The sequence below is a fragment of the Leptodactylus fuscus genome, chromosome 2, assembly GCF_031893055.1.
Source record: "Leptodactylus fuscus isolate aLepFus1 chromosome 2, aLepFus1.hap2, whole genome shotgun sequence".
NCBI classification, from domain to species: domain Eukaryota; kingdom Metazoa; phylum Chordata; class Amphibia; order Anura; family Leptodactylidae; genus Leptodactylus; species Leptodactylus fuscus.
The window spans coordinates 272,317,992-272,437,049 of NC_134266.1; the positions used below are offsets into that span (position 1 = coordinate 272,317,992).

Below are 119,058 nucleotides of genomic sequence, written 5' to 3' on the forward strand. Positions count from 1 at the left end.
CACAGTGTCAGCAAGAGCGTGTCCCTATACACAGTGTCAGCCAGAGAGTGTCCCTATACACAGTGTCAGACAGAGAGTGTCCCTATACACAGTGTCAGCCAGAGAGTGTCCCTATACACAGTGTCAGCCAGAGAGTGTCCCTATACACAGTGTCAGATAGAGAGTGTCCCTATACACAGTGTCAGCCAGAGAGTGCCCCTATACACAGTGTCAGCAAGAGAGTGTCCCTATACACAGTGTCAGCCAGACAGTGTCCCTATACACAGTGTCAGCCAGAGAGTGTCCCTATACACAGTGTCAGCCAGAGAGTGTCCCTATACACAGTGTCAGCCAGAGAGTGCCCCTATACACAGTGTCAGCCAGAGAGTGTCCCTATACACAGTGTCAGACAGAGAGTGTCCCTATACACAGTGTCAGCCAGAGAGTGCCCCTATACACAGTGTCAGCCAGAGAGTGTCCCTATACACAGTGTCAGACAGAGAGTGTCCCTATACACAGTGTCAGCCAGAGAGTGCCCCTATACACAGTGTCAGCAAGAGAGTGTCCCTATACACAGTGTCAGCCAGAGAGTGTCCCTATACACAGTGTCAGCCAGAGAGTGTCCCTATACACAGTGTCAGCCAGAGAGTGCCCCTATACACAGTGTCAGCAAGAGAGTGTCCCTATACACAGTGTCAGCCAGAGAGTGTCCCTATACACAGTGTCAGCCAGAGAGTGTCCCTATACACAGTGTCAGCCAGAGAGTGTCCCTATACACAGTGTCAGCCAGAGAGTGTCCCTATACACAGTGTCAGCCAGAAAATGCCCCATACACAGTGTCAGGCAGAGCGTAACCATATACACGGTGTCAGCCAGAGAGTACCCCATACACAGTGTCAGGCAGAGTGTAACCATATACATGGTGTCAGGCAGAGAGTGCCCCCATACACAGTGTCAGGCAGAGAGTACCCCATACACAGTGTCAGCCAGAAAGTGCCCCCATACACAGTGTCATCCAGAGAGTGCCCCCATACACAGTGTCAGACAGAGTACCCCATACACAGTGTTAGTCAGACAGTGCCCCCATACACAGTGTCAGTCAGAGTGTAACCATATACACGGTGTCAGGCAGAGAGTGTTCCCATACACAGCGTCAGGCAGAGCGTAACCATATACACGGTGTCAGCCAGAGAGTGCTCCATACACAGTGTCAGGCAGAGAGTGTTCCCATATACAGTGTCAGCCAGAGAGTGCCCCATACACAGTGTTAGGAAGAGAGTGCCCCATACACAGTGTCAGCCAGAGCACAACCATATACACGGTGTCAGCCAGAGAGTGCCCCATACACAGTGTCAGCCAGAGAGTGCCTCATACACAGTGTCAGCCAGAAAGTTCCCCCATATACAGTGGCAGCCAGAGAGTGCCCCCATACACAGTATCAGCCAGAGAGTTCCCCTATACACAGTGTAAGCCAGAAAATGCCCCTATACATGGTGTCAGCCAGAGAGTACCCCATACACAGTGTCTGCTAGAGAGTGCCCCCATACACAGTGTCAGACAGAGAGTGCCCCTATATACAGTGTCAAACAGAAAGTGCCCCATACACAGTGTCAGCCAGAGAATGCCCCTACACATAGTGTCAGACAGAGAGGATCCATATACAGAGTGTCAGTGAGTGCCCGCACACACAGTGTCAGACAGAAAGTGCCCCCCTTCATACATGGTATTGGAGTACTCTCTGACTGACACCATGCATGAAGGGTCTGTCTGACACTGTGTATAGGGGCACTTTCTGACTGACACTGTGTTTCAGCCATGGTGTACCCAATACAAGGTGTCAGCCAGAGAATGCCTCTATATACAGCATCAGGCAGAGGGTGCCCCCATACACGGTGTCAGCCAGAGAGTAAACCTATATGCCGTGTCAGCCAGAGGGTGCCCTCATACACGGTGTCAACCAGAGAGTGCCCCCATATGCAGTGTGAGACAGAGAGTGTTCCCATACACAATGTCAGTCAGAGAACGCCCCCATTAATGATGTGATCATCCTACATAAGATAATAGACCAGTATTCTCACCAGCCTGGACGAGATGTTGGTAAGTTTCGATTGCAGGGTCTGTAGCCCCCCCCCCCCCCCCATATACTGCAGCCTGATAACAGTCCTGTATCTATAATGACCTTGTGCTTAGATACATGAGACGATACATTCTATCGCGAGGATACATACGTTGCGATATTTTGCGCTTGGCCACACCCCCATTATATTTCCAGTGTCACCTATCCATAGAGATTCCTGTATCAATAGTCATGTCCTAAAATATTTAGAAAAGCTTTGCGCCACCTCTGGCCGCCATCCTAGGGATGATCCCCTCTCAGCACCTGATAAGGGATAATTCCCCACATTGCGCGGCTGATACGGGATCACTTTCTCCTCTGGCAGAGGCCGCTGCAGGGTAAGAGGAGCTGAGACCTTCCTCCTTCAGACGCTCTAATCCCGGCTCTTGTCTCCCACTTGTTTCTGTGGCCGCTACACGACCGCAGCTATTTCCCCGCTCTCCTTCCCTGCACATGGCTTTCATTGCATTCCAGGTCGCCGTCTGTTCCGTTCCTGTTGCAGCTTGTATGGATTTCGTCAATCCTCCGCCACCGCCGTCATATTTTGGAGGACAGTTCTTTTTTTTTTTTTTCCTTGACTAATTTGTTTGAAGTAAATTTCCACCATATAGAATTTTTATTCTTAACAGGTCCGGTATTCTGCTCTGAATCATTCCCTAATATATCTTTATAGTGGTTGGAGCTCCGTTTTCCTAATACACAGCTCCAAATCCCCAGCACAGACATAGAGGTAAATGTTACAAGTCTCTCTGCTGGTAGTGACCACTAGGGGGAGCAAAAGAGTTCACTGAATACTAGGGATACATTGAACTCAATTAGAACCCAGTATGCAGTAAGCTCATGAGCACCCTCTAGTGGTGGCCGCAGGCAAAAGAATTGATCCCTACTCCCGCTACTGATGATCTGACCCCCAGCCATCAGGTATCTAAGCAAACCCCAACATGGCGTCTTTGACCTGGCCCCGGTGTTCTGTCTTCTGCCGCCATCACACGACCCCGTTACATTTTTTCCACTTGTTTTTCGCTTACGTGTTGGCGTCGGCATCTGAATTCCATATTTAGCCCAAGGTCCGCGGAGACGTCTGCCAAATCCCAAACAAATAAATAGAAGGAAACTTCAATTTGTCAATAGAGCGTCTTGTGCGGAGCAGATGTGGGGGCGAGCGCGTGATAATCGCATTATTGTCCTTGTCAGGGCCCATCACTTATCCAACAAAACAAACCATGGCGGGGCCGAGAGCAATTATCCCCGGAAATGAGAACCTCGTGGAGACAAATTGTGCAATTGTTTTATCTCCTCGACTCATTTGTATCGGCATTTGGGCGATTATTATACCCCGGCTCGGCTACACAGGTCAAAAGATCCATCATGGTCGCCAGATCTCACCCCATCCTGCTGGAAAGGAACCGGCTGCACCTATGAAGGGCTTAGGATAAAGCTGCAGTGTAAAGCACGGGGAAGAAACAAATCCTAGGTATATACCTTGTATACTCTGCAGGGTAGCCACAATGCATCACAGGGTGCACAGCAAAGTTCAGATGGGGCTACAGGAAACAGACGGTGTATGTGCAGCGCTACGTCCTGCCAGTGTCACAAACCTGCACCTGAGAAGAAGCAGATGTCACGGCCAGATCTCACCCCGAGCCAGAAGAGCTTGGCAGCAATCCAGGATGACTGAGAGGACGCGCGTCCGTGTGACCTGTATCTGCGAGGTATCAGCCTCTGCCACTGTGCCCCGGGCATCTGAAGATGGGGTGGTGTGGTCAGGCCCGGATACCCCAAAAGGAGCACTCATTAAATCTGTCACTTCTAGAGCAGAGGTTCTCAGCCATGGAGACTGCACCTGAGACTGCACACAGTACTCTGAGAGTGCCCCTGAGACTGCACAGAGTATTCTGAGAGTGCATAGAGTATCCCTGAGACTGCACAGAGTATTCTGAGAGTGCATAGAGTATCCCTGAGACTGCAAAAAAGACTGCACAGAGTATCCCCAAGACTGCACACAGTATTCTGAGAGTGCATAGAGTATCCCGAGACTGCATAGAGTATCCCTGAGACTACACACAGTACCCGGAAACTGCATAGAGTGCCCCTGAGACTGCACACACTACCCCTGAGACTGCACAAAAGACTGCACAGAGTACTGTGCATAGAATATCCCCGAGACTGACTAACCATAAGACTGCACACAGTATTCTGAGACTGCACAGAGTATCTTTGAGACTGCAAACCGTATTCTGAGAGTGCATAGAGTATCCCGAGACTGCACACAATACCCCCTTGGGTGCCACAGGTTAAGAACCACTGTCCTATAACATTCCACAGACCTTCTATACAGTCCATGAGAGGCTCCTATAGTGCCAATGACCCTCCATACAGTGCCCTATACACTACAGGTATGTAGGTGCCCCAGTGCAGTGCTATATATACCCCTATAGTGCCTGCTGTGCCCTTATATCATGCCACAGGTGCTTTCTTTCCCACACATACATGCACATAGTATATAGCACATAGTATATAGTACATTAATATATAGTATGTAGAGCACATATAGCACATACATACAGTATAGCCATATATGTCCATGGTGTCAGGCGGTGTTCGCAGCTTTCAGCCCTTTATCCATCATCGCCCTCATTAGAGCCCCCAGACTCATTATACGCAGTGCAGGGAATGTGACTGTAATGACTACAACTCCCATCATCATCATCATCTCCCATGATAAATACTGCACTTCACTTCCCTTCCTATTAGGGGCATCATTATATATTGTAATGAGTCCTGGCCCCGGGACAAGAATGTGGAGATATGGGGGGGGGGGGGGCCCAAACCTGGGCCAAGTGAGAAGCTTCCCATAAGGGCCACCCCGGCGCCTACTCCAGAGCCAGGAGGTAAATAGAGCGTGTGAGGACATCCATATTCTGTAATTACACCTCTACAACACCAGGGGGCGCCATCATTCAGATAGGAGAGGTCGTACTCCACGGACTACAGCAGGAACCTTCATTAACCCTATTGCTACCCATGTGGTGGTGGAAGCTGTGCGGGACACTCACTCAGGAGCAGGCTGGGGGAGCGGGCAGAGCAGGCTGGGGAAGCTGGCAGAGTGGGCTGGGGAGCGGGCAGAGCAGTGAAGCAGCCGCTCCTGGGTTAACACACAATTATCTGTAAGCGGCAGTGCTGCCCCCTTTAGGGAATCTACAACCTGCTGCCTGGGGCAAGCTGCTCATCTCTCCTCAGATGTAGCTACATATAAGATAATGTAATTGGCAGCCATGTCTAGCAGGGGCAATAGATGGCAGATCTTACAGAGACCCTTTAGAAAACCGGCAGATTTGCAAAAGCAGCTTTGGATGTGACTGGAGTAGAAGACATGATGTAGGCCAAATTCTGTATAAGATGCTCTCGGCAGCTTTAGCTAGGACAACCCTGTACAAGCACTAGAGAGGGAGTAGATTGGAGATAGTAGGTCTTGCCAGAATTGTGACTGCAGCTTTGGATGTGACTAGAGTTCTATAGGTTGATCCTATAGGACGCCGCGTCCATGTATGTCACAGTCTGGAGTCTCAGGGTGGATGTAATAATTGGGGGTTGTTTATTTGCCGGTGATTAGGCGGTATTATTTGGGGGATGCGGTTTGCGGCTCGGCACAGCGTGTTCCATATTTCGGAGGCCCCCCTCGCTGGCAGTTTACATTACCATGTGAATAATTATGTGACCCCGGTGGGAAGGAGCTCACGGCTTCTCACACTGTTTACACAAGCGTCAGCATTTCGGATCATTAGCGAATATGACAAATAGGTTTTAAAGTGGCGGCAAAAATCGCAAAAACCCCCCTCCCTCCCTCCCCCGCCCGTCAAATACGCAATTGTGGCCGCCAAACGCGCACGCTACACAATAACACAAATCATTCCTCACACGGGCGCACCGAACATGTGTGCGGGGGAATAACAAACCTGCTGAGCTCAGGCCCAAATTATTAATGAGAATCAGGCCCAGGGAGGGGTCAGACTCCGTTCTCCATATAGCCCAGCTTGCCCAGGCTCCTGAACGGCTGATATGGAGGCAGATGTATCACTATCTACATCTGACATTCATGACTATAGGAAAGCTGGGTGATATCCTACTACTACAGGGGGATATTATTCTCACAGACCCGTCAGAATATGCAGATAGTTGACATTCAGGAGTATAGGAAAGCTGGGTGATATGGAGCAGGGCCTCTAATGGGGTATATAGCGCCCCCAGACCTCTGCGTAGATATATAGGAATATGAAATGAGCGACTAAATAATACCTTTACCATTCAGGAGTATAGGAAAGATGGGTAGCATCCGATCTACAAGGATATATAAAAGGATCATAGGAAAGCTGGGTGACCATCTTCGGTTGAGCTTTGCAGCTGCTGCCTGGCATTATATATCCCCAGTATATATCGCTCTTCTGCCACCTCCCACTCACTGTATATACAGTACTGTATACTATGACTGCACTGCGCGGGGTATTACCTTATATCCCTGACACCACGTATATCGCACGTGGATTTTTTGGAAGGTCTGGACCCCGTCACTTGCACTTTTTCACCCACCTGACACCCTGAATAATAACTTACAAGACTAGAAACCCCTCCATACTGTCTGATGTCTGGCTGCCACCCTTACATTGATGTATATACTATATACAGCCCATCAGCCATCACTTTGGTGACTTTCTGGCCACGAGCCGTGAAGATCAGGGGTAGAATGTATTTCTGTATGAAGCCTTGCTGAGCTGCAGCCTGACACTGTGCAGACTGCTCGGGCTCTTACTGATGAAGCTTATGCAGGGACTCCAATGTCTGCTGAGCAGATTTAGAGGGATCCTTGTGACAAATTTCCATCCGTCTTGTGCTTCCTATAAGACCCTCTGCAGTGCAGTTCTGTTATAGCAAAGTTTGGTATTGCACAGTCATATTTTGGGTTCAGACAGATCTGACTACGACTATGGCTACAGCTTACAAGGTGTTTATGAATCACCACTACTTTACCTGTAATGATCGCAGGTTCAGGCCCCCTCGTGGTCCTAATGATAAAACACAATAAAACAAAAATAAATGAAGCTTAATAAAGCAAATCTAAATGATCAGGTCTTTTGATCGTCCACCTGGGGCAGCACAGAGGCGAGGCTCAGCAATGATGAGAACTTTACAGAGTTTGCAAAAATGGCGGCTGCAACTTACCTACTATATGACCCCGGAAACAGAGGAAGAGATTGACAGAAGCAACAGATCAATATAATGGTGAGAATCGCACTTGTAATTCCTGCAGTTGTTCAGCAGCTTCACAATCTTACAGGTGAAAGAACGTCTAAGGAGAAGATGAGACCAAAGGCAGATTTATGTGTGAAGATACGGATAGAAGAAGTCGTGTAGAGCTGGATATATACAGTCACATCTATAGAGATACATATAGATACCTGTACCAATAGCAACACCTAGAGGTCACAAGACGGTACAACATCACGTAGAACGTATACTGGCTGCCAACTATATACAGCAGGACTGTAGGTATAAGGAACTGAAGAAAAGAATCCCAGTGACATCTCCACAGCAGAAATCCTGGAAAGTAAAGAGGTTCTCATCTATGCAAATGTCCCTCATAAAATCTCTCAGTACTACCCCCCCCCCCCCCCCTTGTACAAGATTATACTATAATACTGCCCCCTATACACAAGAATATAACTACTATAATACTGCTCCTATACACAGGAATATAACTACTATAATACTACTCCTATGTACAAGAATATAACTACTATAATACTACCTCCTATACACAAGAATATAACTACTATAATACTGCCCCCTATGTACAATATAACTACTATAATACTACTCCTATGTACAAGAATATAGCTGCTATAATACTACTCCTATACACAGGAATATAACTACTATAATACTACTCCTATGTACAAGAATATAACTACTATAATACTACTCCTATGTACAAGAATATAACTACTATAATACTACTCCTATGTACAAGAATATAACTACTATAATACTACTCCTATGTACATGAATATAACTACTATAATACTACCTCCTATGTACAAGAATATAACTACTATAATACTACCTCCTATGTACAAGAATATAACTACTACAATACTACTCCTATGTACAAGAATATAGCTGCTATAATACTACTCCTATACACAGGAATATAACTACTATAATACTACTCCTATGTACAAGAATATAACTACTACAATACTACTCCTATGTACAAGAATATAGCTGCTATAATACTACTCCTATACACAGGAATATAACTACTATAATACTACTCCTATGTACAAGAATATAACTACTATAATACTACTCCTATGTACAAGAATATAACTACTATAATACTACTCCTATACACAGGAATATAACTACTATAATACTACTCCTATGTACAAGAATATAACTACTATAATACTACTCCTATGTACAAGAATATAACTACTATAATACTACTCCTATGTACAAGAATATAACTACTATAATACTGCTCCTATGTACAAGAATATAACTACTATAATACTACCTCCTATGTACAAGAATATAACTACTATAATACTACTCCTATGTACAAGAATATAACTACTATAATACTGCCCCCTCTGTACAATATAACTACTATAATACTACTCCTATATACAAGAATATAACTACTATAATACTGCTCCTATGTACAAGAATATAACTACTATAATACTACTCCTATGTACAAGAATATAACTACTATAATACTACTCCTATGTACAAGAATATAACTACTATAATACTACTCCTATATACAAGAATATAACTACTATAATACTGCTCCTATGTACAAGAATATAACTACTATAATACTACTCCTATGTACAAGAATATAACTACTATAATACTACTCCTATGTACAAGAATATAACTACTATAATACTACTCCTATGTACAAGAATATAACTACTATAATACTACTCCTATATACAAGAATATAACTACTATAATACTGCTCCTATGTACAAGAATATAACTACTATAATACTACTCCTATATACAAGAATATAACTACTATAATACTACTCCTATATACAAGAATATAACTACTATAATACTACTACTATGTACAAGAATATAACTGCTATAATACTACCTCCTATGTACAAGAATATAACTACTATAATACTACTCCTATGTACAAGAATATAACTACTATAATACTACTCCTATGTACAAGAATATAACTACTATAATACTACTCCTATATACAAGAATATAACTACTATAATACTGCTCCTATGTACAAGAATATAACTACTATAATACTACTCCTATATACAAGAATATAACTACTATAATACTACCTCCTATGTACAAGAATATAACTACTATAATACTACTCCTATGTACAAGAATATACTACTATAATACTACCTCCTATGTACAAGAATATAACTACTATAATACTACTCCTATACACAAGAATATAACTACTATAATACTGCCCCTATGTACAAGAATATAACTACTATAATACTACTCCTATACACAAGAATATAACTACTATAATACTGCCCCTATGTACAAGAATATAACTACTATAATACTACTGCTATGTACAAGAATATAACTACTATAATACTACTCCTATGTACAAGAATATAACTACTATAATACTATATCCTATGTACAAGAATATAACTACTAATACTACTCCTATGTACAAGAATATAACTACTATAATACTACTCCTATGTACAAGAATATAACTACTATAATACTACCTCCTATGTACAAGAATATAACTACTATAATACTACTCCTATGTACAAGAATATAACTACTATAATACTGCCCCCTATGTACAATATAACTACTATAATACTACTCCTATACACAAGAATATAACTACTATAATACTGCTCCTATGTACAAGAATATAACTACTATAATACTACTCCTATGTACAAGAATATAACTACTATAATACTACTCCTATGTACAAGAATATAACTACTATAATACTACTCCTATGTACAAGAATATAACTACTATAATACTACTCCTAAGTACAAGAATATACTACTATAATACTACCTCCTATGTACAAGAATATAACTACTATAATACTGCTCCTATGTACAAGAATATAACTACTATAATACTACTCCTATGTACAAGAATATAACTACTATAATACTACTCCTATGTACAAGAATATACTACTATAATACTACCTCCTATGTACAAGAATATAACTACTATAATACTACTCCTATACACAAGAATATAACTACTATAATACTGCCCCTATGTACAAGAATATAACTACTATAATACTACTCCTATGTACAAGAATATAACTACTATAATACTACTCCTATGTACAAGAATATAACTACTATAATACTACTCCTATGTACAAGAATATACTACTATAATACTACCTCCTATGTACAAGAATATAACTACTATAATACTACTCCTATACACAAGAATATAACTACTATAATACTACTCCTATGTACAGGAATATAACTACTATAATACTGCTCCTATGTACAAGAATATAACTACTATAATACTACTCCTATGTACAAGAATATAACTACTATAATACTACTCCTATGTACAAGAATATAACTACTATAATACTGCTCCTATGTACAAGAATATACTACTATAATACTACCTCCTATGTACAAGAATATAACTACTATAATACTACTCCTATGTACAAGAATATAACTACTATAATACTGCCTCCTATGTACAAGAATATAACTACTATAATACTACTCCTATGTACAAGAATATAACTACTATAATACTACTCCTATGTACAAGAATATAACTACTATAATACTGCCCCCTATGTACAAGAATATAACTACTATAATACTACTCCTATACACAAGAATATAACTACTATAATACTGCTCCTATGTACAAGAATATAACTACTATAATACTACTCCTATGTACAAGAATATAACTACTATAATACTACTCCTATGTACAAGAATATAACTACTATAATACTACTCCTATGTACAAGAATATAACTACTATAATACTACTCCTAAGTACAAGAATATACTACTATAATACTACCTCCTATGTACAAGAATATAACTACTATAATACTGCTCCTATGTACAAGAATATAACTACTATAATACTACTCCTATGTACAAGAATATAACTACTATAATACTACTCCTATGTACAAGAATATACTACTATAATACTACCTCCTATGTACAAGAATATAACTACTATAATACTACTCCTATACACAAGAATATAACTACTATAATACTGCCCCTATGTACAAGAATATACTACTATAATACTACTCCTATGTACAAGAATATAACTACTATAATACTACTCCTATACACAAGAATATAACTACTATAATACTGCCCCTATGTACAAGAATATAACTACTATAATACTACTCCTATGTACAAGAATATAACTACTATAATACTGCTCCTATGTACAAGAATATAACTACTATAATACTACTCCTATACACAAGAATATAACTACTATAATACTGCTCCTATGTACAAGAATATAACTACTATAATACTGCTCCTATGTACAAGAATATAACTACTATAATACTGCTCCTATGTACAAGAATATAACTACTATAATACTGCTCCTATGTACAAGAATATAACTACTATAATACTGCTCCTACAGTGGGGCAAAAAAGTATTTAGTCAGTCACCAATAGTGCAAGTTCCACCACTTACAAAGATGAGAATCGTCTGTAATTTACATGATAGGTAGACCTCAACTATGAGAGACAAAATGAGAAAACAAATGCAGAAAATCACATTGTCTGATTTTGTAAGAATTTATTTGCAAATTATGGTGGAAAATAAGTATTTGGTCAGTAACAAAATTTCATCTCAATACTTTGTTCTCTCTCCTTTGTTGGCAATGACAGAGGTCAAACGTTTTCTGTAAGTCTTCACAAGGTTGGCACACACTGTTTCTGGTATGTTGGCCCATTCCTCCATGCAGATCTCCTCTAGAGCAGTGATGTTTTGGGGCTCCAAAGGTTTTCTATAGGGTTGAGATCTGGAGACTGGCTAGGCCACTCCAGGACCTTCAAATGCTTCTTACAAAGCCACTCCTTCTTTGCCCTGGCGGTGTGTTTTGGATCATTGTCATGTTGAAAGACCCAGCCACGTTTCATCTTCAATGCCCTTGGTGATGGAAGGAGGTTTGCACTCAAAATCTCACGATACATGGCCCCATTCATTCTTTCATGTACCCGGATCAGTCGTCCTGGCCCCTTTGCAGAGAAACAGCCCCAAAGCATGATGTTTCCACCCCCATGCTTTACAGTAGGTATGGTGTTTGGATGCAACTCAGTATTCTTTTTCCTCCAAACACGAAAAGTTGTGTTTCTACCAAACAGTTCCAGTTTGGTTTCATGAGACCATAGGACATTCTCCCAATACTCTTCTGGATCATCCAAATGCTCTCTAGCAAACTTCAGACGGGCCCGGACATGTACTGGCTTAAGCAGTGGGACACGTCTGGCACTGCAGGATCTGAGTCCCTGGCGGCGTAGTGTGTTACTGATGGTAGGCTTTGTTACATTGGTCCCAGCTCTCTGCAGTTCATTCACTAGGTCCCCCCGCGTGGTTCTGGGATTTTTGCTCCAATCCAAGCTGGTTGCCTATTGCAGATTCAGTCTTCCCAGGGCTACAATTTTGTTTCTGGTGTCCTTTGACAGCTCTTTGGTCTTCACCATAGTGGAGTTTGGAGTCTGACTGTTTGAGGGTGTGCACAGGTGTCTTTTTATACTGATAAGTTCAAACAGGTGCCATTACTACAGGTAATGAGTGGAGGAAAGAGGAGACTCTTAAAGAAGAAGTTACAGGTCTGTGAGAGCCAGAAATCTTGATTGTTTGTAGGTGACCAAATACTTATTTTCCACCATAATTTGCAAATAAATTCTTACAAAATCAGACAATGTGATTTTCTGGATTTGTTTTCTCATTTTGTCTCTCATAGTTGAGGTCTACCTATGATGTAAATTACAGACGCCTCTCATCTTTTTAAGTGGTGGAACTTGCACTATTGGTGACTGACTAAATACTTTTTTGCCCCACTGTATGTACAAGAATATAACTACTATAATACTACCTCCTATGTACAAGAATATAACTACTATAATACTGCTCCTATGTACAAGAGTATAACTACTATAATACTGCTCCTATGTACAAGACTATAACTACTATAATACTACTCCTATGTACAAGAATATAACTACTAGAATACTACTCCTATGTACAAGACTATAACTACTATAATACTGCCCCCTATGTACAAGACTATAACTACTATAATACTGCCCCTATGTACAAGACTATAACTACTATAATACTACCTCCTATGTACAAGACTATAACTACTATAATACTACCTCCTATGTACAAGAATATAACTACTATAATACTACTCCTATGTACAAGAATATAACTACTATAATACTGCCCCTATGTATAAGACTATAACTACTATAATACTACCTCCTATGTACAAGACTATAACTACTATAATACTACTCCTATGTACAAGAATATAATTACTATAATACTACTCCTATGTACAAGACTATAACTACTATAATACTACTCCTATGTACAAGACTATAACTACTATAATACTAATCCTATGTACAAGACTATAACTACTATAATACTACCTCCTATGTACAAGACTATAACTACTATAATACTGCTCCTATGTACAAGACTATAACTACTATAATACTACCTCCTATGTACAAGACTATAACTACTATAATACTACTCCTATGTACAAGAATATAACTACTATAATACTGCCCCTATGTATAAGAATATAACTACTATAATACTAATCCTATGTACAAGAATATAACTACTATAATACTACTCCTATGTACAAGAATATAATTACTATAATACTACTCCTATGTACAAGACTATAACTACTATAATACTGCTCCTATGTACAAGAATATAACTACTATAATACTGCTCCTATGTACAAGACTATAACTACTATAATACTGCTCCTATGTACAAGACTATAACTACTATAATACTACTCCTATGTACAAGACTATAACTACTATAATACTGCCCCCTATGTACAAGAATATAACTACTATAATACTGCTCCTATGTACAAGAATATAACTACTATAATACTACCTCCTATGTACAAGAATATAACTACTATAATACTACTCCTATGTACAAGAATATAACTACTATAATACTGCCCCCTATGTACAAGAATATAACTACTATAATACTGCCCCTATGTATATAGTAAGTTTCGAGTTCTTGGTGACTTAGTTTCGGCTCATCTGCTTCCTCTAACTGCAGTATTTCAGTCACCCGCGGACCCTCCTCCGATCCTTTCATTCCTCTTAAAATATTTTTCTACCCTATTTGTCTTCCTTTCCTTACATTCTTTAGCCAGTAAATACTGAGCAGTTTTATTCCTTGATCCCGGGGCACATGTTCTACCGCACCATAAGCTTCTTCTGCTTTTTGACACGGGTTGGATCACGTCCGGTTTTCTACAAGTTCTCGGCCGACCCCAACACATCAGTAACTGAGGTAAGATTTCCAGAAACTTCTCCCCATCTCCGGCTGCCAGCCCAAACACGACAGAGTATTTGTTCATCACCTTGAAACAACACGACTGAAAATTCGCTGATCTCATATAGAGTTTCGAAGAAGGCAAGAAAAGTCTTTCATCCGAGCGGGCCCGTAACTCCGCCGCTGCTGGATTGTATTCTCCCGTTTTCTAAATCGGCTCTGACACGACGGGTAAACATCATTTTCTACTGACGTTCCCGGTTACGGCTTCTTGGACGTTGCCGGGAAATCTTTATTGTGGTCCATTTAACCGAAAAATGGACAGTCTCAAAATAAATCCAAAAATGTCAGCAGGGATGAAACGTTACAGAATCCGCCTGCAGACCCCGCGTGACCCGACTGCCGCTGCTTTTGGAAACGATCTTCAGAGTGTTCCGGAGCTTAACTCAACTTTTTTAGTTAAAAAAAAAAAAAAAAAAAATATACTTCGAAGGTACCAACAAAAAATTTACAAAAAGATATCTGCTCAAGTCACAGATTGGCCGATCGAGAAAAGTACATTGCATACAGTTCCAAACGTTGCGTTACAGGTCAACTCCGAACCGGTAATCGAAAAAATTGAACTTTTTGGAGAAAAAAAATTTAGGGAAAAATTTTTTTTCCACCAAGGCCCCACATACAACTGGTACTAAACCATATGGATGAAGTTGGGTAGATTATAGAAGCAGTTGTGTCTTCCAGTATAACGTATCGATGAGTTTGGGGGCATCTTCACCCCTTGGTCGGGAATATAAGTTTCAAGCTGCAGATCGGGAGGGGCGAGAACATGCCAAGCAGTCGAGAAGGTTTTATTGAGGTCTACAGAGAGCCAGGTACGGTTAATTCAACTCACCATCTCCCTCTAGACCATGGATGGTCATATCTTAGTGTTCTGAACTGGGGTGGTGATAAAGTTTTTGGGGGTTGGTCCAAAAGCAAAAAATTACCAGATGGAAAGAGAGTAGGCCAAGTCAGAGCTCAGCCGGTTTGAAGTCAAGGATAAGACAAAACATTGTCAAGTAGAGACAGTGACGAAACGTTGACAAGTGGTCGCTTCCTTAAAAGGTGGCTGTGGCCAGTACAGGGGACAACCTCAATATCGTGGCCTAGTATGGCAGAGATGGAAACACACGGATTTACTCCCAACCACCAGGTCAGGAAAGAGATTGTTCTTTGTGAACTGGGGTTTTGGCATCAGATTCGGGACAAGATTTTGGTGGACAAGCATTGATGTAGGAAGACGTTGTCGTGGTGGTTTGGCCTATCGACTTCAAGGTCCTTAAGATTTTCCGTTTTTATTTTTGTACAAGTCGTACAATTGGGAAATTTTTTTGGATCATTGTAACATTTCGGAGATCAATTTGAACCCTTCTTCAGGCGTCATACCGTTCTCCAGCCACAAGAGACGAGCCAACCTAGGAAACCAGATCGCGATTAAGAATTCTAAGACTTTACAATTTTTTTTTTATTTTTAGACAGTAAATGGAGACTCTAGCGATAAATGATATCCGGCCTTTGAGCCGACGACAGCCTGACATAGCATTTTGGAGACGGCAGGTACCATGGTGATCTAGACAACCCCTTTTGAAAGCCGCACTATAAGACATTGTGTAGGAGATGACAGCAACCCGCCAATGTTTGTGCCGGTGATTGATGGGATTTGCAAGGTCCAACACCGGAGCGAGAAAAGTTTTTGGTCTATGGGAGCAGATTGATTGAACGAATCGTATAATGGCGTTTATGATGCCAGACGCACACAGACGACACAACATAGTCATTATTGGGGTAGTTATAAATTTTTTTTTCGAAATTTAGAATTCTAATTTAAAGATATTAATTCCAAAAAAATTTGAAGATTTTATAATTTTAAAAACTTTGAAATCCACCCACTTGATTTACAGACTGGTTACAGACTACAAACCCTCTGTAGTCAGAAGCGGCAGAGATATTACCGTGAAAGTGGATGGTTGTATGTATGTAAATTTTGAGACGGGGAGGGGGAGGGGGAACATACCACACCACCACTGATTTGTCAGGGGTTGCGAGGGACTCCTAAAAACCACCACCATCACCTTACCAGGTCCAAGCGTTTGCCCCTACCGTCACTGAAAGATCTGACCGATGAAACACAAAAGATGACAAACATCAGAAAGTGAAACGCGTCAGCCGGTACGCAGAATGACGTATGCTTTACTGAATATTTATAGGAAAATAAACCGTCGCTTATAAATCCAGAATATTTCCCATTCACATAAATAATTCTGCCACATACATAATACTGTTGCATCAAAATATTGAACCGGAGCATTACATGTCAATACACCTTCGGCAGGAGGTCACCCAGCACTTCCTGGAAAGTCATGGAGACCGCCCACCTTCATAATACTTTAGTGATCCAATGTATGGAAAATAAAGCTACTTTGCAAATTTAAAAAAAAAAAAAAAAAAAGACCCTTCTCTATCGAAACTTAATATATGTTGCAAAGAAAGGGACCAGACTACATGAGGATTTTAGTCTGGAACCATAGGCCTTCTATACAGAAGACTTTTTTTTTTTTTTTTTTTTTAAGGATTAATTGCAAAGTTACTTAAAATTTTTTAATTTTCTAAGCATCGGGATTTAAAAAAAAAAAAAAAAAGGGGTGGAGTTTAAAGGGGTATTTCCAAAAAAATCTAAAGAGAAAAGACAACGTCAGGGCATACAAGGGATAAAGTTGGATGAATGGCCAATTTTTACTATGAATTGCAAAAATACTTTAACAAAAATAGCTCTATTAGGGCGGGGTCACGCCTGCGCCCGGTCTCCACTTTGCAGGTTCCAGTCTTCTGTCTGAGAAACTGGACAGGGGACGGAAACCCCGGCGGTCAGTTTTCAAACCCAATCAAATGAATGGGTTTGCAGAGTGTCCGCCCGTGAGCGTCTTCTGTTCTCCGCGGCGAAACCGGCTTTTTTTCAACCGGACACAAAGTCGAACATGCAGGATTTTATATCTGGTTCTGTGTCACGGGTGGACACTCTGCAAACCCATTCATTTGATTTGGTTTGAAAACTGACCGCTGGGTTCCGTTCCCGTTCCGTTTCTCGGGCAGAAGACGGAAACCCACAAAGCGGAGACCGGGCGCAGGCGTGAACCCGCCCCTTAGGGAGATTTACTTTTTTGGAGCAGCCACGTTGGTTCTCTCAACTTTACGGCAAATTTAGGAATTTTTCTAAGGGGTGAGGGCAGGTTAAAAGAAAAAAATAAAAAAAATTGTAACATTTACTGGAAAAAAAAACAGACTATAATAATTCCGGATATGAATTTCTAGCTACATGCTAAATAGGATACAAAAAAAATAAATTCTGCATGAGCATGCAGGCGCATGTGTACGTGTCGGGGAGGAGATGAAACCAATCCGTACAAGATTTCTTTTAAAACTCATTATAAAAGAGAACGTTTCCTATGACGTAACGGTGCAGGCCATGTGACGGCGGGGTACGGCCACCCCCATAGCGAACATAGTCGCCCTCAAGATTTTGTTCCGCCAGCTGAACGTGAAGGGAAAGTCTACCTTCATACCATGGATACACATACAGTAAAGTCTGCCTAGGAGCTGTATACACAAAACGAGACCAGACTCTGGTTCACACTGAGCAATTTGGAGGAGATTGCAGCTCTTCTACAAGGCCGCAATTTGGAGAGGAGGTCTGAGGTGGAGGACGGCCTCTATTCCCTTTCCAAATTCTTCCGAGTGAGCCCATCTTTATACGTATGGCTTTTAAAGGAGTTCTACAAAAGGTCCAACAGCGTCCCCCTTACCCATGGTCGTGACTGGTATTGCAGCTCAGCACCGTTAAAAGTGAATACCAAACCATAGTCGAGACTGAAAATTTTTGTACAGCTCCTTTAATTAAAAAAAACAAAAATCTAAAGAAATGATGGCGAAAGTGGAAGGTTGAGATCGGCAAATATCCGAAACAATTCATTGTTTTTTTTGATATACATGAGAACGATGTGCAAAGCGAAGTCTTCTCTGTACAACGCCCGGTTATTTATCGGAATTCTTTCGTGGTCTACGGAAACTAGACATGTTTTCGTTCAGTGCGTATATTCTACGGGAGAATTCCTCGAACTCCCCCAGGACTTGCTCGTCGCACTCCACGGCCACGGCGCGGTCCACCGGAATGCTGCTGAACTCCTCTAATTGATCCCCTGAGGTGAAGTTTGAGGCTTCGGTGCCGACGATCTCCTCGGCCTGTTCCACGGCACAGTGTAGGTCGCCGCTTAGGGAGGAGTGAACGGGGCACGCAACGCCTTGGCTTACAAACTCTAGGCTATCGCTCATCAAAAAAGGTCCATTGACCGCACAAGAGTCATCAAAGGAACGGTCAGCTTGGCTGCGCCCGTGGCTGTCTGAGGTCGTTAGACTGTCGCAATTAAAGCTATCACAAAAACGTAGGAGGCCGTATTCTCTGGATGAGTCCATGCTGGCATCCAGGGAGAAGCTAAAATTCCCCTTGTCTAATGGGGTGGCAGGGATCAGTATTGCAATGGGCTCCGCCGCTGACGCCTTGTAGCTGGATGGAGAGGTACTGTATTGGAATCGTTCAGTCTCTGAGCTGGTGCGTATTCGATGTCCTCTCTCTGGGGTCGGAGTTCGACTGCAATACCCAGGTTCAAAGCCTCCATGTGCACCGCCGGCGTCTCTCTTTGGAACAGGAATTGCACTGGAAGTGTGGTGTGCGTCACTGGGGAGAGAGAAGAGATTAGTGGGAAGTAATGTAATGTATACAGTGACTGCACCAGCAGAATAGTGAGCGCAGCTCTGGAGTATAATACAGGATAAGTAATGTAATGTATGTACACAGTGACTGTACCAGCAGAATAGTGAGCGCAGCTCTGGAGTATAATACAGGAGAAGTAATGTAATGTATGTACACAGTGACTGTACCAGCAGAATAGTGAGCGCAGCTCTGGAGTATAATACAGGATAAGTAATGTAATGTATGTACACAGTGACTGTACCAGCAGAATAGTGAGCGCAGCTCTGGAGTATAATACAGGATAAGTAATGTAATGTATGTACACAGTGACTGCACCAGCAGAATAGTGAGCGCAGCTCTGGAGTATAATACAGGATAAGTAATGTAATGTATGTACACAGTGACTGTACCAGCAGAATAGTGAGCGCAGCTCTGGGGTATAATACAGGATAAGTAATGTAATGTATGTACACAGTGACTGTACCAGCAGAATAGTGAGCGCAGCTCTGGAGTATAATACAGGATAAGTAATGTAATGTATGTACACAGTGACTGTACCAGCAGAATAGTGAGCGCAGCTCTGGAGTATAATACAGGATACGTAATGTAATGTATGTACACAGTGACTGCACCAGCAGAATAGTGAGCGCAGCTCTGGGGTATAATACAGGATAAGTAATGTAATGTATGTACACAGTGACTGTACCAGCAGAATAGTGAGCGCAGCTCTGGAGTCGCCATGTTCAACAACTACATTACTTATCCTGTGTGACCCTTAATTACATTATACTCCAGAGCTGCACTCACTATTCTGCTGGTCAAAACAGGATTAAGCAGCAATAGTGGTCACCAAACTCTAGTTCTTGTAACTGCTCCCCCCCATGTTATCCTTATAAAAAGCACACCCTCCTGCTATATCCTATGAAGTGACTGCTCGGTATGTACTAACTACGGTGTTTGATGCCATTACTAGCCTCTATATACAGAGGAGCCGCCTCATTGCTCTCTGAAGCTTTCTACAACAACCCTTTTGTAGCAGACTACACTACAGCTGGTTCGGGGTCAGTAAATCTTCACTATATGGACCCCCTCCAGACACGCAGTGACAGTATACGGCATGAGAACCCTTCTCTGCCAGAAGCCCCTTTCATCCTTCCTCCTTACGATCGGCCCCTGCCATGACTGCAGCGAGAGCTATAAAAGGGGCTTATGTTGCACTTGGGCTCTGGCCACATGAAATGTCTACAGTGCGATGTGTTACTCCAAACCTGTGTCATTGCAAGTCCTAAAACAGTCATCTATTCTCGCCTTTGTGAAAAAAAAATGCAAGAAATACGCAAGACTGATGAGAGCAAGTGTGAGCAGAGGGGTGGCCGGGGCGGTAACGTGACAGGGGGCCTCCGCTGACAAAGTAATGGGGTACGGAGCGATCCCTGCCGATGGAGACTGGTTGCCGGAGCCATTGATCAGGATATCACAGTCTGTCCCCATTACTATGGTGAGGGTCTGACACATTAAGATATTATTGGGGGCGTAACCCCTCCAGACCATAGCCGATATTCCTGACAGAAAGCACAACTTACTATTCGGGCTGGAGGCCTTGATCGAGGAACACCTTCAGGTTAGGGAGGGTCTGTCGTAGATCCGGGGTCCCCAGAGAATGTTGATATCTTAACTGGAAGAGAAAAGGAGAGAAAATGAAACCAAAGACACATTGTAGAGACGATCCCTCCACCATCCCTATTCACTAGCTGCAGTACCCTGCACAGTCAGTCAGTGTCTGGGGGCGCCACTATCTAACAAAGAGTTAATGAGGACATCAGGATCCCCTTTATGTGCTATAACTCAGCCATTGTGTTACATTTTAGGCGCCTGGCCCTTTAAGTAGTATAACTTCCCTGTCTGTTAATGATATTCGGTGCGGTCATCTCTCCACGTTGCCGTCAGGTCCTGTCTATATAACGCACGCCCTCGTTTTCTCCGCGGCGCTGGCACGGGCTGATGGCATACTTCATATGGAAGTGATAAACTGTTCTGAGGGATGAAACATTTATAGCCGGTGCTAAAAAACACAGATTAGGAAATTATACAGGGGGATATTTATATAGTACGGGCGCAGCGCCATAGCCAGCCAGTGACAGATAGATGGCGCTTAGGACTATAAATCAGCACGTGATCGGATCGCTGACGCCACCGCCAGGAATGTTAATGAATCGTGTACCCAGTACTGTAGATAGACTGCCCTGACCCCAAGAGCTCGCAATCTAAACTCATAGGAGGATAAACTCCATGTAGACACTGGCTCTGGGAGGATTCGAGCCCAGAAACCCAATGCTTTAATGGGATCACCACTTTATCAATGTGGAATAGATAAAAGCACCCTCTGCAGGAGATATGTGGTATTGCATGGCGTCCATTCTAATCACAGGACAGCCATGTAATACATGGGCAGGGGGTAAGGCTTTTAACTAGGTCACATGGATAGGGGATGCCTTGAAGATGGATGGGTAGGTGGGGGGTAGACCAAGGCCCTGATTTACTGTTGAACTGAAAACTTACCACACCAGATTTATCAGTCATCACTCTGATAGTCACTGTGATAAATCTGGTGTAGTACGTTTTCACAGCCTCACAGTGATCACTGTGATAAATCTGGTGTAGTATGTTTTCACAGCCTATCACAGTGATCACTGTGATAAGTCTGGTGTAATACGTTTTCACAGCCTCACAGTGATCACTGTGATAAATCTGGTGTAGTACGTTCTCACAGCCTATCACAGTGATCACTGTGATAAATCTGGTGTAGTATGTTTTCACAGCCTATCACAGTGATCACTGTGATAAATCTGGTGTAGTATGTTTTCACAGCCTAGTGATCACTGTGATAAATCTGGTGTAGTATGTTTTCACAGCCTAGTGATCACTGTGATAAATCTGGTGTAGTATGTTTTCACAGCCTAGTGATCACTGTGATAAATCTGGTGTAGTATGTTTTCACAGCCTAGTGATCACTGTGATAAATCTGGTGTAGTACGTTTTCACAGCCTATCACAGTGATCACTGTGATAAATCTGGTGTAGTACGTTTTCACAGCCTATCACAGTGATCACTGATAAATCTGGTGTAAGTTTTCACAGCCTATCACAGTGATCACTGTGATAAATCTGGTGTAGCACGTTCTCACAGCCTATCACAGTGATCACTGTGATAAATCTGGTGTAGTAGGTTTTCACAGCCTAGTGATCACTGTGATAAATCTGGTGTAGTATGTTTTCGCAGTCTATCCGAATGATGCCAGTTGATAAAACGGACGTATCTTTACATTGTCCAGTCTACATGTATAACATCCGTTTTATTTCCAGCCCTGTAAGGCGCATTATAGGAAACCTGTGTTTTAAGGTCAGACTGCTCTTATACGTTCACACGTTGTCATGCTATACGGAGAGGTTATAACATGTGTCCCATGCACCGTACACTGGATTGACTTAGTAAATACATGTAAACATGGCGGCAGCAGAGCAACCTCAACCCAGCGTGATGACACTTTATGGTCATTCACCTTTAGTCCAAGACTAGGGTTGAGCCTGATCTTAAGATTTCAGGATTGTTTTTAAAATCCAATTTTCGATCACAATTTACTAGATCGCCGATTGGGATCCGATCTTTCCCCATCCCGATCGCTCAACCCTATCCAAGACCGGTCCGAGTATGATAAAAACTAAGGAGTTTCTGGAGTCAGGAGGGCAGACTGGAGCTCACTGCATCCACAATACCCCACAGCGGACGGACCCGGTGATTAAAATGGGGCCGTGACCCCCTCCCGTCAAGGAGCCGCAGCCAAGGAATTCTCATTCTCTGTGTAATAATCTAATATGTCAGGGAATTGCTGAAGATAAATGGCTGCCGGCTGCACTTGGCAGGACGTCTTCACTGCACACAATGGATCTGTGAAAAGCCTGAAAATTACTCGAGCCGTTCACTGACAAATGGTTCCCGGAGACACTGAGAGTACAGAGAATTATCTCAGGAGAAGACGGCGCGGGAAGGGGTTTTCTTTGGTGTAGGAGGATATTAAAACGTCTTAATCTGCTCAAGATGATTTCGGCAACTTGTGTTAAGCAAAGGGCACCACCTGTCCATATGGCCAAGGGGGGCTGGGTGGTTTCATTCTGAACCCCATATGTTAACATAGTGAACGATCCAACAAACCCACCAATACAGGTTTACATTTGATTTGATGTAATTCCTCATTTCACCTCTGGGGGCACTGCAGGGAAACTAAACACTTGCTGTGAGGTTTCTTCTTGATCATTTCAGGTCACCTTGTGATCAACAGCAGAAGCTCCAGAAATTACTGGGAATGAGCTGCAGTACCAGGCACAACCACGACCAAAACTGTGGCCTTGTCCTGGGATACAATGAACGAAATGCAAGGCAAAAGATTCAATATTGGTGATAAATTGCCCCCTAGTGGTGACGGCGGGGATCCAGTACAGGCGCAATTTCCGATACAAGGTGACTGTCACTTTAAATTTTGGAATTTTACCATAAAAATTATTTCCAAGTAACGTAAACGGCGAAGGATAAACTGACTAGATTATCGGCTCCGTCCGCCTGATACTATTACACCAAGCAGGAGCGTTTCTAGACGCCCTCGTTGCACATTTGCCAAGGATGAAACATCCTGCGGAGGAATAAAACCCACCGTGGAATTTATACGGTACATTAGGGTGCGTTTTATCTGCCCGCGGCTCGCCGTTTATGAGACATCTCAGGGATGACAAGTGAAGCGCTGCCAGGGTTTAGAGAGACGCTCGACTTTATGGCTGTCTTTTATCTCCAAACAGTTCCCGTCCTGGAGCTCATATAAGAACGTTCTAGAAGACGTGAGGAGGGGCATTAACCCGTCACATAGGATCAGGTGGGGGCTTGATCAAAACCACCGTGGGGGGAGAGACCCTATCAGACCCCATTGGGTCGCTGGAAATATTAAGGGTAGAACAAGCCACCTCCAGGGGTCTAGCGCCCCTTTAAGCACTTGCAGTAGTCCAGTGTGCACCATGTACTAGAAATACAGAACCCTTTGAGGACACAAGACCCCCCCCCCCCCAATCTGGCCTAGAAGATGCAGAAGAGACTCCTGCCCTCATTTTGCCTCTTCTCTCCAGACTATGATTCACGTACGTGAGAAGCAGACGTCGGACTTTACAGCTCGCTGACTCTCCCATGGACGGCGCGGCGGCAGTCTGTATTACGAGCTTCATTTTACTTCAGGGAGAGATAGAAAGTGAATATTCCTCGAGAAAAGACGGCCGAGGCCAAGACAACCTGAGCTGTACTACGTCTAAGAGACGGCCAAGGCCGGGGGTTTATGTGCCTGAAAGGGATTTGTGCAACGGACTATAAAGTAGAGTGCAGGGGATAGGAGGGAGGAGGGACGGTGTAACATCACAACCTCATACGGTATTATGTGTACATGCTGGAGGACTACAAAGGACCGAAAAGTGCACCTAAACCCTAAAACCTAAACTGTGCTCTGACTGCTTATATGTATGCAATAATGGGAAGGATAGGGACCGAAAAAGGAGTTCTGCAAGTACTGAAGTCGGAGGATCTGCTGCCCCCAGTCTTTGAGGAAGACGCAGATAGTAGCAGGGATTCTTAAACTTTCTGAAATTGGGACTAAGTCTCCTCCCCCTCCCTGAACACACTGCTGCCCCCACCCCCACATTTTCCTTCCTGCACAGCCTGCTCCCTCCATATGCAACATTCACTTTCCTTCCCACGCACAGCACCGCTACATCTACAATTCCCCCACCACACACAGCACTGCTACATCTACATTCCCCCACTACACACAGCACTGCTACATCTACATTCCCCCACTACACACAGCACTGCTACATCTACATTCCCCCACTACACACAGCACTGCTACATCTACATTCCCCCACTACACACAGCACTGCTACATCTACATTCCCCCACTACACACAGCACTGCTACATCTACATTCCCCCACTACACACAGCACTGCTACATCTACATTCCCCCACCACACACAGCACTGCTACATCTACATTCCCCCACCACACACAGCACTGCTACATCTACATTCCCCCACCACACACAGCACTGCTACATCTACATTCCCCCACCACACACAGCACTGCTACATCTACATTCCCCCACTACACACAGCACTGCTACATCTACATTCCCCACTACACAGCACTGCTACATCTACATTCCACACTACACAGCACTGCTACATCTACATTCCCCCACTACACACAGCACTGCTACATCTACATTCCCCCACTACACACAGCACTGCTACATCTACATTCCCCCACTACACACAGCACTGCTACATCTACATTCCCCCACTACACACAGCACTGCTACATCTACATTCCCCCACCACACACAGCACTGCTACATCTACATTCCCCCACCACACACAGCACTGCTACATCTACATTCCCCCACTACACACAGCACTGCTACATCTACATTCCCCACTACACAGCACTGCTACATCTACATTCCACACTACACAGCACTGCTACATCTACATTCCCCCACTACACACAGCACTGCTACATCTACATTCCCCCACTACACACAGCACTGCTACATCTACATTCCCCCACTACACACAGCACTGCTACATCTACATTCCCCCACTACACACAGCACTGCTACATCTACATTCCCCCATTACACACAGCACTGCTACATCTACATTCCCCCACTACACACAGCACTGCTACATCTACATTCCCCTCTACACAGCACTGCTACATCTACATTCCCCCACTACACACAGCACTGCTACATCTACATTCCCCCACTACACACAGCACTGCTACATCTACATTCCCCCACTACACACAGCACTGCTACATCTACATTCCCCACTACACAGCACTGCTACATCTACATTCCCCCACTACACACAGCACTGCTACATCTACATTCCCCCACCACACACAGCACTGCTACATCTACATTCCCCCACTACACACAGCACCGCTACATCTACAATTTCCACACTACACACAACACCGCTACATCTACAATTCCCCCACTACACAGCACTGCTACATCTACATTCCCCCACTACACACACAGCACTGCTACATCTACATTCCCCCACCACACACAGCACTGCTACATCTACATTCACCCACCACACACACAGCACTGCTACATCTACATTCCCCCACTACACACAGCACTGCTACATCTACATTCCCCCACTACACACAGCACTGCTACATCTACATTCCCCCACTACACACAGCACTGCTACATCTACATTCCCCCACCACACACAGCACTGCTACATCTACATTCCCCCACTACACACAGCACCGCTACATCTACGATTACCCCACCACACACAACACTGCTACATCTACATTCCCCACCACACACAGCACTGCTACATCTACAATTCCCGCACCACACACAGCACTGCTACATCTACATTCCACACTACACACAACACCGCTACATCTACAATTTCCACACTACACACAACACCGCTACATCTACAATTCCCCCACTACACAGCACTGCTACATCTACATTCCCCCACTACACACACAGCACTGCTACATCTACATTCCCCCACCACACACAGCACTGCTACATCTACATTCACCCACCACACACACAGCACTGCTACATCTACATTCCCCCACTACACACAGCACTGCTACATCTACATTACCCCACTACACAGCACTGCTACATCTACATTCCCCCACTACACACAGCACTGCTACATCTACATTCCCCCACTACACACAGCACTGCTACATCTACATTCCCCCACCACACACAGCACTGCTACATCTACATTCCCCCACTACACACAGCACCGCTACATCTACGATTACCCCACCACACACAACACTGCTACATCTACATTCCCCACCACACACAGCACTGCTACATCTACAATTCCCGCACCACACACAGCACTGCTACATCTACAATTCCCCCACCACACACAGCACTGCTACATCTACATTCCCCCACTACACAGCAATGCTACATCTACATTCCACAATACACACAGCACTGCTACATCTACATTCCCCCACTACACACAGCACTGCTACATCTACATTCCCCCATCACACAACACTGCTACATCTACATTCCCCACTACACAGCACTGCTACATCTACATTCCCCCACTACACACAACACTGCTACATCTACATTCCTCCACCACACACAGCACTGCTACATCTACAATTCCCCCACTACACACAGCACTGCTACATCTACATTCCCCACTACACAGCACTGCTACATCTACATTCCCCCACTACACAGCACTGCTACATCTACATTCCCCCACTACACACAGCACTGCTACATCTACATTCCCCCACTACACACACAGCACTGCTACATCTACATTCCCCCCACCACACACAGCACTGCTACATCTACATTCCCCCCACCACACACAGCACTGCTACATCTACATTCCACACTACACACTACACTGCTACATCTACATTCCACACTACACACAACACCGCTACATCTACAATTCCCCCACTACACAGCACTGCTACATCTACATTCCCCCACTACACACACAGCACTGCTACATCTACATTCCCCCACCACACACACAGCACTGCTACATCTACATTCCCCCACCACACACAGCACTGCTACATCTACATTCACCCACCACACACACAGCACTGCTACATCTACAATTCCCCCACCACACACAGCACTGCTACATCTACATTCCCCCACTACACAGCAATGCTACATCTACATTCCCCCACTACACAGCAATGCTACATCTACATTCCCCCACTACACACAGCACTGCTACATCTACATTCCCCCATCACACAACACTGCTACATCTACATTCCCCACTACACAGCACTGCTACATCTACATTCCCCCACTACACACAACACTGCTACATCTACATTCCTCCACCACACACAGCACTGCTACATCTACATTCCTCCACCACACACAGCACTGCTACATCTACAATTCCCCCACTACACACAGCACTGCTACATCTACATTCCCCACTACACAGCACTGCTACATCTACATTCCCCCACTACACAGCACTGCTACATCTACATTCCCCCACTACACACAGCACTGCTACATCTACATTCCCCCACTACACACACAGCACTGCTACATCTACATTCCCCCCACCACACACAGCACTGCTACATCTACATTCCCCCCACCACACACAGCACTGCTACATCTACATTCCACACTACACACAACACTGCTACATCTACATTCCCCACTACACAGCACTGCTACATCTACATTCCCCCACCACACACAGCAATGCTACATCTACATTCCCCCACCACACACAGCACTGCTACATCTACATTCCCCACTACACAGCACTGCTACATCTACATTCCCCACTACACAGCACTGCTACATCTACATTCCCCCACCACACACAGCAATGCTACATCTACATTCCACACTACACACAACACTGCTACATCTACATTCCCCACTACACAGCACTGCTACATCTACATTCCACACTACACACAACACTGCTACATCTACATTCCCCCCACCACACACAGCAATGCTACATCTACATTCCACACTACACACAACACTGCTACATCTACATTCCCCACTACACAGCACTGCTGCATCTACATTCCACACTACACACAACACCGCTACATCTACATTCCCCCACCACACACAGCAATGCTACATCTACATTCCCCCACTACACACAGCACTGCTACATCTACATTCCCCCCACCACACACAGCACTGCTACATCTACATTCCACACTACACACAGCACTGCTACATCTACATTCCACACTACACACAGCACTGCTACATCTACATTCCCCCACTACACACAGCACTGCTACATCTACATTCCCCCACTACACACACAGCACTGCTACATCTACATTCCCCCACTACACACAGCACCGCTACATCTACATTCCCCCAAAACACACAGCACTGGTACATCTACATTCCCCCCACCACACACAGCACTGCTACATCTACATTCCCCACCACACACAGCACTGCTACATCTACATTCCCCCACTACACACAGCACTGCTACATCTACATTCCCCCACTACACACAGCACTGCTACATCTACATTCCCCCACTACACACAGCACTGCTACATCTACATTCCCCCACTACACACAGCACTGCTACATCTACATTCCCCACCACACACAGCACTGCTACATCTACATTCCCCCACTACACACAGCACTGCTACATCTACATTCCCCACCACACACAGCACTGCTACATCTACATTCCCCCACTACACACAGCACTGCTACATCTACGATTACCCCACCACACACAACACTACTACATCTACATTCCCCCACTACACACAGCACTGCTACATCTACATTCCCCCACTACACACAGCACTGCTACATCTACATTCCCCCACCACACAGCACTGCTACATCTACATTCCCCCACCACACACAGCACTGCTACATCTACATTCCCCCACTACACACAGCACTGCTACATCTACATTCCCCCACCACACACAGCACTGCTACATCTACATTTCCTCCACCACACACAGCTCTGCTTCTCCCATATTCTTGCCCCACAGGAATCTGAGCAGATTCCACGCACAGAGCCACTGTACTAGCTCTGCATGTGTCTGGTCACATGACTGACATCAAGGGTCTTTTCGCAGGACAGCAAAATATTAGCAATTAGGAGGTGACCCACGGTAAATGCTAGCATTGGGGGGGTAAAGTCATGGGCTGCCTGGCATGTCAAAGGATCCAATAGGTGGTGCTGCTTCCTGTACATTTTAGTATGAGGTCACACTAACAGGCAGGTTAGTGTTCGGGGAGGCATAGTTAGCCTCTACTTTAACACCCCAAAAGTGCTGAGGTGCTGGGAGTGTTAGCTGTGTGGTCTGGTAGGTTATCCTGTCACAGCTAGGACTCCTACAGCCAAGGCAGCACCACCTACTGGATCCACAACACACCCGATTAAAAACACTGCATTCTAGTCTCCACCAGTGACCTAAAACTTGGAACACCGCTCTTTTAAAGGGAAGACAACTTCAGTTACTCAAGATTTGTTTTTATACTGTGGCTTCTAGTCCTCTGAGGAAGTAGCCAACTTCTCCAGCTACTCAAGTTTAGAGCTTCTTCCTCTATTCCATACAGTGGCTCAATGGTTAATGACTGTCCCCTGGCTTCCCAATAACTGGGTGCTTAATTGATTGTCCAGATCATTTTATCCCATCACGTGCTCATTGCCATACTAGAGCACATGGCAGGACAAGTTACTGGCCAGCGGCTGCTCCGGTGATCCGGGGTCAGGAGACAGTAACATCCCTGGATCCACCATCATCACATTCCACCTTCCCGGGTTCATAGAGAGGTTAGTCCAGGCCGTCTGCTGCACGCTCTACAGGTGCAGAGATCCCATTACCTCTCCACTAAACGGTAACTCGGGGGGTGAACTGTCTGAAATTAGAGATGATTTTTCCCTGTTTCCAGCTCTAATTGCCAGAGTATCAGATAGTGTCAGGACAGCGACTGTCCAAGGCAAACAGAGAGCCGCAGACACAGCTCTGTACAGCTTCACATCAGAGATTTGTTAGGTAGCAAGTCCTGTCTGTCAGAGACAATGTGGGATGAGGTGTCACAGCAAGAAAAAAAAAAAGTTCTATATTTGCAGCAATTATAGAAGCAGAGAAATCTGTAAAGTGACTTTCCACCAGTCTGATAAGCTCTTATAGATTTCAATAGGAGGTCTGAGCTTCGCCTGGTACACTGCTCCAAATCCCCAGAATAAGTATAGAATTACTAGACAGCTTTCTGTTTGCCCATAGCCACCACTAGAGGGAGCTTAATATATACAGATTATACACAGAGCGTAACAGCAATGTATGCCATGTGCTCTAAGCTCCCCCTAGTGGTAACAGCAGGCAGATTTCTAGATCTAATCTATGTCCACGCAAATGATCAAATAACAAGAACTTTGTAGAAATACATGAACGTGAATAGCAAGACAATGAAGACAAAAGGGAAGGATAAGGAGAAGATAACCAATAACATCAGGTAATAAAAGGAGAGACAAACCTGAGCTATGTTCTTGTTCAGAAGGTAAACACCGTAGTCAAACTGAAGCTTCTCACCGCCTTTGGGATACAAAGGAAACCTGCAAAAGAAGCCAGAAAGTGTATTATAGTAGTTATATTCTTGTACATAGGAGTAGTATTATAGTAGTTATATTCTTGTACATAGGAGTAGTATTATAGTAGTTATATTCTTGTACATAGGAGCAGTATTATAGTAGTTATATTCTTGTACATAGGAGTAGTATTATAGTAGTTATATTCTTGTACATAGGAGTAGTATTATAGTAGTTATATTCTTGTACAGAGGAGCAGTATTATAGTAGTTATATTCTTGTACATAGGGCAGTATTATAGTAGTTATATTCTTGTACATAGGAGCAGTATTATAGTAGTTATATTCTTGTACATAGGAGTAGTATTATAGTAGTTATATTCTTGTACATAGGAGCAGTATTATAGTAGTTATATTCTTATACATAGGAGCAGTATTATAGTAGTTATATTCTTGTACATAGGGGGCAGTATTATAGTAGTTATATTCTTGTACATAGGAGCAGTATTATAGTAGTTATATTCTTATACATAGGAGCAGTATTATAGTAGTTATATTCTTGTACATAGGGGGCAGTATTATAGTAGTTATATTCTTGTACATAGGAGCAGTATTATAGTAGTTATATTCTTGTACATAGGAGCAGTATTATAGTAGTTATATTCTTGTACATAGGAGTAGTATTATAGTAGTTATATTCTTGTACATAGGAGTAGTATTATAGTAGTTATATTCTTGTACATAGGAGTAGTATTATAGTAGTTATATTCTTGTACATAGGAGTAGTATTATAGTAGTTATATTCTTGTACATAGGAGCAGTATTATAGTAGTTATATTCTTGTACATAGGAGGTAGTATTATAGTAGTTATATTCTTGTACATAGGAGCAGTATTATAGTAGTTATATTCTTGTACATAGGAGTAGTATTATAGTAGTTATATTCTTGTACATAGGAGCAGTATTATAGTAGTTATATTCTTGTACATAGGAGCAGTATTATAGTAGTTATATTCTTGTACATAGGAGCAGTATTATAGTAGTTATATTCTTGTACATAGGAGGTAGTATTATAGTAGTTATATTCTTGTACATAGGAGCAGTATTATAGTAGTTATATTCTTGTACATAGGAGGTAGTATTATAGTTATATTCTTGTACATAGGAGCAGTATTATAGTAGTTATATTCTTGTACATAGGAGCAGTATTATAGTAGTTATATTCTTGTACATAGGAGTAGTATTATAGTAGTTATATTCTTGTACATAGGAGCAGTATTATAGTAGTTATATTCTTGTACATAGGAGTAGTATTATAGTAGTTATATTCTTGTACATAGGAGTAGTATTATAGTAGTTATATTCTTGTACATAGGAGTAGTATTATAGTAGTTATATTCTTGTACATAGGAGTAGTATTATAGTAGTTATATTCTTGTACATAGGAGCAGTATTATAGTAGTTATATTCTTGTACATAGGAGGTAGTATTATAGTAGTTATATTCTTGTACATAGGGGGCAGTATTATAGTAGTTATATTCTTGTACATAGGGGGCAGTATTATAGTAGTTATATTCTTGTACATAGGAGTAGTATTATAGTAGTTATATTCTTGTACATAGGGGGTAGTATTATAGTAGTTATATTCTTGTACATAGGAGTAGTATTATAGTAGTTATATTCTTGTACATAGGAGTAGTATTATAGTAGTTATATTCTTGTACATAGGAGTAGTATTATAGTAGTTATATTCTTGTACATAGGAGCAGTATTATAGTAGTTATATTCTTGTACATAGTAAGCAGTATTATACTAGTTATAGTCTTGTACCTGCCTCGCTTCCTTTTCCTATACAGTAGTGTAGTATAGATGGCCGACTTGTATTTTAACTTTCCATTTTTACGTTATCCTACTACTGTAAAACCCCAAGTCTCTATACAGTAAAGCTGAATACTATATACTGGATTGTATATAAATCCCCTCCACACATCACAATGTATTCTCCCTCCACCTGTCTTCTCAGTCGATTCTCCCCCAGGACTCCTGGTATTGGTATTGGGTGGAGGACAAGGCCTGAATCTATTATTTCTCCAGCAATCCTCTCACTTGACATCAAGTCAACAAACATTGTAGATAAAACACAATACATCCATCTAAATATTAACAGCCGGAAAAATTCTGGACAATCAAAAAGATGATGGATGCGCGGTGCTGAGAGTTCAGCCAGCGAGAGTAACAGCCGCCAGACCGCCATGTAGTAAGTGGATGCCGGAGATATTTTGCAATATACCGTATTCCTTGGACTATAACAGCACGCCCATTTGTACGTCAATGCTGTCTATGGCACCACATTGACCCCATGACATTGTGAATGAGCAAAAGGATCATTGACAACATGGGGGTGGCATATAGGCGGTCAAGTGGTCCAGAAAGGCCATTGAGCAGCTCACACAGTTCCCATGTCCACCATCCAGACAGGGGGGGGGGCACCGAATGAATTAGGGATCTGATGATGGTCAGGGTATGGAGGCCTCGTGGTGAACGCTTCAATCCTACCTTTGCTATAGACACACACTGCCCCCTGCTGGTGTGATGATGTGGGAGCCATCACATATGTGGAGCTTCACGTTCTCGCTTTTGCTTTGGATTTTACTAAACTTATTATAAACATTCTTTTTTTAATTATTGTTATGGGAATTAAAGAAGAAAAAAAATTAACAGGAATTTCTTAATTCTTGCCACATTGGCCGACATATGGGCTGCACATTACTGTCTATTAATGACATTTTTCCTTCTCTGCCTTCATTGAGGTCTGAGGGTATACGGGGCTATAAATGACACTACCAAACGGCTGCTTAAAACGAAGGGTTACCCCCCTCCCAAAAAAAACAACCTCGAAATATGAACTTGTTTAAAGCTGCCAAATGGCGGCAAAGAGGGCGAGAAGACGGAGCCGTATAAATCTGCTCTCATGGCGACATCACTCGGCCCCGACATACTAAAGCCATTATCCAATCACCCAGACCGAGGCAATTTTCATACTTTGGCAGAAATGAAAAATTTTCATTTTCATTTTTCGTAATTTGACGTTTACAAGCACACGGACTTAATGGGTGAAAAAAATAAAAAAAATTCCAATAAAAAATTAAATTATAAGGTCTGCAAAACCTGGATGGATTTTCTCATTACACCGAGCGCACAGAATGAAGGGCGGCCATGATGTCAGCGTGAGCCTGAGCACTACAAAGTCACCATCGGCAGAAACGACCGCTCACATTTGATATTCTGTGAGATTATATATATATATATATATATATATATATATATATATATATATATATATATATATATATATATATATATATACACATACATACACACACACACACGTATGCCTCAGCCATGTACACGAGGCCTTAGCTGACATCTCTATAAGTTACTCTATAAATGGGGCCGTCACTTACTCTCTCTCCTTCTCTGTAAGTTTGTCATTGATATTGTCTTTGATTGAAGATCTGGAGCCCTTATAGAGGATAGGATACCGCAGCGGTATGTTCAGTATGAAGGAAATCATCGATACCAGATGAGCCGTGTAACCCAGCGCCACAGCCACACTGCCATCATCTTTAGCTAACAGAGAAAAAAAAAAAAACATAGCAATATGTAATTCTGCAATAAAGTCAGTTCACATCGCTCACTATTCTGCTGGTGCAGTCACTGTGTACATACATTACATTACTTATCCTGTATTATACTCCAGAGCTGCGCTCACTATTCTGCTGGTACAGTCACTGTGTACATACATTACATTACTTATCCTGTATTATACTCCAGAGCTGCGCTCACTATTCTGCTGGTGCAGTCACTGTGTACATACATTACATTACTTATCCTGTATTATACTCCAGAGCTGCGCTCACTATTCTGCTGGTGCAGTCACTGTGTACATACATTACATTACTTATCCTGTATTATACTCCAGAGCTGCACTCACTATTCTGCTGGTACAGTCACTGTGTACATACATTACATTACTTATCCTGTATTATACTCCAGAGCTGCGCTCACTATTCTGCTGGTGCAGTCACTGTGTACATACATTATATTACTTATCCTGTATTATACTCCAGAGCTGCGCTCACTATTCTGCTGGTACAGTCACTGTGTACATATATTACATTACTTATCCTGTATTATACTCCAGAGCTGCGCTCACTATTCTGCTGGTACAGTCACTGGGTACATACATTACATTACTTATCCTGTATTATACTCCAGAGCTGCGCTCACTATTCTGCTGGTGCAGTCACTGTGTACATACATTACATTACTTATCCTGTATTATACCCCAGAGCTGCGCTCACTATTCTGCTGGTACAGTCACTGTGTACATACATTACATTACTTATCCTGTATTATACTCCAGAGCTGCGCTCACTATTCTGCTGGTACAGTCACTGTGTACATACATTATATTACTTATCCTGTATTATACTCCAGAGCTGCACTCACTATTCTGCTGGTGCAGTCACTGTGTACATACATTACATTACTTATCTTGTATTATACTCCAGAGCTGCGCTCACTATTCTGCTGGTACAGTCACTGTGTACATACATTACATTACTTATCCTGTATTATACTCCAGAGCTGCGCTCACTATTCTGCTGGTACAGTCACTGTGTACATACATTATATTACTTATCCTGTATTATACTCCAGAGCTGCGCTCACTATTCTGCTGGTGCAGTCACTGTGTACATACATTACTTATCCTGTATTATACTACAGAGCTGCACTCGCTATTCTGCCGGTGCAGTCACTGTGTACATACATTACTGATCCTGAGTTACGTCCTGTATTATACTCCAGAGCTGCGCTCACTATTCTGCTGGTACAGTCACTGTGTACATACATTATATTACTTATCCTGTATTATACTCCAGAGCTGCACTCACTATTCTGCTGGTGCAGTCACTGTGTACATACATTACATTACTTATCCTGTATTATACTCCAGAGCTGCGCTCACTATTCTGCTGGTACAGTCACTGTGTACATACATTACATTACTTATCCTGTATTATACTCCAGAGCTGCGCTCACTATTCTGCTGGTACAGTCACTGTGTACATACATTACATTACTTATCCTGTATTATACTCCAGAGCTGCGCTCACTATTCTGCTGGTGCAGTCACTGTGTACATACATTACATTACTTATCCTGTATTATACTCCAGAGCTGCGGTCACTATTCCGCTGGTGCAGTCACTGTGTACATACATTACATTACTTATCCTGTATTATACTCCAGAGCTGCACTCACTATTCCGCTGGTACAGTCACTGTGTACATACATTACATTACTTATCCTGTATTATACTCCAGAGCTGCACTCACTATTCCGCTGGTACAGTCACTGTGTACATACATTACATTACTTATCCTGTATTATACTCCAGAGCTGCACTCACTATTCCGCTGGTACAGTCACTGTGTACATACATTATATTACTTATCCTGTATTATACTCCAGAGCTGCACTCACTATTCCGCTGGTACAGTCAGTGTACATACATTACATTACTTATCCTGTATTATACTCCAGAGCTGCACTCGCTATTCTGCCGATGCAGTCACTGTGTACATACATTACTTATCCTGTACTGATCCTGAGTTACGTCCTGTATTATACTCCAGAGCTGCGCTCACTATTCTGCTGGTACAGTCACTGTGTACATACATTACATTACTTATCCTGTATTATACTCCAGAGCTGCGCTCACTATTCTGCTGGTACAGTCACTGTGTACATACATTACATTACTTATCCTGTATTATACTCCAGAGCTGCGCTCACTATTCTGCTGGTGCAGTCACTGTGTACATACATTACATTACTTATCCTGTATTATACTCCAGAGCTGCGCTCACTATTCTGCTGGTGCAGTCACTGTGTACATACATTACATTACTTATCCTGTATTATACTCCAGAGCTGCGCTCACTAATCTTCACTTGACACTTTCTGCCCGCTCTAGCCCTTTACTATGAAAAACCAGGACAGGCCGTAGCCATGTTATAGCACATGTAGAGCCTTTAGAGCAGCAGCTTCCTCCTCTACTTCCTGAGCTGCGCTCGGGTTAAGCCATACAGTCCTGTTTTCTGAATCCTGAGCACTAAATGACTTAGAGGCTAATAACTCCAATTCTTCACCAATTCGTGTTCTCTATAAGGATAACTCCAGGACAGGTACAGTATATGACAAATGTAACGTTCCAGTGGTGTAAATATGAAGAATACAAAAAAAACACGCAATTCACAATACCTTGAAAATCCTCAGAATTTGGTAACTTCACACCACATATATAATAATCCTTTTGGTCAGTCTGTGGAAAGATACAAGTGTTAGGGACTCAGCAGTGCAAAATGTAAAGAAGAGTCAAAAAAGTTAAGGGGATTGTTGAAGATTAGATTTTATAGTTCTTAGTCATTAAACTTGTCCAGGGCTTATATGTCGATGATCTCGCCTTAGGAGAGGTCAGCGATATGTGATCAGCGGGGTCAGACCCAGCGCCCCTCTCAGATCAGTTTACAACGACATCACTTTTATTGGTCACATGGTACAGTCGCTCAGTCCTATTCCAATGAATGGAACGGAGCTGCAATACCAAACATCGCCACTATACAATGTATGGCGCTGTGCTGGCTATTCATATCCAATGGCACGACCTTCTCACCCCTCTGGCATCTGCTTTAGAGGACATAGAGGGTCAGCGATTCGGCTGCAGGTTACTCACCACATCTATGGGGTAGATATAGGAAAGCTCAGAGAGAAGCTGTCGACATCGGAAGCTCAGAAAGGCGTTTGTCTGAACTAAGGACTCCCTGGGGGAGGGGGGGAGAAAAACAAAATATCAGATTTTATGTAACAACCAGCGGTGAACACCCGAGGGCGCTCCTTACACGGAGGATATATACACCGGTCATTACCTCTTCGCCGTACACTCCTTCTGTAACTCCTCCAGGGACTCTTTCTTCTTCTGCAGCTTCTCGCACTGTGAGCTAAATTTGTTACCTTAAGATAAATAGAGATTTCGGTTATACAATATTGGCACAAAGTTCACAGGTCACGTGGTGCCCTGGTCATTGGTCACATGACTTGGACTTTCGCATATTCCAGTGCACGGGTATGAGCTGCAATACCAAGCACAGCCACTATACAATGTATGGCGCTGTGCATTTAAGTAGTGAAGAGGCCGCAGTGCTCACCCCAACTATAGGAAGAGCAGAGCTGGACGCACATGGCGGTGTCGCCATCTAGTGGCTGGGGCGAGTCACTGCAGCTATCTAATAATAGCCGAGCCAAACTCTACTGCATCCTGCTGCGCCTAAGCGTTTCCGATTTTACTCACATCTAGCATTGAGTGCGTTGCGCTCTTTATTCAGCAGCTCCACCTCCCGGCCCAGCACCTTCTTCTGTCTCTCCAGCTCGTCTTGCAGCACCAGGATTTTGAGACGTAAACATTCGCTCTCCTTCTTCTACACAAGACATTAAACACTCTTAGCACCGCCGTTCCCTCGACATCGGCCCATTCATTACTATTTGCCAGATCTTGCACCGACCACCTGGAGGTGGAGTCTGTATGACATGTATTATAATTTTGTCTGCCCACTGCCACCACTAGAGGGAGCTAGAGAACTTACTGAATACAGTATACTCAGAACTCCATAATACTGCTGTAGGCAGAAAACCCCCCCTAGTGGTGGCCGCAGGCAGATAGAATATCATGTGAACAGTCACTGCAGGGGAAAGTGACCTCTGCGGTATATCTGCATGCAGGACGTGATCCTTACCAGGTTATTACTCGATGATGATACTCGCAATTTCTCCTCAATCTCCTTCCCAATTCTATGGACCGTCACCTGGGTTTGCTTTATGACGCACTGGGCCCGGTGAAGCCTGCCAAGGACATACATCATTAAAACAAGCCTGTAGCTCAAGAACACCAATGTGGCTTCATGTAACCTCCTTATCTGTGCATTGCTCGTGCTTTACACTGCAGCTCAGATCCTCAGTGGCCCTTACTGCAAATCCAAATCTTCCTCCCGTCTCATCCGATGTGTCAGACATACGGGCTCCATATTGCTGATTCAAGGCAAAACTGGAATTCAGGACCCACAGAGGGCAGAGACAGTTTTTCCCAGGGAATGAGATGCATCAAGACATAACTAAGCACATCTGGTGCTTGGGAAAGCTGGGTGCTGAACGGTCTGTGCAGTCTGACATAGCCTTGCATGCTAGTGCATTAACTGCCCCCTGTTTGTCTCCCATGACCCCCTCTAATACCACGGCTACTTTCTAACCACTCAGTCTAAGTGTTGTAGAGAGGCAGGGATTATTCTTGTCAGACGCCAACCTATGAGCACATAGCAGTAGTGTAATAGCGCAACGGCGCCAGCTGGTGGACACATGGCGTCAGGCAATGCTGCATCTATTAGGGCATGCCCAATGCTTGCATAGAAATCCATTAAGAATAAACGGGATTGCAGAAACCCCATCCACCAGCTAAGGTGCAAAACCGACATGAAATTGTGTTGTATGGACATGAGCGCCCCCTAGTGGCAGACAAGTCAATCACGGAGGAAACAGAGCCAGGCCATAACGTGTAAAGGAAGTCTCAAGCTCTTATTAGCTTCAAGAAGATGCAGAACCTACCTGAGAAGAGAGAAGAGCCCGTAGGAGTTGCGCACCACGTTCTGCTCCACCTGCAGGTGACTATTCCGGCGTTGTTCTGTATTATCCTGATGAAATAAGACAAGGAAGCAGATAAAGCCACCGCCATTACAGAGCAGGTTATCAGCTCCGTATACCCCTGCCGCAACAATGCCAAGATGAAGGGTCACAGCTAACAGGCCCAGAGCCGAGGCAGCGCCACCTACGGGCCGCACCAGGGGAATTACTTCTAACCTCCCCATTCTAGTATCAGCCATCAGGTTATCAAGCTTGTAGCAAACTAAGGAGTCTGCACAACAATACCCAGGACCGATAGGCGGTGGATGACGGGCGTGACCACAGGTAGTTACCTTATTTTCAAAGGAGGCGCCATAATAACCGTCATTGAGCCCAAATATGATTTCGTTTGGGTTACAGGCATGGATCTGTGGAGACAAAAGACAAGGAGAAGGGGAGAGCTGTAAGTACATGAGCAATGAGCTACATGGGACGGAAAGACAAGAACATCAGTCAGGCTCCGTCTCTACGGCCCGGCATCAAGTACAGAAGACAAAGTTAAAAAATAAAATAAAAAAGTAAAACTCAGTTTATATGAGCGGTTTTGGATTGTAATCTAGTTATGGTATAATATATATATATATATATATATATATATATATATATATATATATATATATACACACATACACACTATTTTTGTTATTTTATAAACAATGTTTTTCTTTCATCTAAATGTTTCAAGACTCAGTTGTGATCTTGGGTAATAGCGGCTCTGACACAATAAGATGTCAAAACTGTAGCACATGGAGGTCAGACAAGAAGTAACACCACAATTACCACAACTTATTGTGTCAGCAACACTGCAGACGAGTTGTAGATCCTACGTGAGAGGTGTAACACTGCCACACACACACACACACACTCTGCTAAACCGTCCTCCATTATTTACACACTTTCCACTGCTCTGAAGTTTCCTTTCCAAAGGGTGACGATAGTTACCAGGAAGTCACCGAGATATCAGACCGAAGAGCAGAATTATTATACACTGAGGCATCACAAGACGCCATACTACACAGGTATAGCAGATGGGTGGAGGGGGAGACCTGCAGAATACTGAGCGCAGCTCTGGAGTATAATACAGGATAAGTAATGTAATGTATGTACACAGTGACTGCACCAGCAGAATAGTGAGCGCAGCTCTGGAGTATAATACAGGATAAGTAATGTAATGTATGTACACAGTGACTGCACCAGCAGAATAGTGAGCGCAGCTCTGGAGTATAATACAGAATAAGTAATGTAATGTATGTACACAGTGACTGTACCAGCAGAATAGTGAGCGCAGCTCTGGAGTATAATACAGGATAAGTAATGTAATGTATGTACACAGTGACTGTACCAGCAGAATAGTGAGCGTAGCTCTGGAGTATAATACAGGATAAGTAATGTAATGTATGTACACAGTGACTGCACCAGCAGAATAGTGAGCGCAGCTCTGGAGTATAATACAGGATAAGTAATGTAATGTATGTACACAGTCATTGCACCAGCAGAATAGTGAGCGCAGCTCTGGAGTATAATACAGGATAAGTAATGTAATGTATGTACACAGTGACTGCACCAGCAGAATAGTGAGCGCAGCTCTGGAGTATAATACAGGATAAGTAATGTAATGTATGTACACAGTGACTGCACCAGCAGAATAGTGAGTGCAGCTCTGGAGTATAATACAGGATAAGTAATGTAATGTATGTACACAGTGACTGCACCAGCAGAATAGTGAGCGCAGCTCTGGAGTATAATACAGGATAAGTAATGTAATGTATGTACACAGTGACTGCACCAGCAGAATAGTGAGAGCAGCTCTGGAGTATAATACAGGATAAGTAATGTAATGTATGTACACAGTGACTGTACCAGCAGAATAGTGAGCACAGCTCTGCAGTAATGCCACAATATAAGTGACCCCCATTCTCCATAGTTTTAAAACTATGTCTTACTCGGGGATTAGTAACCCCCATTACGCCAACTGTTGTGAAACTACACTTCCCAGCATGTTTACTCACTCAGCTGTCCTCAGAACTCCTACAGAAGAGACTGGAGAATGCTGGAAATAGTTTCACCACAGCTGGAGTGCTATACAGTGAAGACACTGAGATTTTTAACATTTCTTACCTGAGGTCCCAGGTACTTGAGTCCACTCAGATTCACTTTCCACTCAATTAAAAGGTGATAATTATCATTTTTGCCCCCCCAGACCCGGACGATGAAACAAGACACAGAGGCGTCCAGACGGTCGGGCATCAGTCCAAAGTCAAGGCTTCTCCATGTTGGATTCTGCAAAAGGAAAGAGTCGACAATAAGATAGGAGAAGCAGCTTGCCACATTCTTAAAAGCTTCAAGTCCCAGACCTTACATCTCCAGACACTGCAGGATTTATATAAGGTGATAAAGGATTGGCAGTTCCATTAGCCGGGCCTAGGATCATACTGCTAAAGCTGGCGGTCAAGAACAAACTCCATAGGGCCAGGTTTGCACTGCAAGGCGGCACATGTGGCCTTATATTGATGACATTGTCTCTACACCTTATAGATTTTAAGGTGTAGAAACAAACTGGTTCCTGTACCCCCCACCTCTGCAGAGTAGGCCCCGCTATCTTCAGAGGAACAACAGATCTTCTCTCCATGCAATTAGCTCCTGTGACCTCTAGGGGGCAGGATACTACACACGTGCAGCCTATAACCACTGTATAGATCCCAGCTAAGAGAGGACACAGCACTCAGGACACGGCCCCCTTATCTGTACCCAGCAGGACTGCTCAGTGTGTTGTACACGACCCCACCTCATACACCCATGGCCATGACCCTGGTACGGCTACAAGAGGAGGCTCCATGGCTTTTATTAACATTCCTTACAGACTGGAAATTAGAAGCAGCCCCTGTAGGATACAAGACATGTTAGACAAGGCCCAGCTAGTTCTCAGGGCGGGATGATCTGTGTGTAAGGCCTTGTGGATATAGATTGGTGGGAAGGGGCCTCAATGAGCTGAAATACCTGCGGAGAGTGCATGCACCAGATATGCACTATGGGTATGAGTGTGCAAATTACCCACTAGCCCACATGCTCAGGTTAGTGGCCACATGGGAACTGATGGGGTTGTCCAATTAGAGACACTTGTATTAGGCGCTCCGTCCACTTTTATAGGGCTGCTGGAGATTGCAGTCCCATTGAATGGGGCATTGTTTATGAAAGACCACTGGGGCGTGTATTATTTTACAGTGGTCAGACCTCCCCCCCCATCCGTGGATAGGGGGGGGGGGGGGGGGATCAGCTTCTATAATGGGGTAAAGACTCGCTCATAAACTTAAACCAGTTTTCTGAGACATCTATGCTGGTGACCAATCCTTAGGATAGGTCACATGACAGGTGGAGAGTCGACATCCAGGACCTCCACAAATCAGGCGGCCGAAAGGGCTGCAGCATTCAGCGGAGAACTGCGGCCTGTTCACTGAATACCAAACACAGCGCTGCACTTTCTATAGTGGCTGGACTTGGTATTACAGCTCAGCCCCATTCACTTGAATGGGACTGAGCTGCTGCTTTACCATGTGACGTCAGCACAGGGAAGAGGCCGCAGCACTCAGGCAGTATATAGCATCTTACCAGGGAGTCCTTCACCACTTCACTCTTGTAGAACTCTGCAAGAAACAAAAGACAAGAAAGTTACTATTCCGTCTCCGCCACAGGACAAAGCAGAGAAGAACCTAAAGCGACAAGCAGGACCCCGACATGTACAGAAGTGAGCGGCCGCGGGGAAAGAGGCTTCCAGAAATAGAAGGGTTAATTTTTGCAAAGCGAATGAAGGAGAGAGAAATGTAAATTCCGTCAATATTGGGAGTGACCTTTGCCCTGTGGAGTCCCGGCAGTGATCTCTTGCACCCACCTTTGTAAATTCTCTCGCCATCGAGCAGGTGAAGCGTGAAGTAGGTGTCCAGCAGGCGGTGGCCGTTCTTGCTGACAATGTTCCGGGCTGCGATACTCCGCAGGTGGCGAAGCCGACGCTAAATGAAAACGAAACAGTTATAGCTTTAATGCAAATGCAGCCTCTTCATCTGCTACTCTTGTGCCCCTCTGACAACACTTCTTGTCATTATCCTGTCCAGCCTTGGACATATTGGAGCTGCGTGCAAGTGTCAGTTCTCACTTTACCTATGGCATTCTATTCACAAGTCAGCTGAGGACGGGGAGTAGATAGATGGCAGATCTCCCATCATACCCAGGGGGCCGACGCTGCCTCCAGGACTGATTCTTTATTACACAGACGCGGGGCCGTATACTGCTGCATGTATATAGCTCCGTCACATCAAACCAATAAGAAGACAAAGGCCACACACAGAGACCCCCTCCCCCATTACAGTGGTGTATAGGATACGGCACCCACCTCCTCATCACATGGACGGGTCATGCGGCACCAGTATCACCCAAATTCCCAGAGGCTTTGTGTTTAATAAGCTGGAACATGTGACCGGGGTCAGGTTTACATCATGTGACGGCGCACAAAGTAAAGATTTGTTAGAGCGGCGCCCCCTATTAAACTGGGATGAAAGACGGCGGGGACACAAATCACCATTCATCCCAATATTAAAGGGGAACACCGGCTACAAGTGAGAAGTTATCTCAGTGACTACATGGAGAGTCTAATGTTACATTGTAACACCCCCCCCACCCCCGCCCTCAGGGTTACACTCCGGTCTCTATAGCCCCCTGCCCTCAGGGTTACAGTCCGGTCTCTATAGCCCCCCCCCCCCCCCCCCCGTCCTCAGGGTTACACTCCGGTCTCTATAGCCCCCTGCCCTCAGGGTTACAGTCCGGTATCTATAGCCCCCCCCCCCCCCCCCGTCCTCAGGGTTACACTCCGGTCTCTATAGCCCCCACCCCTCAGGGTTACAGTCCGGTCTCTATAGCCCCCTGCCCTCAGGGTTACAGTCCGGTCTCTATAGCCCCCTCCCACCCCTCAGGGTTACACTCCGGTCTCTATAGCCCCCTGCCCTCAGGGTTACAGTCCGGCCTCTATAGCCCCCCGCCCTCAGGGTTACAGTCCGGTCTCTATAGCCCCCCGCCCTCAGGGTTACAGTCCGGTCTCTATAGCCCCCCGCCCTCAGGGTTACAGTCCGGTCTCTATAGCCCCCCGTCCTCAGGGTTACAGTCCGGTCTCTATAGCCCCCTGCCCTCAGGGTTACAGTCCGGTCTCTATAGCCCCCTGCCCTCAGGGTTACAGTCCGGTCTCTATAGCCCCCTGCCCTCAGGGTTACAGTCCGGTCTCTATAGCCCCCCGCCCTCAGGGTTACAGTCCGGTCTCTATAGCCCCCCATCCTCAGGGTTACAGTCCGGTCTCTATAGCCCCCATCCTCAGGGTTACAGTCCGGTCTCTATAGCCCCCATCCTCAGGGTTACAGTCCGGTCTCTATAGCCCCCCATCCTCAGGGTTACAGTCCGGTCTCTATAGCCCCCCGCCCTCAGGGTTACAGTCCGGTCTCTATAGCCCCCCGCCCTCAGGGTTACAGTCCGGTCTCTATAGCCCCCTGCCCTCAGGGTTACAGTCCGGTCTCTATAGCCCCCCCGCCCTCAGGGTTACAGTCCGGTCTCTATAGCCCCCTGCCCTCAGGGTTACAGTCCGGTCTCTATAGCCCCCTGTCCTCAGGGTTACAGTCCGGCCTCTATAGCCCCCACCCCTCAGGGTTACAGTCCGGTCTCTATAGCCCCCTGTCCTCAGGGTACAGTCCGGTCTCTATAGCCCCCTGCCCTCAGGGTTACAGTCCGGTCTCTATAGCCCCCTGCCCTCAGGGTTACACTCCGGTCTCTATAGCCCTCAGGGTTACACTCTGGTCTCTATAGCCCCCCTGCCCTCAGGGTTACAGTCCGGTCTCTATAGCCCCCTGTCCTCAGGGTTACAGTCCGGTCTCTATAGCCCTCAGGGTTACAGTCCGGTCTCTATAGCCCCCTGCCCTCAGGGTTACACTCCGGTCTCTATAGCCCTCAGGGTTACACTCTGGTCTCTATAGCCCCCCTGCCCTCAGGGTTACAGTCCGGTCTCTATAGCCCCCTGCCCTCAGGGTTACACTCCGGTCTCTATAGCCCCCCTGCCCTCAGGGTTACAGTCCGGTCTCTATAGCCCCCTGCCCTCAGGGTTACACTCCGGTCTCTATAGCCCTCAGGGTTACACTCTGGTCTCTATAGCCCCCCTGCCCTCAGGGTTACAGTCCGGTCTCTATAGCCCCCTGCCCTCAGGGTTACAGTCCGGTCTCTATAGCCCTCAGGGTTACAGTCCGGTCTCTATAGCCCTCAGGGTTACAGTCCGGTCTCTATAGCCCCCTGCCCTCAGGGTTACAGTCCGGTCTCTACACTGCCCAAGTCCTTGTGGTTTGTCCCCGTGCCATCTTTTAGGGGCAGTCTGCACCCATGTGCCCTCAGGTAATCGCTGCAGCAGTCAGGTATGTTTACTTGCCTTGTCTATGTAAAGCCGGTGTCACTGGGGACATCGGTGTCCCTTGATAACGTAACATGGCCGACCTCCGGGTATTCACCTGTCCCTGTTATCCTCATTGTGGAGCGGCTGATAACAGAGAGCAGCAGACTGACCAGTAACTACAATCTCTCACCAGCCAGGCGCAGCCGATAACAGGGAGCAATAGATTTTATGTCTACTCTACAGAACGTGCAGATCAGACAAGGCCGCAGCTCTGGTGACCTTTCCGTCCGGATCACGGGAACGTTTCCTGGGAATGTGCGGGCTCAGCAGGAGGAAGCCGGAGACAAACGACACAATGGCAGGTTTGCTCCAGTGTCTTGGTGTCATCGGGCCACATAAGGCTGAGGAGACGGACTTTTCTTGAAGGATCTCCTCCTGTCTTCTGAGATTTGGCAAATTACAAAGTGAATGAGTTTTCCAGGACTTGCCTAGGATACGTCATCAACAGGCAACATCTAGGACTCCCGCTGATCAGCTGGCATGGTACAGCAGCAGATCAGTCCCATTCAAATCTATGGGGTTATGTGATACCAGGCCTGGTACTGCAACTCAGACCTAATCGTTAGAATGGGACCAAGTGGTGGACAGACCACATTACCCATGAACAAGGATTGTTAAGTCGAAGTGGCCATCACGGGGCACCCCTGCTGCTGATCACAGCTGTTCTGCAGGGGTTGGACCCTGACTGATCTTCAACTGAAGACCCCTTTAAACTACTTGTTGACCATTTCTGCAGCAATACAAAACCCTCCAAGAACCTCACGGCTGCAAAAAATCAGGTAAGCAATGGAGAAAACACCACTATGGAGGAGACGAGAGGCAGCAGGGCCTGAGCGCTCCCGAATCCTGGCACCTGCTATCGGCCACGCTCAACTTTTCCAAGCACAAACAATGACCCAATGACGCAGAACCTGAAAACGTTACCAGTAAGGAAATCCCAGAGCTGGAGAGAGCGGAGGAAAGTCAACAAGTGTGCGAAAATAAGGCTGCGCCTATAAACTAGGCCAACTAGCAGGGACGGGAACTGACGGGTGAGAAGATATTCTGCAGATTGGTCAAGGTATTAGATTCTAGTTCAGGGGTCTGCAACCTCCAGTGGCTGTGGAACTACAACTCCCAGCATGCTCCATTCACTTCCAAAGACAGCAGAACAAGAATGCATGCTGGGAGTTGCTAGCGCTAGGTTCACATCTGCATTAGGGCTGGGGTTGGAAAGACGTTTGTGAAAAGAGCACAGGGATAGGGTCTGATCAATTAGGGAGAATTGAGGGAATTTAAGGGGTTTGGTCTGAGGTCTGAACGTTTTGGGGTTCCGGAGTCTTAACCCCTACATAGGTCTGATCTGTATGTTTAGATCCATGATTTCTCCTAACAGCAGACCAAGGTGACCCCTTACACAAATAGTTACTACCCCTGACCTATTACTCGCCCATAGATGTGCAACAGACATTATTATCCCCAGCCAGTGACATATCTATCTATCTATCCATCTCCATCTCCTATCTATCCATCTCTCTAACCATCTCTCTATCTCTATCTATCCATCAATCCATGTATCCATCCATCCATCCATGTATCTATCTATCTATCTATCTATCTATCCATATCTATCTATCCATATCTATCTATCCATATCTATCTATCCATATCTATCTATCCATATCTATCTATCCATCTATCTATCCATCTATAATAATAATACATTTTATTTATATAGCATATCTATCTATCTATCTATCCATCCATCTATCTATCCATCCATATCTATCTATCCATCCATATCTATCTATCTATCCATATCTATCTATCCATATCTATCTATCCATATCTATCTATCCATATCTATCTATCCATATCTATCTATCCATATCTATCTATCCATATCTATCTATCCATATCTATCTATCCATATCTATCTATCCATATCTATCTATCCATATCTATCTATCCATATCTATCTATCCATATCTATCTATCCATATCTATCTATCTATCCATCTCTATCTATCCATCTCCTATCTATCTATCTATATCTATCTATCTATCCATATCTATCTATCTATCCATATCTATCTATCTATCCATATCTATCTATCTATCCATAACTATCTATCTATCCTTATCTATCTATCTATCTATCTATCTATCTATCTATCTATCTATATCTATCTATCCATATCTATCTATCTATCTATCCATATCTATCTATCCATATCTATCTATCCATATCTATCTATCTATCCATCTATCTATCTATCTATCTATCTATATCTATCTCCTATCTATCTATCTATCTATCTATCTATCTATCTATCTATCTATCTATCTCCTATCTATCTATCTATCTATCTATCTATCTATCTATCTATCTCCTATCTATCTATCTATCCATATCTATCTATCCATATCTATCTATCCATATCTATCTATCCATATCTATCTATCTATCTATCCATCTATCTATCTATCTATCTATCTATATCTATCTCCTATCTATCTATCTATCTATCTATCTATCTATCTATCTATCTATCTATCTCCTATCTATCTATCTATCTATCTATCTATCTATCTATCTATCCATCTATCTATCTATCCATCTATCTATCTATCCATCTATCTATATCTATCTCCTATCTATCTATCTATCTATCTATCTATCTATCTATCTATCTATCTATCTATCTATATCTATCTCCTATCTATCCAACTATCTATCCATGTATCTATCCATCCATGTATCCATCTATCTTTCCTTCCATCTCAGCTCTACAAACCAACATCAGCGGGACAAGGAAACAAGAACTTCTCTTCCTTCTAGAGGGAAAACTTTATAGATGTTGCATAAGCGCAGGCCCCAACCACAGAGTGTGATGTAACAACTGCAGAGAGGGTATATACCTCTATAAATATATCCTGCACCACTACACTAATCACATCCAGAGCTGCACTCACAATCCTGAGCAGTGCCACAGACAGTACAGTAGCTGCAATGTGCTGCACACTGATGTATTGCATTTAGGTAGAAGTAGCTTTTTGGCTTGTGCAGAGGAAAGAAGCCCAAGTGATTGTTTAATGCAGCTCTGGATGTGAATGGAGTATACAACAATATGCAACTCAGCAAAGGGCAAATTAACCATAAGGCCGCAGGGCAGCGCAGGGATACAGGCAAAGCTTTGGGGTGCCCAAATCTGAGGCACCTTATGGGGCTGCCATAGACAGCGAGTCCTCAGCAATACCAGGTCACCACGAAATCTGCTGCGGTCACTTTCTCCTGCTCTTGTGAAATTCCCCATTACGCAGCAAGGGCCGGCCGGTGTCTATAGATCAGGGGTCAGCTGTGAGACTACAACTCCCAGCAGGCTACTGGATGAGCGTTCCTATAGAAGTGAATGGAGCATGTTGGGATTTGTAGTTTCCCACAAGCTCTAGTGCTGAAGCTCTGTATAGTAGGCGCCTCAGCTGCTGAAGAACTTCATTTTTGGGAGACCTATTAATAATGCTTCCCTCGCTAGACACAGCTGAGGGTTTGTTACAGTGTCGATCTCTCCCGCATTGTAACAAACAGCAGATGTGCGAGGTCTCGGCCCGAGGAGGGGGACGAACACAAACCCTATAGAAAATTGCAGATCATTGTCTTGCGTCGCCTTCCTAAACACAAATGGCACAGTCACCCCCCTGGGGTGTTGGCAGCGCCGCACCAACCGCCCGCTGTCAGCTCATCCATTATTAATCCGATGCCTTGTAACATTACATCTCTGGTAATAGGTACAAGCAGCACGGTGCCCGCACCACAACACGGGGGACAAGGCGCCCACATGGCAGCGGCTGCTGGTGAGGTCACAGGCAGTACCAGGCACGGGCAAGCGGCTGGCATCAACACATGACAACGATGACTTAAAGGGGTATTCCTAATTCACTTACAACAGGATCTGCCATAACTATAGGTGCAAGAGATGCAGAACAGGAGGATCCCCCCCCCTCTGGCCTAAGGGAGGCTTCCGCCTATAGAGACGTGTGTGGGGAGAAACCCCCTTAAATTTCTCTAGAATGAAAAGTTCCACAACTTCCTATTTCTTCTTAAAGGGGTTTTCCAGTTCCAAACAGCTTTTTCATACTGGTGACCTGCAGAGGTCTGACAACCGGACCCCGCACAGATCACTATGACTGCACGCTGATCTGCGCAGGTCCTGTGTGATACACTGTAACAACCCTCCAGCTGTGTAGGAAGCGATGACGTTTGCATTGACCTGTGAGATCCTGCACAGTCTGGTCGTCTGCTCTGTGTGTCCGAGAGGGTCCAAAGATCAGGGCCCAAAGGGGGCGGAGCGTGACAACCCCGACATCCCTGGGCCACGCCCCCCTGCATGGAGCTTATCTCCAGGTCTCAGCCATGACCTGAGGCGGAGCAGACACAGCAGGTTATCAGGAGCGCTGCAGATCAGACATGACAGGAGGAATTACCCCACAGTGCCCGGCGCTGACAGGAGGAATTACCCCACAGTGCCCGGCGCTGACAGGAGGAATTACCCCACAGTGCCCGGCGCTGACAGGAGGAATTACCCCACAGTGCCCGGCGCTGACAGGAGGAATTACCCCACAGTGCCCGGCGCTGACAGGAGGAATTACCCCACAGTGCCCGGCGCTGACAGGAGGAATTACCCCACAGTGCCCGGCGCTGACAGGAGGAATTACCCCACAGTGCCCGGCGCTGACAGGAGGAATTACCCCACAGTGCCCGGCGCTGACAGGAGGAATTACCCCACAGTGCCCGGCGCTGACAGGAGGAATTACCCCACAGTGCCCGGCGCTGACAGGAGGAATTACCCCACAGTGCTCAGTACTGACAGGAGGAATTACCCCACAGTGCTCGGTACTGACAGGAGGAATTACCCCACAGTGCCCGGCGCTGACAGGAGGAATTACCCCACAGTGCTCAGTACTGACAGGAGGAATTACCCCACAGTGCTCAGTACTGACAGGAGGAATTACCCCACAGTGCTCGGTACTGACAGGAGGAATTACCCCACAGTGCTCAGTACTGACAGGAGGAATTACCCCACAGTGCCCGGCGCTGACAGGAGGAATTACCCCACAGTGCTCAGTACTGACAGGAGGAATTACCCCACAGTGCCCGGCGCTGACAGGAGGAATTACCCCACAGTGCTCAGTACTGACAGGAGGAATTACCCCACAGTGCTCAGTACTGACAGGAGGAATTACCCCACAGTGCTCAGTACTGACAGGAGGAATTACCCCACAGTGCTCAGCAGTGACAGGAGGAATTACCCCACAGTGCTCAGCACTGACAGGAGGAATTACCCCACAGTGCCCGGCGCTGACAGGAGGAATTACCCCACAGTGCTCAGTACTGACAGGAGGAATTACCCCACAGTGCCCGGCGCTGACAGGAGGAATTACCCCACAGTGCTCAGTACTGACAGGAGGAATTACCCCACAGTGCTCGGTACTGACAGGAGGAATTACCCCACAGTGCTCGGTACTGACAGGAGGAATTACCCCACAGTGCTCAGTACTGACAGGAGGAATTACCCCACAGTGCCCGGCGCTGACAGGAGGAATTACCCCACAGTGCTCGGTACTGACAGGAGGAATTACCCCACAGTGCTCGGTACTGACAGGAGGAATTACCCCACAGTGCTCAGTACTGACAGGAGGAATTACCCCACAGTGCCCGGCGCTGACAGGAGGAATTACCCCACAGTGCCCGGCGCTGACAGGAGGAATTACCCCACAGTGCTCAGTACTGACAGGAGGAATTACCCCACAGTGCCCGGCGCTGACAGGAGGAATTACCCCACAGTGCTCAGTACTGACAGGAGGAATTACCCCACAGTGCTCAGTACTGACAGGAGGAATTACCCCACAGTGCTCAGTACTGACAGGAGGAATTACCCCACAGTGCCCGGCGCTGACAGGAGGAATTACCCCACAGTGCTCAGTACTGACAGGAGGAATTACCCCACAGTGCCCGGCGCTGACAGGAGGAATTACCCCACAGTGCTCAGTACTGACAGGAGGAATTACCCCACAGTGCTCAGTACTGACAGGAGGAATTACCCCACAGTGCTCAGTACTGACAGGAGGAATTACCCCACAGTGCTCAGCAGTGACAGGAGGAATTACCCCACAGTGCTCAGCACTGACAGGAGGAATTACCCCACAGTGCCCGGCGCTGACAGGAGGAATTACCCCACAGTGCTCAGTACTGACAGGAGGAATTACCCCACAGTGCCCGGCGCTGACAGGAGGAATTACCCCACAGTGCTCAGTACTGACAGGAGGAATTACCCCACAGTGCTCGGTACTGACAGGAGGAATTACCCCACAGTGCTCGGTACTGACAGGAGGAATTACCCCACAGTGCTCAGTACTGACAGGAGGAATTACCCCACAGTGCCCGGCGCTGACAGGAGGAATTACCCCACAGTGCTCGGTACTGACAGGAGGAATTACCCCACAGTGCTCGGTACTGACAGGAGGAATTACCCCACAGTGCTCAGTACTGACAGGAGGAATTACCCCACAGTGCCCGGCGCTGACAGGAGGAATTACCCCACAGTGCCCGGCGCTGACAGGAGGAATTACCCCACAGTGCTCAGTACTGACAGGAGGAATTACCCCACAGTGCCCGGCGCTGACAGGAGGAATTACCCCACAGTGCTCAGTACTGACAGGAGGAATTACCCCACAGTGCTCAGTACTGACAGGAGGAATTACCCCACAGTGCCCGGCGCTGACAGGAGGAATTACCCCACAGTGCTCAGTACTGACAGGAGGAATTACCCCACAGTGCCCGGCGCTGACAGGAGGAATTACCCCACAGTGCCCGGCGCTGACAGGAGGAATTACCCCACAGTGCCCGGCGCTGACAGGAGGAATTACCCCACAGTGCTCAGTACTGACAGGAGGAATTACCCCACAGTGCCCGGCGCTGACAGGAGGAATTACCCCACAGTGCAGAGAGGATGATTTGGATGATGTCGGGCTGGTCTCACCTGCTGGGTGTGCAGCTCCACATGCAGGGACCGCGGTCCAGCCACCATTCCGACCCCCGGAGGGATAGCCACAGGGGCCAGCACCGGCAGAGCCTCCCTGGCGCTGCCCCTCACCGGCCCGGGCAGGCTCATGACGCCGTCCGCTCCGCACTCCCTCACTGACTGGATGACGCCGCTTCCTTCCGGGTCTCAGGCGCGCGCCCGCTGTGGTCACAAACACAGAGCGGCGCCCCGCCCCCCACACGACAATCTCGCTCTCTCATTGGCTAGCGCGGTTTGCTATGCTACGGCACGTTTCTTTGGTTGCGCAGACTTGTCAATCACCGGCAGAGGGGCGTGGCATGGAGGATCTGATTGGATGTCTGTGCTGTCAGTCACACGGTGAGGGGGCGTGTCCCTGACTACGCGCTGTGGTAGTCACTGAGGTGCCGGCTTGTTACTGCTGTGACCTCTTCTCACACACGTGATGTCAGTGTATATAAACATGGAGGCGCACAACGGAGGAAGCTGCTGATAACGGCCACATGCATGTCACTGGCTGGCAATGGGGCCATTCACACGGCTGATATACTGAAGCAGCGTTATCAGACTACGTTCACACCTACCTTTGGAGACTCTGACGCGGTTTGCGTCGAAAATCGATGGACGAAGAAGCGCTGCAAGTCTGTAGAGAGCGGACCCCATTTGTGTCAAATATTTGGGCGTGTGTCCGTTGTTCTGCTCCTACAATTCATTCCAATGTGTTTAGTCAGACGTCAGTGTTTTGGTTTGATTCTATATCGCATCAATGTAAATCTATGGGTACGTAAAAATATAACGGGTCGGGCTAGGTTCACGTTTTCGCGTGGGTTTCCATTATTTGGGTCCGCGGGGGTCTCAAACCAGACCTTATGGGGTATATCAGGGGTCCACCGGTTTTATACTGAAAGCGATGGAGTAGAAATAACTCCAAGAAACTCACCGTGTACTAATCCCTACAAAGGGACTACACCATGGCCACCTACCTGGAGAGAATACGCCACCCCAAGCACAGACAGACCCTGAGCCGGTACAGACTGAGCGCCCACAACCTAGAGATAGAGACGGGGCGATACAGACAGATGTACAAGCCACGGGAGAAGAGACTGTGCCAGCACTGTGACCAGGGGGCCCTAGAAGACGAGACCCACTTCCTGCTACACTGCACCAAATACTCAGCTGTGAGGGCCGTCTACTACCAAAGACTCTCTGCCCACATCCCAGACTTCATATCTGCAGACGAGAAGAGGAAACTCTACATCCTACTGGGAGAAGAAGAGGCCACTGTGGAGATCGCTGCCCATTACGTGTCCAGCTGTCACCAAACAAGAGGAAGATGAGACTCCACGGACTGTTATACCCCAAACCACCCCACCCCATATAGCAGTCACCAACTAAGAGGAAGATGAGACGCACGGACTATCAAACCCCCCACCCCCAGAGACTATTAAACTCAGCACCCGAACACCACTAAGCCCCCCATCACCTGTCTTCCCCATACTCACCAATACCCACACTCCCCAAACAAGAACGAGACCCTAAGGACACCCAAACCCACGAACCCCGTATCCACCCCCCCTCCACCACCCCCAATCTCCTTTTGCTTTGGCAACACCAAATGTCTTATTCTTTGGTAATGCTAATAAAGCTCATTTGTTGTTGTTGTTGTTGTTGGAAAGTCTTCCAACTTTTCTCTCCGCCAATTTTTGGTGGTTTCTGACGCAGAAAATTAAACAAAACCGCAGACGGCGCACAAATCACAAACGGGAAGGGCGAGATGCTGTCTGGATACAGCCGTATGAATGAGGCCTAAGGCCCCCTTCATACGGGAAGTAGATTGGCGGAATTTGGCCCTGAGAGTGACGCGTCACTCTCGGGCCAAAATGCACCTGCCACGACAGACACGGCTTCTGCTCACGGAAAAAAAGTACCCTGGAAGTCTACATAGACCTCCATTGTGAGGGGGCGGATTATGACGTGGATTCAGCACCATAATCTGCCCCCTCTTGCCCCGTGTGAACAGGGCCTAAGAGGAAGTCCACCGGAACAAAGACCCAACAAATCCTTAAAGGATTATCTTCCCAAGAAATTTGGAACAACCTCCTTCTCCACGGGTAGACTGACACATCTTCAGACCATAACCACCCAGTGCCGAAATACAACAAATCTGTGTCTTCTGCTTTTGATGGTATCTCTCCCCGAGGCACCAAAATTTTCATTCCACCCTGGTTCAACCAATCCATCGAAGAAGGCGGCGGAAACTTGAACATCAATGGCGAAAACATCAAAATCTCATTGACCCTACACCTCAGAAACTACCAACCAGCCCTGACTTTGAACGAGTCCACCTTTCTGTCACAAGAAATAGAAAACGCAAGGACCGACGGGCACAGCCACTCAATAGAGCTGATAAACTGCGATCCGCACTTTCTTAGACTCCGTTCACAAGACCATAGTTTTTATCCGTAATTGGATATTTGACCTATTCATTTGTATGGGCTTATACGCAGTCGTAGTTTTTATGGCTGTGTGTCCGGCTGTAGTGAAGAACAGCAAAATATTGGGAAGTTCCTATAGTGGTCCGTATTTGAAGCTCTGCCCATTCATTTCAATCCGTGAGTCATCCATGTCGTTTTTATTGACCCGTACACTGCACACGGTTGTGTTCGTGAGGCCTAAGGCCCAATATCTCATCATCACAACAACTGAAAAATTTACCTATAACTTTAGGGACGAAGTTTCAGCGATCCAGAATGGCAACCAAAAAACAACAACAAAAGATGTTAAAGGTGCAAATGCCAACGATAGTAATATGTTAAGTCGATGGCTGCAGTTTGACCAAGTAGACCAAGCTCCGATATTCTTCACAGTCTACGTAGAACAACAGGTGAACTAGGCCCAGGCCCGACCTCACTCCTCCTGGAATGTCCTGACCTGCTCAGGTGAACTAGGCCCAGGCCCGACCTCCCTTCTCCTGGAATTTCTTGACCTGCTCAGATGAACTAGGCCCAGGCCCAACCTCACTCCTCCTGGAATGTCCTGACCTGCTCAGGTGAACTAGGCCCAGGCCCGACCTAATTTCTCCTGGAATGTCCTGACCTGCTCATTTCGGCAATCAAGAACATAGTGATCTGTTCTATGCAGAGAGGGATCTTCTCTGACCTACCGGAGGAAGCCACCATCAAACCCCTTCTAAAGAAGTCTTCCAGGGACCAAGAAGCCTTGAGTAGTTACAGACTTGTCTCTAAGCAAAGGTGGATCATACTTTGAAATTTTGGCTGCTTAGATGGCTTCTCTCAAGCAATCCACTCACCAACTCACAGAAAGGGCCACACTCTTGACCTGATGTTCCAAAGAGGACCGGAAATCTCGAAATGAACAGTAAATCCAGTCATCAGATAATCACACTATCGACTTCTCATTCATTCCTCCAGCCACCAAACACCAAAAACAAGAACCAATGAAATACGGAATCTTTACAAGATTATCTTCCCAAGAAATTTGGAACAACCTCAGACTATTCTTCTCCCACCTTTAGATGTCTTCTCCACGCCGCCCTTGGGTATTTAATCCGGTTTTCGTCGGTATGCAAATGAGTTATCTCGCAGCACTGGGGGCGGTCCTCAGTGCTCAAACACCACTGGGGGCGTCCCCAATGCTACAAGAGAACTCTCCAGTGACGCCTCCATCTTCTTCAGGAACGGGTCTTCTTCCGGCGGTGGCTTCAAACTTGTAGGCCTCAGGCAGCCAAATGCCCATGCCTGCCAGCCACAAGAAAATACTGTGTAAGCGGCCATTTTCTTGTGGACGGCGGGCATGCGCAGTCGGCTTTGCCCTAGAAGTTTGAAGCTTCCGCCGGAAGAAGACCTGTTCCTGAAGAAGATGGAGGGGGCGCTGAAGAGTTCTCACAGCACTGGGGATGCCCCCAGTGCTGCGACAGAACTCATTTGCATACTGATGAAAACTGGATTATATACCGAATGGCGGCGTGGAGAAGACATCTAAAGGTAGGAGAAGAATAACCTTTCTTAAGGCTATTCCTACGTGATAGGCAGAAAAAAATGAGTATTAATGAAAGGATCCCTTCAAAAAATGGGGGCAAAAACTTGAACATTAGTGGTGGAAATATCAATCACTGAAGGACAACATCTCACTGACCCTACACACCATGAATTACCAATTAGCCGTAAATGAGAAAAAAATTCACCTTTCTGTAACAACAAATAGAAAATGGAGGGAATAGGCCGACACCGTCAATTCAAAGGACAAAACAAGAAACCCAAGATCTCAAGCTAGACCGACCGAAAAAAACAACCACAGCCAATAGACATCCCACCAGAAACCAAACTTCATAGGAGTAAGAATAACTAAAGGACAACATAGAGCAAAACAATGGAAATGACCATAGCAAAGAGCTGAGGATCTCGGGGAGTAGACACTAGGGTTGAGCAATCGGGATCAGAAAAGATTGGATTCCGAACGGCGATCGAGTAAATTTCACGATCAGAATTACAATTCCCGGGATCGAGGTCAGAGGTTCTCTCAAGATCGGCTCAACTCTATTCATGTATATATCATTAATAGGGTTAAGGGATTGGGAAAGATCAGATCCCGATCAGCGATCGAGCAAATTTCACGATCGGGATTGGCTGGAAAATGATCGAAAATCAGATTTTAAAACTGATCCTGAAATCTCAAGATCAGCTCAACCCTAGTAGACACCCTAGGGTCACGAGCTTCGAAAGGAGCATTGAAGCAAAGAAGGCCGTAAATCTTACCAGAAGCTTCACCTTCACCTTGATCCAGCAAAACACGTAAGATCTAAGGTCTGACTATAAGGTGCAAAGCGTGGCATCAATAATGGCCGACAGATCAAGATAAAGAGACGAGTGCCCCTCACTTACCGTCGGTTTGTACAACACCTCCACCGTCGTGAAACTGGGCGATGAGGAGACAATAGAAGAATCTGAAGACTCATTTCCCCCCATTAAAATCGAGGTCCAACTTCCAAGAAAATGACAACCTATCCACAATGGATAATCCCACCTTTACAGAGCAAAACTGCTGCTTGTCCAACCTTCTCCCACCAATCACCCAAGACCCTCACAGACTTAGTTAAGTTTATAGTAGATCTTCAAAGAAACCTTGGAGTGAAAAATGCAAATGTTCAAGTAACACAAGAGGTAAACAAGCCAAAATCTGCATACAAAGGACTTGACAACAGCTGCAAGGAGAAAAGAGTGAGGGACAGGTGAACTACTTGTAAGGAACCATCGCAAGGGTCATGTGGCCCCAAGGAGGACAGGAGACATACTGCGGAGACTGAGATAGTGTAGTTAATATAGTTTGGTATTGGATTTGCTATGAGTGAGTTGGTTATAGGAGAGCAATAGGGAGATGTTCTTTGGATGGAAGGTAATTGGGTGAGGGGATTAGGAGTGTGGGGGTGGGGGGCTTAAGTAAGGCAAATGAGGCAAGAGCTGAAAAGATAAGGTGATAGTACCTGGGAGAGATGAGTCAGGAATGTGCAAGTAAAGGTGTGCTCCTACTCCAGATAGTGATTTGTAGGGTATTAAAAGCAAGGACAAGGAGTCAAAGAATAGGCTAAAGGGGTTTTCCGAACCCAAAACGATTTTTCTTAGTGAGGGCCTTACCCACAAGTATGTAATTAGTGGGGTCTTGCACCCGGACCCTGCACAGATCAGCTGTTACAGCAGCTTCCAGTGAACAGGGAGCGCAGGCTGCAATTCCTGAGAACCACCACTATGCAGTGGATGGGGCTGCTGAGCTGTTTCTATTACTTGTGCAGCACCCTGAGGCTGCTACAACAGCTGATCTATGCAGGGTCCGACTTCCCCACAGATCAAATATTGATGACCTATTGTGTAGACAGGCCATCGATTTGGAGTTGCAAAACCCCTTCAAGGTCAAGAGGGAACCCATAGTTTGTGGAAGGCCGGGGAAAATGTTCCCAGTGTTATAGAGGGCGTGCAAGGCGGGTATGGAGAAGTATTGTTTGGGGCAGCTTTTGTACTAACCTCCTCAGGGGCTTTTAGGGTGGGGGAATCTTCAATGCAACGTGAATCAGGTTTGAGATGGGGGTTGTTACTACTAGGGTACAAATTTAGGTATTTTATTACTCGGTCCATGACAGACCAGAAAAAAATTGGGCATTTATGCGGGTCTTGAATGGATCGTTGGGTAGCTCTGCCCATGGAGGATGAGGGCAAGGGTTATGGGTATCACGTGTTGCCAGATGCAGGCGTAGCCCGGCCGACCCTTGAGCTGAAGTGTTGATTATCAGTTGTTAATAAAGCCTTGTTGGGCTGTGGGAGCATCTATTTTGCAAAAATGGGGCTGACACCAATATCTATGGCTCAACACTAGGGTTGGGCGATCGAGCAAATTTCACAATTGGGATTGGCTGGAAAATGATCGAAAATCGGATTTTAAAAACAATCCTGAAATCTCAAGATCAGCTCAACACTAGAGATGGGCAACACTCGTGAGATTTGTTTCGCGAATATTTGCAAGGTTTCATCTGCCAGTTTTGTTGGAAGCAGAAGTGCTATTATAATTATGTGAGGTCTCTTCAGACCCCAGACTATAATAAGCAGAGGACCAGGGGAGGCGCGGAAACAGGGTAAGCCGTTATACTCACCTCTTGTCTCCTCTTCTGGACGTCCCTTGATGGTGTCTGGTGCTCCTTCACACATGTCTTTGGTCATTTTCCTGCCTCCCGGGTGACATCATCGGTTCCAGGGGACCACTGAGGACTATGATTGGCCCTCAGCGGTCACATAGGGTGTTCCAATGTCATAAATGGTCATGATGTCATCACACACCACGCGCCGTCTTCACCACCAAGGAGCACTGGATGCCAGAAGAGGTGAGTATGACTGTTATTTGGTTTTCTCCACCTACCCTGGGCCTCCACTTTTTATACACTGGGGTCTGAAGAAACACAGAACTATAATAATGATTTGTGGCGACAAGTTCGAAAAATCTTGGGTTTTGCTGAATTGGGAAAATTGGTTTTGAAGTCACTTCCTTGCTCGCTAGTTTTGACCAAGTCGGTGCCAGGTTGCTAAGGTATAATGGGCACCATTGTATTTACAATTAGAATGGCGAGATTATTGAAGGGGTTGCGCCATTATGGACACTTATTCCCTGTCCCTATCGCTGGAGTCCCAAATGCTGGGTCATGTCCCTTTGAAGCATCAGATGACAATGACAGTGATTTGATTGGTCATGATAGAGGAAACCTTTACAAAATTGATCAAGAATGTAAAGCAGAAAAAAAAAATTTGTATAATTAAATTTTTAGGTCATGGGTCTTGTATCACATAGGTGAGGGTGCTCATGATCTTCTCCTCCTTGGGATACAGTGGGGCGGCAGGGTGGACCGCGTGGATTTATCGATCCGATGCAGGCACGATGCAATGTATGGGAACTGATTAGAGTAGTTACGACCTCTCCTCCATACAGACCCTGCAGAATTGGATTGTGTCAGTACTTTGGGTTATACGATATGTGAGACCAGGGGCGTAACTACCATGGTAGCAGCGGTAGCGGCTGCCACAGGGCCCAGGACATTAGGGGGCCCGGCGACAGCCACTGCGTTTTATTTATTTATTTTTTTAATAGGCCATGACCAGTAACAGGCCCTATTTACTTACCTCTTCTGGCTCCAGGCAGGCTTCAGGCCTACTTGTGTGACGTCCCTGACGTCACATGGCCGAGGCCTGCGTCCTTGTGCATAATGACACAGGCCCAGATCAAGTGACGTCCTGTACATCATTGAATATGGCCGACACCAGCAGGGACCGCATCGGAGCCAGGAAGAGGTAAGTAGCAGTGTTTTTTATGTTTGTACCCTCCACTGGATCTCCGATTATACTCAGGGATCTGAAAAGACCCCCAAGTATTACAATTGTTTATGGGTGTCCACAACAGGGCAATAATACTGTGTGCAGGGGCTACTAGGGGAAATAATATCATGTGCAGGGGCCACTATGGGACATAATACTGTGTGCAGGGGCCACTATGGGGGATAATACTGTGTGCAGGGGTCACTATGGGGGATAATACTGTGTGCAGGGGCTACTATGGGACATAATACTGTGTGCAGGAGCCACTATGGGGGATAATACTGTGTGCAGGGGCCACTATGGGACATAATACTGTGTGCAGGGGCCACTATGGGGGATAATACTGTGTACAGGGGCCACTATGGGGGATAATACTGTGTGCAGGAGCCACTATGGGGGATAATACTGTGTACTGGGGTCACTATGGGACATTATACTGTGTGCAGGGGCCACTATGGGGCATAATACTGTGTGCAGGGGCCACTATGGGGTATAATACTGTGTGCAGGGGTCACTATGGGGTATAATACTGTGTGCAGGCGCCACTATGGGGCATAATACTGTGTGCAGGGGCTACTAGGGGAAATAATATCGTGTGCAGGGGCCACTATGGGACATAATACTGTGTGCAGGGGCCACTATGGGACATAATACTGTGTGCAGGGGCCACTATGGGACATAATACTGTGTGCAGGGGTCACTATGGGACATAATACTGCATGCAGGGACCACTATGGGGCATAATACTGTGTGCAGGGGCCACTATGGGACATAATACTGTGTGCAGGGGCCACTATGGGACATAATACTGTGTGCAGGGGCCACTATGGGACATAATACTGTGTGCAGGGGTCACTATGGGACATAATACTGCGTGCAGGGACCACTATGGGGCATAATACTGCGTGCAGGGACCACTATGGGGCATAATACTGTGTGCAGGAGCCACTATGGGGGATAATACTGTGTGCAGGGGCCAATATGGGACATAATACTGTGTGCAGGGGCCACTATGGGGTATTATACTGTGTGCAGGGGCCACTATGGGACATAATACTGTGTTCAGGGGCCACTATGGGGTATAATACTGTGTGCAGGAGCCACTATGGACATAATACTGTGTGCAGGGGCCACTACGGGACATAATACTGTGTTCAGGGGCCACTATGGGGTATAATACTGTGTGCAGGAGCCACTATGGGGCATAATACTGTGTGCAGGGGCCACTATCCTACTAATATTATAAGTGTGAAAGTTTGTGTGTTTGGATGTTTGTGAGTTTGGATGTTTGTTCCTCAATCACGCTAAAACGCCTGGATGGATTTGCGTGCAATTTTCCACAAACATAGTTTTCTCTTAGGATTGAGTCACAGGCTACTTTTGGTGCCACTAAACAACATGGCTTCCTAGCAGGAGACTCACAAAAGCAGGACTCCTAGCCCCAGCTATAGACTCACACACACTGCCTGGCATTTCCTGCCTCAACCTGCCTGCACACTCCTTACTGTCACCTCAGGAGTCGCCCTCACTCTACTCACTCACATTTACATATAGATTTCCACTATATAACATATCACATTGTCTGTATCACTACATACACAATACAACACATTACATTGTCTGTATCACGACATACACAATACAACACATTACATTGTCTGTATCACGACATACAGTACACAATACAACACATCACATTGTCTGTATCACGACATACACAATACAACACATTACATTGTCTGTATCACGACATACACAATACAACACATTACATTGTCTGTATCACGACATACAGTACACAATACAACACATCACATTGTCTGTATCACGACATACAGTACACAATACAACACATCACATTGTCTGTATCACTACATACACAATACAACACATCACATTGTCTGTATCACGACATACACAATACAACACATCACATTGTCTGTATCACGACATACACAATACAACACATCACATTGTCTGTATCACGACATACACAATACAACACATCACATTGTCTGTATCACTACATACAAAATACAACACATCACATTGTCTGTATCATGACATACACAATACAACACATCACATTGTCTGTATCACGACATACACAATACAACACATCACATTGTCTCTATCACGACATACACAATACAACACATCACATTGTCTGTACCACGACATACACAATACAACACATCACATCACATTTGCTAGCCCACCAAACTTTTTAAAGCACTTTTACAGTTTCACACGTCTGTGTCCGCCCAATTCTCAAATCACCGCAGACGAAGTCGCAGGTAAAAGCTAGTGGGATATAATACTGTGTGCAGGGGCCACTATGGGACATAATACTGTGTGCAGGGGCCACTATGGGGTATAATACTGTGTGCAGGGGCCACTATGGGACATAATACTGTGTGCAGGGGCCACTATGGCGGATAATACTGTGTGCAGGGGCCACTATGGCGGATAATACTGTGTGCAGGGGCAACTATGGGGGATAATACTGTGTGCAGGGGCCACTATGGGGTATATTACTGTGTGCAGGGGCCACTATGGGACATAATACTGTGTGCAGGGGCCACTATGGCGGATAATACTGTGTGCAGGGGCCACTATGGCGGATAATACTGTGTGCAGGGGCAACTATGGGAGATAATACTGTGTGCAGGGGCCACTATGGGACATAATACTGTGTGCAGGGGCAACTATGGGGCATAATACTGTGTGCAGGGGCCACTATGGGACATAATACTGTGTGCAGGGACCACTATGGGGCATAATACTGTGTGCAGGGGCCACTATGGGGCATAATACTGTGTGCAGGGGCCACTATGGGACATAATACTGTGTGCAGGGACCACTATGGGACATAATACTGTGTGCAGGGGCCACTATGGGGCATAATACTGTGTGCAGGGGCCACTATGGGACATAATACTGTGTGCAGGGGCAACTATGGGGGATAACACTGTGTGCAGGGGCCACTATGGGACATAATACTGTGTGCAGGGGCAACTATGGGGCATAATACTGTGTGCAGGGGCAACTATGGGGGATAACACTGTGTGCAGGGGCCACTATGGGACATAATACTGTGTGCAGGGGCCACTATGGGGCATAATACTGTGTGCAGGGGCCACTATGGGACATAATACTGTGTGCAGGGGCCACTATGGGACATAATACTGTGTGCAGGGGCCACTATGGGACATAATACTGTGTGCAGGGGCCACTATGGGACATAATACTGTGTGCAGGGGCCACTATGGGGCATAATACTGTGTGCAGGGGCCACTATGGGACATAATACTGTGTGCAGGGGTCACTATGGGACATAATACTGTGTGCAGGGGCCACTATGGGGGATAATACTGTGTGCAGGGGCCACTATGGGACATAATACTGTGTGCAGGGGCCACTATGGGGGATAATACTGAGTGCAGGGGCCACTATGGGACATAATACTGTGTGCAGGGGCCACTATGGGGGATAATACTGAGTGCAGGGGCCACTATGGGGCATAATACTGTGTGCAGGGGCCACTATGGGACATAATACTGTGTGCAGGAGCCACTATGGGGGATAATACTGTGTGCAGGGGCCACTATGGGGGATAATACTGTGTGCAGGGGCCACTATGGGACATAATACTGAGTGCAGGGGCCACTATGGGACATAATACTGTGTGCAGGGGCCACTATGGGACATAATACTGAGTGCAGGGGCCACTATGGGACATAATACTGTGTGCAGGGGTCACTATGGGACATAATACTGTGTGCAGGGGCCACTATGGGACATAATACTGTGTGCAGGGGCCACTATGGGACATAATACTGTGTGCAGGGGTCACTATGGGACATAATACTGTGTGCAGGGGCCACTATGGGACATAATACTGTGTGCAGGAGCCACTATGGGGGATAATACTGTGTGCAGGGGCCACTATGGGACATAATACTGTGTGCAGGGGCCATTATGGGACATAATACTGTGTGCAGGGGCCACTATGGGACATAATACTGTGTGCAGGGGCCACTATGGGGGATAATACTGTGTGCAGGGGCCACTATGGGGTATAATACTGTGTGCAGGGGCCACTATGGGGGATAATACTGTGTGCAGGGGCCACTATGGGGTATAATACTGTGTGCAGGGGCCACTATGGGGGATAATACTGTGTGCAGGGGCCACTATGGGACATAATACTGTGTGCAGGGACCACTATGGGGGATAATACTGTGTGCAGGGGCCACTATGGGGTATAATACTGTGTGCAGGGGCCACTATGGGGGATAATACTGTGTGCAGGGGCCACTATGGGACATAATACTGTGTGCAGGGACCACTATGGGGGATAATACTGTGTGCAGGGGCCACTATGGGGTATAATACTGTGTGCAGGGACCACTATGGGGGATAATACTGTGTGCAGGGGCCACTATGGGGTATAATACTGTGTGCAGGGGCCACTATGGGACATAATACTGTGTGCAGGGGCCACTATGGGGGATAATACTGTGTGCAGGGGCCACTATGGGACATAATACTGTGTGCAGGGACCACTATGGGGGATAATACTGTGTGCAGGGGCCACTATGGGGTATAATACTGTGTGCAGGGGCCACTATGGGGGATAATACTGTGTGCAGGGGCCAATATGAGAAATGGTCCCGGTCTTTGGTTACATTCCCGGTCTGACACTGACTGGTTCTGCCATATGGAGTATCCAGCAGAGCCTTGAAATAACAGAGAACATTAGAGAGTCAAGTCCATAGATAGAAGACGCTTCCACCTACCTGGCTGGGTCATCCATGTACTTTGGTCCAAAAGCAAGGTGTAGGAGATCCCGGTAGCCCATGGCCAGTTCAGGATAGCAAAAGCCTCCAATTACAGTAACTCTAAGGACTGAAGAGTAATGGCGGCAAGTTTTAGCGAAAGTCTCGACCTGAAGTAGCAAAGAAACCGGCCCAAGTTTTAGCAGAAGCTTCCACATGTGATGGGAACCAAAAATGACACGGTAGTGAGCACGGTTGGGTAACTATGATGTCACTTATTGGACAAGTGGCCATGTCATGTTGGATGCCCCCACTATGGGATCTGCCATGATGCAGCAGTGGCCGGGAACTGTAAAGGCCGCTGGGTCCTAGAGAACCCAGATCAGCTGTGGGGTTCAGTTTAGGACTATTATGACCTTATGGGGGGCACAATGTAAAATAAATAAAAATACAAAAATTTAAGTAAAAATTAAAAAATGCCACTATCCCGTCCACATCACAGGTTCTAGCTCCGCCCCTCATCGACATATCCAAAAATGTGCCCCATCCTGACATGATATTTTCCCAGTTTACCCCTAGGTGGCGCCAACGCTCTGACATAGACCAGTCTCTCGGAGGATTGTCTCCATTTTTTTCTGTTTTTCTGCATTTTTGGAATTTTTCTTAGACATATGTTACTTGAAGGTCTACAGCAGGGTCAGCAACCATCAGCCATTGTGAAACTACAACTCCCAGCATGCATTCTTCTTCTTGGTACTCACATAGAAATGACTGCAGTATGCTGGGAGTTGTAGTTCCCTTGTCCAGCTGTACCTAGTATATAGGAGAACAGGGGCTGAGTGCGGGACAACACAACATATACTGAGGGCATTCTAGGTAGTAGAGGTAAGGTCTTGTATTCAGGACCCTCCTCCTATTCCAGAGGCGAGAACAATTGTCTGTTCACTCCAGCAACAAGCAAATTGTGACATTCATAATCCACAAGGGGCGCTAACTGCATGCTGCAGTGTGATGGAGTACAATGGTTTATCAGTGTGACCTGCAGGGGTCAGTGTGAGGAAAGAAAGGAGAAGCTCTTATATGTAGTCTGAACACACGGCAAGGTAGATAGAGGAGAAGCACAGTATTGCTTTGTGCATGTTCTTTCTGCTGCATAATAGTGAGCGCAGCTCTGGAGTATAATACAGGATAAGTAATGTAATGTATGTACACACTGGCTGCACCAGCAGAATAGTGAGCGCAGCTCTGGAGTATAATACAGGATAAGTAATGTAATGTATGTGCACAGTGACTGCACCAGCAGAATAGTGAGCGTAGCTCCGGAGTATAATACAGGATAAGTAATGTAATATATGTACACAGTGACTGTACCAGCAGAATAGTGAGCGCAGCTCTGGAGTATAATACAGGATAAGTAATGTAATGTATGTGCACAGTGACTGCACCAGCAGAATAGTGAGCGCAGCTCTGGAGTATAATACAGGATAAGTAATGTATGTATGTACACAGTGACTGCACCAGCAGAATAGTGAGCGCAGCTCTGGAGTATAATACAGGATAAGTAATGTAATGTATGTACACAGTGACTGTACCAGCAGAATAGTGAGCGCAGCTCTGGAGTATAATACAGGATAAGTAATGTATGTACACAGTGACTGCACCAGCAGAACAGTGAGCGCAGCTCTGGGGTATAATACAGGATAAGTAATGTAATGTATGTACACAGTGACTGTACCAGCAGAATAGTGAGTGCAGCTCTGGGGTATAATACAGGATAAGTAATGTAATGTATGTACACAGTGACTACACCAGCAGAATAGTGAGCGCAGATCTGGAGTATAATACAGGATAAGTAATGTAATGTATGTACACAGTGACTGTACCAGCAGAATAGTGAGCGCAGCTCTGGAGTATAATACAGGATAAGTAATGTAATGTATGTACACAGTGACTGCACCAGCAGAATAGTGAGCGCAGCTCTGGAGTATAATACAGGATAAGTAATGTAATGTATGTACACAGTGACTGCACCAGCAGAATAGTGAGCACAGCTCTGGAGTATAATACAGGATAAGTAATGTATGTACACAGTGACTGCACCAGCAGAACAGTGAGCGCAGCTCTGGGGTATAATACAGGATAAGTAATGTAATGTATGTACACAGTGACTGTACCAGCAGAATAGTGAGCGCAGCTCTGGAGTATAATACAGGATAAGTAATGTATGTACACAGTGGACAGCAACTGAATCATTGAACCGAATAATGTAAGTGGTACCAATGAATGTCCATCCTTTTTAATAAGTCTTTAAACATCCTTTAAATAGATCTAAATATGATGTAAACATGACCATAGTTTCATATTATATCTATAGGGCCTTTATAGCTTCAGTCTTGGATTCTGAGCTTAAATTCCTCTACTTTATTATCCCTTTGGCTATATTAACTTCTGGATTCCAGCCACCACCTCTAGGGGGAGCTCCCTGAAGACAGATTCATACAGCTCCATGTACTCCATATTCCCATAGACTAGCTCTAGTGTAGTGTAGACCTTGTCTATGCCTTTTGTACTATGAAAGACCCCCGGTCACCAGGACAGTGTGGCCTCTTCTGGCAGCCTCATCTCAGAACAGAACGATTTGCAGGTTTGTTTGTTTTTTTATTCTCCAGAAAACTGTCATTTGTACCTTCTTATTTCTGGGCTCAGGTGTCCAGTGGGCGGTCCAACTCAATGTTTGACAACCAATATGTAGAGCCGTCAATTAGAACCACCCACTGGACTCCTAAGGGTCTGATACAGGGCTGGAACTATTGCCACGGCAGTTGCTATGGGGCTCATCCAGCCTATTTTTGGCCAGATTATTCCAGCAGGTATGTTTATTTTTACTTGCCCATCCCCCCCCCCCCCTCCAGTCTATGGCCTCCTCCACTGCACACTATGGCCCAATGTTGGGATATAAAGTCCTAATGCCGCATAGTGCTGGGTCATAATATATGGCGCCCCCTCAAGGCCAAAGTGGGAGGCCATGGACAGGAGTGGGGACGGGCAAGTGAACAAATCAGCAGTTACTTGTTGGAATAATCCAGTATTTAGTGGCCTTTGCCCTCTTTTGTGGCCCCCATAGAGGTACCCCTTACTGTATGGGGTCAGTATACAGTATACAGTGTGAGGCTTGGTTGGGACCACCAGTCATAATATTGCTATGGGGCCTGGTTTTCCCTACTTACACCCCTGATCCAATACATTGAGTGGAAGGGGGAATCCACTCGCCCCTTTAACGGTCCCATTCATGGGCAATGGTCAATTGCATTAAGTTTTTAGGAGACAGAAAATCCAAATTCTAGAAGTTCTCTGATCAGATTTATTTACATCCACTTGTACAAAAATAAAATACATGAGGCATATCATACAGCAAAACCATAAAATAGCAGAGTCCGGAACAGATCAAGGCACGGAAATAATGACAGAAGCCTCCACAGGTCGCCAAATCCTCGAAGAAGGTCGCGTCAACGCTTCTAGCGAGGAAACGGCGAATATTTCATCTCATTAGGAAAAAAAAAAAGTTCTACAATCATACAGTAAAAAAACCCAAAAAATTGCACTTCCCAGTAGTCGTCCTCCCCAACATGTAGACAGAGATTACAAAGACATTCATAGAGCTGAATGGTGGGCAGGAAGTCGCTATGGCCGGGAACACCGCACCAAAGTCGCCTACCACCTTTTGGGCTTTGGAACGGCACAACAATGTTACCCAACTACAACCCCCAGCATGACCCCACAGTCTGCCGCTGGGCACGGTAGATTTGGAAACGAGACAATTTTTATGTTGTGCCAAACCATTGCACTAACATGGTGTAGACTCGATTGGGGCTGGTGTGGACCCGGCACCAAATATACAACAAAAATTTTCTTAAAAATTATATTTGGTTTTTACCCTCCGATATCGAGGTTCACTACCAACTTGCATTGCTTGTGCTATGAGGGAGTCGGTAAGACTCCTTGTGCTGACGGACGAGGTTTAGGATGTGGCAACTCAGATCCCTGGTGCTGGTTATGGAGGACGTCAACGTATAGGGCTTCGACTTGTAGGGTATAACATTCACAGGTAACCTGAGGCCACTGGCTTTGTGTAGGGCAACTACAACTCCCAGCGTACTTCATTCAGTGTCAGATCAGGACCTTGGACCCCAACAGCTACAAGGGATTCTGGGTCCCAACCACTCCTAGGAAGCAGACCATTGTACCCTTCCAATTTGAGGGTCTTCTGTTGGACCATGTTAGAGTCCATTGGAGGACCTTCATTACTCTGGTGGGCCAGTCCATTCACTTCTAGGAGAGTTCCAGATGAGTGAATGTGCATGGTGGAAGTTGTAGTTTTGCAACAGGTAGCGTCAATATGGGCTACGCCATGATCTATAAAATATCTGAAAGCAATTTAACAGGACATGGCACGCTTTGGGCTGCTCTGCCTAAAGCAGCAGATTGACATTGAGTGGACGCCATTAACTTTCCAATGATTGTCACCAATGAGGCACAGCCTTGTCTTCTTGCACCACGTTTAATCAACCAGTGCTCACCAACTGCTACCATATTCGTCCACCCAATGACCCTAAAGATGTGCTGGTATAGTAGACCCCGCACAACAGGTCTTGGCTATAGGGTCTCCACAGAAGAAGGGCTTCTTTATGAAGTTTTGGGTGGTCCCTTATCGTTAAGATTATGAATAAGGTAGCGTGTGTGAACGTATGGAAGGTCAACCAATCGTAGGGTCGAAGAAGTGGTTGAACTCTAGGATTGGGACATTTCTCCATGTTGTAGAAGCTTTTCATGGGAACCCAAAGTCTTTTTAGCCTAAAGACACTATGGCCCTGCTTCTCTGAAGACATTGGAGCAGAGTACTGGATCCAAGCCAATGCCAACAGTGACAGGACCCGTCACTAGTGACATCACCGTACAAATGGTGATGTCACCTTTTTGTGACATCTGATCGACTGGTGACATCAGAGTTTATCAGGGGGAATGTATACTCTCTACAGAAGACTTCGGCTAAGGGTCTATTAATATGGGCACCAACTTCTGCATAGGGAAGAAGGCTTTCCCATCTTAGAGTGGAGACCTACTGCTAAGATCTCAGGGACCCTCATGATTCACCGAATGCAATACCTATTTAGCCCACCACCTCCAATGTTTTCAGTGCACACCGGCTCCCAGACACCCAGGAAATTGCAGCTTTGCCCCAGGTCCTGGTGAAGAAATGGATTTAGTGCAGATTTATACCCATAGATCAGACCCCTATAAGATCTTTGAGTTGGGCACATCCTAAACAATACTGAACGTAATGATGGCTACAGTGTAATGGATCTATCAGATACTACAAGATACCCTTTACACAGTATAGAGATTGGTCACATTGTAGCAAGATGCCTATGGTTCTACCAAGACCACGGACCTTCTCCAACAAGAACCCTATCCTAGGACAATCCATTGTGTATTGGACATCTTGCTTCCCAATGGCGATTCAATAGACATCTCAGGAGGATGTGAACCAACGTCTTGGTCTTCCTCATAACTGGAGCCAGTCATTGGGTAGTAAATAAGGAGGCCAGGCGGTCCTTACATACAGACCCTTCATTCTCACTGCTCGTAGGAATAAGTGCTGAGATAAGTCCTAGGAGCAGATACAGTCATTACCAAGAAAGGAGCTTTATCAGGTAAAAGTCTGAAAGGACAACAGCTCGGTTGCTGACAAAGCTCATGTAGAAGACTCGTGGACACCTTGTCATGGATTCGAGATAAGCCTTCCAATAGGACAGTATTGATCGATCGTTGACCGGGGCTTCAGTTGAATTCCAGCACATCAGACTCAGACAATCCAAACTTGGTCTTGTATTTGTCAAAGAGCTTCTGCAGGGAGGTCACGTACATGCTGTGGTAGAGGTCCACGTCCTTCTGGCTGGGCTTCTCTATTTTAGGGACCGTGATGGGTTCTCCAACTGGAAGGGAGAAGGAATGATATATAAAGGTCATCATGGTTGGAGAATATTAGCTTTTGGCTCAAGGGTCTAAATAATCCATCATGATCTACCAATTGACCATAGAACACCCCCTTAAAATAGACCACCTTAAAGGGAATGGGTCAAAGAAAGTTACCCATTACCCCCCAAAAAATAACTCTGGTGATACCTCCCCTACTTTCCCAAACCGAAGGCTGATCATATATGAAGTGGATTGGGGATATCCACAGATGGATGACAGTGTTGCACTTTGCGTATAGTAAGAGGTTACATATAGATATAATGTCTCACTCACCCACAGTGGTAATGGGATTGGCATAAGGCACCAGCCCCCAGCTGTCAGCCGAGAAGAACCCACAGCCATGGAAGACACAGGGGGCAAAACCAACATATTTCTGGAATTTTCTCTGCAGCCATCTCCACCAAGAACCTTCTTCAAACACAACTTGCTTGTAAGCTTCATTCTCCCCAAAGGAGTAGACCGGGACAAGGTCAGCCCTATAAGAAACATGGCATACATTATATATACAGAGCAATAGGAAGGCCAGGAGAATCCTCCCCCCTGCTGCAATACTACAAATCCCAGCATGTCCTGACAGAACTAGGTTGTACTTTTTCATGACTAGAAGACCTGAGGTCGGAGACCAAAATGCAACACCACCTGCGGCTAAATATAATAAACCAAGAAACACATTATATGTATAAACTACCGCTACTAGGATAAAGAGGGCAATAAGTAGCAGAGTTACCAGAATGACAACCCATGTACTCCAAATAACCACTGCTATAATAGCACTGCTATAATACTGCTCCCTATGTACAAGAATATAACTAGTATAATACTACTCCTATGTACAAGAATATAACTACTATAATACTACCTCCTATGTACAAGAATATAACTACTATAATAATACCTCCTATGTACAAGAATATAACTAGTATAATACTACTCCTATGTACAAGAATATAACTAATATACTACCTCCTATGTACAAGAATATAACTACTATAATAATACCTCCTATGTACAAGAATATAACTAGTATAATACTGCTCCTATGTACAAGAATATAACTACTATAATACTGCTCCTATGTACAAGAATATAACTACTATAATACTACTCCTATGTACAAGAATATAACTACTATAATACTACCTCCTATGTACAAGAATATAACTACTATAATACTACCTCCTATGTACAAGAATATAACTACTATAATACTACCTCCTATGTACAAGAATATAACTAGTATAATACTACTCCTATGTACAAGAATATAACTACTATAATACTGCCCCTATGTACAAGAATATAACTACTATAATACTGCCCCTATGTACAAGAATATAACTACTATAATACTGCTCCTATGTACAAGAATATAACTACTATAATACTACTCCTATGTACAAGAATATAACTACTATAATACTACCTCCTATGTACAAGAATATAACTACTATAATACTACCTCCTATGTACAAGAATATAACTACTATAATACTACCTCCTATGTACAAGAATATAACTAGTATAATACTACTCCTATGTACAAGAATATAACTAATATACTACCTCCTATGTACAAGAATATAACTACTATAATAATACCTCCTATGTACAAGAATATAACTAGTATAATACTGCTCCTATGTACAAGAATATAACTACTATAATACTGCTCCTATGTACAAGAATATAACTACTATAATACTACTCCTATGTACAAGAATATAACTACTATAATACTACCTCCTATGTACAAGAATATAACTACTATAATACTACCTCCTATGTACAAGAATATAACTACTATAATACTACCTCCTATGTACAAGAATATAACTAGTATAATACTACTCCTATGTACAAGAATATAACTACTATAATACTGCCCCTATGTACAAGAATATAACTACTATAATACTGCCCCTATGTACAAGAATATAACTACTATAATACTGCTCCTATGTACAAGAATATAACTACTATAATACTACTCCTATGTACAAGAATATAACTACTATAATACTACCTCCTATGTACAAGAATATAACTACTATAATACTACCTCCTATGTACAAGAATATAACTACTATAGTACTACTCCTATGTACAAGAATATAACTACTATAATACTACCTCCTATGTACAAGAATATAACTACTATAATACTACCTCCTATGTACAAGAATATAACTACTATAATACTGCTCCTATGTACAAGAATATAACTACTATAATACTGCTCCTATATACAAGAATATAAGTACTATAATACTACTCCTATGTACAAGAATATAACTACTATAATACTACTATGTACAAGAATATAACTACTATAATACTACTCCTATGTACAAGAATATAACTACTATAATATTGCCCCTATGTACAAGAATATAACTACTATAATACTGCTCCTATGTACAAGAATATAACTACTATAATACTACCTCCTATGTACAAGAATATAACTACTATAATACTGCTCCTATGTACAAGAATATAACTACTATAATACTACCTCCTATGTACAAGAATATAACTACTATAATACTACTCCTATATACAAGAATATAACTACTATAATACTACTCCTATGTACAAGAATATAACTACTATAATACTGCTCCTATGTACAAGAATATAACTACTATAATACTACCTCCTATGTACAAAAATATAACTACTATAATACTACTCCTATATACAAGAATATAACTACTATAATACTACTCCTATGTACAAGAATATAACTACTATAATACTGCTCCTATGTACAAGAATATAACTACTATAATACTACCTCCTATGTACAAGAATATAACTACTATAATACTACCTCCTATGTACAAAAATATAACTACTATAATACTACTCCTATGTACAAGAATATAACTACTATAATACTGCCCCCTATTGTATATACATTGATATAGCTATTCTGATCAGACAGCATTAACCCTTTAGTTACAAGTCATTTCTTCTTACCCATGCTGTATTGCAATCTTCACAAATCCTTTCCTCTCTTTTAGGATGACGGTATTTTTACCCGGTTGACAGTCCAGAGACTCTGCAGCACCTCCGACCGCTATCACTATGGCGTTCCCAGTACCGTTTTTGGAGAGGATGTAGTCTATGGTGTCGCGGTTCACTGGGCAGATTCCTGTAAAAATAAAATGAACATTTAGCCATGAAGGTTTTCTGGCCAGTAGGGGGCAGGATCAGCGAGGTGCTTGACATCTTGTATTAGCCTTAGATTAACAGAATTGCTGGGAATAATTCACGACTACAAGGGGATTACTGTGGTGTAACTTTTATAGACCCAGTAATCCCCCGCCAGATTCTCCCCTCCCCCACACCCCGGGTCAGGATTTTTAGCAACACAACAAAAAAAATTAAAATTTCCCAGATCTCTGTGTCCGGCTCTTTATACCGTGGTCAATCATTGCTCTGTTCTATAGGTTACGACCGTTCCCTCTGTGACCTTGGACCAGTCAGTCGTCAAGCAGAACGCGACAAAGTCTGGCAAGATTCTGCAGATGTAATGCTCCGAGAATCACTGGAAGAAAGCCACGGGTGGAAAGTCGGCGGGCGGCTATTTTAGTCTGAAATGTCACAGGCTTTACTTTCATGATCAGACCAGCCGCCGGCCAGAGGACACAGGAAACGGGACAGTTCGAGGTCACCTGCTGAAGGACCCTTTAACAAGGTGCGAAAAGTGACTCCAATACCTATCAAAGCCCCAAACCTGATGGTTCAAGTGCTTAAAGGGGTTGTCCATGTAGGCTGTGCCAGGTATGGCTGCTCAGCACCTTCACTTTAATACTGCAATACCAGACACTGCCTTTGAACAATGGTGGCGCTGTTTCTGGAAAAAAGCAAACCTTACTTTCTAATCCCATTGAAACTCCACTATTGAGCAATTGCTTATAATACAATTCCCCAATATGTAAGGGACAGCAATAATCCTGGATGAAAGATTTATCAGCCATCCTTCAATAGATACCATCAATAGATAAGCACTGCCATTTAAAGGGGTTGTCCATTTCGTGGGTCAGATGATAGAACAATCCCAATTGTCATCCTTAGTTTAATTTCCATATTCTAGATCCACTCAGCTTCCCCAGAAACAGAAAAAAAAAAAAAAAAAAAAAAAAAAAAAAAAGCACCAAGGACCGAATTTCTGGAGATTTTTTTTTTTTTTTTTTTTTTTTTTTTTTTTTTTTAAAGACAGTTCACAACTTATCTGGTTTTGTAGATCAGCTCCTTAGCCAGCCTGCAGTACCAGTCACTGCCTGTGAACAAGTGTGGCACTGTCTTTAGAAAGGCATTCGTTTTTAAAATGTTAACACCTACCCATGGGACAGCAGATAAATATGACTGGTAGCCCATTCAAGATGTACTTAAAGGGGACCTCTAACCTACTCCAACTCTTTGCATCCTTGAATACGCACAGCTCCACTGATTCTGGCACAGTTGGAATTTTTTCTCTAGAACCTACCAATCCTGAGCAATCAGTCTTGTTAGTTTCTGCACCCAATTTGCTTACCACTCAATTAAGCAGTCCTGGGCTGACGTGGGTAGTCTGGGACACGCCCACCTGGCAGTGGGGAGCCCAATTAGCTTTTTTGGGTGCTGAATCTAAAATCACTGATTGCTCGGGAACGATAAGGGCTAGAGGAAAAATTCCAACTGCGCCAGAATCGGTGGAGCGGAGCCTATAGAGGGATGCAAAAGAGTTAGAGTTGGTGGAGGTGGTGAAACTTCCTCGTAAGTCTAAGTGTAAAGGATTTATTTATTTTTAGGGAGGCTCAAAGCAATCACAGAATGCCATCAGATGTAGGAGAAAACCTGGCAAGGGTTCAGTTTCCCTGCAGCACCCCCACAGGCAAAATGAAGTATTACGCCATTTACACTAAAATCAATGGGCTACATACATAATGTTGATAGGCCTGGTCCTATAGAGATGTTTTGCAGCCGCTTTTCGCTGATGTTGAACAAGGGGGGTTATGGGAGTCCTTAGATTAGGTTGATGCCTTAAAGGGGCCAACACCAAAAAGCAGGTACCCCTATGTATAGGCATTCTATAGGTGGACAATTGCTTATACAGTTCCCTAATATTTCGGCCACTTCTTGGATAATATATACAGACATTGTTCCTCACCCGAGGCCCACCGCTTACCTCCAGACATTAGGTAGTCCCTTAGAACCGGCATCCTGAAGTTCCCTGCCAACGTGGCGAGGTATGGCTTAATACCCGGGAACTTTTTGGAAACCCCAGTGGCTTCGGTACCAAAGTTGCAGAAAGCCCCCAGACACATGATACCGTGGGGGTGGTAGCCAAAGATGTAGTTGCGACTCGGAAGCAGGTTGTGGGTTTTGACCAACTGGAAGAAAAATATAGGACGGTCAGAGCAGTCCAAGAGTCGCCATTACTCAAAGTCTGAACGTGCTTGGCCCGAAACCCAATAGAAGGCACGTGACGCCTCCGTGATGAGGTCAGCCAAGATCTATCATCTCCTTGTCTTCAGTATCTATTGTGTCCTATCAGCTGCCATGACAAAGGTCAATGTCGTAAGTGTCGGAGATAAGACAATAACTACAGCCTGGGGATTTCTTCACAGTCCAAGTGCTAACAAACAAGTGGTGGTGTCCCCGCAGTTATCAGACAAGTCACACGCCAGCTGGAGGCGCTATGTAGTCATAGGAAGTGGCATAGTCTATGTGGGCAACCGTAGGGGTTGCCAGGACTAGAATCTCACGGCTACTCTATACTGGAGTAGCAGGTCTGGTGTTTATATAGTGGTGTGAGTACAGCCATACATAGAGGACCTCATTACTACCCCTCCAAATATACAAGGTCACTACAACTCCTTTATGTAATCCCAACTCATTGGTCATGTGATGGCTGCTCTGGTGTAGGTGCACAATCCTTGGGCTACTGAACATGGCTAGTTTTGGATATTGCACTCTGTTCTCTTTTCCATGGACCCGTGAACCCAAACTCAGGACTAGTCCAATTCCTGTCCATTATGTGGTCCATGTTCATTCCATAGTATGGACAGTATACAGATCCCATCCATGTGCAGGTTTTTTTTTTTCCATTGACCTGAACATTGTAACCTGCCTGTAGCCTGATTCACACTTATCTAAGATTCTGCCCATCACGGTCACATTGTACCGACAGGAGCAACGCTGGAGGAACAAAGTCCACAGCGATATCAAGTCACAGATATAGGAAGACCAATGGCCCCAAATATAAAATCCATACACTCACCCGTATAGGAAAGTAGTCCCTGAAGTAGCGCCACATTGTCCAGTTTCTAACCCATGTGGACCGTCTGCCACCTGTGAAGGGTTAATGATTTGGAATAAGATACTGACATCAGTCACTGTGTACATACGTTACATTACTTATCCTGTATTATACCCCAGAGCTGCGCTCACTATTCTGCTGGTACAGTCACTGTGTACATACATTACATTACTTATCCTGTATTATACTCCAGAGCTGCGCTCACTATTCTGCTGGTGCAGTCACTGTGTACATACATTACATTACTTATCCTGTATTATACTCCAGAGCTGCGCTCACTATTCTGCTGGTGCAGTCACTATGTACATACATTACATTACTTATCCTGTATTATACTCCAGAGCTGCGCTCACTATTCTGCTGGTGCAGTCACTGTGTACATACATTACATTACTTACCCTGTATTATACTCCAGAGCTGCGCTCACTATTCTGCTGGTACAGTCACTGTGTACATACATTACATTACTTATCCTGTATTATACTCCAGAGCTGCGCTCACTATTCTGCTGGTACAGTCATTGTGTACATACATTACATTACTTATCCTGTATTATACTCCAGAGCTGCACTCACTATTCTGCTGGTACAGTCACTGTGTACATACATTACATTACTTATCCTGTATTATACTCCAGAGCTGCGCTCACTATTCTGCTGGTGCAGTCACTGTGTACATACATTACATTACTTATCCTGTATTATACTCCAGAGCTGCGCTCACTATTCTGCTGGTGCAGTCACTATGTACATACATTACATTACTTATCCTGTATTATACTCCAGAGCTGCGCTCACTATTCTGCTGGTGCAGTCACTGTGTACATACATTACATTACTTACCCTGTATTATACTCCAGAGCTGCGCTCACTATTCTGCTGGTGCAGTCACTGTGTACATACATTACATTACTTATCCTGTATTATACTCCAGAGCTGCGCTCACTATTCTGCTGGTGCAGTCACTGTGTACATACATTACATTACTTATCCTGTATTATACTCCAGAGCTGCGCTCACTATTCTGCTGGTGAAGTCACTATGTACATACATTACATTACTTATCCTGTATTATACTCCAGAGCTGCGCTCACTATTCTGCTGGTGCAGTCACTGTGTACATACATTACATTACTTACCCTGTATTATACTCCAGAGCTGCGCTCACTATTCTGCTGGTGCAGTCACTGTGTACATACATTACATTACTTATCCTGTATTATACTCCAGAGCTGCGCTCACTATTTTGGCAGGGTGCAGATTGCTCTCACCTTTATTTGGGGTATTCCAGTCAAACACCAGCCAGGCCAGATATAAAGCGGCGATGAGCCAGCAGTCGGTGCAGAAGATGTAGAGGAGGATGACGGTACAGGCCACCCCTGTCAGACAGATATGGTTATTAACCCCTCATTACTCGGAGCAGATTTTATCTCCCATTTCCCTTGCCACTTTGCAGCACCAGCCATAAAGTGAGCTCCTATGCTCTACCCCATTTGGCTATACTGGAACTTACCCATTGCCAGGAAGCTGAGGACCCATTGTAACACCGAGATGATCTGGAGATGTCTCTCCACTTTATATTTGGAGATCCAGGGGACGGAGGGCAGATCGCGGACAGAGGAGAGGAGGCTGGAGCCGGTCCCTGCAGAGACATTGATGATTAGTATAAGTATATACCCCCTCCAGAGACTACCCGTATACTGTATACACAGATCATTCCCCTTTGCTCAATCCCTTTCCAGACAATACATGCAACAGTAACAAAAACCCAATTCTTGCATTGTCCTCAAGTCACAGCCAGAGCTGCGTCCACAACTTCTACAGTGCACCAAACACCCAACCTCTTACAGCAAGCTTATAACACAGTGCAGTCTTCTCTATGCAGAGGCTGAGTCTTCACTGTTTACCTGCAGGATTCTGAATGCAGCTTTAGATGTGACTGGAGGAGATGTAGGTTTAAGAGCAGATGCAACAAATTTGGAAATAAAGCAAGGCTATTAAGGGAGGAGGGGCTAAACTAAACTGCAGAGGGGTCTTGGCATGTGACTACAGGATAAGAAATTGGGGTACCACCCCCTCCCCCACCTATCCAACAATGATCCCCCTGTAGGTATCGGCCATGCCAGGCCCGGTGATGTTAACTAGGGACAAAGCTGTGGTCTTGACACATTGGACTCTGCCTTCACAATCCGCTTATCTGCTGCATATTTCAGCAGGACCATTTCACTGCCGTTTCCTGTGGGGTGTTTGGATTTTTTGTTTTTTTACAGCATCACATTAACTAAAAAGTTTAAAAAGTTGAAAAATAAAGAATAACCCCAAAAATCCTACAAAGATTATTATAGGACTCCTAGCCAGTGACCCCCTCGTGATCCACCACTTATAAATAGTAAATGCCCTTGAAATCCAAAAGGCAGAACCTCAGAGCAGATCACCGGCCGCCAAGTAACCGAGCAGCCGCTGATTATTTCATGAGGGCTCATTAAGGAGGGAACAATGTGCGAATATTTATAGTGTCAGGTGGTGAAGGCTACACACAAGATCATTGCAGGTGGAGGGGAGTCACTGACTATATATCCTGTATTATACCCCAGAGCTGCACTCACTATTCTGCTGGTACAGTCACTGTGTACATACATTACATTACTTATCCTGTATTATACTCCAGAGCTGTGCTCACTATTCTGCTGGTACAGTCACTGTGTACATACATTACATTACTTATCCTGTATTATACTCCAGAGCTGTGCTCACTATTCTGCTGGTACAGTCACTGTGTACATACATTACATTACTTATCCTGTATTATACTCCAGAGCTGTGCTCACTATTCTGCTGGTACAGTCACTGTGTACATACATTACATTACTTATCCTGTATTATACTCCAGAGCTGCTCTCACTATTCTGCTGGTGCAGTCACTGTGTACATACATTACATTACTTATCCTGTATTATACTCCAGAGCTGCGCTCACTATTCTGCTGGTGCAGTCACTGTGTACATACATTACATTACTTATCCTGTATTATACCCCAGAGCTGCGCTCACTATTCTGCTGGTACAGTCACTGTGTACATACATTACATTACTTATCCTGTATTATACCCCAGAGCTGCGCTCACTATTCTGCTGGTGCAGTCACTGTGTACATACATTACATTACTTATCCTGTATTATACCCCAGAGCTGCGCTCACTATTCTGCTGGTGCAGTCACTGTGTACATACATTACATTACTTATCCTGTATTATACCCCAGAGCTGCGCTCACTATTCTGCTGGTGCAGTCATGTGTACATACATTACATTACTTATCCTGTATTATACTCCAGAGCTGCGCTCACTATTCTGCTGGTGCAGTCACTGTGTACATTCATTACTTATCCTGTATTATACCCCAGAGCTGCGCTCATTATTCTGCTGGTACAGTCACTGTGTACATACATTACATTACTTATCCTGTATTATACTCCAGAGCTGCGCTCCCTATTCTGCTGGTACAGTCACTGTCTACATACATTACATTACTTATCCTGTATTATACTCCAGAGCTGCGCTCACTATTCTGCTGGTGCAGTCACTGTGTACATACATTACATTACTTATCCTGTATTATACTCCAGAGCTGCGCTCACTATTCTGCTGGTACAGTCACTGTGTACATACATTACATTACTTATCCTGTATTATACTCCAGAGCTGCGCTCACTATTCTGCTGGCGCAGTCACTGTGTACATACATTACATTACATTACATTACTTATCCTGTATTATACCCCAGAGCTGCGCCCACTATTCTGCTGGTGCAGTCACTGTGTACATACATTACATTACTTAGCCTGTATTATACTCCAGAGCTGTGCTCACTATTCTGCTGGTGCAGTCACTGTGTACATACATTACATTACTTATCCTGTATTATACTCCAGAGCTGCGCTCACTATTCTGCTGGTGCAGTCACTGTGTACATACATTATATTACTTATCCTGTATTATACTCCAGAGCTGCGCTCACTATTCTGCTGGTGCACTCACTGTGTACATACATTACATTACTTATCCTGTATTATACTCCAGAGCTGTGCTCACTATTCTGCTGGTGCAGTCACTGTGTACATACATTATATTACTTATCCTGTATTATACTCCAGAGCTGCGCTCACTATTCTGCTGGTGCAGTCACTGTGTACATACATTACATTACTTATCCTGTATTATACTCCAGAGCTGTGCTCACTATTCTGCTGGTGCAGTCACTGTGTACATACATTATATTACTTATCCTGTATTATACTCCAGAGCTGCGCTCACTATTCTGCTGGTACAGTCACTGTGTACATACATTACATTACTTATCCTGTATTATACTCCAGAGCTGCGCTCACTATTCTGCTGGTACAGTCACTGTGTACATACATTACATTACTTATCCTGTATTATACTCCAGAGCTGCGCTCACTATTCTGCTGGTGCAGTCACTGTGTACATACATTACATTACTTATCCTGTATTATACTTCAGAGCTGCGCTCACTATTCTGATGGAAAGCTAGAAATAGTCAGCAGGCTTGTGGATAAACTGAAATCAATGTTCCTATTAGACAAGGGGGAGGAGTTGTCTCTACATAGAGTGACTACAGTTCCTTTTGTGAAGATGACACTCAGTTTAGAAACTACTGGAGCAAAGCGGGAAGGCAAGGAGATTTCAGCTCTGAAGGCAACAGAATAGAGTGCAGCTTTGGAGTGTGAAGGAGTTCTTGTAGTAACCACAACTTCTCCCACCTGTAATATACAGGACTGTGCCAGAGCACACATCCAGTGCTGCAGTGTATAGATGTATATAGTGTATAGATGTATATAGTGTATAGATGTATATAGTGTATAGATGTATATAGTGTATAGATGTATATAGTGTATAGATGTATATAGTGTATAGATGTATATAGTGTATAGATGTATATAGTGTATAGATGTATATAGTGTATAGATGTATATAGTGTATAGATGTATATAGTGTATAGATGTATATAGTGTATAGATGTATATAGTGTATAGATGTATATAGTGTATAGATGTATATAGTGTATAGATGTATATAGTGTATAGATGTATATAGTGTATAGATGTATATAGTGTATAGATGTATATAGTGTATAGATGTATATAGTGTATAGATGTATATAGTGTATAGATGTAGTGCAGGGGAGTTTGTATTGTTGCACCCTATGGTAATATAATGACTGACTGCTTTTACATGGGACTGATCTCACACCTGCACCCCCATTATTGGTCACTATATGCAGTGAGCCCTGCAGGTATTCCAGACAGCACTGAGCTACTACTTGCATGCACTGATACCACGGCCAGGACCTGGGTCCAGGCAGAGACTTCTCACCACTGAGTGTTTGTTACAATGTATATCAGCCTGGAGGATCAGCTACACTGGATACAACTGTAACGAATCTTCAGCTACAGGGTCTGAATATGGGATTATGTATCAGGATATAACAGACCCCGATACATTGTCACAGCCATTGTCCATCGCCTTTAAGAAAGACTCCAACCCTACACATCCCCCCCTAGATATTACAGTCCCTGGCACCACAGCATTACCCAATGTTTACCCGCTACACCTGGCACCTATCCTCTTACCCATGATCTGCAACCTGATGCTACGCAGGTGGGTAAGACTACAACCCCCATCAGATCTAGAGAGCCACACGTGGCAGGTGTACAGTGCAAGCATTGCATGATGTAGCAGAGTCGATTTTGTCACACGTCCGACTTCTGGATCATCCTCACACTACACAAATGAGGACACTTTCAGCTCTGCTACATCATGTATAGGTTATAAAGCATCCGCTTGACACACAATACGTCCCATCTACACCCAATGCAACAGATCACCGACTTCTCTGCAGCTGCTGAACATGCTGAGAGTTGTAGTTCCACAGGTCACAACGCAGACTAATATGCAATTAACTAAAGATGTAGCAGAGCTGAGTCAGTGATTAAGCAAATGCAACCTTTACATAGGACTACAGGTGTCAGCATTACTATTTACCAAGTTACATCAGGGCCATGACAAAACCAGCTCTGCTACACCTGTCCTTATTATATAGATCCAGCAGTCAAACAGGTCTCATGTCAAACCTTCAACTCAGCACAACAGATCCCTTCCTTTCTGCAGCGGTCAGGACATGCTGGGGGTTGTAGTTCCACCCCAACTGAAGAACCACAGGTTGCAGACCGACTCATTACTGGCTACAGGATAGTCTCTTGTCAACAGATAAAGCAGAGCTGAGACAGCCATCAGCATTAACCATCACTTACATGTACTTTTACATAGGACTGCAGGGTTATAGATTATAAACACTCATATGGCAGCAATTCTCACCATGACCAACCCAGCTCTGCTACATCTGTGTATTAGACAGATCAGAGCAGGTGATGGAAAGATCTAGACAAGCCTGTAGCCAGTGTAGTATATAATACATACTAGTCACACTGTTACATTACATTATATAATGCTACCCCCCCCCCCCCTATATTATAAGGTGATGTTACCCCCAACAATCAGCTACACCTGCCCCAAATACCAGATCACTCCTAACTGCAAATACTAGAGCCCCTTGCAATAAATGCAGCCTGGCAGAGCCCCCAGCCCCTGCTCACCCCCCCAGCCTGGCACTAAGGAGCCCCCAGCCCCTGCTCACCCCCCCAGCCTGGCACTAAGGAGCCCCCAGCCCCTGCTCACCCCCCCAGCCTGGCACTAAGGAGCCCCCAGCCCCTACTCACCCCCCAGCCTGGCACTAGAGAGCCCCCATCCCCTGCTCACCCCTCAGCCTGGCAGAGCCCCCAGCCCCTGCTCACCCCTCAGCCTGGCACTAAGGAGCCCCCAGCCCCTGCTCACCCCCCAGCCTGGCACTAGAGAGCCCCCATCCCCTGCTCACCCCTCAGCCTGGCAGAGCCCCCAGCCCCTGCTCACCCCCCAGCCTGGCACTAAGGAGCCCCCAGCCCCTACTCACCCCCCAGCCTGGCACTAGAGAGCCCCCATCCCCTGCTCACCCCTCAGCCTGGCAGAGCCCCCAGCCCCTGCTCACCCCTCAGCCTGGCACTAAGGAGCCCCCAGCCCCTGCTCACCCCCCAGCCTGGCACTAGAGAGCCCCCATCCCCTGCTCACCCCTCAGCCTGGCAGAGCCCCCAGCCCCTGCTCACCCCCCAGCCTGGCACTAGAGAGCCCCCATCCCCTGCTCACCCCTCAGCCTGGCAGAGCCCCCAGCCCCTGCTCACCCCTCAGCCTGGCACTACAGAGCCCCCAGCCCCTGCTCACCCCCCAGCCTGGCACTAGAGAGCCCCCAGCCCCTGCTCACCCCCCAGCCTGGCACTAAGGAGCCCCCAGCCCCTGCTCACCCCCCCAGCCTGGCACTAGAGAGCCCCCATCCCCTGCTCACCCCTCAGCCTGGCAGAGCCCCCAGCCCCTGCTCACCCCTCAGCCTGGCACTACAGAGCCCCCAGCCCCTGCTCACCCCCCAGCCTGGCACTAGAGAGCCCCCAGCCCCTGCTCACCCCCCAGCCTGGCACTAAGGAGCCCCCAGCCCCTGCTCACCCCCCAGCCTGGCACTAGAGAGCCCCCAGCCCCTGCTCACCCCTCAGCCTGGCACTAAGGAGCCCCCAGCCCCTGCTCACCCCCCAGCCTGGCACTAGAGAGCCCCCAGCCCCTGCTCACCCCTCAGCCTGGCAGAGCCCCCAGCCTGGTACTAGAGAGCCCCCAGCCCCTGCTCACCCCCCAGCCTGGTACTAGAGAGCCCCCAGCCCCTGCTCACCCCCCAGCCTGGTACTAGAGAGCCCCCAGCCCCTGCTCACCCCCCAGCCTGGTACTAGAGAGCCCCCAGCCCCTGCTCACCCCGCAGCAGCCCCGAGTAGGCAGCGATGATGGTCTTCATGTTGCAGATTCAGTCACGCACCCCCGGACTCTGCACGGTACTGGCTGCCGGCCGCGGCGCCCTGTATATATAGACGGGGAGGAGGACGCAACCAAGTGGCGGCTCCGGGGGGAGGAGTGAACACTGGTATTGCTCCTGGCTGCAGAGGTGCCAGCTGCTCTCAGGGGACCTGGACATCCACAGGAGCTGCCATAGGCTGAGTGGATGTGACTGACCCCATATCAGTGTGCCCACCAGCTCTTGGGCCCCAATTCATAAGGAGTAATGGGGCCCCCCCTTACCTTGTGCTATCTATAATACAAGGTCTTCTCATGTTGTAGAGAGGTCTTAGGGCCCCCTTAGGCTCCAGGGCCTGATACTATTACCCCCCTATACCTGCACCGCCGGCTGTGACATAGTACCATGGTCCCCTAGACAATTTAGACAACGTGCACCCCCTCCCCATCTTCATCTGCACCTTGTTTTCTAATATTCTTATCCATAGGAGGAACAGAAGAATGGTAACAGTGTCCAACCTAAGTGAATACGAGAAAGAAACCGCGTCTACAATCTGTGTCCATAAGGGACTGTTCACACAGAGTAATTTGGCGGTGGATTCTGAAATCTACAGGATAACCTGCTTATTATAGACCCCAGATGACAGCAGGACACAGCGGGCATTACCTGCACCCTGCTCAACCCCACCCAGTGTCTTTCTGCCCCCGTACAGTATAATGCCATCTGTAGTGCCCCATATAGTATAATGCCCCATTACTCCCTTCACACAGCATGATATACTCTTGGTTCGACCTATAGTGACCCCATGAAGTATGTCGCCCTCTAACAGCCCCCATATAGTATAATGCCTCTATGCAGTATACTGTCCGCTAAGTGCCCCCACAGTCTAATGCCCCTTTGGTGTCTCTACACAGTCTAATGCCCAGCTTAGTGCCCCCACAATGTATATTGTTCCCTAAGTACCCATACACAGTATAAGGGGCCGTTCACACGGAGTAAATGCGAGCTGATTATGGCAAAATACACGTGTAAAAATCAGACACCCATTGACTTCAATGCCATTTTTTACACATATTAAAATCGTGCCAAAAAACGTGCGGTTGTTGGCGTGTTTTTTTTTTACACATGTAGAAAATCAGCTTGTGTTTACTTCGTGTGAACGGCCCCTAATACCTAACACACATCACATTACCCTCATAGTGGTCCCCTACACAGTATAATACAGATCCCCATAACAGTGTCATCTACAGACCCCCCATAACAGTGTCATCTACAGACCCCCCCATAACAGTGTCATCTACAGATCCCCCCATAACAGTGTCATCTACAGATCCCCCATAACAGTGTCATCTACAGACCCCCCATAACAGTGTCATCTACAGATCCCCCATAACAGTGTCATCTACAGATCCCCCATAACAGTGTCATCTACAGATCCCCCATAACAGTGTCATCTACAGATCCCCCCATAACAGTGTCATCTACAGATCCCCCATAACAGTGTCATCTACAGATCCCCCATAACAGTGTCACCTACAGATCCCCCATAACAGTGTCATCTACAGATCCCCCCATAACAGTGTCACCTACAGATCAACCCATAACAGTGTCATCTACAGATCCCCCCATAACAGTGTCATCTACAGATCCCCCATAACAGTGTCATCTACAGACCCCCCATAACAGTGTCACCTACAGATCCCCATAACAGTGTCATCTACAGATCCCCCCATAACAGTGTCACCTACAGATCAACCCATAACAGTGTCATCTACAGATCCCCCCATAACAGTGTCATCTACAGATCCCCCATAACAGTGTCATCTACAGACCCCCCATAACAGTGTCATCTACAGATCCCCCATAACAGTGTCATCTACAGACCCCCCATAACAGTGTCACCTACAGATCCCACATAACAGTGTCATCTACAGATCCCCATAACAGTGTCATCTACAGATCCTCCATAACAGTGTCATCTACCGATCCCTATAAGTGTCATCTACAGATCCCTCATAAGTGTCATCTACAGATCCCCCATAACAGTGTCATCTACAGATCCCCCATAACAGTGTCATCTACAGATCCCCCATAACAGTGTCATCTACAGATCCCCATAACAGTGTCATCTACAGACCCCCCATAACAGTGTCATCTACAGGTCCCCATAACAGTGTCATCTACAGACCCCCCATAACAGTGTCATCTACAGACCCCCCATAACAGTGTCATCTACAGACCCCCCCATAACAGTGTCATCTACAGATCCCCATAACAGTGTCATCTACAGATCCCCATAACAGTGTCATCTACAGATCCCCATAACAGTGTCATCTACAGATCCCCCATAACAGTGTCATCTACAGATCCCCCATAACAGTGTCATCTACAGATGCCCCATAACAGTGTCATCTACAGATCCCCCCATAACAGTGTCATCTACAGATACCCCATAACAGTGTCATCTACAGATCCCCCCATAACAGTGTTACCTACAGATTCCCCATAACAGTGTCATCTACAGACCCCCCATAACAGTGTCATCTACAGATCCCCCATAACAGTGTCATATACAGACCCCCCATAACAGTGTCACCTACAGATCAACCCATAACAGTGTCATCTACAGATCCCCCCATAACAGTGTCATCTACAGATCCCCCATAACAGTGTCATCTACAGACCCCCCATAACAGTGTCATCTACAGATCCCCCATAACAGTGTCATCTACAGACCCCCCATAACAGTGTCACCTACAGATCCCACATAACAGTGTCATCTACAGATCCCCCATAACAGTGTCATCTACAGATCCCCATAACAGTGTCATCTACAGACCCCTCATAACAGTGTCACCTACAGATCCCACATAACAGTGTCATCTACAGATCCCCCATAACAGTGTCATCTACAGATCCCCATAACAGTGTCATCTACAGATCCTCCATAACAGTGTCATCTACCGATCCCTATAAGTGTCATCTACAGATCCCCCATAAGTGTCATCTACAGATCCCCCATAACAGTGTCATCTACAGATCCCCCATAACAGTGTCACCTACAGACTTCCCATAACAGTGTCATCTACAGATCCCCCCATAACAGTGTCACCTACAGATCCCCCATAACAGTGTCATCTACAGACCCCCCATAACAGTGTCATCTACAGATCCCCCATAACAGTGTCATCTACAGATCCCCCATAACAGTGTCATCTACAGATCCCCCATAACAGTGTCATCTACAGATCCCCCATAACAGTGTCACCTACAGACTTCCCATAACAGTGTCATCTACAGATCCCCCCATAACAGTGTCACCTACAGATCCCCCATAACAGTGTCATCTACAGACCCCCCATAACAGTGTCATCTACAGATCCCCCATAACAGTGTCATCTACAGATCCCCCATAACAGTGTCATCTACAGATCCCCCATAACAGTGTCATCTACAGATCCCCCATAACAGTGTCACCTACAGACTTCCCATAACAGTGTCATCTACAGACCCCCCATAACAGTGTCATCTACAGATCCCCATAACAGTGTCATCTACAGATCCTCCATAACAGTGTCATCTACAGACCCCCTATAACAGTGTCATCTACAGATCCTCCATAACAGTGTCATCTACCGATCCCTATAAGTGTCATCTACAGATCCCCCATAAGTGTCATCTACAGATCCCCCATAACAGTGTCATCTACAGATCCCCCATAACAGTGTCACCTACAGACTTCCCATAACAGTGTCATCTACAGATCCCCCCATAACAGTGTCACCTACAGATCCCCCATAACAGTGTCATCTACAGACCCCCCATAACAGTGTCATCTACAGATCCCCCATAACAGTGTCATCTACAGATCCCCCATAACAGTGTCATCTACAGATCCCCCATAACAGTGTCACCTACAGACTTCCCATAACAGTGTCATCTACAGATCCCCCCATAACAGTGTCATCTACAGATCCTCCATAACAGTATCATCTACAGATCCCCCATAACAGTGTCACCTACAGACTTCCCATAACAGTGTCATCTACAGATCCCCCCATAACAGTGTCACCTACAGACTTCCCATAACAATGTCATCTACAGATCCCCATAACTGTGTCATCTACAGATCCTCCATAACAGTGTCATCTACCGATCCCTATAACAGTGTCACCTACAGACTTCCCATAACAGTGTCATCTACAGATCCCCCATAACAGTGTCATCTACAGATCCCCATAACAGTGTCATCTACAGATCCCCATAACAGTGTCATCTACAGACCCCCATAACAGTGTCATCTACAGATCCCCCATAACAGTGTCATCTACAGATCCTCCATAACAGTGTCATCTACAGATCCCCCATAGCAGTGTCATCTACAGATCCCCCATAACAGTGTCATCTACAGATCCCCCATAACAGTGTCACCTACAGATCCCCCATAACAGTGTCATCTACAGATCCTCCATAACAGTGTCATCTACAGATCCCCCATAGCAGTGTCATCTACAGATCCCCCATAACAGTGTCATCTACAGATCCCCCATAACAGTGTCACCTACAGATCCCCCATAACAGTGTCATCTATACATCCCCCATAACAGTGTCATCTACAGATCCTCCATAACAGTGTCCTCTACAGATCCCCCATAGCAGTGTCATCTACAGATCCCCCATAACAGTGTCATCTACAGATCCCCCATAACAGTGTCATCTACAGATCCCCCATAACAGTGTCATCTACAGATCCCCCATATCAGTGTCATCTACAGTTCCCCATAAGATGTAGCAGAGCCATGTAGTCCTAGGGTTATTTGGTGACATTTCCCCTATAGCGTCACTTTCAGCTCTGCTACATCATCCTCAGACGTTCTGACTTCCAGACTGGGGTGTCACTACAGACGGTGTCACCCGGGTCAGACAATGTGATGGACGTCCAAGTCCAGTGGCCAGGTGTCCTCGGTTGGACTGCCCTGTCTGTCTCCCGCTGGCCCTGGACCCACTTTGGATGGGATCTCTGTCTGGCATAACCTTGGCATAACCTGCTCACTCATTACAAAGACAAAGAAATTGGGAAACGAGGGCAAAAGTGACGGGTGACGGGCGAAGCTGCAATATTCTCCACCGGCTCCCACGAGGCGGAATAAGAAGTCAGATCTAAATATAGAAATTGTGACATGTCTATAAGACAAGGCAAAGGTTATGCAAAGCACGGCCTGGCATCAGTACGTGATCCAGGACCGTGCCCATAGGATGTGCTATCTTCTGCCAATCATCCAGGGCTACCACGGCCATCCCCTTCTCCAAGGGCAGTCCAACAGTTCTGACCTTGGACGACCATCGCTCTCTTGAATGATGATGATGATCCTTCCATAGTTACTGGGCCCACCTCACTGGTTATGAATAGGGCTCGGGTGAGTATGCATGTTAGTACTCACCGCTCTTAGGATCCCCTTTCCTATGTGGGGGCAGTGGGTATTATACTGTGTGGGGGCTATGGACCCCTGGATAAACTCTGTGGAGGAGGGAGTATTATAATGTATGGTTGCTGGGGCCATTATACTGTATGGGACGACTTAGGAAAATCCTACACATATAGCACTCTAGCCCAGGACCATGTGCCACACACTTAATGGGGTAGCCACATGAACACGACCATATTTACATTTGTAGTGAATGAAAAGTTTCAATTTTTGGGCGAATTTGAGTATTTAAAAATTTTGCAATATTGTAACCCTCTTAATGGCGACCTCTGTTGTCCTGATCCGTTGCGACTGGATACGACCACGAATTCAGGAACTTTCTATGATCTGGGAATGGTCAGACACCCGCCACGGTGTCCTTATTGTGGCCGGGCTATCAGGGAGGCGACACTCTATATCCCGGGCGCAAGAAAAGCAAAATTTTAAATTGCTCAAATTTGCAAAAAGTTGAACTTTTATTTGTCTCCAAATTTACATAGAAGTCTGTTCATGGAAAACCCCTTTAAGCCATGTGGCCGTAAATGGGTTAAAAACAGGAAGTGACTGTGACGGCCCCGCTCCCAGGCTGGTTTTGTGCATTTTCCCGTCACTGTCACAGACCTAAAATATTGAAGATTTTCATGGATGGGAAATGTTACAATTTACAACCAGAATTAAAAACAAGGTATTTTTGGACTTTAAAGGGACCACAAACGTATCCCCTAAATTGATAGATGAGGGAATTGCGTGACCGGATGACTCGCGGATTCTCATTAGTGCGTGGACTCTGGACTCATCGGTAGAAAAACACATTCGATCCCTATCTTATAACGAATACCGTAATCGGGGATTATCACGTAGCCATAGCCAATGTCCAAAGACTGCGGAGCGGAGGTGCCTCCCACTGACGTCCACTCACATGTCATTGCTTTTACTCTGCAGTGTCCAGAACTTTTTGTTTATGTTTTTCTAAAAAAACTGCAAAAATTCACCCTTGAAATTTACAACAGCAGAGACCTTGGCCTCCCCCTATCTAATCAGCGGATAGAAGGGCGATTAAGACCAAGAATTCTCAGAAAATGTCATTGTCTACTACAACTTCTCCTGTCATCCATTACTCCATATTCTCATCATCATCTATATATAGTGAACACAAAGTATAGGTGAGCCCCTCCCCCATACACTACCCCCAGAGACCACCAACCGTCCGTACATATAATACTAGATCCAGGTGTGAGGACCCGCAAAGCTTGTAGTAGATGGAGGCATCACTAAGGGTCATGGTCCTGAATTTTGGATTCCTGTATAAAGATAAGTTCTGTACTTTGTTTTAATCCCTCTTAATGTTGTTTTATATATATATATATATATATATATATATATATATATATATATATATATATATATATATATATGACTGCCATATGTGTGATATGTCCATATTGTACGTGCAAAAGAAATATCCATGACTTCTGTGCCTAAAGAAGAAACTCCAGTAAGGAAGGATAAAACCTGTAAGATAATAGGGAAAGTAATAGAGGAACTCAATGCAATATGATGGAAAAATCAATCAGGTCAAAAGTCACCACAGATAAATACCTAGGGAATACACAATAAAAATATGACACATATAACTGAGCACAGCAGAAAGGTCATGTAATACCACACACTAGGTACAAAAATATAACTACTATAATACGGCTCCTATGTACAAGAATATAACTACTATAATACTGCCCCTATGTACAAGAATATAACTACTATAATACTACTCCTATGTACAAGAATATAACTACTATAATACTGCTCCTATGTACAAGAATATAACTACTATAATACTGCCCCTATGTACAAGAATATAACTACTATAATACTACTCCTATGTACAAGAATATAACTACTATAATACTGCTCCTATGTACAAGAATATAACTACTATAATACGGCTCCTATGTACAAGAATATAACTACTATAATACTACTCCTATGTACAAGAATATAACAACTATAATACTACTCCTATGTACAAGAATATAACTACTGTAATACTATCTCCTATGTACAAGAATATAACTACTATAATACTGTCCCTCTGTACAAGAATATAACTACTATAATACTACCTCCTATGTACAAGAATATAACTACTATAATACTGCCCCTATGTACAAGAATATAACTACTATAATACTACTCCTATGTACAAGAATATAACTACTATAATACTACTCCTATGTACAAGAATATAACTACTATAATACTACTCCTATGTACAAGAATATAACAACTATAATACTACTCCTATGTACAAGAATATAACTACTGTAATACTATCTCCTATGTACAAGAATATAACTACTATAATACTGTCCCTCTGTACAAGAATATAACTACTATAATACTACCTCCTATGTACAAGAATATAACTACTATAATACTACTCCTATGTACAAGAATATAACTACTGTAATACTATCTCCTATGTACAAGAATATAACTACTATAATACTGTCCCTCTGTACAAGAATATAACTACTATAATACTACCTCCTATGTACAAGAATATAACTACTATAATACTGCCCCCTATGTACAAGAATATAACTACTATTATACTACTCCTATGTACAAGAATATAACTACTATAACACTACTCCTATGTACAAGAATATAACTACTGTAATACTATCTCCTATGTACAAGAATATAACTACTATAATACTGCTCCTATGTACAAGAATATAACTACTATAATACTACTCCTATGTACTAGAATATAACTACTATAATACTGCTCCTATGTACAAGATTATAACTACTATAATACTACTCCTATGTACAAGAATATAACTACTATAATACTGCTCCTATGTACAAGAATATAACTACTATAATACTGCCTCTATGTACAAGAATATAACTACTATAATACTGCTCCTATGTACAAGAATATAACTACTATAATACTACTCCTATGTACAAGAATATAACTACTATAATACTGCTCCTATGTACAAGAATATAACTACTATAATACTGCTCCTATGTACAAGAATATAACTACTATAATACTGCCTCTATGTACAAGAATATAACTACTATAATACTACTCCTATGTACAAGAATATAACTACTATAATACTGCTCCTATGTACAAGAATATAACTACTATAATACTGCCTCTATGTACAAGAATATAACTACTATAATACTACTCCTATGTACTAGAATATAACTACTATAATACTGCTCCTATGTACAAGAATATAACTACTATAATACTACTCCTATGTACAAGAATATAACTACTATAATACTACCTCCTATGTACAAGAATATAACTACTATAATACTACTCCTATGTACTAGAATATAACTACTATAATACTGCTCCTATGTACAAGAATATAACTACTATAATACTACTCCTATGTACAAGAATATAACTACTATAATACTGTTCTATAATACGGCTTCCATAATGGAGATGTTTCTGAGCCGCACAGCTTTGATATTATATAACTTTTCTATCTCCATGTAGATATAACACTTGGCGCGGACGCTGATATTATATAATTGAAGTTATTATTATTATTGAGGTTATAAACTCTGGGACAATCTCCGGACTTTTAGTGCGATGGATGTAGAAATAAAATCATGTGAAAAAAAAAGCTTTTTTTTTTTACTTAAGATCCCGCCTCCCTCTTTGTTACTGAATTAAAAAAAAAAAACGCCATTATGTTACCATTCCATCTACTATATTATAACAGTTTGAATAAAAAGCGATCACAATGGTAGAACTAAAAGGTACGTCTGACCCAACAACAAGATGCCTTATATATCCCGTACACAGAAATAAGTTAAAAAAGTTCCTGTTGTCAGTGTATGTAGAATTTTTTTTCATAGTTTTTACGGGGTTAAAGTATATAAATTTGGTCTCCCCCGAATTGTACGGAATCAAAGAATACAAGTGACAAGTCAATTCAGCTGCACAGTGACCATAAGAACGTGCAGTTTTTCTCCAATTCCATCCCGTTCTGAATTTTTTTCCATCTCCTGCTACATTGTACGGAATAATTAATGGCACCACTACGAAGTAGAATTCTTCCCGCAATTATGAAGCCTTTCTTTGGATCTGTGAATGGCAAATTAAAAAGTTATGGGGTTTGGGGCTTCCTAGACCAGATGTGACCCTGCCGGGCAGTACACCGCCCCCGTGCCCTCTGCCACACTTCTGTATTAGTAATACCGTATACGGGACAGACGTGCACTGAGTCAGGGAGTGACACCGCATCTCTATGATGTAACCGCTCTGTACATGAGGGGTCGCCTTACACAATGAGGTTTTGTAACCCTGCGTCTGCCCTCGCTGTCCTCTCGTCTCCTTCAACCGCGGTCACTCGAAAGTTTCCCTTTCTTGTACAAAGTTTGCTGAGTTTGTTCAAATATCAGATTTCCCCATTGAAAAGGATTCGGAGCTGCCCAGGACACATGAGAACACCGGAGCGGGCGGGGACCCCAAAGGAACATATGGAAATCCTAGATCTATTACCCCTGTAACCAGACACATTAAATAACTACACCGCAGGTCAAGCTAAAAATAGCGAAAGAACAGAATTTTAAATAAGAGTTTTCAAAAAAAAAAATTTTTTAAAAAGATAATTCTCCTCCACTAACTTCACCAGCAGAATAGTGAGCGCAGCTCTGGAGTATAATACAGGATAAGTAATGTAATGTATGTACACAGTGACTGTACCAGCAGAATAGTGAGCGCAGCTCTGGAGTATAATACAGGATAAGTAATGTAATGTATGTACACAGTGACTGTACCAGCAGAATAGGGAGCGCAGCTCTGGAGTATAATACAAGATAAGTAATGAAATGTATGTACACAGTGACTGTACCAGCATAATAGTGAGCGCAGCTCTGGAGTATAATACAGGATAAGTAATGTATTGTATGTACACAGTGACTGTACCAGCAGAATAGTGAGCGCAGCTCTGGAGTATAATACAGGATAAGTAACGTAATGTATGTACACAGTGACTGTACCAGCAAAATAGTGAGCGCAGCTCTGGAGTATAATACAGGATAAGTAATGTAATGTATGTACACAGTGACTGTACCAGCAGAATAGTGAGCGCAGCTCTGGAGTATAATACAGGATAAGAAATGTAATGTATGTACACAGTGACTGCACCAGCAGAATAGTGAGCGCAGCTCTGGAGTATAATACAGGATAAGTAATGTAATGTATGTACACATTGACTGTACCAGCAAAATAGTGAGCGCAGCTCTGGAGTATAATACAGGATAAGTAATGTAATGTATGTACACAGTGACTGCACCAGCAGAATAGTGAGCGCAGCTCTGGAGTATAATACAGGATAGGTAATGTAATGTATGTACACAGTGACTGCACCAGCAGAATAGTGAGCGCAACTCTGGAGTATAATACAGGATAAGTAATGTAATGTATGTACACAGTGACTGCACCAGCAGAATAGTGAGTGCAGCTCTGGAGTATAATACAGGATAAGTGATGTAATGTATGTACACATTGACTGCACCAGCAGAATAGTGAGTGCAGCTCTGGAGTATAATACAGGATAAGTAATGTATTGTATGTACACAGTGACTGTACCAGCAGAATAGTGAGCGCAGCTCTGGAGTATAATACAGGATAGGTAATGTAATGTATGTACACAGTGACTGCACCAGCAGAATAGTGAGCGCAGCTCTGGAGTATAATACAGGATAGGTAATGTAATGTATGTACACAGTGACTGCACCAGCAGAATAGTGAGCGCAGCTCTGGAGTATAATACAATATAAGTAATGAAATGTATGTACACAGTGACTGTACCAGCAGAATAGTGAGCGCAGCTCTGGAGTATAATACAATATAAGTAATGAAATGTATGTACACAGTGACTGCACCAGCAGAATAGGGAGCGCAGCTCTGGAGTATAATACAATATAAGTAATGAAATGTATGTACACAGTGACTGTACCAGCAGAATAGTGAGCGCAGCTCTGGAGTATAATACAGGATAAGTAATGTAATGTATATGTTCACAGTGACTGCACCAGCAGAATAGTGAGCGCAGCTCTGGAGTATAATACAGGATAAGTAATGTAATGTATGTACACAGTGACTGCACCAGCAGAATAGTGAGCGCAGCTCTGGAGTATAATACAGGATAGGTAATGTAATGTATGTACACAGTGACTGCACCAGCAGAATAGTGAGCACAGCTCTGGAGTATAATACAGGATAGGTAATGTAATGTATGTACACAGTGACTGCACCAGCAGAATAGTGAGCGCAGCTCTGGAGTATAATACAGGATAAGTAATGTAATGTATGTACACAGGGACTGTACCAGCAGAATAGTGAGCGCAGCTCTGGAGTATAATACAGGATAAGTAATGTAATGTATGTACACAGTGACTGTACCAGCAAAATAGTGAGCGCAGCTCTGGAGTATAATACAGGATAAGTAATGTAATGTATGTACATAGTGACTGTACCAGCAGAATAGTGAGCGCAGCTCTGGAGTATAATACAGGATAAGAAATGTAATGTATGTACACAGTGACTGCACCAGCAGAATAGTGAGCGCACCTCTGGAGTATAATACAGGATAAGTAATGTAATGTATGTACACAGTGACTGTACCAGCAAAATAGTGAGCGCAGCTCTGGAGTATAATACAGGATAAGTAATGTAATGTATGTACACAGTGACTGCACTAGCAGAATAGTGAGCGCAGCTCTGGAGTATAATACAGGATAGGTAATGTAATGTATGTACACAGTGACTGCACCAGCAGAATAGTGAGCGCAGCTCTGGAGTATAATACAGGATAAGTAATGTAATGTATGTACACAGTGACTGTACCAGCAAAATAGTGAGCGCAGCTCTGGAGTATAATACAGGATAAGTAATGTAATGTATGTACACAGTGACTGTACCAGCAGAATAGTGAGTGCAGCTCTGGAGTATAATACAGGATAAGTGATGTAATGTATGTACACATTGACTGCACCAGCAGAATAGTGAGTGCAGCTCTGGAGTATAATACAGGATAAGTAATGTATTGTATGTACACAGTGACTGTACCAGCAGAATAGTGAGCGCAGCTCTGGAGTATAATACAGGATAGGTAATGTAATGTATGTACACAGTGACTGCACCAGCTGAATAGTGAGCGCAGCTCTGGAGTATAATACAGGATAGGTAATGTAATGTATGTACACAGTGACTGCACCAGCAGAATAGTGAGCGCAGCTCTGGAGTATAATACAGGATAAGTAATGTAATGTATGGACACAGTGACTGCACCAGCAGAATAGTGAGCGCAGCTCTGGAGTATAATACAGGATAAGTAATGTATGTACACAGTGACTGCACCAGCAGAATAGGGAGCACAGCTCTGGAGTATAATACAATATAAGTAATGAAATGTATGTACACAGTGACTGTACCAGCAGAATAGTGAGCGCAGCTCTGGAGTATAATACAGGATAAGTAATGTAATGTATATGTTCACAGTGACTGCACCAGCAGAATAGTGAGCGCAGCTCTGGAGTATAATACAGGATAAGTAATGTAATGTATGTACACAGTGACTGCACCAGCAGAATAGTGAGCGCAGCTCTGGAGTATAATACAGGATAGGTAATGTAATGTATGTACACAGTGACTGCACTAGCAGAATAGTGAGCGCAGCTCTGGAGTATAATACAGGATAAGTAATGTAATGTATGTACACAGTGACTGCACCTGCAGAATAGTGAGCGCAGCTCTGGAGTATAATACAGGATAAGTAATGTAATGTATGTACACAGTGACTGCACCAGCAGAATAGTGAGCACAGCTCTGGAGTATAATACAGGATAAGTAATGTATTGTTTGTACACAGTGACTGTACCAGCAGAATAGTGAGCGCAGCTCTGGAGTATAATACAGGATAGGTAATGTAATGTATGTACACAGTGACTGCACCAGCAGAATAGTGAGCGCAGCTCTGGAGTATAATATAGGATAAGTAATGTAATGTATGTACACAGTGACTGTACCAGCAGAATAGGGAGCACAGCTCTGGAGTATAATACAATATAAGTAATGTAATGTATGTACACAGTGACTGTACCAGCAGAATAGTGAGCGCAGCTCTGGAGTATAATACAGGATAAGAAATGTAATGTATGTACACAGTGACTGCACCAGCAGAATAGTGAGCACAGCTCTGGAGTATAATACAGGATAAGTAATGTAATGTATGTACACAGTGACTGTACCAGCAAAATAGTGAGCGCAGCTCTGGAGTATAATACAGGATAAGTAATGTAATGTATGTACACAGTGACTGTACCAGCAGAATAGGGAGCGCAGCTCTGGAGTATAATACAAGATAAGTAATGTAATGTAGGTACACAGTGACTGCACCAGCAGAATAGTGAGCGCAGCTCTGGAGTATAATACAGGATAAGTAATGTATTGTATGTACACAGTGACTGTACCAGCAGAATAGTGAGCGCAGCTCTGGAGTATAATACAGGATAAGTAATGTAATGTATGTACACAGTGACTGTACCAGCAGAATAGTGAGCGCAGCTCTGGAGTATAATACAGGATAAGAAATGTAATGTATGTACACAGTGACTGCACCAGCAGAATAGTGAGCGCAGCTCTGGAGTATAATACAGGATAAGTAATGTAATGTATGTACACAGTGACTGTACCAGCAGAATAGTGAGCGCAGCTCTGGAGTATAATACAGGATAAGTAATGTAATGTATATGTTCACAGTGACTGCACCAGCAGAATAGTGAGCGCAGCTCTGGAGTATAATACAGGATAAGTAATGTAATGTATGTACACAGTGACTGCACCAGCAGAATAGTGAGCGCAGCTCTGGAGTATAATACAGGATAGGTAATGTAATGTATGTACACAGTGACTGCACCAGCAGAATAGTGAGCGCAGCTCTGGAGTATAATACAGGATAAGTAATGTAATGTATGTACACAGTGACTGCACCAGCAGAATAGTGAGCGCAGCTCTGGAGTATAATACAGGATAAGTAATGTAATGTATGTACACAGTGACTGCACCAGCAGAATAGTGAGCACAGCTCTGGAGTATAATACAGGATAAGTAATGTATTGTATGTACACAGTGACTGTACCAGCAGAATAGTGAGCGCAGCTCTGGAGTATAATACAGGATAGGTAATGTAATGTATGTACACAGTGACTGCACCAGCAGAATAGTGAGCGCAGCTCTGGAGTATAATACAGGATAAGTAATGTATTGTATGTACACAGTGACTGTACCAGCAGAATAGTGAGCGCAGCTCTGGAGTATAATACAGGATAAGTAATGTAATGTATGTACACAGTGACTGTACCAGCAAAATAGTGAGCGCAGCTCTGGAGTATAATACAGGATAAGTAATGTAATGTATGTACACAGTGACTGCACCAGCAGAATAGTGAGCGCAGCTCTGGAGTATAATACAGGATAAGAAATGTAATGTATGTACACAGTGACTGCACCAGCAGAATAGTGAGCGCAGCTCTGGAGTATAATACAGGATAAGTAATGTAATGTATGTACACAGTGACTGCACCAGCAAAATAGTGAGCGCAGCTCTGGAGTATAATACAGGATAAGTAATGTAATGTATGTACACAGTGACTGCACCAGCAGAATAGTGAGCGCAGCTCTGGAGTATAATACAGGATAGGTAATGTAATGTATGTACACAGTGACTGCACCAGCAGAATAGTGAGCGCAGCTCTGGAGTATAATACAGGATAAGTAATGTAATGTATGTACACAGTGACTGTACCAGCAAAATAGTGAGCGCAGCTCTGGAGTATAATACAGGATAAGTAATGTAATGTATGTACACAGTGACTGTACCAGCAGAATAGTGAGCGCAGCTCTGGAGTATAATACAGGATAAGTGATGTAATGTATGTACACATTGACTGCACCAGCAGAATAGTGAGTGCAGCTCTGGAGTATAATACAGGATAAGTAATGTATTGTATGTACACAGTGACTGTACCAGCAGAATAGTGAGCGCAGCTCTGGAGTATAATACAGGATAGGTAATGTAATGTATGTACACAGTGACTGCACCAGCAGAATAGTGAGCGCAGCTCTGGAGTATAATACAGGATAGGTAATGTAATGTATGTACACAGTGACTGCACCAGCAGAATAGTGAGCGCAGCTCTGGAGTATAATACAGGATAAGTAATGTAATGTATGGACACAGTGACTGCACCAGCAGAATAGTGAGCGCAGCTCTGGAGTATAATACAGGATAAGTAATGTATGTACACAGTGACTCCACCAGCAGAATAGGGAGCACAGCTCTGGAGTATAATACAATATAAGTAATGAAATGTATGTACACAGTGACTGTACCAGCAGAATAGTGAGCGCAGCTGTGGAGTATAATACAGGATAAGTAATGTAATGTATATGTTCACAGTGACTGCACCAGCAGAATAGTGAGCGCAGCTCTGGAGTATAATACAGGATAAGTAATGTAATGTATGTACACAGTGACTGCACCAGCAGAATAGTGAGCGCAGCTCTGGAGTATAATACAGGATAGGTAATGTAATGTATGTACACAGTGACTGCACCAGCAGAATAGTGAGCGCAGCTCTGGAGTATAATACAGGATAAGTAATGTAATGTATGTACACAGTGACTGCACCAGCAGAATAGTGAGCGCAGCTCTGGAGTATAATACAGGATAAGTAATGTAATGTATGTACACATTGACTGCACCAGCAGAATAGTGAGCACAGCTCTGGAGTATAATACAGGATAAGTAATGTATTGTATGTACACAGTGACTGTACCAGCAGAATAGTGAGCGCAGCTCTGGAGTATAATACAGGATAGGTAATGTAATGTATGTACACAGTGACTGCACCAGCAGAATAGTGAGCGCAGCTCTGGAGTATAATATAGGATAAGTAATGTAATGTATGTACACAGTGACTGTACCAGCAGAATAGGGAGCACAGCTCTGGAGTATAATACAATATAAGTAATGTAATGTATGTACACAGTGACTGTACCAGCAGAATAGTGAGCGCAGCTCTGGAGTATAATACAGGATAAGAAATGTAATGTATGTACACAGTGACTGCACCAGCAGAATAGTGAGCGCAGCTCTGGAGTATAATACAGGATAAGTAATGTAATGTATGTACACAGTGACTGTACCAGCAAAATAGTGAGCGCAGCTCTGGAGTATAATACAGGATAAGTAATGTAATGTATGTACACAGTGACTGTACCAGCAGAATAGTGAGCGCAGCTCTGGAGTATAATACAAGATAAGTAATGTAATGTAGGTACACAGTGACTGCACCAGCAGAATAGTGAGCGCAGCTCTGGAGTATAATACAGGATAAGTAATGTAATGTATGTACACAGTGACTGTACCAGCAGAATAGTGAGTGCAGCTCTGGAGTATAATACAGGATAAGTAATGTAATGTATGTACACAGTGACTGCACCAGCAGAATAGTGAGTGCAGCTCTGGAGTATAATACAGGATAAGTAATGTATGTACACAGTGACTGTACCAGCAGAATAGTGAGCGCAGCTCTGGAGTATAATACAGGATAAGTAATGTAATGTATATGTACACAGTGACTGCACCAGCAGAATAGTGAGTGCAGCTCTTGAGTATAATACAGGATAAGTAATGTAATGTATGTACACAGTGACTGCACCAGCAGAATAGTGAGCACAGCTCTGGAGTATAATACAGGATAAGTAATGCAATGTATGTACACAGTGACTGCACCAGCAGAATAGTGAGCACAGCTCTGGAGTATAATACAGGATAAGTAATGTATGTACACAGTGACTGTACCAGCAGAATAGTGAGCGCAGCTCTGGAGTATAATACAGGATGAGTAATGTAATGTATATGTACACAGTGACTGCACCAGCAGAATAGTGAGTGCAGCTCTGGAGTATAATACAGGATAAGTAATGTAATGTATGTACACAGTGACTGCACCAGCAGAATAGTGAGTGCAGCTCTGGAGTATAATAGAGGATAAGTAATGTAATGTATGTACACAGTGACTGTACCAGCAGAATAGTGAGCGCAGCTCTGGAGTATAATACAGAATAAGTAATGTAATGTATGTATACAGTGACTGTACCAGCAGAATAGTGAGCACAGCTCTGCAGTATAATACAGGATAAGTAATGTAATGTATGTACACAGTGACTGCACCAGCAGAATCGTGAGCGCAGCTCTGGAGTATAATACAGGATAGGTATTGTAATGTATGTACACAGTGACTGCACCAGCAGAATAGTGAGCGCAGCTCTGGAGTATAATACAGGATAAGTAATGTAATGTATGTACACAGTGACTGCACCAGCAGAATAGTGAGCACAGCTCTGGAGTATAATACAGGATAAGTAATGTAATGTATGTACACAGTGACTGCACCAGCAGAATAGTGAGCGCAGCTCTGAAGTATAATACAGGATAAGTAATGTAATGTATATGTACACAGTGACTGCACCAGCAGAATAGTGAGTGCAGCTCTGGAGTATAATGCAGGATAAGTAATGTAATGTATGTACACAGTGACTGCACCAGCAGAATAGTGAGCGCAGCTCTGGAGTATAATACAGGATAAGTAATGTAATGTATGTACACAGTGACTGCACCAGCAGAATAGTGGGCGCAGCTCTGGAGTATAATACAGGATAAGTAATGTAATGTATATGTACACAGTGACTGCACCAGCAGAATAGTGAGTGCAGCTCCGGAGTATAATACAGGATAAGTAATGTAATGTATGTACACAGTGACTGTACCAGCAGAATAGTGAGCGCAGCTCTGGAGTATAATACAGGATAAGTAATGTAATGTATGTACACAGTGACTGCACCAGCAGAATAGTGAGCGCAGCTCCGGAGTATAATACAGGATAAGTAATGTAATGTATGTACACAGCGACTGTACCAGCAGAATAGTGAGCGCAGCTCTGGAGTATAATACAGGATAAGTAATGTAATGTATGTACACAGTGACTGCACCAGCAGAATAGTGAGCGCAGCTCTGGAGTATAATACAGGATGTAACTCAGGATAAGTAATGTATGTACATAGTGACTGTACCAGCAGAATAGTGAGCGCAGCTCTGGAGTATGAGTGGTATATGTGTATGATGACATCTGCCCCTCTTCCGTGTAGTCTCTTTCTCTTCCTTGCACATTATTGACCAGAGATGTCATCATTAGACTCCTTTGTTTGCTGTTTGGGGATGTACTCGGTCACCTCACCTGCAGACAGACCTGCTGATGTAACACTTAGGTAGTGGAGTAGGAGATTTCAGTCATTTTTTTGTATTGCAGCTCAAGCCCATTAAATTGATTTGAAGGGATTTGCAACTTTTGCAAAATTTGTCACAACTGTTGTTTTTTGATCAGCCGTCACTCTTTGTGTTGCGGGGGTAGAGATGTCGGCCCCACCAGTTACAAGCTGGTGTAGATTTTAGTATAGTAGCAGGAACTGCCAGAGGATGTGCCATTACAATATACCGCTATAGAGCGCCATACAATGTCACGTTACATTATACTGCCTTAGAGCGCGATACATTGTCCAGATATTGTCAGAATGTTAATGTTTCTGGCATTACCTGAAGGTCCTCTCACATACCAGGTCCTGGAGGGGGGGACACTTTGGGGGTTCAGTCTTTCCACCCCACTGCAGATGTCTATGGTAATGCAGATGTAACACACAGACCTGCGGTGTGCGCGGTATTTTTACTCCATGTGGCTCTTGTCTGTGCTCATAAAATCTCTGACGAGGAAAAGATCCAAAAATAGATGTCTCATTGTTCATGTTACCTTTACATCATCAGTGCAGGTGCGAGCGGGATCCTGCTGCCCCAGATCCGGACATTTATATATCAGTTACTGCACCTTTTTCTTTTTGTTATCACATCTGCATAAGGAGGACAAAAAGGGCATAAAATGAATCTGATAATAAAGTCCCTGTAGATATGGAAGTATTATTACTGGTGTATTAGTCTGTTACCTTGGGCTGGCTTCCTCTGGTAAAACTGGGTGACAACTAATATGATTCTTACTCATCTCTCCCAGACACCAAAATATCCTCACTTCAGAGAAATACAAGGTGTGCCATACTAAACATACAGTGCCATAGAGTGTTGTATCCCTGGTGGTCAGTGTTGTATCCCTTGTAGTTAGCGGTGTATCCCTGGTGGTCAGTGTTGTATCCCTGGTGGTCAATGTTGTATCCCTGGTGGTCAGTGATGTATCCCTGATGGTCAGTGGAGTATCCCTGGTGGTCAGTGGTGTATCCCTGGTAGTCATTGGTAAATCCCTGGTAATCCGTGGTGTAATCCTGGACGTCAGTGTTATATCCCTGGTAGTTAGTGGCGCATCCATGTTGTTCTGCATTGTATCCCTGGTGGTCAGTGTTGTATCCCTGGAGGTCAGTGTAGTATACCTGGTAGTCAGTGTTGTATCCCCAGTTGTCAGTGTTGTATCCCTGGTGGTCAGTGTTGTATCCCTGGTGGTCAGTGTTGTATCCCTGGAGGTCAGTGTTGTATCCCTGGAGGTCAGTGTTGTATCCCTGGTGGTCAGTGTTGTATCCCTGAAGGTCAGTGCTGTATCCCTGGTGGTCAGTGTTGTATTCCTGGTGGTCAGTGTTGTATACCTGGTGGTCAGTGTTGTATCCCTGGTGGTCAGTTTTGTATCCCTGGAGGTCAGTGCTGTATCCCTGGTGGTCAGTGTTGTATCTCTGGTGGTCAATGTTGTATCCCTGGTGGTCAGTGAAGTATCCCTGGTGGTCAGTGAAGTATCCCTGATGGTCAGTGGAGTATCCCTGGTGGTCAGTGGTGTATCCCTGGTAGTCATTGGTAAATCCCTGGTAGTCCGTGGTGTAATCCTGGACGTCAGTGTTATATCCCTGGTAGTTAGTGGCGCATCCATGTTGTTCTGCATTGTATCCCTGGTGGTCAGTGTTGTATCCCTGGAGGTCAGTGTAGTATACCTGGTAGTCAGTGTTGTATCCCCGGTGGTCAGTGTTGTATCCCTGGTGGTCAGTGTTGTATCCCTGGAGGTCAGTGTTGTATCCCTGGAGGTCAGTGTTGTATTCCTGAAGGTCAGTGCTGTATCTCTGGTGGTCAGTGTTGTATTCCTGGTGGTCAGTGTTGTATACCTGGTGGTCAGTGTTGTATACCTGGTGGTCAGTTTTGTATCCCTGGAGGTCAGTGCTGTATCCCTGGTGGTCAGTGTTGTATCCCTGGTGGTCAGTGTTGTATCCCTGGAGGTCAGTGTTGTATCCCTGGTGGTCAGTGTTGTATCCCTGGTGGTCAGTGTTGTATCCCTGAAGGTCAGTGCTGTATCCCTGGTGGTCAGTGTTGTATTCCTGGTGGTCAGTGTTGTATACCTGGTGGTCAGTGTTGTATCCCTGGTGGTCAGTTTTGTATCCCTGGAGGTCAGTGCTGTATCCCTGGTGGTCAGTGTTGTATCCCTGGTGGTCAATGTTGTATCCCTGGTGGTCAGTGATGTATCCCTGATGGTCAGTGGAGTATCCCTGGTGGTCAGTGGTGTATCCCTGGTAGTCATTGGTAAATCCCTGGTAGTCCGTGGTGTAATCCTGGACGTCAGTGTTATATCCCTGGTAGTTAGTGGCGCATCCATGTTGTTCTGCATTGTATCCCTGGTGGTCAGTGTTGTATCCCTGGAGGTCAGTGTAGTATACCTGGTAGTCAGTGTTGTATCCCCGGTGGTCAGTGTTGTATCCCTGGTGGTCAGTGTTGTATCCCTGGAGGTCAGTGTTGTATCCCTGGAGGTCAGTGTTGTATTCCTGGTGGTCAGTGTTGTATCCCTGGTGGTCAGTGTTGTATCCCTGAAGGTCAGTGCTGTATCCCTGGTGGTCAGTGTTGTATTCCTGGTGGTCAGTGTTGTATACCTGGTGGTCAGTGTTGTATACCTGGTGGTCAGTTTTGTATCCCTGGAGGTCAGTGCTGTATCCCTGGTGGTCAGTGTTGTATCTCTGGTGGTCAGTGTTGTATCCCTTGTGGTCAGTGTTGTATCCCTGGTGGTCAGTGTTGTATCCCTGGTGGTCAGTGTTGTATCCCTGGTGGTCAGTGTTGTATTCCTGGTGGTCAGTGTTGTATCCCTGGTGGTCAGTGTTGTATCCCTGGTGGTCAGTGTTGTATCCCTGGAGGTCAGTGTTGTATCCCTGGAGGTCAATGTTGTATCCCTGGTGGTCAGTGTTGTATCCCTGGTGGTCAGTGTTGAATCTCTGGTGGTCAGCAGTGTATCCCTTGTGGTCAGTGTTGTATCCCCAGTTGTCAGTGTTGTATCCCCAGTTGTCAGTGTTGTATTCCTGGTGGTCAGTTTTGTATCCCTGGTGGTCAGCGGTGTATCCCTTGAGGTCAGTGTTGTATCCCTGGTGGTCAGTGTTGTATCCCTGGTGGTCAGTGTTGTATCCCTTGTGGTCAGTGTTGTATCCCCAGTTGTCAGTGTTGTATCCCCAGTTTTCAGTGTTGTATTCCTGGTGGTCAGTGGTGTATCCCTTGAGGTCAGTGTTGTATCCCTGGTGGTCAATGTTGTATCCCTGGTGGTCAGTGTTGTATCCCTGGTGGTCAGTGTTGTATCCCTGGAGGTCAATGTTGTATCCCTGGTGGTCAACAGTGTATCCCTTGTGGTCAGTGTTGTATCCCTTGTGGTCAGTGTTGTATCCCCAGTTGTCAGTGTTGTATCCCCAGTTTTCAGTGTTGTATTCCTGGTGGTCAGTGGTGTATCCCTTGAGGTCAGTGTTGTATCCCTGGTGGTCAGTGTTGTATCCCTGGTGGTCAGTGTTGTATCCCTGGTGGTCAGTGTTGTATCCCTGGAGGTCAATGTTGTATCCCTGGTGGTCAACAGTGTATCCCTTGTGGTCAGTGTTGTATCCCTTGTGGTCAGTGTTGTATCCCCAGTTTTCAGTGTTGTATCCCTGGTGGTCAGCGGTGTATCCCTGGAGGTCAGTGTTGTATCCCTGGTGGTCAGTGTTGTATCCCTGGTGGTCAGTGTTGTATCCCTGGTGGTCAGTGTTGTATCCCTGGTAGTCAGTGTTGTATCCCTGGTGGTCAGTGTTGTATCCCTGGTGGTCAGTGTTGTATCCCTGGTGGTCAGTGGTATATCCCTGGTGGTCAGTGTTGTATCCCTGGTGGTCAGTGTTGTATTCCTGGTGGTCAATGATTTATCCCTCAAGTTCAATGGTTTAGAGATAGAAGAAACTTGACCCCTCAGAGCTCCAATCTAAAATCTGGACCAGGTCCCCAGTCCAACATGGTTTCTTATTTGGGCCCCCATTGGGCACTACCTGCGGTTGCTAGACTCAGCACAATTGCAGATTGCAAAATTCACCACAATTTTCCCATTAACCCTTGCTTTGCTGACACAGTTATTGCTGACCTTCTATTGAACTCTAGATTTATTTTCAGTTTTTGGCGGATCCGGGTTGTTCAGTAGTTTTATATCATTTGGCTCCGCACCAGACATAAGCCAGATACGGCCAATATCTAATTATGCAACATTATTGTCATCACTGGGCAGAGGCCGCTGTCTGCGGGGAGGCCCGACTGTACCAGCCCAGCTGGAAGGGCAAAGGCTAAGGTCTAGGTATATATGTATAGCACTCTATATGGTCAAAAGTATGTGAACCCCCTCCTAATTATTGAGTTGGCTTTTCTCTTCTTTCCCATAAAGAGGTTCCAGCTTAGCAATGGTTACAGTCACAGGCTCTATCTGCAGGAACCCAGCTGTGCCGCTCTACACACACTCTGTACACCATGTCTCAATATGTAGGCCAATGTAATGCAAAAACTGCACCACCTACAAGTCCTCGGCTGTGAGAGGGATCAGCTCTGCTCAGAATATTCCCATTCAGTGACTACAAGCATGCCATGGACTCAAAAACATTGCCCCATTTTTTTGTGAATATCCCCCCCCCCAAAATATAATTTATGGCTTGGATCTTAATCCTCCATGTAGCAGATCCTTGTATCATTTGTTCCGGCCTCATGTGAGAGTCTTTGTGCTGAGAGAAGAATGCCCATGCAGTGCCCTCTGTGCGGGCCCGTGCGGGTATGGGGCCTGGCAATGATTCCTTCTCATCGTACACAATGTCTGTACAGAAGTGCAAGGAAAGAAATGAGCAAAGAACAAGAGGCCATGAGAACCCCACGCCTCAGCCCGAGAGGAGCTCTGTGCATTGTATGGTGTGTGTGACCAGAGGAAACACAGATATCTATCTATCTATCTATCTATCTATCTATCTATCTATCTATCTATCTCCTATCTATCTATCTATCTATCGATCTATCTATCTGTCTATCTCCTATCTATCTATCTCCTATCTATCTATCTATCTCCTATCTATCTATCTATCTATCTATCTCCTATCTATCTATCTATCTATCTATCGATCTCCTATCTATCTATCTATCTCCTATCTATCTATCTATCTATCTATCTCCTATCTATCTATCTATCTATCTATCGATCTATCTATCTGTCTATCTCCTATCTATCTATCTATCTATCTATCTACCTCCTATCTATCTATCTATCTATCTCCTATCTATCTATCTATCTATCTATCTATCTATCTCCTATCTATCTATCTATCTATCTATCTATCGATCTATCTATCTGTCTATCTCCTATCTATCTATCTATCTATCTATCTATCTCCTATCTATCTATCTATCTTCTATCTATCTATCTATCTATCTATCTATCTATCTATCTCCTATCTATCTATCTATCTATCTATCTATCTATCTATCTATCTCCTATCTATCTATCTCCTATCTATCTATCTATCTATCTATCTATCTATCTCCTATCTATCTATCTATCTATCTCCTATCTATCTATCTATCTATCTATCTATCTATCTATCTATCTCCTATCTATCTATCTATCTATCTATCTATCTATCTATCTATCTCCTATCTATCTATCTATCTATCTATCTATCTATCTATCTATCTCCTATCTATCTGTCTATCATCTATTATCCATCCATACATCTGATATCTATGTAATATCTCTATATAACATGATGCTATTGTTCTCTCTTTGTGGCTGTGTTCACACTGTAAATATACCAATTTACTTTGATAAAGGACCCATTAAAGGAGCCATTAAAAAGGTATCAACTACTGAAGACCATCAAGGTTTTTTTTTTGCTTTTTTTATATTTCCAATCCACTGGCTAACACGGTACAAGAACGAACATTTTCCTTGTAAATATACCGATGACTGATACAAGAGAAGCCAATCTGGTTATTTGAGGACAAACAGCAGAGAATGGATATGGGGTCAGTTGGCAGCGGATACACAGGGGACGATTTTTTATTTTGTTTGATCATTGGAGAGAGAAGGTCAATGACAAACCCAAATATTGCTGTACCGCCAGGACCTGCGATAGTCGCATAGCGCAATTGATATAATATCTCTATGAAATAGCCAGATAACAATGGAGGACTGAGCAGTCAAGCAATAGCACTGAGCCTAAGGGCCCAGAGCATCCAGGGGCCCAGAGAACCTGCACCATACAGTATACAGTCCTATGAAAAAGTTTGGGCACCCCTATTAATCTTAATCATTTTTAGTTCTAAATATTTTGGTATTTGCAAAGCCATTTCAGTTTGATATATCTAATAACTGATGGACACAGTAATATTTCAGGATTGAAATGAGGTTTATTGTACTAACAGAAAATGCGCAATATGCATTAAACCAAAATTTGACCAGTGCAAAAGTATGGGCACCTCAACAGAAAAGTGACATTAATATTTAGTAGATCCTCCTTTTGCAAAGATAACAGCCTCTAGTCGCTTCCTGCAGCTTTTAATCAGTTCCTGGATCCTGGATGAAGGGATTTTGGACAAACAATTCAAGTTCAGTTAAGTTAGATGGTCGCCGAGCATGGACAGCCCGCTTCAAATCATCCCACAGATGTTCAATGATATTCAGGTCTGGGGACTGGGATGGCCATTCCAAAACATTGTAATTGTTCCTCTGCATGAATGCCTGAGGATTTGGAGCGGTGTTTTGGATCATTGTCTTGCTGAAATATCCATCCCCGGCGTAACTTCAACTTCGTCACTGATTCTTGAACATTATTCTCAAGAATCTGCTGATACTGAGTGGAATCCATGCGACCCTCAACTTTAACAAGATTCCCGGTGCCGGCATTGGCCACACAGCCCCAAAGCATGATGGAACCTCCACCAAATTTTACAGTGGGTAGCAAGTGTTTTTCTTGGAATGCTGTTTCTTTTTGGACGCCAAACAACTCAATTTTTGTTTCCAAAATGAAGCTGCCTTGTCCAAATGTGCTTTTTCATACCTCAGGCAACTCTATTTGTGGCGTACGTGCAGAAACGGCTTCTTTCTCATCACTCTCCCATACAGCTTCTATTTGTGCAAAGTGCGCTGTATAGTTGACCGATGCACAGTGACACCATCTGCAGCAAGATGATGCTGCAGCTCTTTGGAGGTGGTCTGTGGATTGTCCTTGACTCTTCTCACCATTCTTCTTCTCTGCCTTTCTGATATTTTTCTTGGCCTGCCACTTCTGGGCTTAACAAGAACTGTCCCTGTGGTCTTCCATTTCCTTACTATGTTCCTCACAGTGGAAACTGACAGGTTAAATCTCTGAGACAACTTTTTCTATCCTTCCCCTGAACAACTATGTTGAACAATCTTTGTTTTCAGATCATTTGAGAGCGGGCTGTCCATGTTCGGCGACCATCAAACTTAACTGAACTTGTATTGTTTTGTAGAAAGAAATGGTCCAAAATCCCTTCATCCAGGATCCAGGAACTGATTAAAAGCTACAGGAAGCGACTAGAGGCTGTTATCTTTGCAAAAGGAGGATCTACTAAATATTAATGTCACTTTTCTGTTGAGGTGCCCATACTTTTGCATCGGTCAAATTTTGGTTTATTGCATATTGCGCATTTTCTGTTAGTACAATAAACCTCATTTCAATCCTGAAATATTACTGTGTCCATCAGTTATTAGATATATCAAACTAAAATGGCTGCTGCAAACACCAAAATATTTAGAACTAAAAATGATTAAGATTAATAGGGGTGCCCAAACTTTTTCATAGGACTGTATATACACTGTACAGTATCATCTGTCACTTCCTTCCTTCAGCCTTCTCTCCAGCTCACACCGCACTCCTTAACCCAATGATCCCAAAATGCATCACCTACCGAAGATATTTATCCCAATTCTGACAGCAGGATAGCGCTCTGCTACACCAACATAGGCTCCAGCTCTGCTACACCAACATAGGCTCCAGCTCTGCTACACCAACATAGGCTCCAGCTCTGCTACACCATCATAGGCTCCAGCTCTGCTACACCAACATAGGCTCATGTTCTAATATACCAACATAGGCTCCAGCTTTGCTACACCAACATAGGCTCCAGCTCTGCTACACCAACATAGGCTCCAGCTCTGCTACACCAACATAGGCTCCAGCTCTGCTACACCAACATAGGCTCATGTTCTAATATACCAACATAGGCTCCAGCTCTGCTACACCAACATAGGCTCCAGCTCTGCTACACCAACATAGGCTCCAGCTCTGCTACACCAACATAGGCTCCAGCTCTGCTACACCAACATAGGCTCATGTTCTAATATACCAACATAGGCTCCAGCTCTGCTACACCAACATAGGCTCCAGCTCTGCTACACCAACATAGGCTCATGTTCTAATATACCAACATAGGCTCCAGCTCTGCTACACCAACATAGACTCCAGCTCTGCTACATCAACATAGGCTCCATCCCTGCTACATCAACATAGGCTCCAGCCCTGCTACACCAACATAGGCTCAAGCTCTGCTATACCAACATAGGCTCCATCCCTGGTACACCAACATAGGCTCCATCCCTGCTACACCAACATAGGCTCCAGCTCTGCTACACCAACATAGGCTCCAGCTCTGCTACACCATCATAGGCTCCAGCTCTGCTACACCAACATAGACTCCAGCTCTGCTACACCAACATAGGCTCAAGCTCTGCTATACCAACATAGGCTCCATCCCTGCTACATCAACATAGGCTCAGGCTCTGCTACACCAACATAGGCTCCATCAGATAGCGGTTTAGCACATCTACCCAATGGCAGCAGAAGCTCTCATTCTCCACTACTCTTCAGATCTGCATAATAGGATTCTGTCTACTTGCAGCCACCACTAGGGGGAGCTCTATACTTTAAGACCCTCACAGTGGAGAGATTCTATAACAACAAGAGACATCTATGGTTAAATTAAATCGTACCATCTGGAGCTGAATCTTGGCCGGCTGCCCCCATTAATAATATCATTGTTATGATTTTGGCACTAAACACATTGGTTTGGACAAGTTTGCCTGCAAGTGTGAACATGCCCTTTAAATCATTTTCATATACACCATACTGTAATCTCTATCAGTGCTGAGCACCAGAACTATACTGATCCTTGACTAAACAGTAATAAACCTCCTGTATTTCTGTGCTGACCTCCTGATTCACAATACAAAGGTCGGAAGTGTTTACCTATACGGCGTGCTTACTGCTGCAATATACCGCCTGTATCTTATCATATCTGTATATAATGATGAATAATGTGCAGAATATCACACCCTGTACCGGAGGGTGAAATGTGTGCAAAATATAATACATAAAAGTAGCAAACAACCAAATACAGTGCAAAAACAACCTCGCCATATCATGTCATACCCCAATAATACCGTACTACAGTGTCCCAATGATATCCCCGTACAGTACCCTATAATATTACTGCCCAAATAATATGGAGCTCATCACAGCACAATATAATGCTCAAAAATACTGCCAAGGCTGGGTCATAACAGAACATCTTGATCAAAGTGTACTACTGTATATGATATTCCCTAAATACCGCCATACCGTGCTGATCAATGCTAAATAGTACTATCATATCATGTGCAAGTTGGTCAAATTATACCATCATGCCAAGATAAGACCGTCAGACACAGTGCAAGATACAGTACAATATGAAATGGTTAAATAATATTGCCCTACATTGCTTAAATAATACTGTCATATCACACCCATATAATATATTTATAACATGGCAAAATAATAGTGTCATATCACACGGAAATAACACCGCCATAAATAGCTCAAATAAAGCTATGTCCATTCAGCTCCGTATCTAACCGCTATTTTAGTGATCTGCCTGCCTATTGTTCTGGTCCTCCAAGGGACCCGATCAACAGAGAGACAGTGCTAGTGTACACTTAATGCAATGCCGTCATACAATGCCCAATTGATACTGCTATATTTTGCTCATATACTATGACATTCGAAATGAGTTTCATTGAGGAAAGGACTTCAGAAAGTCACAGGATGATCTTCTGCTAAGTGGAGGCTTAACCTCAAGTCACTGTAACGGGGCTGACAAAGTGCAGTACTACACCTACTGAGAGTAACATATATAATTCCACAGCAAACATAAAAAAGGGGGTGGACAAAAGTATTGGCACTGTTTGAAAAATCATGTGATGCTTCTCTAATTTGTGTAATTAACAGCACCTGTTACTTACCTGAGGCACCTAACAGGTGGTGGCAATAACTAAATCACACATGCAGCCAGTTGAAATGGATTAAAGTTGACTCCACCTCTGTCCTGTGTCCTTGTGTGACCACATTGAGCATGGAGAAAAGAAAGAAGACCAAAGAACTGTCTGAGGACTTGAGAAGCAAAATTGTGAGGAAGCCTGAGCAATCTCAAGGCTACAAGTCCATCTCCAAAGCCCTGAATGTTCCTGTGTCTACCGTGCGCAGTGTCAGTAGGAAGTGTAAAGCCCATGGCCCTGTGGCTAACCTCCCAAGATGTGGACGCAAAAGAAACATTGATGAGAGATTTCACCACAAGATTGTGCAGATGTCGGATAAAGAACCTCGACTAACATCCAAACAAGTCCAAGCTGCCCTGCAGTCCGAGGGTACAACAGTGTCACCCCGTACTATCCAGCGTCAGCGTCTGAATGAGAAGGGACTGTATGGTAGGAGACCCAGGAAGACCCCACTTCTTACCCACAGACAGAAGCCAGGCTGGAGTTTGCCAAAACTTACCTGAGAAAGCCAAAACCGTTCTGGAAGAATGTTCTCTGGTCAGAGGAGACAAAAGTAGGAGAAGGCCTCAACATAGAGATTACAGGAAAAAAGAGGCCTCCAAAGAGAAGAAGACACCCCCTACAGTCAGACATGGCGGAGGTCCCTGATGGTTTGGGGTTGCTTTGCTGCCTCTGGCACTGGACGGCTTGACCGTGTGCATGGCATTAAGAAGTCTGAAGACGACCAACACATTGTGCAGCATCATGTAGGGCCCAGTGTGAGAAAGCGGGGTCTCCCTCAGAGGTCAGGGCTCTTCCAGCAGGACAAGGACCCAAAACACACTTCAGGTCAGCACTAGAAAATGGTGGTGAGAGAAAGCCCTGGAGACTTGTAAAGTGGCAGCTTGTATCTATCTATCTAGCTATCTATCTATCTCCTATCTATCTATCTATCTATCTATCTATCTATCTATCTCCTATCTATCTATCTATCTATCTATCTATCTATCTCCTATCTATCTATCTATCTATCTATCTATCTATCTCCTATCTATCTATCTATCTATCTCCTATCTATCTATCTATCTATCTATCTATCTATCTATCTCCAATCTATCTATCTATCTATCTATCTATCTATCATCTATCTATCTATCTATCTATCTATCTCCCATCTATCTATCTATCTATCTATCTATCTATCTATCTCCTATCTATCTATCTATCTATCTATCTATCTCCTATCTATCTATCTATCTATCTATCTATCTCCAATCTATCTATCTATCTATCTATCTATCTATCTATCTCCTATCTATCTATCTATCTATCTATCTATCGATCTATCTATCGATCTATCTCCTATCTATCTATCTATCTATCTATCTATCTATCTATCTATCTTCTATCTATCTATCTATCTATCTCCTATCTATCTATCTATCTATCTATCATCTATCTATCTATCTATCTATCTATCTATCTCCTATCTATCTATCTATCTATCTATCTATCTCCTATCTATCTATCTATCTATCTATCTATCTATCTATCTATCTCCTATCTATCTATCTATCTATCTATCTCATATCTATCTATCTATCTATCTCCTATCTATCTATCTATCTATCTATCTATCTATCTCATATCTATCTATCTCCTATCTATCTATCTATCTATCTATCTATCTATCTATCTATCTCCTATCTATCTATCTATCTATCTATCTATCTATCTCATATCTATCTATCTATCTATCTATCTATCTATCTATCTATCTATCTCCTATCTATCTATCTCCCATCTATCTCTTATCTATCTATCTCCTATCTATCTATCTATCTATCTATCTATCTATCTATCTCCTATCTATCTATCTATCTATCTATCTATCTATCTATCTATCTATCTCCTATCTATCTATCTATCTATCTATCTATCTATCTAACTCCTATCTATCTATCTATCTATCTATCTATCTATCTATCTATCTATGTATCTATCATCTATCTATCTATCTATCTCCTATCTATCTATCTATCTATCTATCTATCTATCTCCTATCTATCTATCTATCTATCTATCTCCTATCTATCGATCTATCTATCTATCTATCTATCTATCTATCTATCTATCTATCTAACTCCTATCTAACTCCTATCTATCTATCTATCTATCTATCTATCTATCTATCTATCTCCTATCTATCTATCTATCTATCTATCTCTGTCTCTCTGGATATTTAGGGCCCTGTTCTGACTCTCTATATCACACATGATAGGTTTCTGTACACTGACCATACTTTATATTCCCGCTCTATATAACAATATAATATATGACATGTTATTTATCTTCTGCCTTCCGGAACATTCCGCTTCAGTCTTGTGTATAAGGGACACTTTTGTGTCAGAAGAATTTGCTGTGAAACGTGAATGTTATCTCGGCTCATCCCCGCTCGAGGTCACCATTGTTTACCTTACCTCACAGTGCACAGCAGGATGGAGAATATATAACCTCCGATTCTCACAGGCAGTGGAGTGGGCGGGGTTTTGTTCATTGTGGGTGGGGTTACAGTGCTCCTGGGCTGGGCTAATTTGAAAATTCCATGTCTAGATCCATTGCTCTTATCCTGCTGCGTGCTTACCCTAAGGAGCTAAGTCCTGAAGTATGTGCCAGTCACGTCACAAAAAAGCGACACGTTGTGTATCTGCATGGCCAAAAAGGGACACAAATCGGACATTCCCCAGTACGGTATAAGTAATTTTTTTAATTTTTGCATGGAAATTCAAAAAGTTCCGGGTGTCAGGATTCGGCAACTAAAGAATTTTTTGGCATTTTTCAAAGTTTTGTATTTTTATAAGGATATTTATACAGGACAAAATCTATATAAA

General features: G+C 44.3%; 2 protein-coding genes across 3 annotated transcripts; both read right to left on the minus strand.

The window, feature by feature from the left end:
• Positions 1-18,055: 18,055 nt before the first annotated feature.
• Positions 18,056-54,220, minus strand: UVRAG (UV radiation resistance associated). 2 transcript variants are annotated; one of them, XM_075263002.1, is made up of 15 exons: positions 54,033-54,220; positions 44,428-44,545; positions 44,148-44,182; positions 42,660-42,821; positions 40,835-40,909; positions 40,467-40,552; positions 39,605-39,710; positions 39,163-39,286; positions 38,741-38,825; positions 38,548-38,635; positions 38,076-38,136; positions 35,210-35,375; positions 31,694-31,772; positions 21,109-21,200; positions 18,056-19,510 (listed from the first exon to the last, which is right to left on the minus strand). In XM_075263002.1, exons 1-15 carry the CDS (start codon positions 54,162-54,164, stop codon positions 18,811-18,813), a joined length of 2,109 nt encoding a protein of 702 aa, XP_075119103.1. In that variant the 5' UTR covers positions 54,165-54,220; the 3' UTR covers positions 18,056-18,810. The 2 variants fall into 2 exon arrangements, with proteins under 2 accessions (XP_075119103.1, XP_075119102.1); XM_075263001.1 differs by having other exon boundaries at positions 39,163-39,289.
• Positions 54,221-70,057: 15,837 nt separating this feature from the next.
• DGAT2 (diacylglycerol O-acyltransferase 2) lies at positions 70,058-87,024 on the minus strand. Its single transcript, XM_075266269.1, has 8 exons — positions 86,954-87,024; positions 80,561-80,689; positions 80,319-80,426; positions 79,010-79,080; positions 77,915-78,119; positions 75,721-75,895; positions 73,012-73,214; positions 70,058-72,695 (listed from the first exon to the last, which is right to left on the minus strand). The coding sequence occupies exons 1-8, from the start codon at positions 86,991-86,993 to the stop codon at positions 72,541-72,543; spliced, it is 1,086 nt and encodes a 361-aa protein (XP_075122370.1). The 5' UTR covers positions 86,994-87,024; the 3' UTR covers positions 70,058-72,540.
• Positions 87,025-119,058: the final 32,034 nt, after the last annotated feature.

What these genes read in the sequence shown, in the direction of transcription:
- UVRAG (XM_075263001.1), bottom strand. Translation starts at nt 54,164, where the DNA reads ATGAGCCTGCCCGGGCCGGTGAGGGGCAGCGCCAGGGAGGCTCTGCCG. An exon ending in TCAAGTACCTGGGACCTCAG is followed by an intron (nt 40,910 to 42,659) that starts GTAAGAAATGTT and finishes TTGTCTCCACAG; the next exon opens with ATCCATGCCTGTAACCCAAA. An exon ending in CAACGCACTCAATGCTAGAT is followed by an intron (nt 38,826 to 39,162) that starts GTGAGTAAAATC and finishes ATTTATCTTAAG; the next exon opens with GTAACAAATTTAGCTCACAG.
- DGAT2 (XM_075266269.1), bottom strand. Translation starts at nt 86,993, where the DNA reads ATGAAGACCATCATCGCTGCCTACTCGGGGCTGCTGCGGG. An exon ending in CTGGAATACCCCAAATAAAG is followed by an intron (nt 79,081 to 80,318) that starts GTGAGAGCAATC and finishes AACCCTTCACAG; the next exon opens with GTGGCAGACGGTCCACATGG. An exon ending in GGGACTACTTTCCTATACGG is followed by an intron (nt 78,120 to 79,009) that starts GTGAGTGTATGG and finishes TTTTTCTTCCAG; the next exon opens with TTGGTCAAAACCCACAACCT.